This window comes from Aythya ferina (genome assembly GCF_964211825.1).
Source record: "Aythya ferina genome assembly, chromosome: 1".
Taxonomy (NCBI): Eukaryota; Metazoa; Chordata; class Aves; order Anseriformes; family Anatidae; genus Aythya; species Aythya ferina.
Genome location: NC_140296.1, coordinates 181,118,303 through 181,262,481, shown reverse-complemented (window position 1 = coordinate 181,262,481; position 144,179 = coordinate 181,118,303). Strand labels below are relative to the sequence as shown.

At 37.9% G+C, this 144,179-nt stretch overlaps 2 protein-coding genes across 5 annotated transcripts in view; both read left to right on the top strand.

The window, feature by feature from the left end:
* The window catches only part of LOC311430353 (uncharacterized protein), a 12,259-nt gene extending 7,512 nt beyond the window's left edge, over positions 1-4,747 (top strand). The window contains exons 4-5 of the mRNA XM_084506897.1: positions 2,904-2,999; positions 4,148-4,747. Coding sequence (XP_084363023.1) covers positions 2,904-2,999; positions 4,148-4,156 — 105 coding nt within the window. The 3' untranslated portion in view covers positions 4,157-4,747. The remainder of the gene's footprint in view (positions 1-2,903; positions 3,000-4,147) is intronic.
* A 45,666-nt stretch (positions 4,748-50,413) lies between these two features.
* CTTNBP2 (cortactin binding protein 2) lies at positions 50,414-142,679 on the top strand. 4 transcript variants are annotated; one of them, XM_084506380.1, is made up of 23 exons: positions 50,414-50,520; positions 62,325-62,432; positions 84,376-84,600; positions 89,880-91,542; positions 98,064-98,267; positions 103,635-103,734; positions 107,285-107,435; positions 108,579-108,833; positions 115,580-115,697; positions 118,139-118,414; positions 119,407-119,502; positions 119,918-119,997; positions 121,177-121,263; positions 121,343-121,442; positions 126,440-126,592; positions 126,864-127,051; positions 129,939-130,117; positions 133,787-133,992; positions 134,163-134,348; positions 136,010-136,070; positions 136,986-137,118; positions 139,091-139,192; positions 141,097-142,679. In XM_084506380.1, exons 1-23 carry the CDS (start codon positions 50,428-50,430, stop codon positions 141,340-141,342), a joined length of 5,010 nt encoding a protein of 1,669 aa, XP_084362506.1. In that variant the 5' UTR covers positions 50,414-50,427; the 3' UTR covers positions 141,343-142,679. The 4 variants fall into 4 exon arrangements, with proteins under 4 accessions (XP_084362506.1, XP_084362509.1, XP_084362507.1 ...); XM_084506381.1 differs by lacking the exon at positions 50,414-50,520 and adding an exon at positions 50,686-51,039; XM_084506382.1 differs by lacking the exon at positions 50,414-50,520 and adding an exon at positions 61,746-61,769.
* The last annotated feature ends 1,500 nt before the right edge of the window (positions 142,680-144,179 follow it).

Sequence of the window (144,179 nt, the reverse complement as noted above, 5' to 3'; positions counted from 1 at the left end):
TCCCAGTTCCTCTGTTATTGTAAATAATCTTTTCAAAAATTCCTGCTTTGCCACGTACACCAGGCCATGGCACAGGATGATGAGAAAATTGGGGCTGTCACATCAGCAGTGCTACCGCCTCTCTTCAGAAGGAGATGTTGCAGTGCCTGTGTGCTTCCAGGGCCAGGCCTGAAGGAAAGAGGGGAAGAAAAGATGTAGGGTGGAGTGGGAGATGACTCAGGGAAATTCAGCTGTGAAAGATTTACCACACAGTAGCAGAGTGGGTGCTTCCCAGATTACTGATTTGGTTTATATGCCAAAAACATACTTGACTAATAGGGTCAGGAAACACCTGACATCCGTGTTTCACAAACTTGTTATTATTAGAGCTATTTTCAGACCAGCTGCTGGACAAAAAGTGAGTCCTTAATGTAAAAGAATAGCAAGAAAAATGATGTATATCAATTCTATTTTAATTTTACAAAGTCTGTAATAAATGTCATAGATTTGTTCTTTTTGATACCTCCCAGCTATATAAAGGGGATTTGAGAAAGCTTTTGTTTATGATCTCAGACACCAGGTCTACCTGTTCTGATCCAGCCCCCAGTTCTGTGTCAGCATTTCCTGCAGTGACTCTCAAGTAGAAAAATGCATGAAGACTCCTAGGAGCAGCAATGTGTTTGGGTCTTAGCCAATGGGATTGAGACTTCAGCATGGTTAAGTCCGTACTCTTCTTAGATTCTTTTTACCACTTCACATCTTGTGTTCCAAGCTGCACCATGGCCCAGCTTAAAAATGAAGCTGGAAAATTACCCCAACAATCACATCATTAGAGCCACCACCCACAATCAGGAGATGGATTGGAAATTATTCAGGTTGAGGAACACTTAGAATAGAGCTCTCTCCAGACCAAATATTTATCCTACCAGGCTGAATGACTGCGGCCTCTTATCCTCTAATTTATTCCTATTTTGGCATGCATTCTCACAAGAGATCAGAGAAGAGCCTGTTCAGTCACAGCCTGTGCCCGGGGTTCCCTATAGGTCCTTGGCATCTCCCTCTACAACATTTAAGATCACTCAATTTTGCAAGTCCCTCAGCATCCTACAGAGTTAGGAAAAAAAGCTAAAGATGCCATCTGAGGTACCTCTCTGTTTGTTGCACTAAAGTGCTTGTCTTTTAATCATTTCAACATCTGAATTAGAAGGCGAGTGTTGGCTTCCTCTCACCCACGTTAGGCCATCTGGAAGATGGATGTTTGGTCCTGACTAATCTTTTCAGTTCTCTCTGTGTGCAGTGATAGGATGTAGGTGCCTCTAGGGATCAGTTCTTATCTATCCCAGATAGCTACTTTAGTGTGATCTCAGTCTTTCTCTGGAATAGACTGATTCTCTGCTGTAAGATTTTAGATACAGTCTGAATTGCATCATTAATTCACATTGGATCTCCACGTTTAGGTGGGTTGTGGTAGGTGAGATATCATTCGTTTCTATAGTGCTCCTTCACAATATGGTCCATTGTAGTGTGTATGTGATCCACAGTGGACAATATTCAGTGCCTACTGCCTACCAGATTGGTGATGTAGGCAGAACACATACACAAAACAGCTGATAATCATTTTAGAGGAGTTTTCAGTTAAAAATTCACCAACATCAATCCCATATACATATTGGACAATAAAGTACTGAGCCCTGCCAGCATGTTTGTATTCAAATCAGATGAGAGTTGAAAGGAAACTAAGAAAATGGTGGCCTGAGATCTACACATTAGCACACACAGCACAACAGGCAGGCTCTCCCGAAGGAGGAATGACGTGGTTGTAGCTTCTGCAGTGTTTGAAGTTTAAAAGAGTGTATTTTACAACACTTTCCAGATATAACTATGTGTCTATACATATGTAGGGCACTGAGAGAATGTAATGATTTACTCAAGGGCAAAATGATATCCCGCTTGCATAAGCTGTTCATCCCTTAGGCACCATAAGATTATACTGTCTTTTCCACTGAAGCCTTGCTTGTGGCATTTAACCAGACCTAACACGCTTGCTGTTAGACAAACAATGGGAGTTACAGTACCATAAAGATGCAAAGGAGGCTGCTGAAAATGGAGGGATCTTACCATATCAGGAACAGTTGTATTAACTGCAGTATAGCTCTGCAGATAGTGTTTAATATAATTAATGGATATTTTTCATAGCTTTAAAGGATACACAAAAGTATCTGTTAACCAGATTGATTATCTCAGAATAGGAGCTAATAACCCAAATCCTCTTTGGGTACCTGAAAGGAAAAAGTATAATTCAGGACCAGTCTGCATTGGTGGCCATAAGTCATGTCAGTGCCTCTTGGTCTTAGACCATCTGTGTGATGATCTACCTTCCAGTTTCAACACAGTAGCCTCAGGGTTGTTCTTCCTTGCACCAGATTTCTAAATCCATGGTATTGCCACTGTGATTGCCCAGAGCAGAGGGAGACACGTGGGAGCTATGAGGTGAAGGTGCCCTCACCAGAAGAGTCCACATCCTGAAGCATTACTCCAAGACCTGTGCTAAGTAGCAAAATCACCTATTCAATTTGACTCGTAGGAGTCACTTAGATTTTATAGGTGTTTCATGTTGCCTTTGGAGTGCCTTTTGAAGGCTCTTTATATGATTTTTTTGTAACACTATCATGTTTTAGTATGCAGTGAGGTTGCAGTAATTGTTATTGATCATTGTGTTTTCATATTGCATTCTATTTTGATGGGGAAGCCAGGATAGAAACAGTTTTCAATTATTATTTGGATATCTTACATATGAGTTACTTTTACAAAATTGCTTTGATGTCATAAAAAAAAAAAAAAAAAAAAAAAAAAAAAAAAAAAAATCATAGAAATTAGAAGATTTGTTTTCCTTCTCTAAACCCTTCCTTTTTTTTTTCTGACAGTCATCAATTAATTCAGTTCCCTGCATTTTGCAACGAGGTGAAATAACTGTTCAGTCTTACAAGAGGACAGGCACTGCAAAATCTTCATGCTTCTGGGCAAGTATCGCTGATGTTAGTGCATGTCCTGCAACAGGGCATCCAAGTTAAGCATATCTGGGAGTTGTTTAGTGCAGTGTAAAGGAATTTCTTTCTCTCTTTTGGTAGAATCTATGAAGCAAATTTGTATTAGAACTGGCTACGATATTTCTGAGTAAGTGAGATTTTCTCAAATGCAAACGTTTTGTGAAGATGTATCAACACAATTTTAAAAGAAAAAGAGGGAGATAAGAAAGATTTTAGGAATACCATCAGCAAAGTAGTGGCTCTAGAAGACAGGAAGTGCCTAGCCAAGGCACTTTTATTTATTTCAAGATTATCTGAGTTAAAGAACTTTTACTCACTGCTTGCAGATCTAATTTTGAATCTTTGTCCCATAGCTACATCCTAACAATTCAAACATGCAACTTCTTACTGGTATTAAGTCAATATTTTAGCTCACTTATGTTTTAATGAATACCTTTGAAAGGCTTCAGTTTCATCCTACTGTGTAGTGGAACAAAACCACAAAACCTCAGTAAATGCCACAAAACAGATTTATCTTTGAGTTGGTTCTGTTTAGAGTCAGTGTAGCTGGGTCTACCCATGGGAATCATTTCAAGGCTCTTTCACCATGTCATTCCAAAGATGCATACCTCTAAATGTAAATCATACATGTATCTGCTTATATTGCAACCTTAGTAAATATGAGATTCATGCATATAGGCACAGATACTTTAGTTTATTTCTGGCATTATTTAATAAGTACTCTTTCCAGAACATACATTTTTCCCTACAAATTCACATAAAAAGATATGGAGCAAACAATGATCTTAGTGACAGATTTTCTATACATAAAATTATACAAGGTTTTCCATGAAAAGAATATGATACATCATTCTAGGCCCAGAAATAGGAGATTTATCCTTTTGTAGCCTATTTGTAGGCTATGAATGGACCTCATAGCTAGTTATCTGCCTAGGTCTCAAAATAAAGTATTTGGAACACACAAGGTTCAGATAATCTAGATTCAGGTAATCTTGAATGCAGCTTCAGCATCTCCTGCAGGGCTTTCATAGATAAATAATCTCCATTTATAAGGAGAAGGATATTAAAAGTAGCTCCAATAAAAATTGCCTAAAATAGTTTTATTTTTTCTCCCCCTGTAGCATATGTGACATCTCCCAACATAGAAGCATACATAGAAACAGAATGGTTTGTGTTGGATGGGACCCTAAGGATCATCTAGCCCAAACCCTAACATCATAAATTCTGCAGGGGCATGAGAACTTTTCAGACATACGTTTTGAATGAATTACTTCACTTATTTGTGGCTTGCTGCCTACATGTAAATAACTATCCCAAATTCTGTTGATGTTATTTATATAATAATTTATTTTTATTTTTTATTATTTCAGATAGATTTATATTGAACTACAATGCTGTTAACAAATTATTTTTTTTTTAAAAAAAGAAACATTGTCATATATGTGCATGTTTATTCTCTGTTTAAGGCTTTAATTTTGTTCATGCATGTACTTTGACAATCACTGTATAAACATCTATCAGTAAAACTTTTGCTCCAGATCACATAGAACACAACATGGGAAACTTCTGAAATGGAATTGAGCAATTTGTATGAAGATTAATACCTGTGTCTAAATCTTGACAGTAGCCTTTTAATCATGTCTGGAACAAAATCATCTAAAGGAAGAGAAAAAGGGTTAATGACACATTTTCCCTAAAAAAAAAAAAAAAAAAAAAAAAAAAAAAAAAAAAAAGCTTGGACAAACATGGTTCACTATTTAATTTCATTTTTAAAAGCCAGATTTATAGATTACATCTCATTGAATCAATTATTCCTGTAAATATAGAGAAAATAACTATCTTTCCAACTAGAAACAGCTGTGTTTTTCCAATACTATTAAAAATTGAATTAATACTAAAAGGAAAAAAATGAAGGGAGTAAGTGGATTATAGGCGTTACTTGTTCCAAATGACATAATTCCACCACAGGCTCCGCACTAAGTATTTATGGTAAAATGATACTTCAGCTTTAAACTATTATTGCTGAGCTCTTATTCATATTTACTGTAAACTCTTCTCTATGGAATTGGTAATCACTTCCACGAACAAAAGAAAGAAGCAAAACTCAATGTGAATAAGAAGCTTTTAGTTTAAAAATGTGATTAATTAAATCTCAGCTCTGCTTTTCACAGATTTCTTTCATGGAGGTGATGTCCAGTAGGGACCAGTATAATCAACTGATGTGACCCTCTCCTGTCTGCAGACTTTACCTGAAAAGTTGGATTAAAGCACATTTTATAGAAAACCACTTCTCAAAGACTGGAGGTTGTTATGAATTTACAGCCTCTGATAAACTGATACAATGTTTAATTACCTTCACAGCTAGGAAATTATATGCTATTTTAAGAAACAAAGCTGTTACTTTTTTTCCACCTTTTATCTTCAGTTTCCAGTTGTTAGATATTCCAGTGTTTTTGCCTGCAATATTGAAAAACCCACCTCTGTGTGAGCAAACACTTTGTTTATGGATCAGATCTTTAAAACATTCAGTCTCCACATTGTAAATTGTATGTTTCATGATCTGAATTATTCACATGCCTCTTTGGATGCATGTCAGTATGCCAGTCACATGGCCAGAGTCAACAACAATCTTCTAGCAGTGTTGCTGGTCCTGGAAATACTAGTTCAAAGCGCCTTCACAGCTTATTACAGTATTACCCTATGTTCCTATCTGAGTGCTGTATTCAGTGGCTTGGCCACAAAATTGGAGCAGGTCAATGAAGAACCACTCCTTTTTTTTTTTTTCTAGTGACTGCTTTGATGAGTCTCTCACACTGTAAGCACAGCTGGTGTTCTTTGCTCGCAAACACAGCACATACCACTTGCCCCTATTAGAATACTTTTTGCTGGACTGTGATCAGTCACCCTAGCAATTCTATTCATCTGTAGCAGTAACTTGTCCCTAATCTCATTAGAAGTCACCCATCTTGGTGACAACTTTATTCTGTGGTTATGATAATAAACTTTGATCTATGTTTATGTGAGAAAGTATTAAATAACTTCAGAACAAAAACTCCTAGGAGGTTTCAGAAAACACTGTGAGTGCTGGATCCAGGACTAATTATGAGATGAAACTATTACATTACTATTTTAATACACAATACTGAATGGAGATAAGTTTTTTAGCCTCTCCATCAACTCCCACTGCAGTTTCAGGGGTCTTTGTTCCTGTTCAAATTTGCAGAATTTTTTGAAACAAATTTTAGCTTCCTGTGGGTTTATCTTCATAATGGAGTCATATAGGTTGAGTCTTTGACTCTAACATAAACATTGTTTAGATATTTTCAGGCAATGACAGGCTTAATTGTTTAAATCCTTAGATGAATGTGAGTTCAGCAATATAATTTTTGCTCATGGATAAAAAAGTGTACAAAATCCAGGGAAAGGTATCATAATCCAATTGCCTTTATATCATTCAAATGATCTCCCAATATTATAATAGAATCATAGAATAATCTGAGTTGTAAGAGACCCACAAGGATCATTGAGTCCAACTACTGGGTCTGCACAGTAGCACCTGAAAACTAAATCATGTCTGAGAGTGTTAAGCACTTTGTGAACTCCAGCAGGCTCGGTACTGTGAGGACTGCTCTGGGGAGCCTGTCCCAGTGCCCAACCACCATCTGGGTGCAGAACCTTAACCTAATAACCACCCTGACCCTCCCCTGTCCCAGTTCCATGCCATTCCCTCGGGTCCTGTCGCTGTCCCCAGAGAGCAGAGCTCAGCGCCTGCCCCTCCGCTCCCCTCGTGAGGGAGCTGCAGGCCGCCATGAGGCCTCCCTCAGCCTGCTCTGCTCTGGGCTGAACAAACCAAGGGACCTCAGCTGCTCCTCATATGCCTTCCCCTCCTGACCCTTCGCCATCATTGTGGCCCTCCTTTGGACAACCAATTGTTTCATGTCCTTCTCATACTGTAGCACCCAGAAGCACACATAGTACTTGAGGTGAGGCCACACTAGCATGGAACAGAGCAGGATAATCCCTTCCTTCAACCACCTGGCAGTGACATGCTTGATGCATCCCAGTTGGCTTTTTTGGCTTCCAGGGCACACTGCTGGCTCATATTCAACTTGCTGGCAAACAGAACTCCCACATCCCTTTCCGCAGGGCTGCTCTCCAGTCTCTCATCATCCAGTATGTGCATACATCCAGGGTTGCCCTGTCCAGGTTGTAGAATCTGGAACTTGCTATTTTTGAACTTCATTCATTTGGTGTTTGCCCAGCCCTCTAATTTGTCAGGATCTCTCTGCAAGGGCTTCCTGTCCTTGAGGGAGTCAGCAGCTTCTCCCAGTTTATCATCGTCTGCACATGTAGTATACCTTCAAGTCCTGCATCCAAGTCATTTATGAAAACATTAAAGAGAACTGGCCCTAAAATGGAATCCCGGGGAAACTGGCCACCAGCCTGATGTAACCCCATTTATTACAAGCTTTTGAGCCTGACCCACCAGCCATTTTTTCACCTGTCTTATTAGGCATTTTATCTAACCACATGATGGACATTTTGTCCAGAAGGATACCATGAGAAAGAGTATCAAAAGCTTTGCTGAAATCCGGAAAGCTTATATCAGCTGACTTCCCTTGGTCGACTAGATGGATGACTTTGGTATAAAAGAAAATAAAGTTTGTTAAACAGGACTTTCCACTTGTGAATCCACGATGGCTGTGACCAATGACTAAATAGTCTTTAAAGTGTTTTTTGATATCTCCCAGAATAATATTCTCCATATCAAAGAAGATCTCTCTTTATTAGACACAGCCAAACATTTTCACACTGTATTTACAATGATGCTTTTTAAATCTGCTGGCACCTTATATACCATGAGAACTACAGTAGAATTAAGATGAAACCTGTGAGGAGGCCCTGGGGGGAGGGCAGTGCACCAGGATGATTTAAAGAAATGAGTTCAAAACAAAAGAACAAAAGGAAAAAAAAAAGAAAAAAAAAAAAGAAAAAAAAAAGTGAAATACAGAAGGAAGAATGATAAAAGAAGCACCTTCTAAAAACAACAGTGGCTAAACTTCTTCAGAGTGCAAAAGTTCATGAAATACCAGAAGTGCTATTTTTTTATATACTAGTAATGAAATTCAGACCTTTGCTAAGTCAAGATGCATATTTCACAGACAGAGGCAGTGCATTGTCCTGCAATGATTGATTTAGAATAAAGACGTTCCATCTGTAGCATGGCAGTTCTCCAAGCTGTGGGTCTTACAAGCAGAAATCAGGCAAAATCTCTCATGAGGTGAGGACTACAGACTATTGATGTGAAAGAGTGCACTGACTTAACAAACAGCCAAAACAGGTATATGGCAAGTGCTGAGAAAGAGAATGTGAGCAAGGATTTAATATCATCTGAATGTCTGCTGGAATACCTCTTTCATTAATTTATTTTAAGCAAATCTTCATGTACGCCAGCCACATGGGGTAAAAACTCCCTCTCTTTCTAATACGACAGAGATTGACCAAAGGGCAGGATTTAGATGTGTCATTGTCCTTGAGACAGTGATTTTGTAGCCATAAATGCAGGAGGAAGATTCTCCTCCCCTTTAAAATAAGACTTTTACTACCAACACAGAAGGCTATGAAGTAATTTTCCCCCATACCTCTAATGACACAAATGCCTGAAGTTCTTAGCCCGAAAACCTGAATTTACCTTTTTTTTTTCTTTCTTTTTTTTTTTTTCCCTCTCTTCATGTGGGATGAATGATTCATTTTGTTCTCTGAAGCTGTTTCCAGCTGAAAGACTGCTATATAATGGCATTCAGGCTTTCCACTTTTAATTCAGCTTTGGGAATTTCCTATGCTTGCCACCAAGGCCTTGGTGGAATGAATATCAGGGTGATTTTGAATCAGTTGTAAGCAATGCACACAGGGTATATTTTTTATAGTTGTGTTATGTTTCCTTAAGAAATAGTGTACTTTCTCATATGTAGTAGTCATCCAACTTCAGAATTTAACATTTAAGCTAAATATTGCTCTACCTTGTCCATGAAAAAAAATCTCATTTCTTATCAATATGAAATCTCCTCATCCCCAGAACAAGACAGTCCTGTTCAGGAGGGAAGTCAGGCATCTGTCAATCACAAGACCATCAATGGAAAGAATGTACAAAGCTTTAATGAATCAGATAGGAATGGACCACTGTGGGAAGAAGTTACTACAGATAACTAGATTTGTTATTCTTTTTATTGAAAGAAAGAAAGAAAGAAAGAAAGAAAGAAAGAAAGAAAGAAAGAAAGAAAGAAAGAAAGAAAGAAAGAAAGAAAGAAAGAAAGAAAGAAAGAAAGAAAGAAAGAAAGAAAGAAAGAAAGAGAAAATTATTCGGAGGTATTATTTTGCTTTATATAAAATCAAACAAGTATTTCATCACACTGTAAGCACTTACTGAAACAGATTAAAGACACTTGTCAATGCATTCTAGATATTGTACTCTTCTCTGTCAATGTGTTATTAAATAGCATTTTATATATGACAAATGTGTTCTCTAAGCACTGAAATGCTTTGTTTTGTTTGTGGGGGAGGAGGGGATATGCAGCAAAGCAGCACTATTGGGCCATATTTTTAGCTTCTGTGAATTAACATAGCTCCACTGGGAGTAATGCCAGGAATTTAAAACAAATGTTGAACTTCTTACAGTAGAATTGGCTACTGTGGTACTTCAACAGTACAGAGGGCTGGAGTGTAGCAAACATTTGAAAAAAGCATAATAAATTATCTCAGGATAAGCTTTGCTTCAGTGCCAGGTGAATAGAATACATTATATCAAGCTGCAAAACATTCAGTGCCTGTAATGTGTTTCAGTACTGGCACTATAAATGCCCTATAGGGGCAAAGCTGATGCACAGAAGGAAACCATACCTTCTTAACAGAGTAGAATTCCCTGTGTGCAGACTCTGAAGTAATGGCTGAAAACCCCATTGTTTATAATCAGTATGGGGATTCACACGTTCTCAAATGAAATCCCTGTTAAAGAAGCCATATGGTCATTATACTATGGCTGGTAGCAAGAGGAAAAAGCGTTATTATGAATCAAAAATCAGATAGCAGGCATAAAACAAGAGAGTTAATGAATTACCTTATTTGGATAGCAAAATGAGATAGCAAAACATGTATTATAAAATTAGTTACTGCTAGGAAAAACAGTGTGAAACCAAAATACTCCTAAAAAGGCTAGTAAGAGAAATGCAATAAACATTTATCAAAGGTGCTTAACTAATCATACAGCTCCACTGAATATTAAATTAATAATTTCAGCTCTGAAGAAAGCAAATGGCACCATGGAGGACAGCTCTGTGAAGACATTGCTATCCAACATGAGGTCTTAAAAGCAGAAAAAATCAGAATATTGAAAGAACAGTGTAGAAAATCCAACTGGAAGTAATCTAATATTGTGCAAATCAATCTTTCCTGGAATGCTGTGTTCAGTTCTGCTCCTCTTGTCTCAACACATATATAAACAGGAAGAAGAAGAGTTCAAAATTGGGTCACTCACACCACAATCACTAAAGGAACTCACCACCACGAGTCACAATTAAAATCAAGATTAATCTTATAGTAAGTGAATGATGAAAACAACAACACTTACAGAAACAAAACACTATCATAACTCTGTCAGAGTTTTGCAGGGGAAAACCAAGTAAGAAATTACCGTGGCCAACAAGCGTTCTTTTCAAAGGTCATATGTAATTTGCCCCAGCTGCTTTCAGCTCTCTGGATGCCCCATCATCTGGCTAGGCAAGGCCCATCTTGGCAAACCAGGTACAGGAATTGACTCCTTGGTTGCAATAACCAGCTCTGGGTGTAAATCTCAAAATACTCAAAGCAAATTATTACAAAAATGGAAACTGAGGTACTGAAGTAATTCATTGCTTCGTATGGGGGAGGATTCTTAGTATAAAGGCATATGGAGGGCTTGATGCCGGTGAAATAGTTTAGAACTAAACAAAAGCAAAATAAAATCGTAATCATGAAAGAAGAACCAAAGCCTGTAGATCACTATCTGGTTCAACTGCTGCCAGATCAGTGTGCAAAATCCACTCCAACATGAATTTATCTCATGCATTGATGGGAGCTGGAGCCCAGTAACAAAACACAAAGGTTTTTGTTCATCTCCCCTCCCCACCTCACCCTCCACCCAATATATATATATATATATATGTATATAATAATTATGTCCACACCGTAAGGTTCTGGTTTTAGCCCTGTAGAGAGCAGAAGTGAAATGAGGCATTTCCCTCATTTAAGATGTAGCATTAATGTGCAGCCTTTCCTGGTGTCTTTTAACATACAATTATTTCTTCCTTGATAAGATTCAATTAATTGGTGAGATGATGAAGCAGTTATTCCCCAGGAATTATTATATAACTTACATTATCTTCACTTAATACAATGAGAGATATTAAAGTTAGCAGCCTTTTGTTTCTTTGCTGTTCCAGCTCTTTTGCACATTCATATTTTATACCAAATGATCATTTTACACACCAAGTGTTCAGTATTATAAAAAAAGTTCTCCTAAACCTCAAGCAAGTGGTGTTTTAACAGCACATCACTTCACTGATTTGCTCAGTGAATGTTTGTTTTGTTCTTATTAATTGCAAATATGCATGTAATGACACACAGGTTTGATTTCATTATGTTACACAGGCTTTCTAAAGCTGTTGCCTAAGGAGTATAATGCAAGCTGCTGAGCCCTGGGCAGAGTGATTTACAGACTGTTCTACATTAACCTGTAGTTCACGCATCACTGAGCGTTTTCCTCCCCTAATTAAGACTAGCCAATTGCACTATTTATGATTACTTAATATGATGAGAATTTATGCAGAGAGAGATTAAACAATGAGAGATTTAACAAAAACACCAAGCACAGACTAAACATTTAATTAGCAGAACAATAACTTTCAGGGCACTAGTATCATCAAAACGTGCTTTTTATTAGTTTGCTCTTTTGTTATCTGAGCCTACTTTGTCCAGGTGGAAAACACATTGGCATAGTACAAAAAATCTCAGAGTCTTATGTAGAAAACACTGACACAAAAATCTTCTTGTGATTTCAATAAATGTGTTGATGCAGATAACAGTATTTCAAGCTCTGCCTCTTAAGAAGAAGGAGTAATTATTCCATATTCAAAGCTTTCACTAAATTCCCTTACAGTACTGGAATATTGAGGGGGGAGGCATAACTCCCACTTCAGATTTCCCTGCATCAGTTTCTGTGAGGGTAGCTCCATTATTTACTCATATGGAAATTTGAAAAACAAAAACAAACAAACAAACAAACCAAACAAACAAAAAAAAAAACAAAAACAAAAAAAAAAAAAAAAACAAACAAACAAACAAAAAAAAAAAACACTGCAAAAAGCAGTCTTAGCAGTAGAAGATCAGAAGTTCTTCAGCTACTTCCTTATGGAGCAAAGCTATTTCTAACCTAGTCCAGATCAGAGCTGAGCAATTCAGCTTTCTCAGCTTTTTCATCTTCTTTCCTCCAACAAAATTCCTATTCCAGGGGCTAGAGCGACTCGTGTTATCTCAATAAACCCAGTTGCTTGAACGATTCTTTCCATAACAAGATTGGATGAAAGAGTTAATAATCCCTGATACAGTTATGCAAGTAGTTGCTTGCTCCCTTGATCTCTGATGCAGTCCATCTGGAAGATCCAGGTTAAAAAAAAAAAAAAAAAAAAAAAGCTTAAATACAGTGTTTCCCCTAACCCAAGTTGTACTGACTGAACCAGCTCAGGGTGCAATTGTCTGTGAAGTTATGCCAGCAAAACAGAGAGAAGCATCTGTGAGTGTATAAGGGCAGAAGGGACACCCTGAGCAACTGCAGTCAGCCCAAAGAAAACCTTACCAAAGCAAATGTCCTAAAGAAAGAAAAGGATTCTGTTCTCTGGTTTTAAAAATATTTCTAACTTCTCTGGGCTCATTGTATCTGCAAAGTAAATCAGATGATAAAAACTGTTTTCTATAAAATGTGATCTGAAAGTGTCTTGGGAGAGACAGAATAAGATTTGAATTCAATGGCAGAAATATAATGTATAAATAAAACTATAAAATTTTAAATCCTTGCAAAAGCGAGAAGAGGAAGGAAAGTGTTTTGGCAGAGCCAAGATAACAAACACAAAGCAACAGTACATTTCCAAAATGAGAAACAAAAAAGCTCTGAAACTTTTGGAAACAGCTAAGAAAAAAAGAGCATAGCTCATTCTTTGCCAGCATCTTTGGAGTGCTTTCAAACACTCTTAACACTGGTCAATCCCTAACATTTACACAAATAAAAATATACCACCATGAACTTAGGGGCTGAGATCTGTGTGTTGCGACTAACCTGTACTACCACTTCCACAGGTGAGAGACAAAAGGAAACGTGGGCAAGCATGGTCAGGATAATTTTGCAAAGGAGACAGGAGAGCACCACAATGAGCTGTGTGGCCCTGTTGTGGTTCCCAACCTCAGAGCACCAGGCAAGCTCAGGCAAACTGGAGCTGAGTAACTCCAGATCCTTGAGGCTTCTGTCACCGTTGTGATTCCCTGGAGTCCCATGTGCCCCTCAGGAGCCTGCTGCTCACTGAGCTGCCAGCACACATTGCAAGGGGTTACATCTTGATCACCCAGGGTAAAGGAGAAGCAGAGGAGAAGGACTGCATACAGCAAAGGCATGGATAATCTAGAAGTATGCTTTAAGGTTTGAAGTACACATTACACATACATGCGGTATTTACTTTTGAAAAATGTGCATATAGGTTTTCATTTCATCTTCTGAAGAGATGAAACTTTATCAATGGTGGGCAGTCTGTGGCTTTGCGTGGACAGCATGTACCCTTCAGTTTTGTCAGAAAGAGGAAGGTATGGCACTGTCCTTCATCTGGAGGAGAGAAGGGTGACTGAGAAGTGGCACAGTGCATTTAATTACCAAACAGTGTCACCTGCCCACAAGCGATTGAGAACTGTGTATATGCATAGTTGCAGCATGATGTTTATAAAAAGATAGGGCTGCATGTTTAGTTTCAATGAGAAAGTCTGATCAGCCTGTTTGGCAGTATCATCTCTTTCAAACCTTCTTACACACATTCAGTTAACAAAATGTACAAAATCAGCAGTGAGTTGCTACTGATGCTGTTGTGTTACAGAGCAAAATGCTGGGACAAAGCCAAAATGGCTGGATTACGTCAGTCCTGTGAGCTGACAGGGGACAGACCTATGAGCTGTTGAAAGGACACACCACGGGGAGACAGTGAGGGAAGCTTAAGCACAGGCTGCTGACTTCCAGAGGTCTCTAAAGGTGTGGCTGATCTGAAGAGAATGTCTGGCTCCAGCTAGGACATGTAGCAGTGCTGGAGTTTACTGAAGTGTGCTTTCAAATTAAGACTTGTATTTGTGAGATTCAGAATGATGTTGCAGTGACAAAAGATCAAGAGAAGTAACAAAAGCTCTGAGTTCTGCTTTATACCACAGTTCCTCTCTGATACATGAGCTCTCATGAATGCTGTGAATTTGTTTTGCCATACTTTATCTCTTTATCTACCTATTTATCTATCTCTAATATATAGATAAATAACTATGTTATGGGTGCTCTGAAGGACTGATGAAATGTTATATAAATGAAAACTGCTAATTTTATATGCTGTTATACAAGGCATGCCAAAGATGTTTGGCTAATCACTACTCCCACTTTTATATTATATGTCTAAAATCTCTGACGTTTCACAAAGGTAACCAAGATCAATATATACTTTCTTTGCTTCATTGTCGTGGTTCCGCTCGAGTGGGCAGCCGAGCTCCACCACAGCCGCTCTCTCACTCCCCCTCCTCAAAGAGGAATGGGGAGAAAATATGTGAAAAGGGCTCAAGGATTGAGATAAGGACGAGAAAATCACGCAATAATTATTGTAACGGGCAAAACAGACTCGGCATAAGGAGATAGTAAGATTTATTGCCTACAACTAACAAGCGAGAGAAGTGAGGAAACAAAGGAAAAAAAAACCAAAAGCACCTTCCCCCCCCATCCACCCTCTTCCACCTCCTCCCCCCGAGCGGCGCAGGGGAACGGGGAATGGGGGTTATGGTCAGTCTACAGCACTTCTTCTCTGCCGCTCCTTCTCGGTCACTCTTGTCCCCTGTGCTGTGGGGTCCCACCCACGGGATGCAGTCCCTGATGAACTGATCCGGCGTGGGCTTCCCACAGGCAGCAGCTCTTCCAGAACTGCTCCAGATATGGGTCCGTACCACGGGGTCCATCCCTCAGGAGAAAACTGCTCCAACCTGGCTCCCCTACGGGCAGCAGCTCCTGCCAGGTCACCTGCTCCTGCGTGGGCTCCTCTCCACGGGCTACAGGTCCGGCCCGGAATCTGCTCCGGCAGGGGTCTTCCACAGGCGGCAGCCTCCGTCGGTGCAGGGCCACCTGCTCCACCGTGGTCTCCTCCACGGGCTGCAGCGTGGAACCCCGCTCCACCGTGGTACTCCATGGGCTGCAGGGGGACATCCTGCTTCACCATGGTCCTCACCACAGGCCGCAGGGGACTTCTGCTCCGGCGCCTGGAGCACCTCTCCCCCTCCTTCCACACTGACCTTGGTGCAAGGCTGTTCTCCCACTCCCTTGACTCTCCCGGCTGCTGTGTGGAGCAGCGTTTTTTCCCTGTCTTAAATATGCTCTCACAGAGGCGCAAAACAACATCGCTTATTGGCTCGGATCTGGAAAACAATGGGGCCCTTCCCAAACATGGGGCAGCTTCTAGATCTTTCTCACAGAAACCACCCCTATGGCTCCCTGCTACCAAAACCTTGCCACGTAAACCCACTACATTCATGCAGAGTGAAATCCTTGTTATAGAAAGTTAATGGTTTATTTCATTTATTACAAATATCACAGTGATAAATATTGCCTTTGACACAAAGAATTTTCCTAAATAAAAGATTACATATTTGGTGAGTTGTCACCCAAACTGGTCACTTGTAAAATTTTATGTACCTTTCTGAATGTGCTGAGAGAGTTCATACCTGGTATTCCATGTCTATTATCCTAAATAGCAAGTCTAATTTATTAAAAGAGCATTTCTTTTTTAGAAGATAAATAATGGTAGGATAATGTTACACTAGAGGTAAAGTAAGGTCAAAGCTGTTCAGAGCCATCAAATAATCTGTCCTGGAAAAAGAATACCAGCAGGCTGAGCTAATCGAACAGCCCGGGTGACTAAGCACTGGCTAACACACTATAGCACCCTATTGACTTTCCAGAACACGTCAATCCGTCCAACTGCACATGCATTCGTGTCACCATGAAAGATCAGCATACGTCCCAACCTTTGCTACAGTTCTAACTGCAAGCAAGGCAAATGTTTCTGTAATACTTTGTATCTTTTAAACCTTCACACTTCTGCAAGCTGACAAAAAAAAAAAAAAAAAAAAATAGGACTAGGAAACCACTAAACCACTTGAAAAAAAATATCTCTTTGTTTTCCCAAAGAATCTCTGGAAAGTCATGTGTTTTTGACGTGCCTGTGAAATAACATCTGTTCTAAAAAATCCTTTGTTTTTTTTTACTCTTTCTTAATCCTTCCAGTTGTGAAGTCTTGGTAATATGTTTGCACAAAAGAGAATAGCACTTGCAATTTAGGTTATATGTAATTTATTCAGCTATGTATTTTTCCAAAACAGAAGTGCCTATCTGTTATCAGCAATCATTATTGGTGTACTCTATTGCTCCCCTGATGGTTTACAAACATGAACTTCGATCTCAGCTAGCGTTTCTTCTTTACTTCTAAAGAACTCCACTTGCTAGCAGTCCCTGGCTGCCACAAGACTTTCTCCCATTCTTTCAAATAAAGACCTTGTGCCTTTGCTTTCTTCTCTTCACTTGAGCTGCAGTCAGCTCAAGCTTTTACACAGTCTCTTCAATTTAATGAAATAACACAATGTCAAGTGCTGTACAGCTTATGAAGGAATTAAAATTTGCTACAAAGGGATCATTATAGTCAATAGCAGGAAAGAGGAAAGAAATAACAAACCATATTCAGTTAGAGACAGAAAGAACTCCATAAAAGCTCCTGAACTCTCAGAGAAACCAGATGGTTCAAGGCTTACGTGGTGTGTGTAGCTGTCCTACTATGCTGAAAACTAGAGAATTTGTAGAGCTGTTGGGCCAAATCCTGCACTCACCAGAGCATAAAGCTATAATATTTCCATTAGCCTTCATGGATTTATGTCACTGTAAGGGATATCAGAATCTGACTATTTTCACTGCTTTATGTGATGAATTAAGTGGTCATCATAAACACAGTTTATCAGGAAAATCAAAGTACTGCATTTTAGAGATTAGAATAAATGTCCTTTGAAGTGACTGGGCAGCAATTAAGACAGATAGATGTTCCTAGTGAATACACACCCAAAAGCCTACCTCTCACTCTTCTTTCCAACTTGACTTCAATCAGAACAGAAAGATACCCATTTGTCAATCTAATTTTCTAAGGGCTTTGCCCAAGAAAATAAAATAGAATCACAGAATCATAGGATCATTTAGGCTGGAAAAGACTTCCAAGATCATCAAGTCCAACTATTCACCTAGTACTGAGAAGTCTACCACTAAACTGTGTCCCTAAGCACTACATCTACACATCTTTGGATACCTCCAGGGATGGTGACTCAACTACTTCCCTGGGCAGCCTGCTCCAATGACTCACAACCCTTTCAGTGAAGAAATTTTTACTGATATCCAACTTAAACTTCCCCTGGTGCAACTTGAGGCCATTTCTTCTTGTTCTATCACTTCTTGCTTGGGAGAAGACACGCACATCACTAAAGCCTCCTTTGAGGCAATAGAAGAGGGTAATAAAGTCTCCCCCAAGCTTTCTTTTCTCTAGGTTAAAAGTTCCCTAAAGACAGTTCCCTGTCTTGAAATGACAGCTTACAGAATACAGAGAGAATTAAAGAATTTGTAATCACATATTTAAGCTTTCTTTAAGCACGATTTCAGAATTTTATGGGACCAAAATATTGTAGGCTGGAGGTCCAACTTCAGGTGTTTTCATTTTATGCAAAAGGCAAAGACATAATCAAAAGTGGGACATTATGTTGACACATTCATCTTTGTCATAACTCTGGATATTAAGTGTTTTTTGAGGTAAAGAAATGGAGTATCTTATACATATGGATTCTGAATGTCTTTTGACACTGAATACAAATCAGCTGTGTACTAGACAATGCTCATAAGGGAGGGCCAGGGCTAGTCACCTGTGCTTTGGCCATTTGAAGGCTGAAGGTCACCAGGATGGCCTTCAAGCAAAGAGTGGCTTGATGCAGTGAAATTTGGGAAAGGAAATGCAAAGAGACTCAGCAACAGGGCTAGTGGTGGTGGGGCATCAGGCCTGAGTTCCTATCTGGGCTAATTACACTCATAGATCTCCAGTTCCTGCAAGATCCTGTCCTGGAGACAAAGTAAGCGATCCTCAGACTGCATTTGCTGAAAACACTACTTCAGCTCAACACCTGGAAGCAGGGTACTGACAGTCATATGCTCTGCTCAGTCTCATTGTGCTGCTGCTGGGGATGTGTGGCCTGATTTGGGGAGGAGCAGGGATGTTAGGAGCAATACACTTAGAGCATATTTTTAAATTAAAGTAGTACCTCATAAAACATTTAAAGACCATCATTGTCACCAGATTAGTCTTATCTCTGGCTTTGTGTCTGAATGTGTAGTGTTGTGAATCATTAGAAATCAGTTCATAAGCTTCTGTAACTTCTTGTTTACCTAACAGGCAATTATTCCTATTAATCACTTATGATAAACACATTTAGGGCTAATGACATATTTCCATAAATAACATTTCCAGCAGCCATTATGAAGCCAGCAACCATTGATGATAATAGGCATCCTGAAATATCACTGATAATATCTACCATCAGCCAGGCATGGATTTACTGGGCAAATGCAGACTTACAACCCTGTGCTGGCACCGCATGTGCCACATGCTCTGACACACTGAGGAAGAGACAGATCCAGGCCTGCCATCCATTTTAGAAAACTCAGGAAACAAGCATGTGATACGTTGCAGGTAAGGACAGTCTGCTAAAAGATGACAGTTTGTGACAAACAGTGTTCTGAAAGGCAGACCTCTGCTGCCAGCAAGTCTGGGGATGGGGATGTCCAGCACCTAGAGGACAAAAAAAGGTCTCCAGGTTCATGCTGCACTGACCTCCTGAGAAAGTGGCTAGAGGTTCCTGTTCCTGGACAGAACAGCCTGGGGGTTGATGCAGTAGATGATGGACTCCAAGGAGAATCTTTTGGAGGATCTAATCTAAAACATGTTTTTAGAAGCATTTGCTGTTACAGTCAGCCCTTTCTATTGATGTCAAGTTTGGCAGCAGTGTCAAAGGTTTGGACCACTGTCCTAATATATCTTTCTGCATGGTAATATTAAATGATTAACTGAGGTTGCTTTTATACCCAGTATCATGGCTAAAGCAAAACTAGAGTCATATAGTTGGTAGCATGCATAAAGTTTCAATTTAGTCACTGGAAGATACCTGCACATTTCTTCATGAGAAAAAAGAAGCCTTGTATTTTTACAGAATTCATTTAAAGAGAGACAGAGAGAATAAAAGCAGTCAAAATCTGAATGGCACAAAATTCCCACCCCAACATAGCACCCCAACATTCAGAAATGCTATGGACTTCTTGCTTTTATTAATATCTGTGTATTTACTGTTTGAGAACATCTGCAACTCCAATGATATAACAGGAAACATGAATTTCAAAGTGCCTGATCTTAATTATTTTAATACTCTATCAGAAGACTTTTTAAAAGGCACCACCTTTGTCTAATTGCCAGGAGTTCATATGGGCATGAGCTGCAGAAAACAGACGCAGTGAGAGGTGTCCCAGTCATAGAGCGCATGGGATCAATATTAGCAGAAAACCATTTATCTCATATAAAAGTTATTTCTTTGTTTAGCTGAATTTACTTGAAATATTTCTAGACTTGACAGAAATATAAAATAAAATTATGAGTCAAAAATAGATGTTTAAGAAGCAAAAGAATCTTATTTTCAGACTGATTCTAGCTGTTACCCTGTATATTCAAACTGTTTTTTTCACACACAAAAAATCTACATGTACTATATATCTTTTGAGCAGCTATGTTTCCATTTCTGATGTACTGAATTTCCAAGGGGAAAATCTTCCCTAACCTTTAGAAAAAAAAAAAAAAAAACAAAAACAAAAAAAACAACAACAAAAAAACATAGTACAGAGCTGTAAGTATACACATAAGAGCATTAGAAAGCAGATAAGCTTGCTTTGAACAGTTCAAAGTTCTCACATTTTATGTACTGTTTTTTTGTGTTTGTTTGTTTGTTTTTTTTCTCCTTAGCAAATTATAGAAGCCCATTCTATTTGTTGCATCCATCTTATATGTTCAGAAAACACTCTCTAGAAAAATTGCCTGTATTAAATGTAAGGTCTCATCAAACCTGAACATGGTTTCTTTATTAATTGCTTGGATGTCTTCTTTGACATAGCACTAATGATCACTGGTTTAGAGAAAATGTCTCAGTCACTGTAAGAAATAAGCTGACAGAAAGGTGATCAGCTTTGCTATTGGAGTTACACTGAAAAAAAAAAAAAAAAAAAAAGTGTCATTTTGCATCTATGTACAGAAAACCTGAATTCTGCTCTGCTGCACACTTTTGTAATAAAGGGATCTAAAGTGAGTTGTGATGATGGAGCTGCAAAAGGGATTCAACTTCTATAGGAACACCGGTCTGAAATGACAACCTAGGTCAACAAATCCATTTCCCTTTCTCATTTTCCAAGCAGCTGCACAAGGGATGCTAAGCCCTTGAATGGTCTAAAAAATCTGCTTCCTTCTGTAATAATGCCAGTTTTTTAAATTGGGAACAAACAGTATCTACAGTAAGAAAATAGATCTATAATGGTTACAGAAAAAAAAATAAATAACCAAAGATACTGTTAATATTGTAGGTTTCTGCACAGCAGGAATTTAACGTATTCACAGAGGATCTAGGGCAAAGACTGTATACCTCCATGTAGAGGGACAACAAAACAAACAAACAAAATGCCCTAGCTATTCCACTTAGCTTAAGGAAAAAAAATCTTCCTGATCCTAAATCTGGCTACCAGTTTAATTATAAACTCAGTTAAAGTGGCACCAGGAGCAGTGCAGCACTGTGTTTTTACATCCTGTCTAGACACGTGGCCTATGTCCAGTTGGCTGGTCATTAGAGAAACAGAAAAAAAAATTCCGACCAAAAAAAAATCTAGGAGCCAATTTATACATCAAGAGAGAAGAGGAAAAAAATCCTTCTTGGCCCAAAGGCAGCCAGAGAATGCCCTAAAGCACAAGGATTAATACAATATGATATATGTCACAAGCAAGCACTGATCCAATTTCCTTTCAAAACTGCCTGGAGGCTTGGACCCAAAGATTCATGTCTGTCCAAGGTTGCATTGGGTATTGAAAAGCATAGTTTTCAAAACAGTTTTCTGCAAGTATAACTTCTCTTTCTGAGAAAAAATAAAATAAAATAAAATAAAATAAAATAAAATAAAATAAAATAAAATAAAATAAAATAAAATAAAATAAAATAAAATAAAATAAAATAAAATAAAATAACAAAAATCTTTTATCTCTGCAGAACTAAACACTGATCTAACGAGGCATTTCAAAACATGAAGTCAGTGAAATACTTACCCTGGGTAGATGGTCATCTGGGATGTGGGACCTGGGGGCAGAGTTGCAAGCAGAGTTGTTGGGAGTGAAGACTTTCTAGCACAGTGCTCTGGAAATCCTTCCCAATGAGGCTCCATGCCTTTCCATCTCAATATAGCATTTTAAAATTCATCACAATGGCTTCCTGTTCCTCATAAAACCAGAACACAAGGAAGCACACAAAGAGGATGGGGAACTTGACTGGATTTCTAGGAAGTCTCATTTTCATGTTCTAGGCATTGCATTTCAATTTCTAGGCATTGCATTTAACTTATGAGATGAGACATTTTACATCAGCAGAAAGAGATAAAATTGTGGTGGTGGTGATCATAGCAAAAAATGATGTATATCTGGGGACATGAAAATATTATTTTATTTCTTAGAATCCTAAGCACTTTTTTTTTTTTTTTTCTGATGTGTTTACTTTACTTTCATGGTTTATTATTAAGGTTATTCTTTCCTGTCTGATTACATAGGTTAATGAAATATAGTAACTATAGAAGTTGAAGGTATTACCCCTAGCTGAACTAATGTAATTGTACATCTGTGTGTATCTGTGTGTGTGCACTTGTGGGCAGGAAAAAAGAAAAAGGAAAAAAAAAAAGTTTTTATTTTTTCTAACTTGGGAAGAAAACATCCATTATTTTTATTGGAGTTAATATTCACTTCAAAGGATATTGTTTCTGTTGTAGTAGTGCCTACTGTTCTAATTGGAGATAAAAGCCCCTGCTTGGCATGCACTGTACACATCTCCAACAAAAAGCATGCCCTATCCCAAAACCTTACCATCTGCACATTTAATGGGAGATAACAGTAGATACAATAGGCCAGAGCAGATTGAAGAAATGGAGGCACAATGAAAGCAGTGTAATAAGCATCAACCTAAAATGAGCCAAAGACTGGTCTTGCATTGCTTATTCACGACAAAGGGTGCTGTTATCTTCATATACCCCTGTTCTAGCACTGTGGGGAAAAAAAATCCTTCAGAAATGTCATTCTCTTTTCTGGCCATATTTACAGTGATGTCAACAATAAAAGGAAGAAATATTCCTACTTTAGCACTTATAACAAAGAAAGGTTTACCCCAACCCTTACTATTATGATATACATGTATATATATATTTTTTTTTAATGGAGTCTTCCTGTACGAATAATATTTTATATTTCAAAAGATGGTTACTCGAACTGAATTAGAAAAGCAAAGGTATTCCAAAGGAAGCAGGGTGTACTGGCAGATTTGTTAGAAAATTAATACATGTTCATTTCCACTAGATAAGACTAGATAGTTCAGGAAAATGGTAATTTCTTTATACATATTTAATACTGTCAGCTGGAATACAGCTTAGATTGGTTATAGCTAAAAGTCTCATTCAGTGTATAAGATATGTGAGAAATGTTAACTTTATGGTACATTTTTATTCACTTCCTTTTGATGGCAGATATCATTGCCTCAAACCAATTTCTAGCAGATGGTTTTCACACAACCAAATTCACAATGACAGAGCAGAAGTGGTCCCATAGGTTGTCTTTTCAGGCAGTTTGGCAGTTACCAAACTGTTGTAAGTTGCATAAATGAATATATTTTGTGGTTTAAAAAAAATCTAGACAGGAAACATTAATTCTCCTAATTCACAGTCTAATACACACCTTTAATTTTGAATTTGTTTTATTATTGAAGTGTGGAAAAATAAACATTTCACTTCTCAAAAATAGACACCTTCAATTTTTATTAAATCAAAAGTATCTTTCTCCAAATATATAGAAATAAGAGAGATTTTTCCTGTGTGTTTAATATATTGCTAGTGACTCATGAATTGTAGCTCTTAAGTACAGAAATGGATAGCCAACATCCCAAAATAGAGAGGCAAGCCACACAGAGTGAGAAAATGCCTTTCATCTCCTTCTGGACACCTTTTCCCAAGGGCTTCCTGATACATGAGAAGAAAAATATTTCAGAAAATGTGTTGGGTTTTTTTTGTTTGTTTGTTTGTTTTCCTTCACAGGAGCTGGATGTAGAATTTCATTGAATATCATTGAATTGGACATGCCATAATGAACCCCTTGTCTCTCCGGTAGTACTACAGGAGCTGAGGTTTGGGTGCTTCATGCTCCCCTTGTTATCTTAAGGCTATCTTGTTGCTCAGCCTGTTTCTCCTGAGAGCCCCCACCCATCGAGTGGCATCAGGAATAGATCTCATGGAAATATCCTTGGAGCCATGACGAGGATATAACAGACTGAACACACTGTCAAATTCAGTATTTCTTTTATTTATTGAATGTTGGAAAATATAGCTACATATTGCAGCTATATATTACAATAATATATCATCCAAACCTCAACTTATATATGGATGGATGGATATGCAGCAAGTTCAGAACATCTCATAGTCAGTAATCCAATACTTTGAGCGCATAATACCACAGCATGATGCAGGGGCTAATCTAGCTCCAAACGTGGGTAAGGTTTGTCTGAGGACATACACGTGACTGTAGAAAGATGCTGCTTTCTGGCTATTTTTTGAAGCTGAAAACAATCCTTTCCAAAACATATAGTTTTGCATATGTATTGAGGAAAGGAGGACATGTGCCATTCATTTGACAAAAAGATGGGCTAATTATCAGGCAGCCAGATGGCAAAATACAGACTATAATTCACAGGCGAGCATTCAGCACAGATCAACACCTCCCGTATGGTTCCCACACCCCAACAGCAGTAAAAGCACAGAGATACAGAAATGAAATGCTGCAAGGGTCTCAAGAAACCATCCAATCCATCTTCTTGCACTGAGCAAGGAATTTTTTTGTCAGTGCAATACAATTTTACTCCACAGAAGGATTGTATGGACAAAAATTTTCATTAATCAAAAATTCCTTCATATGCAAAATGGGCAGAAACAACAACAAGATACAGAGCAAAACCTTGAGAAATTTGCTGAAACCCAAACCACAGAAACCTCAGAAGAGAGAATAACCACAGCACACTGCATCCTGACTGCTGCAGACACATGTGGCTCTTTAATGTGGTTACAAGTAGAGCATGCAATGGGAACCTTATATTGCACATGGGATCATTCACACACCTACAGAGCAAACAAACGAACAAAAAAAACAACACACATTTCCATAACATGTGCAAAAAACTCAGCTTCTGACACAGACTAAAATAAGCTTTGCTGTAAGGGGCTCAGAAAGCAATGTGATGGACAAGTTACAGGAACCAGAATAAAATACATGTATGTACAACATTCATCATGAATTGGTGCCACCAAGAGACAACTGAAGAACCCACATGGGTAGGCATGCGGCTGCCATGGGCTGGAGACATGTAAGGGTGATGTAGATAGCTCATGTAAGGGTGATGTAGATAGCTCATGTCCTGCTGCAGAAAGTCGAGCATGAGCTATGCTGAGTGGTGGCAGCAAGGAAGGGGTCCCAAACCCTGTGAACACTTGTAATTCTTGAATTCATAGAAGATGACCTGAAAGACCCTTAAAAAGGCTATAATGCTTACATTTGGTCTGGACTCAGACCCCCAGAAGTCAGGGGTCTTCCTTGTCTAACTCTTGAATTGCATGGGCACATCTGAGGAACACTGCTGAGGCAATATGTGATGTGGGGATCCATTTTTGGTTTGTCCACCCTTGCACCACAGTGATGAGTACATGCCCACCACCTGCTGACTGCTGGGACAAGTGGGAGAGAATGGCATCGTGTTGTACTTTGTGGTTTTTAATTAATCCCATATTTCTGTACTAGTTTCTATAATGCAGGAGAGGATACAGTGGAAGCCTTCTTACCCATTCATAACTGTCAGTAGAGTATATATAGGGCTGTCTGCTCTGTGTTTAGAGGAGAAAATAAGGAGTCAGGATATGTGTACCTAATTAGTGCAGTTTCTGAACCAAATTCTGAAGCAACATACATGGCAGTCTGATTTAAAGAGCTGCTGTTGTTTCCATTTTTTTTTTTTTTTTCTTTTTTTCTTAACCTCCCTGAAACAGGGAAAGCAGGGCAGGAGTACTGGGTATTTTTGCCTCAGCCCCTGTTACTCCTGAACACTGACCTGAACCATTTCTGCACTGGCCCCTTGGCATGCAGGAGGTCCAGCCTGCTGACAGCGCTGGCCCCTTCGGCGCTGCCCTGAGGGTGCTCACCAGAAGCAGCACTTCTGAAATTCTCCAGCGCTTCACCCACGTAGCTTTTGGGTGCCCTCCCATGTGGACTGTGGGTTGCACCTACCACATTTTGTGAAGGAAGAGAAAGCTTTCTACATTTAAAATTTAGCCTTCATGCATTTGCACAACTCCTGTGGTTACCAGTGGGTGGTAAGGGTTTTTCTCAATGCTAGTGCTTAGAAATTTAACTTTCTATATGAACTGGAAATGCAGTAGTCTCACCTTTTCTTTACATGTGCATTTACAAACTCACCTTTTTGGACTATTTTGTGATACAGTGATATAATGAAAAAGAAAATTTTATCAATGAACTGGATGTATAAGTGTGGGAAATACATTTGTGAACACATATATAAAGTGAACATCAAATTTAATTGCATTTTCTACAAGAATTATTGAACTGCTGATTTATTAAATAACAGACATATTTAAAATAATATGGCTACCTGAGATTTAACATTAGAAAACAGTAAGGATGGAAATGTCATTTTCTCAGATGATGTATAGCTATCTTTCATATTCAAATTCTGCTGGAATACTCACCAGAGATTTGAATTTCAGGGCCTTGTACACACATTCTGAATGCTGAGAGGCAGCCCCATAACAACACCTTTCTCCCCCCTCACTTTCTTCAGCTAAGACATTCTCTGTCTATGTTCCGCTCTTTCTGCATCAGCACTTCAGATCACACCTGTATGGCCAGAGAAAACCTGCAGTAAACCAGGAGCTCAAATAAACCAGAGTTGCTTTGTTGTATAATGTAAAATAATGCTTAGGCATCCTGCACAGTGGGTACCCTATGTTTAGTTTCCCTGGATTTTCATTTCACACAACTCTAGAACAGTGTATTTTGAATGACAGACCAGATGGGCTGGGTTTCAGTGACTGCACAGATTCCCTGCTCAGATGTTCCCTGTGGCTCTGCTTTCAAAATGGAAAGGATTTTACTGCTCCCACCATGAACTGTCACTGACTACCTCTTTGCATAAAAAATCTTTTTGAAGATTCATGTATTTTGTCGTAATATTTACATAGTGTTTGACATCTCCAAACTACTTCCATAATCTTAAGAAATATATTCAGACAACTGTATATTTCTAGGCACTTTCTTCCACAAGAAGTCCTGTATAAATCAAAGTTTTTGTTGTTGTTGTTGTTGTGCTTTTTGGTTTTTTGTTTGTTTTCAGAGTAAAATGCTACCCAACATAGCAACAGCATCAAAATCTTGTAGTGCAAATAACCTAAATACTCCAGGATGAGGGTGGTTGTTGCTGACGTTCAATGCTTACCCTCATAGGCCTTGATTTACATCCGAGGACAACACTACATTTGAAGCACAACCTAAAGTTTTCTGCAGGCTTTGTAAATTATTATTGTAGCTGTTACAGAAGCTACTTCGAATACTGAAACAAGATGTTTCTCCTTCTTCTGAGTGAGGTTCTCTCCTTTCTGGAAAAGTAAGCCAGAGGACAATGAGTAACATCCCCCTTGCAGCTCACCACTTTGCTGAGAATAAAATAGAAAAATGCATCCCATAATGATGTCTAACTGGCATGCAGAGTCTGGTACTAATCTTAGACACAGGAGTAATCACTGTGAAATCATCTCCTCTGCAGGGGCGTAAGCAAAAACTGATTTTGTAAAATCTTTTCTATGCATTTAGCCAGGATTAGACCTGATAATCCTGTGTGTTTTCACTGTGAACTTATCTTGACAAAGCAAAGGATCCTAAAAGGTTAATACAAACATGATTTGGAGACAGGATATTTTCTGTCCATATCTGCATGAATTGTCAGCTACAAGTGCACATGATTTGTACCACAATCAGAGTCATGACAACGGTGGGACAAGTGTGGCAGCAGATGGTGACAGATGTGAGGGCCACCACCTCGAGGTGCTTCGCAGGTCCAGGGCAGACTCTGGAAAAAGCATCTGGCAGCTGAGAGGCCACAGAGGGCAGCGAGACAGGGGGAGAGGGGTATCCAGAGAAAAGAGCACTGGAGGAATAAAGCACAGGCATCTGGTGTACCAAAATGTCCTGTCCTCCTCTGAACACAACGAACAGCTTTGTGTATGGTCCTTCAAGCACCATGTATAATTAGTGCTTGATTATTTTATCTGATTAAAATAATTTTATTTGGGGAGAGAGGAAAATACATGAACTTTTACTGCATCTGCAATCCACTTGTATGAACAAAACCTTCAGTATTTCTTTACATGTTATTTCACTTAAATCTGTTTTATACTGTCATAATCCTGCTTATTTCAGAAGACATTTTTACATTGCAATATCTGAGGTCAGAGTGGGTCCCGTGCAACTGATTTTAAGATCTTGGGGAGATCTTTCATCCTGTGGGGTAAAATTATTTATTTATTTATTTTTAATTTTCCTGGGAAAACTCAGATCATAGCTTTTGTATGCATTTCAAGTGTTCTGCATAAGGGACTATAAACAGCCTTTGTGGAAATGGAAGTATGGAAGTCTGAAATAATTATGCTGAATGTTTCAAATGTTTGCTATTTTCACTGCTCAGATTCATTAGATGTACAATTCCACTAGCAAAAAGAATTGTTCTCTGCAAAGGATTATTTATCTGATTTTCCTATTTAAACATATCCCCTTCACAAAGCATGCATTACATTTAGTCTTTCATCTAGTGTGTAGGTCAGTAACCCATGGTTTTGACATTTTCTCTTTTAATTTCCCAATCCACAGTGTTTGATATTCTACCAAGATTAGCCTTTGCATATTTCACCGTGGGTTATGATTTTATCAGAATCTTAATTAAGGGGCCCCAAGCAGAAATTTTAAACTCTGTCATGTTTAGTTTGTAGCATGCATTGACAAACACAGTGTAAAGTATGCATCTTTACAAGGGAACTTCTCTTCCTTGAACTTTTTGCATTAGAAACATTGTACCCTGTTAAAACAAGGAGTCTGCACAAGAAAAAATGAATTGTGTAACCTCACTTGGTCAGTACCACATCCTGCTATTTATTCTTCATCCTTAACTGCATGCTGCAGGGTCGTGGTCATTCTTCTGCTAATCAATGTCCTCTGTAATGCTCAGATGTTAAAATGTGGGAAGCATCTAAAACCACTGCAGCCAGCTGTAATGAAGTGCAGTCCATTACGAACATTTTCCTTACACCACACTGCTCGCTGCAGCACATACATTTATTAGACCCCCTAGGCACTGCCTGACATTGTGAGGACATAGTGACTGAAATAACGAGTAGCCACTATGCAGTAACATGTCATTTTACAGCAGGAAACCTTTGTGTGGTAGGCATGGTGCCACACAAAGATTGATTAGAACCAGATGGTAAAAAATGCATTGCAACTGGCACCCCAATGAGCTATTTGGAGTGATTATTAAAATGATAGAGTGTTCTTCCTGAAGGATATGCACATTTCTGAAGGCCCTTTCTGGTTCAGGCAAAGTTTCGGACATTGGTATTGGAATGGAAATGATTGTAGTCAACCATGCTGCTGAATACATGCAATTATGTCTATAGTGTCCAGTACAATGCCACCAAACTCTAACCAATACAAGAGCTCCTACAGTCTGTTTTCTGGTCTGGAATTCATAAAATCTGCACCTCCACCATATTCTGCCTGTACACTGCAGTATTATCTCTGTGGGTAAAGGCCTAATCCAATTGCTGTCACTGGCAAAATTCCCACTGACCTGCACAGAGGAAGATTTTAATACTTAATCTGCATGTTCCTCATTTAGTAAATAAAGAAGATATTTCTCTTCTCCTAGTACATCTGTCTATTGTTTCTTTATTTAGACTGTAATCTCTTTGGACAAAGACTCTATCTAACTTTGGCTCTTCTGTAAAATTAACATCAATAATAGCCCGTGTCATATTGATTAACATCAATAATAGCCCGTATCATCCATCAGCATACAACAACCCAAAGATTGGTAACACAGCTTTCTAAATATCAAACGTTCACCAATGTGTGGAAAAATACAACTGAACTTTTGTCAGAGGCTTACATGATCATGGTGTGGCATGCAAGTGGCCCTTTCTTATTGTCAGCCCTTCAGTGCCTTTCCCACAGCTTCATGGTTGGCACTACACTGTGTGCCCAGAAAGAATAAAGATGTTGTCCTGCATTTCACTGGGAACTTAGAGCAGCTCAGCTGCTCCAAGTGTGTAGGACAATTAGATCATTCTCTGAAACCACTCTCACAAAAGGATGATCACTGCAGCACAGCTGATATTTTGTAAAGTGGTCATTCTCAATTGAGCTGGATTAATGTGGTTAAGAATATTAAACTTACTCTTAGATAATATCTAGTACAAAGGCCTTCAGTCTTAGCTGAGATCTCTCTGGGTTACAGTGATATAAATAATACTTAAATAATTACTGTGGGAATTAACTGATATTTAGCAATTTCAGTTTTATTACAGCACTTGCCCTTTGAAAACTGAAGATGAGGTGATAGGTTCTATAGGAACATGAGATGCTTGTGGAAACACAACTGTAATTAATGACAACAGCAAGATCTACTGAGAGAAAATGTGATGAAATCTCATAGCATAGTTTACACAAAGAAAAGGATTTGCAACATTAGCACATATAATAAGCATTTGTTTTGTTTGTTCTACAGGCTCAGCAAAAGTTTTAAATATGTAAGTATTGAAAGCATTCTTTTTTTGTCCAGAACTGCCAAATTGTAAATTATATCTGTAGTTTTCTCTTCAGTGAGACAATCCATTCTACTGGTGAGAGCTTGTATTTCTACAGTCTAGTAATACTGTCTTCCAGCGTGATAGATTTTGTCTTACACTACAGTGCAGAGTGAATAATTTTCCATTACAAGTAGGACTGTATTCTCACTTTCAGCAGGAAGGGAAAAAAAAAAAAAAAAAAAAAAAAAAAAGCTTAATTTTCATCCCACCAGTATTTAATTCACTTTGGGTCTATTTTTCATTCTAGCTAGTTGAGTAATTCATGCCCATCTGTTTCTCTGTGAGTCAAGCAATCATTTTTATTTTTGAAACGTGTTCTTCTTTTTCATATATTGCAATAAATAAATTGAATAATATTTTGCTGACCAGTTGACTATTTCCACTTGTTACAGAAGACATTTAAAACTGGAGCACTAAAGAGTTGCCTTAGCACCCATGAGACACAGTTCACAGTAAGTGCAAAAATTTTCTTTGGTCAAAGCTAAAATGAAAGCAATTATTGTCAGCAGTGCTGGATTTATGCTATGCATTCACAGTCAAAGGCAAACTTGGGTTTCTAAATGCAAACCATTTAAAATAGTCTCTCAGCTCTAGAAGAATGTATAAGAAAAAGGAACAGAAAAATCATAACCTAAATACACATGGCAGCCTTCTCTTCACGAATTGACAGTAGAAAAATATATTTTAAAAAGAAAAGAAAAGAAAAAGAAGATGCGGTCATTCAGTGGTAAAAATAGTGAAATGATTCTTGTGGGTCAGATATAAAGGAAAATTCTTTAGCTTCAGATGCATATATGAATAACTGGAGACATTGCTGCCAACACACATTATACTGGTTTGACCCAACTTGTCCTTGTTATTGTCCACACTGCTGGGAGAAGTATTCTTTAGAAGTATTCTTTCTGATCTTGATGTGCTTCTCAATTTGGGCTCTGGCTGCTGCATAAGAGGAAGATCTCCTCGCCTCACTCCATCCCCACGAGGCAGTGTGTTCAGTGGAAGCAGCATGGGAGAGACCACAGCAGCCCCTAGGTACAGAAGTTGGAGATAATTTTCTCTGTTCCCTTTTCAAGGCGAAGAAGGAGAGCTTTGTGCGTCAGAGACCCAACACCCCCAAGGGCCGCTCCTGGAGTAAGCAGGTTGCCCAGCACGCATTGCTCACAGCTATAGCTGAAGGCACAGCCTCACCTTGGCTCCTTGGCACCCCCCTGGCACTTAGGCTTTCTCTTTTCAAACTTACAAAAGAATCAGATGCTTTGATGAGACACTTCAAATAATATCACATGCTGGTGAATAGTTCTCTTGGCAGCAGGCTACCACGTCATCGTTCTTCCATCAATACAAAAAATATGAAGGGGGTCTGGTCTCAGCCCTCACTTTCATTCAGGAATAAGCTACCGGCTCCCTGGATTTGTGTTTTCTACTGCAGGGATCTTGGAGAAAAGCCAAAGAATCATTCCTAAGCAACTTGAACATACAGTAGAATTAGTTTTGTCTGTTTTTAGACATCTTCACTTTATTTTCTAGCCCATGACATGAAGCTTACAAAATTAAATCCTTTGTTTCTTCTTTTAGCTGGCTGGCAGCCAGCTCCCTGTCTTATTATCTTTGGTATTCCTTGACCAATTTCAGCCCTATATGGCAGATGGTTAGAGATCTCAACTATAACAAGTGTCTAGACTGAAAGCTAGAGGTTGATTAAAGAGAGATCTTACCGTTGCCTCCTCTAAAGAGAGAATTCAATGTTGTGTGTTCAGCTGCATCTAGCTGGTCAATCAGCAGGCATGTACTTACAGGTTATGCAGCTAAAATTAAAAAAAAAAAAAAATAGCATCAGTTGAGGGAGAGCTAGGTTAATACCAGCAAGCTGTAGGAGTCCTGTGGTGTGAAGAGAAGGTATAGAGGTTTGAGGGGAGGCTGTGCATACTGCAGGGGAAGCTAGGAGGACTGCAGATACCATGACAGTGGCAAAGGAACACAAGAGTGTACTGTGGTGAGGGTATTGTAAAGGATAAAATGCACTTACCCAGTGCATCTTCACCAGTTCCACTGACCATGGGTTGACTGCTTTTGCCTAGCTTCCTCACCAGGACTTCAGGTGTGAAAAAGAGACCCTGGATAGGAGATCCTGACAGAACTTAGGTAATTGGCTTTGCTGTGGGAGGTTTTCTGCAGGTAACCAGGCTAGACCAAGAAAGCCAGACACTAACAGCTTCAGGAGCAGGCCCAAGTACTCTTCACAGACCCACAGCATGATCAAGGTTGGCAGGAACCTCTGAAGGCCAGATGGTCCAATCCCATGCTCAAGCAGGGGCACCCAGAGCCAGTTGCTCAGGACCATGTCCAGGTGGCTTTCGATGATCTAGGAGAAAAACACCATGACATCTCTGGACAAGCTGTGCCAGCGCTCAGTCACCCACACAGCAGAGCTTTTTGATGTTCAGAGGGAACCTCTTGTGTTCCAGTTTGTGCCCATTGCGTTGTCTCCTGGCACTGGGCACCACTGAAAAGAGCATATCTCTGTCCTTTTTCCACCCTCCCTTCAGGTATTTATAGACATTGATAAGATCCCCCTTGAGCCTCCTCTTCTCCAGGCCCCTCTTGTTCAAAGGGGGCCCAGAAACATCAAAATAAATAAATAAATAAATAAATAAACAAACACTTTTCATTTTCCATGTTCAAACTAGTCAGTCTGGGACTAAACTGTGTACCTTTTAAGTCTGTGTGACTAAATTTTACCTGGCTCATTGCTTTTCCATTTCAATTTCATGGTTTGATTCTCTACTATCTTAATTTGTGTAATTGCATTGCTTCCTAATTTCCATGGATGTGAATTGAGAACATAGAACAGCAGAACAGGAAATGGTTTCCCAGTCTAGCAGGATTCTCAGCATTCTCCTACATGTATACTGAATATCAGACTGAAATTAAAGTTTTTAAAAAACATCAGAGGAAACAAGACAAAACCTATTCCTTCATTCTGGAACAGTCCCATGATAAAGGCATTCATATAGCATCTACATCACCTGCAGAGGAGTTAGTTTAGTTGGATTCACATACAGGCTGACAGTCTATAGATTCTTCATCTTTAGTGTATTATGTGTGCACGTAAACAAACAAACATACACAAACACAAGGATATATCTATGGATTATTTTTCTGTATGATGAAAATTCTGCAAAAAGTGTCCTCCCAACCCTGATGGTGAAAGGAAGCTTTTTTAATTTTTCAGAATTTTTTCTATTATTATTACACGTGTGCATGTGTGTGTATATGCATAAATATAGATATGCGATTATACAAAAATCTGAAAATGTTGCTGTGTTTGCAAACATGATTATTGGATATCTAAGTCAAAATGAGTGCTTTTTTGTACAGCTGTCAGCGCAGTGAGGTTGAATGCCTGCTCACTAAGCTATCAGCAAAGCCACAGGACTGGGACAAGTCTAGCCACACACAGTTAAGAAGTTTTATTGTTTGTGGACTATTTTATCTTCCAATAGAGGTAATCTGTCAGGGTAGCTGGAATACAGGATGAGAGGGTGATTTCCTCTCTGAGCAGGTCCAGTGTCCTAGAAGACTGTGACAGGCCCTTGTTGGATCCTTCAGCCAAAAGGGCAAGCGGCATAGAACAATTAGAATTATATTCCTGCTGGGTTGTACTGATGGGCAGATAAGCTGCTGCATTATGCACATGTCTAATAGATTAAATAATTAAACAATAGGTGGACATGTCTTCCTTAGAGTTTAAGATCATTAAGAAAATTTATGTGGAAGCATTCCTAGACTCATGCAATTATTCTTATTAGACTTAATAATACCACAGGATGATGTGGGCAGTCAGCATCTTTCCAGAAATGGGCTTCATGCTGTGTAATTTGAAGTAAAGTCATATTACTACTTGCCATCGTGTGTTTTTTTTTCAATGTTGAAATATTCTGCTCTCAGCACTGTGTATACGTGGCATGTTAGTGCTGGGAAGTGTCCGTGTTATCTGTCCTTCAGCAAGCACCCCCTTATTGACCAACAGTTAACTTGACAAGTAAATAGAACCATAAAATGACAAAGCAGTTGATCAGAGGAGTGTCTCTTACTGACTTCCCATTATTTAGCAATGGTCATCAGTCAAATATGCAGGTAAGACTTATCCATAAGGAATAAAAAGAAAGTTACATGTACAGACTGCCTCTATTAGAGCTGACCCTGTTTGCCTTGGAAGAGAACCCGGGTTATAATGAAATAATCACATTTTATCTCCAAAATGAAAATATTATATGCAATGTCTTAGCAATTGCGTAATATTGTTGCATCAAATTAGATGTTATAAAGCTTTTTTTTCTTTTTCTTTTTCTTTTTTTTTTTTTTTTTTTTTTTTTCTCTATCAGTATTCACTTCATGCCTTGCCAGAGCTTGGCTGAGATTCACCTTTATTTCAAGATGGATGTGTGATGACCAGTGCAGTTGAACCTCCAACAATTTGCTCAAAACTTCTGTGATCCTCTGATTACTGTTGACCACCTAGAAAGCTCCAGCCATATATGAATGCTGCCTGTCAACTGATGCACTCTCCCTTTGAAAAGGCCTCACTCTTATTACACTAGAAACAGATGAGCAGAATGAAGAGGGGAGGGTAGATATAGACAAAAGCAGAGCTACGGTTCTATCTTATATACCAGTCTATGTATTAATGAGGCAGTTTGCACAGCAAGTGGTGACGGTGCTTTCACTGACTCTGATGTATCTAACCAACCCTCACAGTGAAGAATTTCCTCTGAATATCTAATCTAAACCTACCCTCTTTCAGTTTAAAGCCATTGCTCCTTGTCCTATCCCTACGCTCCCTGACAGAGTCCCTCCCCCAGCTTTCCTGTAGGCCTCCTTTGGGTACTGGAAGGCAGCTATAAAGTCTCCCCAGAGCCTTCTCCTCTCCAGGTTGAACCCCAACTCTTTCAGCCTGTCTTCATAGGAGAAGTGGCCTCATTCTAAAATTTCAGTGTCCTTCTTGTGCTGCGGCCCCCAGATCCAAATGCAGTGCTCATGGTGGGGTCTCATGAGAGCAGAGCAGAGAGGGAGAGTCATCTCCCCCAGCCTGCTAGATATGCTTCTTTTGATGCAGCCAAGGATATGGTTGACTTTCCAGGCTTCGAGCACACATTGCTGAGTCATGTTCAGCTTCTTGTCAACAAATATCCCCTTCTCAAGGCTGCTCTCAATCCATTCTCTCTCCAGCCTGTATTTGTGCTTGGGATTACCCCAATCCAGATGCAGGATCTTGCACTTGGCCCTGCTGAACCTCATAAGGTTTGCACTTGCCCACCTCTCAAGCCTGTCCAAGGCCCTCTGGATGACATCCTTTCCCTCCAGCATGTTGACAGCACCACACATCTTGGTGTCATCAGCAAATCTGTTGAGGGTGCACTCAGTCTCACTGTCCATATCACAGACAAAGATGTTAACAGCTCCAGTGCCAGTACCAACCCCTGAGGAACCCCACTTGTCACTGGTCTCCACTTGGACATTGAGCTGTTCACTGCAACACTTTAAGTGTGATTATCCACCCAATTCCTTATCCAGTGAGAGGTCCATTTGTCAAATCCAAGTCTCTCAAATTTAGAGACCAAGATGTTGTGAAGTACAGTGTCAAATGCTTTTCAAAGGTCCATGTAGATGGCATCAGTTGCTCTTCTCTTATCCACAATGCTGTAATCCCATCATAGAAGGCCACTAGATTTGTCAGGCACAATTTGCCCTCAGTTAAGCCATGGTGGCTGTCACCAATCACCTCATTATTTGCCATGTGTCTTAGCATATTTTCCAGGAAGATCTGCTCCAGGATCTTGCCAGGCACAGAGGTGAGAATGATTGGCCTGTAGTTCCCTGGATCTTCCTTTTTCCCTTGAGGAAAATGAGGATTATGTTTTCTCTCTTCCAGACAGTGGGAACTTCACCAGAATTTGTCTTCTGTGACTTGGACAGTGTGGCTAAAGCATTTGCCAGTGTAGCCTGAGGCAAAAAAAAAAAATCTTTGAGCACCTCAGTCTTCTCTATATCCAAGGTGACCAGGTCTCCCGTTTCCTTCCAGACAGGGCTCACAATTTCTCTAGTCTTTCTTTTATCACTGATGTACCTACAGAAGCCTTTTTGTTGCCATAGACATCCCTGGGCAGATTTAATGCTATCAGGGCTTTAGCTTTCCTGACTTGATCTCTGGCTGCTTGGATGATTTATCTTTATTCCCCTCAGGCTACCAGTCCATTTTTTCCACCCTCTGCAGGCTTCCTTTTTGTGTTTGAGTTTGGCCAGGAGCTCCTTGTTTTTCCAGGCAGGCCTTCTGGCATTTTTGCCTGACTTCCTCTTTGTTGGGATGCATTGCTCCTGAGTTTAGAGGAGGTGATCCTTCAATATTAACCAGCTTTCTTGGGCCCCTCTTCTCTCCAGGGCTCTGTTCCATGGTACTCTACCAAGAAGATCCCTGAAGAGGGCAAATTTGCTCTCCTAAAGTCCAGAATCGTGAGCTTGCTGTGTGCCCTCCTTGCTGCCCTAAGGATATTGATCTCCTCTGTGTCATGGTCACTGCAGCCAAGGCTGCCCTTGAGCTTCACATTCCCTGCCAAGCCCTCCTTGTTGGTAATACCCATATCCATTCTGTGGTAATCACAGAACTCCACAGACTTCATCTTTTCATCTTCATATGAAATACAGGACCTTGCCCATTGACTCATGTGACAGGGAAGCACAAGAGGCTGAGAAGTTCCATGCTCAAAGTGGAGCCTGTAGTTTAACACAGATAAACACAGGGGAACTGCAGAAAGTTCTCCAAATGGTCACATGTAGTTTACAATATCTGGTTTGTGACAACAGAGCTAAAACAAATATAGAAAAGTGAGTGGCTGCAATTCCAACATGAAAAGTTTTATCTCCTTCAGCTTCACCCAGCACGGAGTAATGGGAGCCATGAACATTGGTATGGCATTTTAAGTGGCAAGATTCCTTACTGTCCTATCAGTAGAGGCACTGGTAGCTATTTTCCTTCTCCTCTTTTGCGCTCACAGACTTTGTGCCTCTCTTCAGTTGATTAGCATTTTGAATTTTGCCACACAAGATCATTCTGTTTCTATAGCAATCTTGGCACTAATAGTATAGGCTCATTTCCTATCAGTCATGGTTTACTTACGTCAATGAACACATTATTTTCAATTGCATTTCTTTCATTCCTGCATCATGTAGGTCATTATATTTATATGCAGCCAATGAGACCAAGTTTCCAAAATTGCCAGAATATTTAGAACAGTCTGACAAACTGTACTATGTTCCTGCCTATTAATGCGCCATTATGTTGGGAAAACATAGCATAAGTAAAAAATAATTAGGAAAATAGGTAAATAACAACAACAATTGCAGTACATCACTCAGAAACAAAAAAATCTAAAGATATACAAGTTAAAAAGTCAGAGCGTGATGGTTCTTCAGAGGCAGAAATGTTGAGTCCTACACGGGCTTACGCTGCCTTAGTAAGAACAAAACAGAAATCTGTGACAGTCTACAGAAAAATCCATTCCTGTTTTTCCTGTTTAGTTGAGGTTCTGGCTATTATGCATCATAACATGCTTATAGCACAGGGCAGATCTCTTGTACTGATCTATCTTTTGAGAAGGCAGCTGTAAATCAGATAAATGAGCTTTTCTAATTCTGTGTCCTGTAAACAATTCACAATTGTCTACACCAATCTGTCTTTTTAGCTTTCAGTAACTACTATAATAATTTTTTGTTCTTTTGGATTATGAGTGTGTATGATGAAGGAGACCTCTGTTTCCAAACAAGGACAGAATTCAAGAAGAATTTGTCACTGAATGGGACACCTAACAGATAAAGACAAAACTCTCCCTATAAATGATCTATCGTTCTTCTAGTACAAGTAATCTAAAATATACTGATGTAGCTTAGCTATGACTGATGAAAACAGGGATGTTGTTTAGACAGTTTATTTAAATATGTTTGAATTTCTCTGTTCTTAAATCACATTTTCCATAAAAGTATCAGAATTCTATCTTGAGGTAAAGCTATGTAACAGAGATTGAAGCAAATAGTAAATGTTTCCATTTAAATGGAAGAAAACTACAAAAATATGAGGTTTTGTAGAGAGGATGGGTAGAGTTGAATGCAAGTATTCTTTGTTGATCACTATGTGCTACGATTCAGTAACATGCATGGCTGGGGAAAGAAAAAAAAAGGCTTATGAAAATGAGTTTGCAGAAATAGAAATTGCGGTACAGGCACTGAATATAACATTTATATCGTTCCAGTTAATACAAATCTGTGAAATCAACCTGAAAGCCCAAAGAAGGTTATTTGACTTTGAACTTAAGTTCATCTCTAGCCCAGCCACAAATGCTGCCATTTTATTAAATGTATATCCACTAAACTTAAGGACTTTACAAAGCCTCTTCTTTTAACATTTTAAGGCTAGAGACCAGTTATCATTTACATTTGTGCTTCTCTATGTTCTTGGAACAAGTGATGCCTCTCCAGTTGTAATCTTGCTGATTAAACTCTCTGCAAGAATGGTTATTTTTGCTAAATAGTAGGATAACCTTCAGCAAAGCTATTAAAAAAATGAGCAAGAGGGGACAACTGGGTTAAGCTCTTACTATACAGCACTGTAGAACACTAACTTGTAATTTTTTGATATATATATTTTTTAATATATATTTTTCATATATTTTTTAATGTCATTAAAAAATGTTCTGGGCTTAATTGCAAGTTCAAGTCAGCTCTGCAACTGATGTGCATCGTCACCATTTTGTTCTTTTGGCTGTTCGTTTTCTACAACAGCCAAGAATGTTTTCTCCAATAAATACAAAATTTACTGTTAGCTCTGTCAAAGTTCAAGGATGCAAAAGAAGGTAAATCACTCTATACCTGGAACTACTACTTGTGTTTGTATTCTCTAAACTCTAGATCCACAAAGTAGGACTGAGTCTTCAGAACTTTAAAAAGTCCTGAAAAAAGCTCTGCTGCTGCCTCTTCTCCAAAATAACCAATTTTCCAAGGATAAATTTCTAACCCAAGACCACTTTCTTGTCAGATTCAGGCACCTCCAAAACTAACGAGCTTGCTAAGCAAGGTGGTACCTAGGTCTCATTGAGGATCTGGGCCTGAGTGAAATCACTGCTGAAGACAACTGGGTTAAAAGTAACAATATCACAGAGAGACACTGAAATAGAAATGAGATGAAGGTTTTGGTTAGTCTGTAACAATAACTGATTCAGTAAATTTTCTGATCAAAGAACCATAAAACAAGTCTTAGCTATTTCTAATGAGAAAAATGAAAGAAGAAAATGTACTATAGTCAATAAATGAATCGTGACCTGAGGCCCAGGATTCACAGCACCAGATGACTAGGAGTTCTACAGAATGATTCAAAGTAATATAGCTACACCCCAAAATGTAAGAAAAATAGAGAACATTAATACACAGTTCATTTCAATTTTTATCTAATGCTTTCAAAACAGACGAGTGAGAAAAAATACAAATGTTCATCAAACAAGTATAAGGAAAAATAAGGTTTTAATGAAGATTCATAAGATTGCATCAGGTAGTCAAAAATCAGTGTTGCAAGTAAAGCAGGATGTGAGTCACACTTATTTGTAGGATATTGTGTGAGTTCTGTCATGTAGACAAGTTATATTGGTCAGGTTCTACTACAGAAACACATACTGAACCAGCCTGAAATTTATGGTTGTCAGCATGCAGTACATCCTGGCTCCTTGGAACTAGACAACAGATCCACCTGCTTTGGAAGTGGTACAAAAGGGAAATCTCTGCTAGCTAGTAGAAATATATTACATATGACGAATGTTTGAGCAATATGATGTTATTGACATGTGCACTCTCATTCACTGCAAAATTGAAATCTTTTTTTTCAAGAAAACTAATTAAATTTCTAACTTACTTTGCCTGTAACACATCTTTGTGGAACAATCTTTTTACTTATTTATTTTTTTTTTAATAAATCTTTTCCCTAATAACCAGTTCATTAGGAGGTGTATATATTATTTGTAAGTCGTTAGCCTTGAAAAAACACAGTCCATAATGCTTTTGTAGCTTGCATGGAAGAACACTTGTCCCTATGAATAGCAAAGGAAGGCAACTTTGCCATTTGTGTGTCCATCAAAATGGTGAATGAAATGGCTGTCTGTCATACCTTTCTAGTTAGAAGTAGTGGGGAAAAAAATAAAAAACAGAACAAAATAAAAACAAACAAACAAAACCAACCAAGAACCAGTGGAATCAACCACTGTGTGGTTGTATTTTTGAGATGCGAACTGCTATGGAGACAAAGAGCTGTGAAAACTTCACGCCTCTTGCCCACATTTGATTGAAATGGAATGTCCTCTCCAGACTCTTCACCACCTACTGGAAGAAGACAGGTTCATACTTTTTCTGATTTTATTGTGCTTGTTGTTTACCTGATAATTTTGCTTGCTAGCATGTTCTGTGGGCATTCAAAACTATACAGTATCAGTCTGACTAATGTTTCAGTTCTTGAAGCATCCCAAGGCAGTTTATCAGACATCAATACTCATGACATTTTTCTGCCATGTATCTATCCAATGTGAGGTGACTCAGAGAACAGAGGGGGAGATTTACTCTTTAACACGTGTCTTGCTTGCGGGCAGGCCAAGCCAAAGTGCTTCCCATTGACCTTTGTTGCATTGCATGCTCCCTCTGCACAAATGTTAATGTATTCAAGACGTGGGAGAAGGCATCCTTGTGTGTACAAAGACTTGTGTGTACAAAGACTCTCCCATCCAGAGTCTCAACTTCTTTCTTCAACGAGAAAATAATTATCACATTCTCTTTCTGTAATTGATAAACATCTAATAATTTTTTTCTCTCTGATTTTCTTATTACTCAGTTCATGTGCTGAGAAACTAATTTATTTGCTTTGCTGTTGGTTACATTTAGTCATTGTCACTTTGCAGGAGTTTCCAATATGCTGCTGATAGTTAGGTTTTCACCTCCAATAGTAACTTGCTTTACTGTGAATGCTGGTTTTCTTTGCGATGACTGGAGTCTTATCTTGGCTGCCTGTTACAATTCAGTGGGTATAACCTGCCTCATATAATGAGTAAATATCTCGATAAGACTGAAATGGTTTTTGTATCCATCCCATTATGCCATTGATGCCTTACCAGCTGAACATTGTGAGTGAATGACATATTAGTGATAGGCCTCAAGTTGCACCAGAGGAGGTTCAGGTTGGAAATTAGGAGACATTTCTTCTCAGAAAAAGCAGTCAGGCATTGGAATGGGTTGCCTGGGGAGGTGGTGGAGTCACTGTCCCTGGGGGTGTTCAAGGAGAGGTTGGATGTGGAGCTTAGGGACATGGTTTAGTGGGTGACATTGGTGGTAGGGTGATGGTTGGACCAGGTGATCTTGAAGGTCTTTTCCAACCTTAATGATTCTATGATTCTACGATTCTGTGTTGCAATGTGTTGTTATTGAATATTTTCACTGCAGAGCTTTCATATTCATACTCTGAAGCTTTCCCTTTTGTGCTCGGCTACAGACCTGAGCTACTCAAAATAAGGTACTGGTAAGGATCAGTTCAGGTCTAGGCACTTTAATCAGGGCAACAAAAGAAGAAATATTATATTCTAGCTCAGAACCTTTAAACACTTCACTGTAACCATATCATTGCTGAAATTCCCTAGCTGCAATTACAAGAAAACTAGCACAATAAAAAGCAAATATTAGGCTTGGCACAGTCAGACACCTTTGAACAATTTGTCAAATTCTGAATTTTCTGTGGATTAATAAAGCTTGTCCATCAGAATGCAAAATGCCTTACCCTGTGACGTGCCTAATTGCATATTTTCAGGATCCTCCACGGAAGAGGCCCATGGCAATAATTAATACCTAATGCTGTAAAAACCATCGCTTTGGGTGTTGCTTGGCAACCAGCATCCCGTAGGCTTCCGCAGGGGCTTCACATAAAGGCAAGACATGGAGCATTTCATACTGCCAGGGACAGAGCAGCTTTGGACTAGGCTGGCTGCTCTGTTCTGGCTGTTTCTGGAGTGGTCTCCATAAAACAAATCTCTCTTAAGAGGTTACACACCTGAAAAGCCTTTTCAATGGCTAAACAGATTCCAAATGTCACACGTGGTATTTTTTTCATGCCTTGAAACACCTGTTAGGATCAAAAATGCATCGGGTGTCCTCCTGTTATCACACAGAATCACAGAATCACAGAATTTCTAGGTTGGAAGAGACCTCAAGATCATCGAGTCCAACCTCTGACCTAACACTAACAGTCCCCACTAAACCATATCCCTAAGCTCTACATCTAAACAAAGCCTTGTTTCCAGTGGTAGTGTTTCTGTGGGTTCATTTCTACTTCTAACTACAACAGTTTGCCTTCTCCAACAGGGCTGATTTATTTATGTATTTATTTATTTATTTTTACAATACTTTTTTTTTTTTTTAGAAACCATAAATTGAATTTAAAAAAGGAGTTGAGCTGCGAGGGGTTTTTATACAAATACCGCCGTATCTCAGTGGTATACGCAGGACAGGGCAGAGCATATTTCCCTGAAATGCAGTCCTTCCCAGCTGTGAAAGCATTCCTTTTAGATATTGCTTTTTTTTTTTTTTTTTTTTTTTAAGTACCAGTTCGCTTCCAATGCAATCTCTTTACCTTGGCGCAGGGACATCTAAATCCCATTTAATTTAATATATGTATTTATTCAGATGGCCACTTCAGTAAGAGCAAACCAGTACTCCAGGTTTTCCTTTCTCAGTTACAGTCTCCAAACTGTTTTGTGGTCCTTAGCAAGTCGATCAGCTTTTCTTCATCTTTGTTTTTCCATCAGAATAACTGCTCAGATAACTTCTGACTCAGAAAGATACTGTAATGCTTTAATAGCAGCTACTATATTTTTTGATAGCCCTTAAGGAAAAAATACTAGTGTAGGAATGTATTTCATTTTGTTATAAATAATGCACAATTTATCTAGTTTTAAGCTAACACATTCAGCACCAGTTGGTTAGAAAAGATACAGCAAAAAAAAAATCTTATTTTAAAATAATCATTTTATTAACAGGACTGTGAGCAATCCTGTCCTGTGTTTCTATGAATCATAGTTGCAATTGCTCTAAAGTAATAAAGTTCAAATATTATGTAAATATCCCTCATTGCAAATCCACCAACTTTCCTTTTTTTTTTTTTTTTTTTACCTTTGTCCTTCAGCAAGATTATTCAGTGCTTTGAGATATTTTGTAAAGTCATTATATTCATACAGATTTCTGGCTGCAACAGATCTTCTGTAAAGCCTTGCTTTTGTATTCAGAATCACAGAATCACAGAATCACAGAATCACAGAATTTCTAGGTTGGAAGAGACCTCAAGATCATCGAGTCCAACCTTCATGCTCAGTCTTGACATCTCAGAGAAAATTGTCAAGGCACAGATAGGAGAGTTCCTAGCATCCATGGAAAGCTGATGAAACTTTGGAGCCTAAACACTCTTTTTTTTTTTTTTTTTTAATTATTGTTATTGTTATTTTGGTTTGTTTGCTCAGTCGGTTCATTTTTTGTTGGTTCAACATATTAGTTCATTCACACTTTTAGAATTTCATTTCTGCCTAATTCCCTATAAAGTAGCCAACTGACACTTAGAGGACCAAAGTTCTGTACAACCTAAGTGACGTAAAATATCTCGGTCTTGAATGATGGGCAAAATCCTCATAAGAGATAACCTTAATCCAGAATTTAAACAGTACAGCTGGGGCAGAATCCATGATCCATCTTACTTAAAGAGTTTGGTGAAGTTGTACGTTGAAAAATACTTGGGTTTACCAGGAAAGACTAGAAAGGATTCTCTCTCTTCTGCTTGTTGCTTGTCCTCTTTTTGCCTCACTTATATGTAAAGAAGTGAATTTTACACACATACTAAAAGCAACATGAATTTTAATTTCACCTTTTTTACTTGTGATTTCATGATTAAACTTTTTTCTTTTTTTTTTTTTCTTTATTCCTTTTTTTTTTTTTTTCCCCTGATTAAAACATTCATCAGCTCTTGTGCTAGCCATAAATTTGAACCACGGACTTACATATGAGCTGCCTATCTTTATTTCAGGTCATTGTGCATCTTGGCAAAAAGATGATGTTAGTTCAGTTTATGGCACTCTCACACTCTCAGATCTCTGTCTTTTGACAGAATTATTTTTCATCTTTGAGAGTATAAATAAGGAGTTACATTGCAAAGTTGAATTTCATCCATAAGTAAGTGCATTACTTTCCTACAGGCAAGAAATTTTGTTCCTTTATTCTAGCAAATGCTTGTTTTCCAGGAGAGTGTTAACTCCTCAGCACAATGATTTCTGTTCTGTGTCAGCAGCACAGGAACTAATTCTCCTGGGTTGTAGTTCTACAATGTATGTGGTGGAGCTAACAACCTATTGAAGCAGTTTTGTTTCATTAGCAAGGGAATTTCTCCCTAGTGGAGCATTTCAATACAAACAACATTTCATTACCAAGTCCCCATATAGAAGTTTAATTCAAGTGCTAAGGTAGCTACCACCTCACTGGAACTGATCCTTCTTGGCAATTGATTAACCTCCCTCGAGATTTGATTTCCACAATTACAGAGTAAAGCTCCTCTTGAAGCTGTTTCATGCACTGAGTGCCCACATACAATACTGCACTTGCACAGTGAGATCTCAGAGCTCTAGCTGAGCTCTGGCAGAAAGGGCAGCCTCCACTGTGTGCAATATCATTTCAATTCCAGCCGAGTTTCTTCTTAGATACAGTGGTCCATCTTGGCAGTGGTACAGCTTCATCCCTACAGGGGAGCATTTAGTCATTCAATTTTGTTCCTAGGATGTCAGCAGCATTAGAAAATTTCAAAATTAACCTTTTGCATAATGAAAAGGGAGAAATGCCAAAACAGTAGGGAAAGACATCAATGGGTTCTTGCTGAAAAAAGAGATTCTGAAAAAAAAAAGTGATTTAACAATCACTGAAAAAAAAAAATAATTTCACAGTACAGGGATTTGTGGGCTAAGAGTTAAATTCCAAAATGAGGTAGTGTACTTCCCAGCACTGCAGATCACTACATAACTCCTGCCAGTGAAGGAACAAACTCTTCCAAGTCTGGCAGTTGCAGCATGAATTCCCCTGCCTGTTGCCACTACAGCCAACGTGATCACAGCAGCATGCATTTTTCCTATGTCCAGAAAAAAAAATGTGTTTTTTTTTTGCCTGGAAGTGCTGATGCCTGTAAAAGTGCATTAGTCATCAGGTCTGCACAGGAAAACTGGTTCTGAGAAGTCTTTATTCCTGCACCTTTATTTCTTCAGTTAGTGATCTCTTGCAGATCTGCTTTGTGTTCTTTACTGGTACACAGTCTTCATGAAAAGATGAGTGAAAATGAGAAATACTGCAGGGGTTTTAGTTTTTCTGAACATTTTTATGCACTTTCCATCTGATAATTTTAACTCTCCCATACCTTTCCAATACTTAAAATGCTGCACCCTCTTTTTAGTCTTAATAGCAAATATGAATAAATCATTTTCCACAGAGAAACAGATGTAAAGCTAAAAAATACCCAACTATTTCAGACATTGCAGCATAGATTTGAAACATATATTGATAGCCTGATAGAAATGTATAGATTTCAGCTCCAGGGAGATCAGCATGTGATTTATATATATATGTATATGTATATATATATATATATATATATATATATTATAACACAGACTGAAAAACTTACTCTAAAATAAATGTTGTTTCAAATTCATAGACTGTACCCATTTTTAGTTTCAAATTCCATTCTGGGCTCAGATTTCTAAAAGCTAGGCATACCAAACTCTTAAAATTTTAGGTTCCAGCTGGATCTAGCTTTCTTTCCACCTATGTTAAAATGAAGTCTCATTCAGAATTCCCCTGCTCAAGGTAAATTTCTTGAATTGTCACCTGTAAGTTTTAGACATTCCCAAAATGTTATGCTACTGCCAGAATGATGTCACTCAAGGTAGAACCTCAACATTAGCAGTTTTCTCTTTATATGTAAAAGATACATTGAAATCTTGTCATTTTGTCCTTTAGTATGATGTGGGGTTTGCAGTAGACACTCATATTTCAGTTTATGTATCAAATATTAAAATGTTACTCATAAACATTCAAATAACATTTTCTGAGATGTCAGTAATGTTAACACATACAACACCATTTTGATATTTTGGTAGTTTTTCCCTTTTTGTCCACTTGTGTCTTTCTAAGCAGATTACAGCCAGTTTTCAACATTCCAGTCATGTGAATCACATCACTAGCTTATAGTAATATGCATCACTGTTGAATTTATGCTCACAAATCAACAATTCCAGTACTTTTTTATTTATTAGATATGCTCCTTGTGCATAGCCAATTAGAGCTTCTCTTCTGTTGTTCACTAGAGATTCCATTTTGTTCTCAACAGTTTGATTTTTATCTCCTTTTCACCTTCCATTTGGATGTCAGTTTAACATCCTCAGAAACAGCCAACATGGCTTCTAGAATACCAATTCTCTTTCTATTGAATTTCGCTTGGACAGTGGAGTGCCATCTTCTAGAGAAAATAACCCTTTCTTCACAAAATCCTAGTTAAGGTTCAACAGTCAGGGTGTTCTGTGTTGCTTGCAGGTCTTCAAGACCAAAGGTCCCTGAAGTGGTAATCAGTGCAACATTTGAATTATGTTGAATTCGTGTGAATTATGGCTTGATGAGTCCTAAATGAAGGTGATGGCAGAAATGCCTTAAGTTAGCACTGGGGTGACATTTTAAAAGATTGTGAGGAGACAATAATTTCTGAGGTATCTGGGGGTTCAATGCTTCCTTCTTGCTTTAAATTGAGACACAGGTATATTTTTTCTTTTTGAGAAGAATGAACAAAAATATCATTTTGCATGTTTATTGTTGTTGTTGCACAAAAATGGTTAGTAGCAAGTAAGTAATGCCTCAATACACTGTATGATTTAGGTACATAGCAGTTTGCTTCCCTGCCAACACACAGCCAAGGCATACATTTTCTATCACAGCAGTTGCGTGCTAATGGAGGGAATGAGCAGTGTTCAGCATAGCAGCTGCATCCTGTGAGTTGTGGACATCCCACCTTTGTGTGCCAGGTCTCTAATCATAGGAGAGGAACACATGTAAAGCTCAGCTGTAAGGCCTGCTCCTAGGCTTGGCCTTTCTTTCTGCCACTCGAGACAAGAAAACTGGAGCAGCAGAAAAAGAGTAAATTACCTCTAGTTTGCCAGAGAAAAGCAATGCCTTTGCCCTACTGTAGTGATAAAATTATCTGTAAAAACCATTGGCAATTTCTCCTGCTAGCAAGGCTCTGACTTGGCCATGCATTAAGATGTTCTATTCCACATAGTACAGGCATAGCAATGACGGTGCACTGTGGGAACAGTCACGAAGTCATGCTGTCCCTCTCTGAATTCGCGTGTTATGTGTGCAGATGCTGTATTACTGAAGGTGTAAAGCCAGTTCTGAGAGAAAAGATGTCAGTAGCACAAACAGAAACCAGTGAATAAGTGACACCTTGTCCAGTGATGCAGCACTAACAATAAAGAAAAAAAAAACACTTCCTAATAGACAGTTGGTCCCAAGTCCAAAGCCATTCTTCATGCAGCAAAATCTCAAAGACTTTTGGGCCCCAGTGCCATCACTGATGCATGAATGATTGATACACTGCATGAGAATCTACTCTCAGTAGCGACTAGTAATATTCAACATGGATTTTAGCACTCTCATGCCACCAGTAAGTCTTGTTGCTGTCATTAGGAGAGAGGGTTAAGAAATACAAACATTCAGTAGAGGCTCATACAACTGCAAAAATCAATAATATTTTCAAAATGTTGTGATGATTAATTTAGTGGCATAAAGAAGAAATCTAGATCATCCCTCCTTCAGAAGCATGCCTGTCATCTTTCTGACCACAACAGTAGGTCAAACTACTTCCAACGCTTCGATGATGTGCTGGATATTAGTTGTCTGGGGGCGGACTTTTAGTTGAAGTGTTGCTGGTCCATCTATCCTATTAACTTTTGTTGGATGAGATCTGAGTCTTCCACCCCCTTCTCTCTCAGAAATCATTTCTAAATTTGTCTTCAGATGAGGAAAGAGAGATCAGTTTTCAAGTCTGAGATGGTAAGCTGTGACTAATCTAATATGCATTGTTATTTTGATAAACGTACACTCAGTAATTGATAAAATATCAGTTAAACCCGAGTTTATGATCTCGGCAGAGCAAGAGATAAACGGTGCAGCCTTTGCTACATTACTGCTGTGATGCAGATGGAGTTAAAGAATATAAAACTTACATGGTATGTCGTGTGAGTGCTTTGTACCAGCTAAGACAGAAAAACACTTAGGTAACTGTGATGGCGAGCAGATGATTACAACATAAGTTAAACAACAGGGAAATATTGGTCATGATAATGGTGGACAGAATTCAATAAAAAATACTCTCAAACCAGTTAAAAAGCTTTGGTGTTTAAAACAATTTTGAAGAAGAGTAAATATGATGATATCCATATGAAACAAGTGACTTTTCAATGAGATTCTCAATGGCAAAGCACCAGATACTCTTAGAACTTTAAATAATTAATTAGTAATATATGGTACTTTGCTCTCAATAAAGTAAGCAGTGGCAATATATTATGAAACCAATTAAATGGTATTAGAGTTCTGGGAACTGAATAAAATAAATAGGTTTAGGCTCTGTCATCAATGGAGTTTCTCTGCTTCAGCAGTGAAAGGGATGTGAGTACTCACCACAGCTATAGAAAGTGAAAAACTTGAGTAGGAGGAAAGCCGTATGACTTTTGAGGGGAAAAAACAAACAAACAAACAAAACAAAACAAAACAAAACAAAACAAAACAACAAAAAAAAAAACACTCCTAAACCCGGGGTGCATCTATTTGACTGGAGGGTTTCTGTGCACTGTAATGGATCCTGTACAATGAATTCTGCACTGTTCAGCCTACATTTGTATCACAGTTGTTTATGCCTCTTGTTGCTCATTGGTTCCCCTCCCAGCTATGTATAGGGGAAAGTTCATGTATGTTTTTACATATATCCTCAAGTGCAGCACTCTTAGAAGAACATTTGCTGATTTTGATCAAGGGAAGTCATCAGTCTCTTTCTCCTGGTCATGGTGCCAAAGGAATTGGAAACAAACCTGAAAGTGAGGTGTCCCTATTAGACAAGGAGACCAGCAAGGCTCCTTGGGGTTACTTGTGTTATATGTGGTAGTTACATGAGGCTGTAGAATAAACAGGTCCCAGGTTTGGCTTGTCATGGATTTGTTTCTTCTAGAGAAGGGTTCATTTAGATTTGGTCTGTAGCTAGGCAGGTGGGTTCTCGCTGAGGGGGAAAAGAGTTGAGGCAGGGCTTTGAGGAACATCTCATGGAGGAAGGTGTATGCTCTTGGGGGGCACAGACATGCAGATAGCCTATAGGGTAGTGGGCTTAACATGACGGCCTGAACCTTCCTCTGAAGGGGTTAAAGCAGGCTTTGACTTAGGTACTGGTCTGGAAAGGCAAAAGGCAGCCCCAAACCAGGATGAGCTCCAGGGCTGGCGCAGAGATGCTTTCTTTAACCTGGCCTCAAAGCACTAGGCCTGCACGAAGGTCCACCTCACACAGGCTCTGAAGCCACTCAGGCTCGAAAACATGTCTGTAAACAAGGGCTGGTGACAGCCATGCGTGTCCCCCCTCCACCGGGGAGGCGGCGGGAGAGGTGCTCGTTCCTGTCAGCCCCCCCTGAAAGACTTCAGCTGGATCCAACCGGCCAGGTGAGCCAAGCCCACCACACCGGCTCCTCTCTTTCTTTCCCCCCTCCACCATCTCTCTCCTCTCTCCTCCTCCCAAGGCAGGGAAGGGAAGGGAACGGAAGGGAAGGAAGGAGGCGAGCGGTGCCTGCGCGGGGCCCGGCGCCGCGCCGCGCCAGGGGCACTCCCCTCAGCCACCATCGCGGGCGGGCAGCCCGCCGCGGGGTCCCGCTCCCCCCTCCTCCGCCCGATGGCGGGGGGCGGAGGGGAGGAGGGGAAAGCGGAGCTGCCGCGGGCCCGGCTCCGGGATTCGCTCGCCCGGGGCGGCTCGGAGCGGCGGCGGAGGGGTTAAGCTCCCCGCTGCCGGTGGGCTCGGTGCCGGCGGGGAGGGGGTTAAAGCGCCTTGGCGGCGGCGGCGGCGGCTGCCACAAGGCTCCGCGCCGCGCTCCGCGCCGGAGCCGTTCCAGCGGGAAGATGGCGACGGAGGGAGCGGGCGGCGAGCCGGGCTCCGGCGCCCGGGACGACTCGGCGGCTGCGGCGGCGGTAACGGGCTCGGCTGGGCCGCGGGGGGTCGGAGCCGGCTCGGCCGGCCGCGGGGGTGCTGCGGGGATGGGACGAAGCGGAGCTCCGAGACCTGCCTCCCCCGCGCCGTCCCTCCGCCCTCCTTCTCCCCCCCGGGGCGGGACGGGGCTCGGCTGCGGCTCCCCGAGCCCCGTCCCGCCCCGGGGGGGAGAAGGAGGGAGAGGCGCTGGGGGTCCCCCCGTCCTCCTTTCCGCACCCGGGGGGCTGCCCGCATTGTTCCTTCCCCGCTGCCTGAGAGCGGGGCTGGGCAGGGCAGGGCTGGGGGGGTGCCCCCGGGGTCCCCCCGCTGCCTTCCCGCAGCTCCCCGGGCGGGCTCAGGCGGTGACAGCGCCCGGGGCCGGGAGAAACATCGATCCTACAGCCCTCCCCGGGCTGCCGAGCCCGCAGGAGCCTTTTTTTGTCCTTCCCTTCCCTTCTAGCCACCCCCCCCGCACCCCCACAGCCCCCCAAGGCAGCCGGGCAGAGCCCCCCGGGGGTGCGGGGCGCCCCGGGGCCAGCCGCTGGCGGGGCTTGGGGGCCGCCCCCTCCGCTCCTTTCATCGCAGGGCTGAGCCCCGCGCGGTGCCTCCGGCTCCCTGGGGCTCCTCGCCCCCCTGCGGGACCCCCCTTGGTTGGTGGGGGGGCTGCCGGGGGGCTCAGCTCCTGCAGAGCCCGAGGAGAGCCCCCGGCAGCTCCCAGCCCTGCAACCAAGCGCCGGGTCGGGGGCAACGCAACCGAGGAGCTGCGAGGTTTCGGCTGGGTCTGTGCTGAAAGCAACGGCCCCAGAAGGGAGGATGGCGCTAGTTTTGGGGGAATTGGGGGTGCTACTACTGTGTGTGTGCGTGCAAACCTCTATATACCTCTATATACCTCTATATACCTCTATATACCTCTATATACCTCTATATACCTCTATATACCTCTATATACCTCTATATACCTCTATATACCTCTATATACCTCTATATACCTCTATATACCTCTATATACCTCTATATACCTCTATATACCTCTATATACCTCTATATACCTCTATATACCTCTATATACCTCTATATAGATACATATTCTTTTCTTCCAAGTAGGCGCAAATCCCTATCTGAAGCCATGTTCCGGCTCTCCAGTTAATTTTCCTTGCACGTTTTAACTCCTGCGCTGTCACAGACATTGAGTTTTACTTAAAAAAAAAAAAATAATAATAAAAAGGTAAACCTTATGAAGTGAATCACACCACTGTCTTTTAAAGCAGTGACATGGCTGTGATATAAAAGAATACTGAGGTGATGATTCATAAAAGCAAAATATTAAATACTTTCAAGTCCTAGTTCTGAGTAAAAATTATACTAAATTGTTTAGTGTTTCATGTTCTTACTACCTTCAGTTTCGGCTTAAAGAATTCAAAAAAGTACCTTAATCAAGTGCTGCTTTAATATTGTCCTGTTAGGCAATGGAGTACAAGCTGCTCATGCAATTTGATGTTCTCATTGTCATGAAGGAGTGACAGCTCTACACTGCGCGCTTTTTCCCCTCACTATTATAAATGTTAAATTGTCGATTTCATTTTATTGTTGGTATTGGAAAGTAAAAAGAACACTTATGGGCAATGAAAAGATTTCTAAAAAATATTTATATGGTACTCCAATGTTCCTTTTGAAGGGTTACTGTGAGTAGCTTATTTTATGTCTTCGAATTCAAGATATAAAATTATGAATTGAATCATCTTGCTTACATTTAGGATGGCAATAAACATCTAGGTGGCTGTCTTGTAAGTCATGCTAAACTCAAGTTATAGTGAAATACTGTTTTCTGTACAGTTTTAGATTTAATTCTCAGAATCCTGATTGCACAAATGGTGCAATGGAAAACTGTAGGAACAGCATTGTAATGGTAATGCACTAATGTGCAATTTTTATGGTATAATCAGGAAATGGACACCACAGGACAATACAGTAGGGTATCTTCATGCTGTAACTCTTGTATCTTGGTACAATATCAGGTACATCAGTACATCATCAGTAACATCATTGGGGGGGAAAGAAAGACTTAGTTTTTACTGTTTTTAGAAGCACCGTAGAAAAGGACAGAATGTGGCACCCAGGTTTCTTCTTTTTTTTTTTTTTTTTTTCCCCAACCCACCCAAGAGAAAGTGATAGAAAAGCCTAGGCTGTTCTATAGTGTTACATTTAAAAGCAAAGCTGAGAATCTTGTCCTTCCAAGTTCCCTTGGATGGAGTACAGCTCTTGGTAAGCCCACCAAGTGGGCTTTCCCTCTCGCAAAATATTGGTATTTTTATTGCGGTAAGGATGACAAAAATGGAATGGAAGTGGTTTGGTCCTTTTTCATACCTGTACAGCTTGATTGTCTGAGCCAGTGAAATTGTGGTGGTGCAATTAGGGATAAAATTCAGGAGAAAATATGCATGTGTTTTAAAACATCTTTGAATAACTTCCATCTGCATAATATCTACCACTAATAATTTTATAATAGCAAGAAACAATTCAATTTGACCGTCTGTTTTTGAAACATTGAACACCAGCCTGCTGTGTGTGGAGGGCTGTCTTGTCACACATTGTTTCAGTGTAGGTTTAACAAACAGCATGAAAATCCTCTTATAAATCAGAGATTTTGTTAAAGTTATTCAGTAAAATCTCTGGTGTTGATTTTACTTGACTAGTGATCAAAAGCACAAATGGTATTTTTCTCTAGAAGGCAGTAGTGTCTGCTGGCTGCAAGGCTGTACGTATGGAGCATATTGGTGGAACGATGCCTTGACTTCTCTAAAATGAGTAGGGACCTTTCTGCTGCCTTCATCAGTCAAAAGTTCATTGGGAATGATGTTTACATACTTGAAAAGATCACTCGGGGTCAGTCTGGGTTGCTGTGGATCAAGTAACAGCATAAGAAGTTACACTACAGAAAAAAAATTGTCAATATTAAGTGGATTAAAAATTGATGACTAAACGAAATAAATGGAGAGAAGTTCCATGATGCTTTATGGTGACATGTTGGGAGGATTTTATACTTAGCTTGGCGTATTCAATATCTATCGATCTGCAGGAATGTTTGTAGTAGAATTGCCATTGTGGGCAGTGTAGTGACATGCTAAACGATGGTTTGATCAGGTCGGCTCTACTGGCTGATGTAGATAAGTTGGAAAGAATCTTGGTTGAAAAATACTGCGTGTAGCAGAAAATGAGACCATAACCCTTGAAAAGCAAAGACTGGGTCTCTTAGTAGGGACTGCACCCTGGAAAATTATTGCTTCCAAAAGGATTTTTGATTGACTACCATGATCCTCATCAGAATACAGTGCAGTGGCAATGTTCAGAGAAGTTATTTTCCTCTGGTCAGATGCACAGTGCTGTTGGGGTGTTCCAACAGGTAGGTGAGATGCAGACACTGCACAATCTGTTTCAGTTCTGCTACTGCTCTGCTTCTCCCCTGTAACGAGTGGCTGGTAACGATCCACCCATCGTGCAGTGGTAAAGTTCAAGCCTTGCTCCACAACCTCTCTTCTGCCCTGCCTCCCGCTAGCCCAGCCTACATCCTGCCTTTTCTGTGCTGCTCAGCTCCACGGCTGGCAGCACGGCCTCTCTTCCCTTGCTGCCAAGGGTCTGGGGGAATGGAAAAAGAAAGCCAGTGAATGTTGTCCACTTTGTAAATGCTCCTTTCTTTTCCAACCATGGTCCTGTCACTCTGTCCCGTGCTAAAGGAGAAGTGCAGAGGGACAGTGCTGTGAGCCGGGTAGTGGTGTGGAGGGGCAGATCTGTGGGATTCAATACATCCTGCTCTTTTCCCAGCTGCTTGGATGTTTGTGCAAGTGTAGGGAAGAGAGGCGTTGCTTTGGTCTCAGAGGTGGTATAGCAAGACAGGATGAGATGGAAATGAAGAAGCAGAGAAAGTAAAGAAAGAGCTCAGTTTCGGAAGACAACAGCTGGAGGTCTGCCCCTGCACCCACTCGTCCCCAGAAAGGGAGCAGTAGATTTGCAAGACCGGTGTCATCCTTGAATATGTAAACAGGAAGGAGTCAAGTAGGCTTAGGGAAGAGGCGCTGCCTGTGGGGTGTGGGAATTCAAGGTTTCCTGGGCATTGGGATTTGGTTCCAACGTAGCACAAGGAAAGGTGTGAAATTCTGAAAGATTTAAAAATAGCTCTAAAGATAACTTGATCCAGGTACGGGTTCACATTCTTCAAATCATACTATTTGCCTTAGAAATGGCCTTCAAGTAAGTGACTTTCTGAACAGGAATTTCCTGTTAAATTTAGTAGCAGTTTAAGCATGGTCATCGAAGGACAGGTATAAGCCTAGATTCAACAAAAAATACTTTGGCATCTCTGATTTCAGTGCAAGTTAGGTATCTAAGTACCTTTGTGGCTGTTTGTAGATTGCAAACATGTTTTAACAGCTATGAGAATATCTGGGTATGTGTAAAGGTCAGTGTATTACTCATTTTGGAGGGGCTGTGGGCTGTGTGTTTTTTTTCTGTTGTTTGTTTTGTTTGTTTCTAAAATACAGTTCTCAGTTCTGAGGTATATTTATGGTTAATGCTGGAGCTGTTAAAAGTTTTGCAGTTAGCCCAAGCCAAAAAAAATCCACAGCAGCTAAACAAAACCTCCCCCATGCCTTTTAGAGAAAGCCTTTGAAAAAAAACAGAAAGCAAGGGAGCTGTGCTTGGAGAAGAGAGGAGCAGTGTAAGCTGGTAACGTTGTGTGCTGAACAGTCCAATAAGTCAATGAACTAATGGATGGGCATAATTAACTGCATTTAAAGTACCCTCAAGGTCCCTGAGGTGATGTTAAAGTTGGGCGATATTCTTTTCAGGAAGAAACTTGGTCTGAGTTTAGGATTATTGCTTTTCCTTGAAAGATATTTCTCTGCCTTCATATTATTATTTTTGTTGTTGTTGTTGCCAAGATCATTCCTCTAGGTCTCATCTTCTTAAGTTCATTTTGGATGGGGTGGGAAGCGGACGTGTATTCTTGCATCAGATAATTTCTGGAGAAGCACGGCGTCACTCTTCTTCTGGTTTCAGCCTGAAGAACAGGCCTTCCACAGCCAAATCAATAAACCGTGCTTTCTCTTAAGTATCTGTGAATGTTATATGGATTTTGTAACTACTTCTTTCGCATTTTCTGTTTGCAGAGTTTTCTTTGCTACAAGAAGGTTAGGATTCATTTGAGCACATCCCCGTGTTTGCATTGAGCTAGGTCTTGAAACTTCCGTTTATAGTTGGTGGAAAGACTTAAGTGGTTACAAGGAATGATCTGTTTTGAAAACATATTTGTGAAATTTCTCTGGCTTTAAGTGAAGTGGCTTGACAGAGGACTCTTGGAGGTATTGGTGGGATTCAAGGCACTTAAATTTAAATGTTTACATGTATGCACAGTGTTAATTATCCTATTACAGCGAGTGGAAATCCGACCGATACTGCCAGTGGAGCCTTGAACAAATAGTTCTGGTGGCTGGTAAGCTGAACAGCTTTCTTGGCTGTTTTGACTGGGCTGATCAGTTTTCTCTTGGCAATAACGGGAAATTCATCACCTCACTCACATACTGACACCTGCCTTTTGGTGTCTCAATCCTGTCTTGAGGGCTCCCTTTAGTGATCCACATGCATGCTCTGGGTATCCCAGCTGACCTTCTAGCAGCCCAAACAGTGTGGGTGATTCTCCTAAGTTCTGTATCATATCTACCTGCCCCCCTCCAGAAAATCTCTTTAATCCCCAAGATACCTAAAATTGCACCAGACACTTGCATGTAAGCAACAAAGTAGAATCAGTTGAAACGTGCTTATACTTGGTCAGGTGAGTTCTACCTGGTGGACATTAGGGTTGGTGGCAAATTTGTCGTCAAATGTGTGAATCAGGGTTGTGTTTCCCTGGTACGTGTATTTCCTGGGTCTGACAGCTTTGAGGCCATCATGATATTAAAAGTTTGCTTTGTACGACCTAATAAGTAATAGCAAATCCTTTTTATTTTTAGAAGCTCATCTTGGAAGTCTGCTTTGTGAATCCTCAGGAGGATTCTTGTGTGTATTTAATAGAACACCACATAAAATATGTAACAAATGTGGATATGTACCTTTTCCCTCCCTTCTGAAAGGACTCCCGATGTGTTTTCCTATACGCCATTTTTTCTTTTTGTCTTTTTAACTTCTCTTCTCCTCCTGTCTTTCCACCTCAGCCCGTAATCATGCTTCACAGTTTTCTTTCCCAAGTCCTGGGCTGTTACCCAGCTCCATCTCTAAAAAGGCCACCCAGCTGCTTTCTGAGCAGGAAGGAGATTGTTTTCTCTGGTCATCCGTGATTAATCCACAGCTACTGTGCTTTTTACCCTGGTTCTGCTTAGGGACAGTACAAAGCTGTGGCTTTCCTGCTGCCCCTATTCACACTTGTGCTGAAGGCACAAGGAACGATGCCTTTAGCTCCTGAAATTGCCAGCAGCATCAGCAGGGCTAGGTCAGTAAAACCAAGCTATTGGTACTGCCCATCCCTCACAAGACATGTTGTTGTTTCTGGGGCACGGTGGGGATAAATCTGACGCTAAAGACTTTTTTTAATCTCTGGTTTAAATAGCTCTGTATGTGGGAAGGAGTCCCTTCTGTTCCCATGTCTCTTGGTGCTCTTCCCATTCCATCCCTTCCTGAGTTTTCCTCTCTGGTTCAATCCCTGTGTCCTAACTCAGCCTTCTCTTGTTTGGAAGTTGTGCTTTTGTCATCTTGGCTCATGGTAGAGCTTCGTTTATCTTTAGATGGTGCAGGTTAGGGTTTTGCCTATACTCTTTTGTGATGAGGACACGGGTATTTGAGTTTTAGCTAATTAGCAGTTTTCTCTGTTGTCAGTGTGCTTGCTGCCAGGCAACACAAACCCCTTACAAAGTTGGTCTGAAAAAATAACACCAAGCTTTAGAGACATAGAGAACTGAAAAGGACACAGTGTTTTTCAGATATTTTAACCTTATAAATCAAATAAACCAGACATTTTAAAATCTGGAAGAAGGAAAGAAAAAAAAAAAAAGGCTATGTTCTGGTTGTGTATGCCAAATTTCACCCTGGGGCACCATATTCATGTATCTCTGTTGTAAAACAAATATAGTGGATGGCTTGGTTATATAGTTGTTAAATTGTTGGTTAAATTGTTACAGCTTGGCACTCTACCAGAGGTATTGTAGCTAAACCCCAGATGACACATAAGCCATGAGCTACTAATGGAGTCTTTCTTTTCTGGAGATGTAAGTGTTACTGCTCCGCTGGAAGATGTTAGGAAGATTACTTTCCTAGGCCTAAACAACAGTTTTCTCTGTAATACAAGCCAAAAATGCTCCATCTGGATGAGAACTTCACGCAAACCTGCCATGACTGACATCTTGGTCCCCAGAAGATGGCAGGAAAGTGTTTAAGAGGAAGATTAGTTTTATTTCATCATATGCCAAAACTACGTTTAATAAATCAGAAAGCATCAAAGAGAAGTAGCTGATGGCAGACTCACAGCAAAGGTGGCAGTTCTTCCCGCAAGGTATGCAATGAGCTGCAGGAAGGCTGTGGGTTCTTAAATTACATAGAGATTCAGAAAGCAGAGGGGCAGATTCATAAAGTCTATGTCCTTCAAGGGACTGCTATGTGCAAAATAATTTATGGCTCAGAAGGTGAAAACTGCTGGAGGCTGGAAGAGTATTTCTGGGAAGTATCATTATGTGCTTGTCCTGCTCTGGTGCTGATTTCAAGTCATCCACTATTGGCTGCTTCTGGAGACAGGGCACCAGGCTACGTGGGCTTTTAGTCTGGTGTGCTAGAACTGTTCATGTATGAAGTAGCTTTGCTAGTTCATGTTTTTCAAGTCAAGTTTTCAAAACAAATATACCAACTACATACACAGCTCAATTTATATATATACATATATATATGTTTTTCTTTTAAAATTCCTTGTGTCTATTTCCATCTAACTTTAAATTACTGGAGAGCACGTTTGATTGGGGCAGCCCTGGATAGATTGAGGGACGAGAGGCTGGAGAGCACCCCCATGGAAAGGGATCTGGAGGTTCTGGCTGCCAGCAGGCTGAGCGTGAGCCAGCAGTGTGCCCCCGCAGCCAGGAGAGCCAAACGTACCCTGGGGTGCATCAGGCCCAGCACTGCCAGCTGGGCGAGGGAAGGGATTGTCCTGCTCTGCTCTGCGCTGGGCGGCCTCACCTCCAGCACTGTGTGCAGTTCTGGGCACCTCAATATAAGAAGGACATAAAACCAGTAGAGATTGTCCAAAGGAGGGCTACAAAGATGGTGAAGGGCCTAGAGGGGAAGACATATGAGGAGCAGCTGAGGTCCCTGGGTTTGCTCAGCCCCGAGCAGAGCAGGCTGAGGGGAGGCCTCATGGCGGCCTGCAGCTCCCTCACGAGGGGAGCGGAGGGGCAGGCGCTGAGCTCTGCTCTCTGGGGACAGCGACAGGACCCGAGGGAACAGCATGGAGCTGGGACAGGGGAGGGTCAGGCTGGGGGTTAGGGAAAGGTTCTGCACCCAGAGGGTGGTTGGGCACTGGGACAGGCTGCCCAGTGCAGTGGGCACAGCACCGAGCTGCTGGAGTTGAAGAAGTGTTTGTACAGTGCTCGTAGACATAGCGTCTCATTTTTGGGTGGTCCTGCGAGGAGCTGGGAGTTGGACTCGATGATCATTGTGGATTCCTTCCAACTCAGGATATTCTATGGTTCTACAATTTTATGAATTGCTCATTGTTGCTGTCTTTTCATATGCTCTAGTTTGTGGTATGTACTTGAGTCAGATTTACTTTAATTGCTTGATCAGATGGTTAGTTAAAAAAGCTCATCTTGCACCACATATGTTGAATTATGCCTCTGGTTTGTAAAGAATGTAAAGGTCTTTTTGTTTATGTCTCGTGGAAGACTGTAGGAACGAAATGTTTCACCTGTGATGTACAGTTGGTCTTCTGACAAAGGGCTGCCCTGGGCTTTACCTCCCGACAAGCTGAATTTACTGACTCAGAGAAAAGAGGAGGGTCACACTTCTTGCACTGTGCTTTTGCGGATGCCCCTCTTAACTTTGGCGGTGCCTATCAGAAGTCTTGGGTGCCTTTTATTTTTTATTTTTCGTCAAAGGAGGCAGGTATATTTTTGAAGGCGAAACCACCGAATGGAGACTTAAGGTTTTTTTACATTGCTTTCTGTGTGGTTTGGAAAAAGTACTTGATGTCTCTGCATCAGCTTTCCATCTGAAAAATGGAGACAGTTTTTCATGTATTAAAGGAAATTTATATGAATGGATCCATTGTTGTCCTTCAGCCTTTAGATATTATGAAGGAGTTCATACAAGGAGGAGGGTGTATAAGTGGGTCTTGCTATCTGGCAATTAAATTCAGTGGTTAGAAGTGCTGAGAGTGAAATCTGCTGCAGCCTGTGAGGCAAAATCTAAAATTTCATGAGGAGCTGCATGCTTTCGGTAACTGCACTTCATGCACATCCATTGATTGCTGAGCCATGTGGAGCACTGTGAGAGGCTGCTGCAGCATATGTTGGGAAAAAGCCTTCAGAGAAAGAAACTGGTTGTTTTTCTTAAACATGGGCATGAAGGATCTTTTGTATCAGCAGAATAGCTGAGCCAGGCAGCAAAATTGGAGGATAATTGTTGGTGGAGGATAATTGTTGGTCATTTTTGTTGGTCAGTCTAGAAATATCGGTTGGACTGGATGGTCCTGTCCCAGAAACAGTTACATTTGGTAGAAATCATTGGTGTTCTTTTGATCCATGTGGTTCGAGTAGATGAAGAAGCTCAGCCCAGTGTGCATCGAATATGAACAGCTAATGTTCTGGCACACAGTTCTCACTAGCCATTTGTGCACCTGCATTTTAACTGCAAAGTAAAAAGGGAACCCAGAGTAAATATAATATAGTTAGAGCTTTGGGGTGCTTTTGATCCATCCCTCTGACCAGAGGGAAGGACAACTGTTTGCTCTCCTCTTGCCTTGAGAAAGAGGAAATGGCACCTTAATTTTTATTGTATTTTCCTGAGAGGAAGAGTAGCTCCTGGGTACCTGAACTCTTACACTTGACTTCTTCCTCCAGGGAGAGCAGACTCTATACCCAGGTAGGCAGTTAGCTAATTTGGCAGCTCATTACATTAGACTGAAGATAGATGAGTGTCCTCATCTCAGGGCTTCACTAGAAGGCACATCTGTGTCATAGCAAGGACTCTAGTATTTCTATTGTGGTGAACAGCGTATGGGAGATCACAATGGCAGCTGAATCTGGCACATGGACTAGGTGCTGTTTTTTCTCCCTTAAAATGATCTCCTAATTTCACTGTTTCCTTCTGTTAGCATTGTGGAGTTTGGTGAACAAAACCAATTCGTATTCCTCTTACCCCCTACCTTTGTGATTTGTATCAATAGCATCCCTACACACAACCTCGGAGAGAAGATTTCCACCCTTGTGGTCTTTCCTCATACAGCAGTTACTCCTTCTCTCTTAATCCTTTTAGCTGTCCAGTTCCTTTGCTGTGGGTGAGAACTTCATGCCGCAAAGGACCCCCTCTACCCGCCTGTCTGTTGACAAGACCCTAGCAGTATGAGGCAGGAACTTCATTTTGCAGGAGCCATGCTGACTTTCCAAGCAGACAGTGTTTATGCATGTGCTCAGTGATCTTATAAACTCATTCTACTGCCTTTTCAGAAGTGGACTTATGTGAAGCTTGATAACTGCAGAGTGAGGAGGTAATTATTGCTATGAACTGTTTTTTGTCAGTGCCTCTTAAACCTGAACTATATCCTCCAGTCAAAAAAACGGGACTGCGAATTAAGTGTACAGATAAGATTTCACATCTTTTCTCAAGCTGTGCTTCGAAACTTCACATTTAGTCCTGTAATTTGCCATCTATTGCATCTATTGCCTTCGTTCTTGATGTGTTATTTCAGGTCTGCTGAAACGTTTCTGTCACTGTAAGGCTGTATATAGGAACAAAGTTATTTTTTTTTTTTTTTATCATTTCACCCTTATCAATTATGAGACTTTCAAGGGTCAGTTTCTTGCAACAGTATAGGATATGAAGCAATGTCATGCTGGTGGGCTTTTAAGTTCTTCACCTTAAATGAAAAGAAACAGACTATTTATTTTGACGTTGTGTGCTACAAAGAAAGCCATCTCAACTTTGACAGTCATGGATATTTGAGTAACCCATAATTAGGATGCTGATATGTCTTCATTTCATATCTACAGTAACCATTGCAAACATTTAATTAGTGTGTTCATTAGTGTTTTGTTTCTTACAGAAAAGAGAGTTTGATGTGGATAACTTGAGCAAGCCAGAATTGCGGATGCTTTTGAGTATAATGGAAGGAGAACTAGAAGCACGAGACCTTGTAATTGAAGCTTTGCGGGTAAGTTACAGGGTTGTTGTGGTTTTTATATATATATATATATATATATTACATTCTCTTTTGCCAATTCTTTTGTACTGAGCATAGAATGTTATTAGTGGAAGAATAAATTATGATTTTTAAGCTTTAGGTTGACTAAATCTCAGTAATCACAAAACATGTTCTTGTTTAATTGTTGTCATTCAGTAATTCTGTGTAATTTTGGTGTAAAATACCAATAATGTTTCAGGGAAAGAAGTGCAAAAATGTGAAAATGACTTCCTCTTTAAATTCTTTTATGCTGCAGAATCTGTTATTTGTGAAATGAAGGAATGACTTCAAAGGAGAATTCAGTCCATTCTTCATTTGTTCTGATATTCTATATATTTGTACATTCAATCATTCTGTGAGACAGGAGGAGCAACAAAGTTGGATGGTTATATCCAATTAAGAAAAAGCTTTTTTTTTTTTAACAACAAAAAAAAAAGGAAACTACAGGATATGTATTCTAGCAGCACTCCCAGGTGCTTGATTAGTTTTTGTTTTTTTTTTTTTTTTTTCTGTGCTAGGCACATGTGAAGGTTGGTTTCTGCTTCGAGAGGTTGCAGTCTGAAAGTCAACTTAGAAAGCTGACTGGAAATGTACAAACAAAACTGTATTTTAATAATAATATGATACATTTTTATGACGGTAACAAATTTAAATTTTATTCTGTTACCAATCAATTTAAACAGAGCTGCCAAACAGTGCAGGTTTAGGGGGAAAACAGTCTTACATGGATTGAAAATATTTATAGCTTCACAGTTGGATAGAGGCAAATTATGCCCTTTAAGGTCTCTTAAAGCAAAAACTGAATGCAATAAAATATATTAATACTAAATATTAGTAGTATATGCAATGATAATCAGGTAATGTGGGAACATTTTCCATTTGTAATGTCACAGTAACAATTGCAAATGCATTTTTATTCAATTTTAATTTGTTTTTTGGTGGCTTCACATCGTGATGCAAATGGAACTTTAAAGTAGCTGTCACTGATGCACCTGCATTAATAACTAAAGACTTTATAAGTATAAAACTCTATTATAAGATATAATTTTCATTTTGTAGTGACAATAAGGTGCTGGAAGCAATATGATTCTGGGGGATTACTGCACTTTGAATTCATTTGGTGTTGGGCCTTCATGTGTGCGCATACATTGAAATGTATTGCCTTTTCATCAAGCTGCTTTACAATTTCACATCTCAGTTGTCCAGACAAGAACCTTTTCTTTTCTGTGACTGCCAGTTAAGATTTTGTAAAAGGGGGAACGTGTACACCTCCATTCAGAATCTGTATTCTGTTTTTTTTTTACTATTTTTTATACTATTTTTATTATTTTTTATACTATTTTTTTTTCTTTGGTTGGTTGGTTTTGGCTGTAGGAATGCAAATATTCAGACAGTTTTCTTTACTATATGTTCATGGCCAACCTACTATACTGCACACCAAATAATGGATGCATTGAGATTCAATGAAAAAAAAAATAAATTAATGAGAGTAAATGCTAAAAATGTGGAGCGCAGTCTCAGGAGAGAAAGAGTCTACATTGGATTCCCATGTACCTGCTAAAATAGGCAGTATATTAGTCTGTACATAGTAGTTTTTGATAACTAATACAGATCGATATAAAAATTGCTCCGTTATACATATGGTATAGAAATGTTGAAAAATGGTGATGTTTTTTTTCATTTATTCTCCTGCATCTCAATTTCTACTTCCCGTGTGTCGTAGTAAAATCCTCTAAACGAAATCCATATGGAACTCAATCTTCCAGGCAATGTGCCTGGTTAGCTGTACCAGTACTGGGAAACTTGGAAGTTGTACCTGCTGAAGATCTGTAGCCTGATATCTTGGAATATGATACTTTGGGGTCTCCTGGTTTCTTGAGAATCAGTTACCACAAGTCAGCAATACTAGCGGATACAGTCTTTTAGGAACCTTTAAAAAAAAAAAAAAAAAAAAAAAAAAAAGCTGCTAGATAGACAGATATTGTTCCTTTTTTTTTTTTCTTTTCATATTTTTAAAAAAGAATAACAAGATAATTCCATTGGAATTGTGTTGAATTTAGTACCGACATTGATTCATTTTGACAAATGGACATACATTGTGTATCTTTAAAGCCATAAGGAAAGGCAAATGACTTTTTTTCCATAATTTCAGAAGCTGCTAAAGCTCTATTTTAAAATGAGTAAAGTTTGGGATGGGTATTGTTTTTGTATGTGTGTTTTGTTGTTTGTTTTCTTTTTGATTTTATTCTACTAGTAATGCAAGGCTTTTGTTTGAAAGCCTAATTTCTTGCATAGGTTGGAACTGGTTAATTTCAAGCCATATACTAAATAGTGTAAATCGGCTTTTACTCTTAAGTGATTCTCCTGTCAGATTTTAGTTTCTGTGATGTATACATTTATTAAGCTATTTCATATGTTATTGAGCTTTTTGTAAGACCAAAGAACTGGGTCTCTTAATCTCCTCTTAGAAAGTAACTTCATCTTTGTGCTTGTTGTATCAGATTTTTTCTCTATAATCACTAAAATTTAAATACATCATTCTTAAATGTACATGCCATTACCCATACTCATTTTGCAGCGTTTCACTGAGCATTTGTAAAATTTGTGCAATCAATAGTGTTTATACATCTATTGGAAATGTCTCTCCTGGAAGATTCAGACACTGGAAAGAACTGGTCTTGACTGATCACAAAAGAACTGGGTAACACTGAATATAGTTCAAGACTGACTCGTGGTACTACTCATAACCTGCCTCCAGCATTAAGATGAATCCATTCTAACAGGACCTGTTTGAGGCATCTGTTAGTCTGTCCTTTCCGCATTGTATGTGTTCATACACCAACCTCTTGTTTCCTGCTTCGCTAATTTTGTGTGAAGCCATGTCATGTGCTTTACTGAAAATCTGAGACAGATCTAATGTACCTTCTCTGTCTACAAGGCCAAGTATGTTTAAAATAAATAAGTTTCAAAAAACACCTTCAACATCCATAGGTGGAATTTCTTGTCAAGATGACTCTTACAGGAGCACAGTGCCAAATGGTTTCTCATTTCATCACAGTCAACACCTTATCCACTGTATTCCCTGGTGGAATGGAACAGAGATTTCTTTCAGAGTTAAGGGGTAAGAACTAAGGAACAGAAAAAATCTTATTGGATAAGATATGGATTGGAATTTGTGCCTTGCTGTTTTTTCTAATTGACATGTTTATAGTTTATACATGTTAGGGAGCTATCGCTTAAACCACTTAAAAACTTGCTTTAAACGATTTTTTTTTTTTTTGGCTTATTTTGGAAATTTCCTTTTCATGATTGCAGTTGAATTCATATCATGTTGTGAAGAGTAATTTGCTTGTGTGGGTTCTGCTGGATTAAGCAGAAAACATTACTGACTTTGTTTTTTTGTGGACTGAGCCACAGTCATATATGGAGCAAACTCTACTGAATAGCTCATAGAAATCTAAAATAATAATCTTTTGAATGTGTTCTGTTTTCATAACTTCTGTTTTTTCTTGGTTTCTCTTGTTTAAACAAAAATAGCAATAAAATTATGCATGGATTGAGGAGTCAGTGAAAGAAATTAAACTCCAAAAGGATACCCTGTATCCATTAGTTCTGCTGTAATATTGCTTTCTGAAAGGGAGGAAGTGCCCTTGGATTTCAGGATTGTGCTGTCTTCAAATGCTTCTTCTTTGACTGTTCATTTACACATGTTCATTATATCAGAAAATAAATTCATATTTTATGAGCTTCAGTTTAATTTCCTATTGGTATTAGTAGGCATCAGAGAAGATGGCTACTTATTCCTCATTTAACACTTATGTTTAGGATGTTGCATAGACTTTTCTTTCCAGAAATTTTCAAAAAGGTCTAATCAGTGGAAAACAAAAATTAAAAGTGAGAAAGGGCAATAGTTTGGGATCATGGGAAGAAATCTTATTAAATTAACTACTCATCCCACTGGGAAGAAAAAAAAAAAAGGAAATTCAGTTAGTAAAGTTAATATTATTGATGTAATAGATTTTATTAAGGCACTTGAATTTGTGCCACATGATTAATTAGAGAGAACCAAACCCAAGGTGTCATATATAATAATTAACTCCTTTTATGGCATCTTTGTGTATAATGTCTTGTTTAATGTTGAGCTTCCATTGTGTTTTATATAAAGCTTTGATATTTTGAAGTCTGTTTTGAAATGAAAATCAAACTTCAAATCCAAACTGCATTCATAAGAAATAGGCAAATGACATCCGTATATGTCTGCTTTTACAATACATTGTTTGGTTGTCTTCCATAATATGCAGATACATAATGACACATAGTATTCCTATTTCAAAAAAAAAAAAAAAAAAAAAAAAAAAGGGGTGTTGTTTCAGTTGGTGAAGCAGGAAGCATTATCTAACTGGGTCAATATCTCCTATTATTGCTGTAATAAAGTAGATTGGTGTGTTGATATAAATAAAAGCTGTGGGATTTCTTTGTTTGTTGTTTTTGCCCTTAGCATATATAGTATAGTTGTGATAATAGCATAGTATGTTGTTATAGTATATTCTGATTTTTACAATACACAGGCCTTGGTATTTTGCTGAATCAATCACTATTTGAACCCTATTTCTTTTTTGGGGAGCTCTGGAAACTGGAAGTCAAAAATTCGGACTTGGAAAAAAAGTTATAGTTACTATAATCTAGCACAATTTAGGTTGCTGCAGAAGGTCAGTGCTGTGAGGAGCAGCATCCTTGGAATAACAGACCTTTGTGACACTCAGGTCAAATTTCCAGATTTATTCTCCAAGTGAACAGTTAATTTGCTGTGCAGGGCAACATCAGGATTCACCTCAAGGGAGGTGATCTTTCTATAAATCTTTCTAATTAGCTCTCTGGCTTTGTAATAACCCCTGATAGTTCTTTTCGTATCTGTAATTTCTTTATTTTAATAGGTCCATGGCGAGGATTGCACCCCGATTAAACATAAGATCAGATTAACTTTTAAATCATTAAAGTTATTTTGTCAATAAGAAATAATATAGCCTAATTGCCATTGTAAATGCGTATAGTTAAAAAAGGAGGAAAACTTGACTGTAGCTGCTTCCTCCGCCTTTGTCAATTATCCCAATGAATGGTCTGCTTTAACAAGGGGATAATAGGGATAATGTATTCCTAATGTGGAGGTGGTAAAGTGGCCACATACTCATGACATGGCACGGGCCACACACAGCTGTGACCTCAAATACAGCATTAATTTGTGTGGTTGGTTTTGTGATTGTGTTGTTTTTTATTTTTTTCCTCCAGCCATAATGTGGTTACTGCATATTCCTGCTTTCCAGAGGAGTTTTTTAACGTGCACTGACCTTCAAATGATGAAGTACTAATGTTAGCTGTCGAAAGGGACTTAGAAAGTTCAGATGCTCCTTTTGATGGTGACTCTTATGAAGTTAAATCAGAAGTAGTTTATTTTTCTTTAAAAATTTTAAAACCCATCATAGTTGAGATTTTTATTTAATGTTATTATTTTAATTGTTTTGTTTGGATATGTAAAATTCAGTAGGTAGTGTATGGTAAAATGAAAAATGTTTATCTCGCTTCTAAGGTGTGTGTTAATTAGTGTGACAAAAAATGCAAATACTAGGTACTCTGGGGGAAAAATCCCCAATGAAATTCAAAAAAAATTGACTATGAAGTCAACACCAACAACATATATATTTTTGTTTAATCAAAGGTGACTAAAGTATCAGTGACATTGCTTTGGGGCGGTGTCTTTTCTTCTGAACCGAATGAACAGGTGTTGTGTACGTGATGGCAGGACCAGGAGGGCAGCATGAGAATAGCAAGGCGAATTTGGTTGTAGGCGTTTCATCAGTATTATAAAGCCTTGCTGTGTTTTCTTCTTTTCTTTTGTGTTTAAAGTTCAGACAATACCAAAAAACCTTCGTGTATCATGTATAGTTTATGATGATGGTATACTAACAATGTTTGGGTTTGGTAGGTAACCTACACTGATAGTGGAAAAACTTGATACTTCTAAGTATGCTTAGTGTGGAGCCTTTCATGCATGGTTTTGCAATTCAGTAATGAATGAGCTATTTCTTGGAGGGGTGGGGGTTGCACCTCAGGTAAGTAATAAGCAAAAGCTTTGGAAAGGGAGCTGCAGAAACCTGCAAACTGTGTTTACATAATTTGATCTGTCTGCTTCCTGGTAAATTCTATCCAGTATAAGAACTTCCTTCACTGGGCCAAGGCAGACTTTTGACTACTACAGGTTGAGGTTTTAATCAAGAAAATTTGTTTTTAGCTACAGCTTTTGCATCCTTTTTATGTTAATTGCCTTCTGCGTGTTGTGATGGGGTGATACTGCTTTTTTGTCTATGCTCTGTAAATTAAATGTTAAAATAGAGTTGTCACTTGAATTTGGATAAAGTTTTAATCATAAACTACTGTGCAGAATCAAAAAGTCATGCTATAAGACAATACTTCTAGAGTGAACTTTGAGTTTAGAGGAGAAGGAAATCTGGGAGCTCTAAGAAAAGGGGGAGTGAAACCATATAGAGTTTGGTTGTTCACAAATAGGCTGAAAGGAAAGAAGAATTACACTTAATATTAAGTGTGATCTGCCAAAGGAAACTCTGCCACCTATAAATTTTGAAGAATCTTACTTGCAGCAATTATGATAAGTTGTTGTGAATTTAAAATTCAAAGGTGAACTTCCACATGAATCCCACTCTTCTCCTGTACCAAAGAATGGAGCTGGGAGTGCACAGGAGGCAGCTTCAGAGGTTTCTGGCAGCCAGCAAGACAGACTGTTTTGTAGCAGGTGTCTTTGAAAAATGGTGATTAGCTAGAAGGAGGAGCAGATGATTTTAAATTGTGTGTAACAGAAGGTTATTGTTGTAGACAGTATGATGGTAATCGTTGGCATTGGTGGCAAAAGTGAACTGTAGAGTAATTAGGTAATACCTTATTTGTATTGTCACTTTTGTGTGTTTGAATTTCTTTTCAAAAATTTAATTTTTACTGAATATTTAGGATGTAGTGATCTGTAGTTTGTGTCCTTACCCATCTGATCGTTACTCTTAATAAGCAAGCATAATTAAAATTTCAGTATTTCAAGATATTTCAAAGTGATTGTAAGAAAACTATGAAGTATGAATACATCTCAGGTTAATAGATGACCTGATTTTCAGTGCTTAGTTTTTGAATGGTTTCTTTGTCTGCTACTTATTTAAAGAGGCCAGAGAAAGTGCCCTCTTCCCATAGGGATAATCAAGGTGCTGGAGCACCTCTCCTACAAAGACAGACAGAGGGAGTTGGGGTTGTTCAGACTGGAGAAGAGAAGGCTCTGGGGAGACCTTACAGTGGCCTTCCAGTATGTAAAGGGGGCCTGCAGGAAAGCTGGGGAGGGACTCTGTGTCAGGGGGTGTAGTGATAGGACAAGCGGTAGTGGCTTTAAACTAAAAGAGAGAAGATTTAGATTAGATACAAGGAAGGAATTCTTTACTGTTGGGGTTGGATGGGGCTTTGGGCACCATGGTCTGGTGGGAGGTGTCCCCCATGGCAAGGGGGGTGGAACTGGGTGGTGTTTAAGGTTCCTTCCAACTCAAACCATTCTGGGCTTCTGTGAAACAATGTAGTGTGTTCTTTGTTCATCTATGTCCTGTTTTTCTAAAAAGTGTTATACACAACCTAGAAGGTGTTCAAACCTTTCAAATCATGGGTTATGTCTTGTATCTTTTGTAATTTACACTATTTGTAATTTATACTATTCAAGATAAACCTTTTATATAAATTGAAGTTTTGATACACTGCTTTATTGCTAAACATCTCAAGAAAGTAGTTATCTATTAAGTATTTACCTATTAAATAGTAGTTAATAGTGAAAAGTAGTAGTCTATTGAATATCAATGTAAGCCTCATTTTTTAAGAATTGCATGACTGGGTACAGTGCTAGAAAATAGCTTTTGTTTGTCTCATTTAAAGAAAATCATCAATACACCTTGAGACAGTGAATCCCAACACTGTAGTTCAGGAAATGTGTAAAATGTTAGAGATCTTATATTTTTACAAAATGTGTGTGTGTGTTTGTTTGTTTTTAAATCAAAGGACGGCCTTATACCTTATTCTTGATATTGCCAGAGTCTGTATTTCAATAGTTTGGAAATACTGTTTCTGGTATTGGTGGGTTGGCTTTAAATATTAATATCCTATATAAAAGATGAGATGTTAAAAAATAAAAATTTGGTTGCCTATCAAAGTATTTGTTTTTCTTATATTCGGTGTTTTTTTTTTTTTTGTAGCACTGGCTCTCTAAGTGTGGATAGCTAAGAGTAAATGCTTTTCTTTTCATCATGAAAGATATCAAGTGGATTTTTCCTTCAAGTGTCAGCCTTATTTTTGGCACTTCATTACAAATGGAGCGGAGTCTTGCCTTTTCCAATAGATGTTGGGGATGCAATAGCAAAAATTAATGGATTCATTAACTTTGATCTGAGGGATCCTGGTTTGTTTGGTTTTTGACATCTACAAAGGCCTCTTCTAGAAGCCACTGACAAAATAAATTTTTAGTAGTGTTACGTTACTTCTTCAGTTATTTGCTCTTAGCCAAAGGGAGATAGTAAGCACTGAACAAAGAAAAACAGTTGTTAAATGATACAAAAACACTACTTTCAGTGCGTTGTTTACTAACCTTAAACCTCACTACTCAGGTAGACACCCTTATTCCAAGCTCTCCTAAAATTAGAGACTAGTAGTATGAAACTAGTATAAAATTGTTGGAAACTGTCTTTTTCCAGCAGTGACTGTTAAACTGATAATGTTCTCTTTCTGTTTTTGACATAAGATCTGAATAACTTTATTGTTGCCAGGCATGTAACTACTGATTTAGCTGAACGTATTCTGCTAGTTGCTTATCTGGGTAATTGCTTTACCGTTCCTACTTGATTTGCCCTATTCCCATTTGCCATTTGTGTGCATGTGTCATCCAACTGACTCTAGCCAGTAGATATGCACACAGATTTTGTAAAATAATAATAAAAATATCTATCATTGTGTTGAAGTAACTGTTGGTTTCTGTGATCTTTATAAATAATACAGCTGAGACTTCATTGTTACAGTGACTTATTTAACTGTGTTTTCTCTGGCTGCCATCATTACTCTCATTGCTGACAATGAGAAATGTAACGGGGACAGCCTATCTGTATTGTTATATTAACTGTAATTTTCCATTTTTAGTTACGGAGACATACACAGGATGTTTCCTCTATGCCAATAAACGGTGCAGTTAATTTTGTTGATGGCAATACTGAAGTGCAACTGATATATAATGCTGCTTTCCTTTCTGTGTGCTTCTCTCATGTGTGCAATTTATTTTAGTGCTTCTTTCTGTTACTGTTGCTGAAGAAAAAATTATAGCGTTTGTTCTGGGATCTTTCAAATTAAATTCTGATACTTGTTTATAAAAGTATTTCCATTACTGTGAATACGGTAAGAGATTTCAGTGGGGTGACTTTCAAATATGCAGAAATACTCACAAAACATCAACTACTTCTGTTACGTTTGGGTCTGTGTGTCCCTGTGCTTTTTTCCCTTTCGCTCTGTTTTGATGCTGTTCTGCCTGGTGGGCAGGTCTTTCCACCTGCAGTTCTCCCAGAGAGACATCTGTCTTAGCAGCTCTGGCAGAGTGCTGAAAATGCTTAGCTCTAGGTCTGTTATAAAGGCCAGCATTCCATTTGTTTAAATAAATGGAAAAATCGAGAAAACAGAGCAACAGTGATTATAGAGTTCTCTATGAAATAGCAGAGTAAAATTTTAGCTAGGTTCTGTGGAAATATAAGCTGTTACATGACTAATTTAAAATTGATAATTTAAGTATCTATGAAGAGAGTACTAGCTAGGAAGGTGCCTTAAATTTTTAATAAAGGGTGTCAAATCCAGAATGCAGATAAGGATTCTGTTTCCTTTAAAATGTTACATTCAAGAAATCAAATGTATTTAGTTAGATGTATTCATTCATTTAAACTCTTCTCCAGGGATAGTGGCAAAAATAAAATTGTCCTTGGATGTAATACACATTACTCTCCAAAATTTTTTCTCCAAAATGGATACCGGAAATCATTTCAAAACTTTGAAGTCTTATACTTTACCTCAAGTAAATCCATACTGTTAAGCAGTGTAAACACGCAGTTTGCTGCCCTTTTAAATTATTTAGTCTTGTAATCAAGTAATTGTCATGCAGTAATATAGGATGATATTTTTACCAATTGCTATGCAGTAACATGAGTTACATTTTAAATGAGATTTTGATAATCTGAAAATATGAAAATCTAAATAGGAAAAGAAACGGACTGATTTAGTTACAGCTTTTTGTTATATGTATGCTTTGTCTGTTGCTGTGCTGAGGAAACTTCTACCTGCTAAGTATGGAGGTTGAAGTCCTCTTTTCTTTGGTAGAGGAGAAATCAGAGTTCCTTCTATAATTCAGAAAAATGACTGTCAGATTTCCAGACAAAGCATTCTGAACTGATTTGCACCAATCTGAACTACAAATTTGAATGTGCAAAGTGTAGATGACGTGGCTGTGTAAAGTAATCAGAAAGTTTAATTCCATTCCGTCCATTGAGACTGAATATCAGGATGAAAATGTGTATTATTTTCACAAATAATAAATGTCTGGGTGGTTAGATAATCAGAGCATAGAACAGTGATACTTCCTTACAAAATATTGGCCTATAACTTTCAAATGTATAAGTATCAGACAACAAAGCTGTCATAAAATAGGCCTAATATCATGTTTATAGAGAACATCTGGGTGATTATTCTCAATTAAAAACACATGTTGTTCCATGATCTGAGCTTTGTCTTTTTCTGCATGTAGAAACTCAGTACGAGGCCTGAGTTTCACCTTCTACATTTGTGTTTAAATACATACATACATACATACATATATATATATATATATGTAATGTTGACTGTCTTGGTTTATTTTTTTTGTTTTGTTTTGTTTTCTTTTAGTACTGATGTGTTAGTAACTGATCTTAGCTTTGTAATAGGGTCTGTACATTTTTATATCCTTTTCTTCTTCCAGCCTCAAAACAGGGAATTTTCATTACTCTAAGGGGGGAAACTAGTAAAGAAGAATTGGAAACATATGTCTGTCTGTTCTGTGTGTGCCTCTTTCTTTCATGGATGTTTTTGTCAGGTAACAGGGAGAAATGGAAGTAGACTTAGCAATACTGGGGTAATAGGGAATTGTTGATACCGGGATATTCTCTTCTTACGAAATCAGACCCCAAAGGAGATTCAGGCTTGATCATTACCTTGACTGTAAGCTGCTTCTTCAGTGCTTTCTGTTAGAGTGTAAGTCAGGTTTAAGTGTTAATTAAGCATCTGTCTTCCTGTACTTTCAAGTCCTGAGACTTGATTAAGAGTGACATTACTGCTAGGCATGTTGTACTTTTGTTAAGTCTGCTTTTAGGTGGAGAAGAATGAATTGTACAGCTTTATGCAAACCACTTTAATATTTGCATACTTGGCATGAAATGGAGAAAGTTTAGTTTGCCACTGTTCTCATCAGCTGCTAGTGAAGATCTGACCTTTTGTGCCTTAAAATGATGATCTTAGTGCATCTTCTTGAATGGAGGTTACTAAGGACAGCCTTGTAAAACAACATACAGTCCTCATGTATCCAGAGCTTTGTTTTTACCCTGAAAAAATATTTTTTAAAAACCTGGATTTAGAGCTATGCAATTCTGAGAGAAAGCGACACTTTGCAAGTGCACATGCAGCCTACTTTACAGTCAAATTTCATTGATTTATTTGGATGACTGAGATTAGGCAGACTTTGGCTGTCATGGGACACTGCCCCAAGACAGTTTTGAATGCTTTTTATGAGTATGTGTACCTTACATTAAAAATTATGGAGAAGTTATATTTTCCTTACCAGTACCTCTACAAAAAGACTTTTATGATCCTGATCAGTGATCTGTGAAGAGCTCTTTTTATAGTAAGAAGCAATTCTATAGTTCTGTTAGTGTAATCAACCTATATGTTAGTTTTATTTAATTTGCCAATTGTGTCATCTTATTGCTCAATTTCTTCTACTGTTTTCACCCCTTCTAAACTAGCTCTTCATTGCTCTTCAGAGAGTCTCCATTTTTTTCAGCTCCTGTAACATCCGAAAAGTGTACATGAAAGCTTTTGTCTTAGAGTATTTGGCATTTACTATGGAAACAGTTTAAATTTATTGAACAAATATTTTTTGGCATAACATTGGGTTCATTAAAATCTAACTCACTTGTCGAATTTGCATAGGTATGCATTATCAGAGTGCCAAGAAAGGAATGTAAACTGTAGTTAAGTTTCTAAGGAGTAATTGAGCATCACATGTTCATTGACAAAATCATGCTGCAGGATTCTGTTTCTTCAGCAGTCACTGACATTTACACTTTTCATTTGCTCTGTAAAATGTTTTATGCATAAATAACTTCTCATGTGGTATTTGGAAAAAATTCACTTACACATGCATTTAAAAAAAAGTGCCCCCAAACCCTCCGTCATTCTTAATTAATCATAGTAAGATCACAGCGAGACATTTTTATTTAGCAGGTACCTCTGAAAGTACTGCTTTTATTATGATTATGCATTCATTGATAACTTTTTTTTTTTGGCTCAAACAAACATGTTCTCTTTCAGCCACCTTCCTCTTCTAAGTAGTTTGTTATCTTTTCAGTTTTGTTCGGAATCAAGATGTCACACACACACACTCTTCCTAATGTAACATGTAGAATAATAGGCTTTTTACTGCCTCCTATTCTGTGCTGGTTAGTGTCAGAAAACTTCTTGCCACTCCCCAATACATATGGCAAGAGAAAATATTAATATGAATCTATCAACATCTGCTGAAACAATTTTAGTAGATGTGGAAAAGGAAATTAATCAGAGGAACAAATGCTTTTGAAAGGAAGGAAATTTTGTTTAAGGGTTCTGGAGAAGCTTTAATTCAGCTCCATTGTTCCACATCAGTATAGGACGTGCAGTCCTATTTCTGATGTTTATCTTCAGTTGCTGCATGGAAGACTTGTTGAACTTTTAACTTGGCAGGTAAGTGAAGAGGAAACTCGGAAATATATTGGGGGAAAAAAGTGTAGTACCAACCTTAAAAATGTTACTGCTTGTATATTCTGCTACTAGTTATATAAACTGAGCATGAAAACTTATTTCAGTGATTGTGTGCAATTAATATCAACTTAGATTATTATCAAGAGAAAATTAACAATATAGTTTATATTGTGTGATTATTTTTCTCATTTTTTTCTCATTGGGCTTATTTTTTAGTTATGTGTTAATTGGTCATATTTGTTGTTTTTTTTTTTTTTTATTTTGCTCTGCTTTTACCTTTACGTTCACAGTAAGACAGGTATTGTTTGAAGTTTCTCCTTGCTCCCTTGCATTCATGTTTAAATAACGGGACAAAAAGAAATCTAATTAGATTTTGTAATTCTAAGTCTAGTCACTGAAAACAGATATTTTGTTCCCTGAAGTGCCACAGAAACAAATAAGCAACTACAGACCAGTGCCTGTGCTGGATTTTCAGCTCGCCTTGCAGCCCATCACCCAGGTACCTCCATGCTTTTTGCTCCTCACTCTACACATCCTGCTGCCAGTCTTCATCCCCCAGTAGATAGATGGGATCAGTGACTGCAAAGGGTCAGCTCGAGAGATGGAAGTGTCCAGGAGGGAACTGGCAGATAGGTGCACAGGAGTGACTTGAATAATGTGAAAATAGGTGGTATAGAGGGGAGTGAGGTGTCTTGCTGTATGTGGTAGGAGTGAGGCTCCTACCAAGCAATGAAGTAGTATTTTATTTTACAGCCTTGTCTTTCAGATTTTTGTTGGCTGCAGACCTAGGAGAGAAGACTTGAGAGAAAACCTTCCCCTTGTGTTGCACAGCTGACAGTGCTGATTTTATTATTTTTGGGAGTGTGACAGACTAAAAATTCTGCTAATTTTTGATGAGTATTTTCATGATTCAAGGCAAGAAATAAGAACTCTTCTACCAATAAGCATTCAATTGTTTTTCAGTTGTTAACCTCCAAGAGCTTATTTCTGTGCTTTGTTACTTGAGTTTGCTAACGTATCTACAAGGGGAAAAAACAACAACGGACAGTTGTAGAATAAATCAATAATTATGGAATAATTTAGGTTGGAAGGCATCTAGAGAGAACATTCAGCCCCGTCTGCTGCTTACAGCCGGACTGATGTCAAGGATGGATCAAGTTGCTGAGGGCCTTATCCAATCAAGCCCTAGAAATCTTCCAGTGACAGGGGTTATACATTTTCCCTGCGCAACACGTTTCAGTGCTTTTCTGTTCTCGCTGAAAATAATATGAGTCCAACTGGTATTCTCTTTTCATCATGGGAGGACTGCTGCTTGTCCTTTCAGCATGCAGACCCCTAACATGTTTTGTCTCCATGATTGTTTTACACTGAACAGTCCTATTTTTACTTAGCTCTTCCTCTTAAAGAAGACACCTTGACTCTTTTTTTCCTCTCTGAAGACGTTTTTCAATTCTGCTTTATTTTTTTTTGCATGTAAACTCATAGTCCATCCTTGATCTAACAAAAAGCTATAGGCCAGCCTGCCCATAAATAAACTTCAGGCTCTTGTTCTATAAGTGGTAGCTGCAGTCTTATTTTAGTCTTTTGCTTCAAACCACGTGTAAGGATTTAAAAGTTGTGTATAAATGTGATGTTCTTATTGGATTGAATTGAAAAGCTATTGTAAATCTGTCTAAGCTTTTGCCCTTTTGCAGTAGTGAATTTCTTGAATTAACTATTTAAAGTTTTTTCCTCTGTTTTTAGATATTTTCTTGATTTGTACGTGCTGATCAGTATCAAGAGCAATTCTCCAGTTGGAGATTGGAGGACTTATCTTAAGATATCATTTTGCATAACAGTGGCATATGTCGCAAATAATAGTATTTCCCATGGACACCTTTCTATACCTTTAAATACTTTAATTTTAGCCCTCTAATTAAAATATTAGTTAATGTGCAAATGGGTATGTACAGGAGCGTAAAGTTGAGATTTCATAAATTCATATAGCACCTTTCACAATGTAGCAGTCATGATTAGTTCTTGTAGTGGGTGCATATTTTTTTCTGGTTTTGAAAATTTGCTGTTTGAAAATACATTCAGTTAATTATTCACAAGCAGACATTTAAAATGTTATTTTCTCTATATGTTTCTGTGCAATTTAAGTTAATTTGAGACACTGCTAATGCTGTTTCAGCACAGCCACCAAATTATGCAGACTCTTTTAAAGAATTAATTACCCTTGTGACATTAGATTGTACATTCCTCAGATAACAAGTGCCATCAAAAGTAGGTATCTTGATATTTTGACTAGCTCCTGTGACTTGAAACTCAGTACTGAAAGATGATGTAAGAGAGAAAATGTTCCAATTCTAGCATTTCTGCTTCTCACATCTAAGGTATTGGTGAAGTGCAAAGGAACAGAGCTATTATTTAAGGGCTAAAGGACCAATGTACAAAGAAAAAAATGATTATACATATCTATTATTAGCTTCATGAGATGGTATTTGGTAACAATGCTAGCTTAAGGTATTCTGATTTATCTCCTTTTTACCTTTTTTCCCAATTTGCTACTGCATTGCCCTTAGGTGTATTGGCACATCTGTTCATCAGCTGCCCTGTAAGAAAAACTGGGGTGGATCCTGTGGAAAAATTACCTCGGAAAAGAAGCCTGGGGTTTTGTCATCTGTGCATTTTCCTCACCCTGGTGACAGAGCTGTCCCATGGGAGCTTTTCCAGCCTCAGTGAGGGAGTTCTACGTGGTGATGGGTGAATGAGCAGGACATCAGTACTTTTATCTGCTGTTACTGTGGAATATTTTGCCTTGTGGAACCAGGGCCTCATGGAGTCAAAAGACACCTACATTTTTACAGCCTATTTCACTCACATACCAGAAGTTCTGCTCTTTATCATGCCCAAAGGTTCTGCCACACTGGCTAAGGCAAATGTATAATCAAGCACCTGGCTCCAGCATCCACAAATTAGGTGTTTTTACCTCTGAGATCTCCTAGAGCAAGGTGCCCCAAGTATACCTCAGACAGTGTTACACTGAAAAGTTCTTATTTCCACAGAAAATAGATTTGCACTCAAATTTGCATTCCACTGAGAAAGAACTGAATGTGGTTCTTCCTTCTGCATAAAAACATAATTGATATAAATTCAGACTTGTGTTTTAGGTATTGTCAAGGTGATTGTGTTCCAGCTCGCTGCTCCCTTTTCACTTGATAGCTCTCTTTTTGGTAGACAAGCATGGAAGTGGTATTTGCCGAAGTCAGGCTATGGTTATGATTTTCAAAGCCTAAAAGCCATTTGACAGAGGAGAAAGAAATTATGTCTGGGAAACAGTACACCTGGTTCTGTTCCTAATTCTTTTTTTTTTTTTTTTTTTTAATTTTCTATTTTTTTAATGTAATGCTCTAGCAAGTATCTACATATAGTAACTACTGCAGGATCCCAGAAACTTATTTTGGGGAACAAATGCTGCAGATTTCTAATAATAGTGTTATATGTATGTTAAAATGTCAGTGGTTTTCTGTGTGTGCTAATGGTATAATTTCTGGAAAACTAACTTCAGCTGGATACCCAATGACTCAGCAATGTTCCATGAAGCTCTGTAGTTTATTTCAAAATATCCAGATTATCTTTTCCTTTAAAATATTAGGGTTTTAATGTGAAGTAGGTATTTGTCAATTTACAAACTTGTCATAAATCATAATGTGGGGATTATAAAAGGTGTTTGTATGTGGGAAGAGCTGTGATGCTTTCAGTCTTGATAGGTATGCATTATTTATGTTTATTCTTCTAGGTTTATATACAACATTTTGATGAGGAAGTGATTTATTATATTATACACTTAATATTCATCTGCTTAAATCTAACCATGATAATCACTCAACGTGACCTTCTGCTGTTCCTTGCTATTTGCAGTCAGTAGAATGTATTGAAAGCGAGGGTTAGCACGACTCAGAAGAAGTGAAAACAGCATGATTTACAAGATTTTGTATTAACTTCTGTCAAAAACAAAACAACAACTAGAAGCTTCATCAATATTATGATGTGTTATACAAAAAGATATGTTTTTGCAACTGTTAATTGAAACAATTTTAACAGGGCAGTTAGCAGGAAAGGAAAGTGGATGATCTGAGAAAAATGTTCATGTTAAGGTTAACAGACCTTTTCATTTTCCTATCAGACTATGTTTAATTTCTTAACCTCTTCTCTTATTACCTAAAGGTAATTGAATATATATTTTCTGAAAAGCAGAAAACGCACTAAGAATATTTTTGCAGCTCTCCTCAGTGCAGAATACTCATTGACTGTTTTGCAGTTCCCGTTGTGGAAATGGTAAAATGCCTGCGAAAGCCTCTGGTGCTTTCGTACACTTGTTATAGTGTCTTGGCAGCCTCAATTACTGTTTTGACATTCTTCATTCAGTGTTTTTCTTTTCAGTGATTTTTTTAGTATGTTCTTTTATTCAAAGTGTCTATATTTAAACTACTTTCTATTTTTATTTTTCTGTGGCACGACAAATTCCAGAAATACCCAATAAGTAGTCGGTTTCAGCTGAACAGAGAACTGAACCTCGTGTGTAACGAAGGGCTTTAGACGTGCCTGATGGCTGTTGCCACCTGTTCAGACAAGAGGAGGAGATGATGGAGACTATTTCAGCTCTATTCACCCCTGATGGTGTGTTTGAGACTAGTTGGGAACACGAGCAGTGATACTAACATACAGCTCTCATCAAAGTCATCCTGGGTAACGAGCAGGTAGCCAGAGGCCACTGTAATGTCTTTACTACCTGGGTCTTCCTTTAGGACCAACGCTGTGGCTTCTAAGATAGAATGATAAAAACTGAGAATACAGACAAATGTTAATTGATGTTGCTGTATCTACCAAGCATTCATTATAGTCAAAATGGTGTTCCCACCTTTCTGTTCCAGTTATTTGTTTTTACATGAGCTATGTACAATATCATAACAGCCAAACAGCTTCAGTTCGAAGCTCCATCTAGCCAAATATTCTATGGAGTTACTGGATACCCCCCAATCCTTAAATTAGATAATTAAACTGTAACCCCTTACTCAACTGTTGCATTCATAACTGTATGGTTAAGGTAGATACTCATCTTCTCCACCATTTTCTAAGCAGAACTGCTCTAGCCAGGATGATTGTTTCTCATGTGGCAGCTGTTCCAAACTTTTGATTGTCTTTCTTGTCCTTCTTTGGTCCTGCCACAACACCCCCTGTGTGTTGAGTGGGACAATTGCATGCAATATTCAAGATACAGACAAAACATTAATTATAGAATGGCAACAAGATGGCTGCTCTTTTGTTCTTTATTTTTCTCTTAACGATTCTCAGGATTTGTTTTGTTTATTATATGATTTCTACTAAGCACTGTACTGAAACTTGTGTGACAGTAAGGGAGAAAAATAAATCATGCTGGATCCAACAGGGGCAAGGCCTCTACTGCTCTACGGTTCTGTATACCCAGGTCCAACCACTAGCAAGGCAGAAGATGGGTATACCCAGCACACACACATAAATATGTGAACTTCATATGTGATCACAGACAAACACATGAACAGAGGGAGCACTCATGGCCTCATCCTGCTCCTGTCTCTGTCTGGACAAGCTGGAATCCACTAGTGAGAAATCTGTGCAGGTGTGTTCATGCGTGTATGCATAGGTGTGTGAATATACCTGTAATCATATATACCCACCTATACACGTACAAGGTGGGTACCCCTGCTCAGTGTGCCCAGTAGCTGCCCATGCTTCCCAGTCTCCCAGACACTGGTATCAGCAGGACCTGAAGGCCCCTCCCCATGCCAGCTGCTGGCACAGAGCTTTGCACAGACACACACAGCTGGAAACAATGTCCCTGGTCCCATAGCCAACCTCTCCTGCTCACCCCTGATACACAGGTGCTCTCACACCAGAGCTGGCCCTTGAATCCCCACTCAGCCCTTGGAGCCTCACTCACACCCTTGCTCCCAGGCCCCTTCACCCACGCGTGGGCTGGGCTGGCTTCACTTCTGCTGCTGATCACACACTCACTCACACACCCAGTTGAGCTTCAGTCACTGGCACCATGGAGATGTGGGTCCTCAGCCCCATGGTCAGACCCCAGCTGCTGCACTCACACCCCATGCACATGTGCACAGAGAATAGGGAGCCCTCACCCAGTACAGGGTTAGGAAGGCAGCTGATGAGCCGGACTGTGGAGATCAGGCACAGGGCATGGCCAGGTACTGACCAGCAAACTAGTTAGATATGACCACCCTTTTTTATCTATTTACTACTCTGTCTTCCTACTCTCTTACATCCCAAAGTCACCCAAACCTCTCCCTTGTCCTGCTCTGGTTTCTTCTCTAAGCATTTCACTTTAAGTCCTGTGTGATCCCAAACTGCTATTCCTTACATCCCGTGGTATGTCCCACCCGTAGGCAGCAACCCGCACAGGAGCTCCTACAGACTCAAAGCAATGAGTTTCACACCTGGACAATTCTGGGCTCATGGCTTTGCTGGGACAGCCCAGGCCCAGACAATGAAGTCCTTGCTTCAGGTTCTCCCCTGCCACTGTGTGCCCCAGTGCTCCTCTGAGCTGTGGAGATGACCCTGTGGTGGGCCCAGCAGGGTTTTATTCAGGCTCCCCTTCTGCTATTGGAGCCTGAATATCCATCTCTGGGTTTTAGGCTGGAAGCTCTGGTGGCCTTTTTTTATTTACAGCTGAGCTGCTACCTCGCTGTCACTTCCTTTACTTTGATGTCTCTCTCTATATAAACAGAATGGCTTTTACACTGCCGATGATTTATGGATGGATGGTGTCTTCATCTCCATTTAAATTCTTAACCTGCTTGGGTTTGTCATCTTGTTTGCCTGCTTAGCACTTGAATCCATTTAGAGTCAGGTTTTTGGTTTTGATTGTTTCCTTTATGTGAAGGTTGAATTCTTAGGCTACGTAATCCCATACAATCCCGGGTATAAAGCCAGGAGCTGCAAATATAGCCCCTCCCAACTAACTACTTTAAAATATAAGATACAAATTAGACCTTTGAAATCTTAGGCTAATTAGGGGTTATTTGCAAAGCAATTTATAAATATATATATATTAAAAACAAAACAAAACAACAACTTGGATTTGTGGGTTTATTTTTGTCTTTTCAACCAATCCCTACCTGGCTTTGCAATCCTAGCTAGACTTTCTGTCTGAATGAACTCTGGGAGCTTTTCTGAGTTGTGCTTTTTTGTTTGTTTGTTTCTTTTTTAATATTTTCAGCTTCAATTTATGCTATCAAATTAGAAAATAGACTTAAAATATTTCAAGTATCAAAATGCTCACTTGCATCTGCTGCAGTTAAATTCTCTTTTACCTTTTAATTTCCTGCAACATCTCAGTTTTGTGCTCTATATATAGGCAAAAGTTGGGCATTCGCTAAGGTATGTTATTTGTAGTTTGTCTCTGGAGAATTTTTCTCACATGGTTCTTACATTCTTTGGTTTCCCATGCCCTGAATATGTGTCACCTTTTATGACCTTTTCATATGTTACAATTTTAACATCAAGCTTTTGGGATGGTCTCCTAACCCATTTGGTTAACCTGTTCCTCTGCTTTTACACCTCAAAATTTGCTTATTCTTCATCTGGTTTTGCTTGTTCCTGAAAACTGAGCTTCCTGAGTTTGAAACAAAGCACACGTAAATAACTCAGCCCTTATTTCTGAGGGATTCCTTTTTCTGATAGTATTTCTCTGCACTGTGGTTCTTGTTCTGATTTTTGAGGCATACTTAAAGGAGTTGCTCTGGTGGTTGGCTTAGTTTTAAGGTAAAAAAAAAAACTTCACTTTCCTCCAAAGTTTGCACTGCAGTGGTTTGGCTCGCTTCCTTATACTTCCTGTGACATATGCAGGCACGAAAACACCACAACAAAATCTTCAGAAATCTTTCAATAGTTCTGTTGTTTGTTTGTTTGTTTCACAAATTAGATGAGACTTAAGCCTGAGATTTTGGAACAATATTTTCTATAAAAGCTGTAGAAGTCAGTACTAATATGTGGCCTTTTTGTGTACTGTGTACTAAATATATAAAAAAACCTTCCCTGAAACTGATCTTGTTTACGTCTTGGGCTGAAGAACCAAAAAAATGATCAAGCAAAATTGCATCTGATCTTTATTGTGTAATAGTTTTGTTTTGCTAATAAAGTGTTGTACTGTATTTTGGAAATATAATTGTGTTTTTAAACAACAGCTTGTAGAAACGCATGATAATGAAGTTCTTGAGCAGAAATTTGGGAAGGGTCTTAATTTCAAAGAGCCTTGGAGGTATTTTTTCTCTCTGCTTGTCTGTGATCGTTGCTTAAGCGAGTCTCTGTATGTGTAAAGATGCTGTTACTTTTTTATTTTAAAAAATCTTATTTTGGTACTGCAGTAAACACATGAAATGTGTTTTCATGGCTTTCGCTAACATAATGTTAATACACTGAAATAGAAAACTGTTTTAGAATGTTTTTCTTCCCTTTCTACTCTGTGTATCAGCCAGTTTACAAGATGTTATTTTATGATATTTCTGAAACTGTTCCAAACTGAAATTTCTCTGTTAAAGTGAGACGGGGAAGGATTTTATGTAGCAAATTGTATTGACTATGATGAAATCTGTGTGCAATGTATCTGTCCAATTCTATTAGAAATTGGAAATACTTAAAGAAAACATTTTAAAAACACATGTAAGTATAACTTTCCCAGTGGATTAAGTTTGTTCTGTGTGTAGATGTACTCCAAAGAATGCATTTAGTTTTACTTCTTTATCTATTGTTTCATGTTTTATTTTGTTAGGCCCGACGCAAAGAGGTTTTTATCCAGGAACGATACGGAAGGTTTAATCTGAGTGACCCATTTCTGGCTCTGCAGAGAGACTTTGAGGCAGGTGCTGGTGAGAAAGAAAAGAAGCCAATCTGCATGAACCCTCTCTCCATTTTAGAAGCCGTTATGGCTCACTGCAGGAAAATGCAAGAAAGAATGTCAGCTCAGTTGGCTGCTGCTGAAAACAGACAAAAGAAGGTACCCTTCTACCAACTTTCTTTTTCCTTTCCCTCTCCTGATTTGTTCTTCAATTTGCTCCTTTGTCTAACTTGATTATTGTCACGAGTGTTATTTTTTTTTTCCGCTTAGTTGTCATATATAGTGAGGTGCTAGTTGTCTGGTGATATTTTGTGGTACACATCATTAGTTCCATGAATTTAGCTCTACTTATGGAATAAATGAAGTAGAACTATTATGAGTCAATGCACTATATAAATAGACAGGTTTACATGAGCTAAAGGAAAGCATTGTCACTATATATTTTTAAACTAACTCCATTGACACCTAGAGGAGCTACTGTTATTTTGCATAACCTAAACTGCATAAAATAAATCATTTATTTGTTTTTCTAATTAGGTGTCTCTATTTCATAAAACAGTACTAAAGTAAATCAGAACTAAAAAATATTTTTTTAATATTTAGAACATTTGGTGTAAGGAGAAAATTATTTTGGTACAAGTATGATGCCAAAAAATAAAAATAAAAAAAAATAAATAAATAATAAAAAAAAGAAAGAGAAAGAGAGAAAGTCTCATATTTAAAACAAAAGAATGTAATTTTGAAAGTGAATTCCTGGGCAACTCCTGACATACCTACAACAGGTTGCCCAGGATGTGCCTGCTTGAGCAGGGGGCTGGACCTTCAGAAGGTCCAAGTTTTAAGCTAAACTTTAAAGAACTACATTTAAAAAAAAATAAATAAAAGTATTTTTTTGGAAGTGTGTCACTCATATGCTAACTTTTTTGCTCCTTATAACAAGTAGGGATTTTGAGTGAAACTCATGTACATGACTCTCTACAGAACTTGCATTTTTTATTTTTTTTTAAGTCAGTTTGAAAGGCTGTTTCAACAGGGCTCCGTCTTAAACTTCTTGGTTTGTAGAAACAGATGACTTTTCTCTCAACCATCTCCATTAACCTCCACGTAAATTATTCTTTCAGTGTTTTCCCTTCCCTTAGTTCCACATTTTCCTGTCTGTTCTCCATCTCTGAAATCCTTCAGTAGAAGAGATTAATGAAAGTATTTTGAGGGATTTTTTGAAAGGTTCGACAAAACATGGTGACCCTGCGTAAGAAAAAAAAGTTAAACCCAGACAAATGTGATCTAAATACAGAGCCAGCTGTACTTCCTCTAGGAGTGGTTCCTCTTTCTCTAGATGTGTGATGCCTCTATCTTCATGTTTCGAACTGCATCACTATCTCACTCTTGCACTAAGTGGTGAGGTCTGTGTACAGCTCTGGGTACTGTTGTCTCTGGATATCACTGGACTCAAACAGGCTCTGAGTGAGCTCTTTTTCCTGAAGACTTATTGCCTATGAATATAGTGACCCTGAAGGTATTCTTTAAATAAAATAATTATTTGATCCTAAAAAGTAAGTCATAACAATACTCAGGAATGTAGAAAAATGAAGAGGTGCACAAATGACTGTCAGTTACGGGCTTACTTTATACCAAACACCTAATCCCCAGATGTCATCTGCTTTGTGTTAAGTTTCCAGCCCTTTCCATCTCTTTGAATGCCTTTCCTGGAGTTGCTGACAAAATTTATTTTGAAGTTTCCTGGAAACTCAAAGCCAGATCATCAAAATGACAGTTTTTGGTCTGTCAAGTGTTTGCAGATAAGTTAGTATTAGGATGCATACTCATAGATAGACATGATGGTTGGAAGAGGCCTGTTGATGGGATTTTGTATAACTTTGTGCTTAACACAGATTATTACCAGCAGTACGTTCGGTCATCTGTGAATTTGTCTAGCTGAGTCTTGAAAATACCCAGGAGTGGCAATACCACAGCCCTCCTGCACTACTATAATTGTGAAGAATGTCTTAAGGGGCAATTTCTCATTACCCTTTTGTTATGGGGTCCTACCTTCCATTGCTGAGAAGAATTTGGCTTTGTCGTTGCTGTAAGAGCCCTTCAAGAAGTAGTAGTATCCCACTATTAGATCATCCATCAGTCTTTTTTTCACTAGGCTAAGCAAGGTCCCTTGACCATTTCTCAAAACACGTGCCCTCTGTCTCTCACTTTTAAAGGGCCTTTCCTGGTCAGTTCTTTACTGGTCCCTACCAATGTTCTCAGTATCCTGCTATATTACTTTTCAGAGCCTTCTTGGGCACATTTCCAGATGTTTATGTTACTGATATGATTTAGTGTATGCGTATAGTACACTTCACAAAAACTCGCCTTGTAGTTAGTTCACAAACTCATAAATAATTGCAACTAGTTCCAAATCTGTCATCTAAAGGAAAAAGTAGTGTAAATATTCATAGATGTGTTATTTTGTTTGCTTGTTTTTTAATTCAAGCAGATACAAACAAAGGAAAGCGATGAGGGGAGATATAGGAGATAAAGTAAAATAAGAAACTAATGCTGCTCTTGTCAATTTGAGATCAAATACAGGAACATACATACGTATGTACGTATGTATGTTAGGGAATTCTTGTTTTATATGCAATGCTTACAAATAAGATAATAATTTGGAAAGCCAATTTCATTCCAGCTGTATGTTAAGATCTACTTGTAATTTTTTGAAAGGAAGATAAATTGTCTTACATTTACAATGATTTTTGTACCTGTTTTAGCAAAAAAAAATAATAATAATTATTGGATGCTCCATTGTTACTAAGTAGTTGTGTTTGTCCATGAGGGACAGTCTTGTGAAATTTAAAACAATGAAACGCTTGAGAAAAAATTATGATTTTTCTTCACTTTAAGAACTGGGAATGGGACCACTCCTAAATACAGTATCATCATAATAGCTTCTTAAATTAGTTTGCAGCCATGCTGTCATTAACATAACTGAAGAGGTACTGTTGCTGATATTGTTTTATTTAACAATGACTGATAAAGTCATACCTTATATGTTTCATTTTATATTTTATATATATATATATATATATTTGTTACTGTTTTTAAAGACAGGTGTACTTGGTTGTGTGAATTGAATTACACAGATTGGGTTAGTTAACCTGGGATGAAGCTGTGGAGCTCTTCCACTGCTAAACAGTTTTTGATGTATTTGAATTTGATATTTATGGTGTAGATATAATTTCCCATAGTGATTTCTTTCTCGTAGTTCATGGGTGTTTATTATAATGGCATGATTTGAGGAAGAAATTTTACTCTTACTAAAATATTTCACATAAATATTGCTACCACCTGTTTATGCTTTTTGCCATTATTCATACGAAAATGGAAGAGAAATATACATTCAGGTAACATGATTAGAATATTGGTAGATGGAGGCATACATTCCACTAGAGCTAATTCCTGCAGGATTTGTTGTCTATGTCCTCTTTGTCATTTCTCCTGCTTTCCTTTTTCATCATTTTATTGTGTTTAAATTGTACTTAACATGTGGGGAAAATTTATTTTGGGGACAATGAGCTACAGTGGGTGGGATTTATTTCTGTTCCAACTGCAGTCTGTCTCTCTTGAACTTCTCTCTTGATAGCATGAGAGTCAATTCTATATGGTACAACCAGAGAGTAACAAAGCTCTTATTTTAAGATGTCATTTATATTAGTTGTAATTTAAATGCAGTTTAATTTAAAATTAATTTCAGGCATATCTACAGTGGTGTGGAAAACATTTCAAGAGCTAAGAAATTTAATCTACTGTTGTAAAGGAGAGGGAATAGCGTGCTGTAGCAGCAGGTTTCTGGAAACCTCTTGGTAAAGCATGTGGCCGTTGGTTTTTTTCTGTTTTTTGATGGTGTTTTTTTCTTGTAGCAACCAAGACGAATTTTAAGCAATGAATGAGAGAGAAGATATTCCACTCCTATTACCAATCTCTTAGGCCATCTCATTTCCCACATTCCTGTTTACAGTAAATATATGCTATACTATATACAATAATATATATACACTATAGCATCTTAAGCTCTGAAATCAGTATCAATTTGACCAGGATACTAAAATCTGAACCTTTACTATATTTCTCCAGCTGCTGAAGTGAAACATTTATTACAAGTAGGATCTTAAATATTTGCCTCAGCTTTCACCAGATTTTTTTTTTTTTAAATCTGTGAAATGTTCTTATATCACGTCATAGAAGCATGAAGCAGTTTCCCGTTGCAGTCAAAATAAAACTTGCGTGAGCACTTGATTTTTTTCTAGGTACCTGAGACTATTTTTCCAGAATAGTAAAAATTCCCACTTAAAAAAAAAAAAAAAAAAAAAAAAAAAAAAAAGCACTTTATCAGTACAGTTCTGAATTGTTCTTCCTGTATAAATCTCTACATAAGTATTAAGCAGAATTGATAACTGACAAAAGAGCACAGGAGAAGGGATGGTCACTGTCTGGTTTTATTATCCAGATGAGTCATACAGGAAATGACTGCACCAGTGTGTAAACAGAGTAGGAAGAAAGAAGCCAATTTTTCTTCTGTTGTAATTTGACATGTGTAAAAGTTTACCTGGGAAAATACAAAGTAATTTAGGATGCCTTACTATTAGTAATTATTTTATAAATCAGTGTGTTAACTTGTATTTTTCCAGTGCTTTTCTATGAGACAGTCTTTGAATAAAGGAACAGTTAGTGGGCAAAATGAGTGAGTTAGAGGCGTTGACTGTATGAATGAGTGGAAAACTTATTCTCATCTGTTTTCTGCACATAATAGTAGATCCTAGCCTACAGCATAGATTATACATCACTGATGTCAGCAAGACATTCTACTGTTAGTAAGTACAGGAAAATGTCTGTGACTATACCAAAAAATTGCTCTCAGAAATTAATGTATTTTTTATAAATGTTAGTAAATAAGACAACTGCTATGGGCATGGACTGTGTTTTTCAACATTAATTTTCTTTAGTCTGAGGAAGGCCTGGAACTTAAACTTTCGTTTCTGGGCTTTTTCTGCAAAACTTATTTCTTAATTGTGTCCAATTCCTGTACTGAGAAGAGGACTCTGTCATGTCTTACGTACATGTTGAATCAGGTATCTAATTTCAATGCTTGCCTGATTTCTGGAGAACAGGCAGATCCTCACTCAGAAATCATGAGGATTTAATCAATTTGTGGAGTCTTTGTGTTATCGATAGAGCAAAGTAGATAGTTTTACTTAGTCTCTGCATTGCTCTGTCTCTTTTTCTTGCTTATAGGCACTTGCATTAGATACCACAAATCACTTTCCTGGGCAGACAGGTTCATTTTAGGCATACTCTCAAAGGTTAAAATATTAATGTCACATTAATACTAGGTGATGTTGAAAGTCTGCATCTTGCTAATGAGAATTTTTCTATATGTTTTCGTACAGCTGGAAATGGAAAAATCTCAGTTACAGAATCTTGAGCTGGAGCACAAAAAGCTATCTGCTCGTCTTGAAGAAGAACGTGGCAAGAACAAGCATGTAGTATTGATGCTAGTGAAAGAGTGTAAGCAGTTGTCTGGACGAATAGTAGAAGAAGCCCAGAAACTGGAAGAAGTGATGTCAAAATTTGAAGAGGAAAAGAAAAAGGCTAGTGAATTGGAGGAGTCTCTTGCAGCTGAGAAACAAAGGAGTACACAAATGGAGGCTCAGATGGAAAAGCAGCTGTCTGAGTTTGACACAGAGAGAGAGCAGTTGCGTGCCAAACTTCATAGAGAGGAAGCACACACCAGTGACCTCAGAGAAGAAAGAGACAGAATGATAAAAATGATTGAGCAATTAAAGAAGGAGAATGACAGTAAAGCTAATCTTTCTCTTAAAAACAAAGATAAAAATAAAGATAGAAGCCTTGTTTCTGTTTCCGTTGAAACAGAAGAGCTGAGTTCAAGAACTATTGCCTGCCAAACAGATCCTGTAGTGACGGACAGTAGCACTGAGAATACTAAGAAGTTGCCTTTGACTGTATCTGTGAAGCCTTCCACAGTGAACCCGCTAGTGTCTGGCAATACAAAAATGAATGTGTGTGCCAATGCAGCACTTGTGAAACCTGTCATTGATAGGCAGTCTTCACATAATGAACTTGTCCCTCCTGCAACTCCTGTTCCTACACAGAATCAAAACAGAACTGAGGAAAATGGACCAAGTACAGGCTCATCACCTGATTTACCAAGTAGCACTTCCCCCTTTCCAAATAGTACTTCCCTTTGCACTCCTTCCACACCAACTGTCACAACTCAGAATCACTCAGTAACTTCATCTATGCACAGTTTGCATTCACCGTCTGCCAATGCTACTGGCCATCCAGGCCTAAATCCACGAGTCCAAGCAGCTAGGTTTAGATTTCAAGCAAATGCTAACGATCAAGACCAAAATGGAAACACAACCCAAAGCCCTCCCTCAAGGGACGTATCTCCTACTAGTCGTGACAACCTAGTTGCCAAGCAGGTAGCTCGGAATACTGTCACCCAAGTCCTTTCAAGATTTACCAGCCCTCAAAGCGGCCCTCCGTCGCGGCCTGGGACATCACATTCAATGGAAGTTGGCACTTACCCCCCAGTCGGTAGAATGAATTTAAAGACGCCTAGTGTATCAAGAATTGACAGAGGAAATCCTCCGCCCATTCCTCCTAAAAAACCAGGGCTTTCGCAAACTCCTTCTCCACCACACCCACAGCTTAAGGTTTTAATGGATAGTAGTCGATCCCCAAATACAAGTGTAAAAACTGACAGCAAAACCGTGACCTCACCTCTTTCAAGTTCACCACAAGGAATCAGGGTAATAAATGAGGAAATTATTTCTAAGTCCTCACCTCAGCTGCCACCAAAACCTGCTATAGATTTATCTGTGGCACCTGCAGGCTGTGCCATACCAGCCATAGCCACATCTCAGGTGGGTGCCTGGCCTTCCCACTTCCCTGGACTGAACCAATCTGCATGTTCAGAAAATTCCTTTGTCATTCCCACCACCATTGCCTGTAGCTCCTCCATAAACCCTGTTAGTGCTTCATCCTGTAGACCATGTGATTCAGACAGCCTCCTGGTAACAGCATCAGGTAAAGGGATTGATATGCTACAAACTGTCTCCCTCTGAAGTAATGTTTTGTTTTTACTCTAAATTTCTCATTTGCTTTATTTACCTTTTTCTTTTGTTTCCTTTCTAAGCACTGAAATTTCCATTTATATTTTTTGCACATTCCAGGGGTATGGAAATTCTTTTGCATGAATTAGTAATGTCCTCAATTAGTTTGCTTCCTCAAGGAGGTCTCAAAATTGAAGCTATTTTTTTAAAGGTAAATAGTTCTAACATTTAGAGCAAATGGGCAGTGGATTATGAAATATTAAACAAATTACCTTTTATTAATATTGTTATTTTGGACTACAAAATGCTTTCTTAGCCTGAAATAATGTTTTGAACTTTATCTCTGCTGATGATCTTCCATGTAATATGTGCTTCAGTTACTTTCAGTGCTTTTTTGAATCTTTTAGTAAATAGGGCATAGCTGTATTCTTCTCCTATGGCACTAAATGCTTGCAGTTCAAGGTACATTATTGCCTGGATAACAGCACAGTTTGAAATATAGCACTTCATACCTACAGAAATATACTGAGGTTTTATTTCCTTTTTCTGTATTTTTTTTTTGGCAGGTATTTATAGTTGTAGGCTTTATTAATAGCTATACATGACATCTCACAGGTTCACTTCAATTAATATCAGCAAAGGCTTGATGTTGGAGAACATTAAAATCTAAACGTTATGTGAACAGTCCAAGTCTGCAGTCAGTGCATGTATCTGCTATTCATTTTGCATTGTGGTGAAGACTTTCAAGCCTCATTTGTTGCCAGCTTCAGGATATCTTCTTGATGACAGCTAAATGAACAAAGAAAGCCCTGATCTCCTTTTGAGTTAATTGCAGATCTCCTATAAATTCTTTTCAGTGTATGTCCTTGCTGGGATCAATAGCATTGAAAGATCAGGTAGAAGCCTTTCTTTACCCTCACTTGCACTGCGGTGAGAAGATGGTTGCAGAGTTGAGCACTTTGGACACAAAAAATCTTTGTTAACGCTGAAGAATGCTTGAATGATCTGAAACTTCATACAGTTACTTTTAGTTCAGTTATGGTCCTTTTGTCCCTTTTAACTTGAGTATCTTTATCTCATCTATAGGGTACGAACTGCCCCCCACAGTTGGTGTGCTTCCATCACACAGCTGACCACTTTTTGGTGGTGGTTGCTCCACGCAGTTGGCAAGTTGGTAAGGCAGTTGGACTAACTCTCTAGTCTTGGGGAAATTGTTCTGATAGCACCATGGGACAACCTGTATCTGTATATACAGGAGATTCCAAGGTTTGCATTATTTAGGAATTTTTATTCCCATTCCACTTCAATGAAGACTTCCAGCACGTTTCTCAAGTTTTAATATCTTTTATTTACTTTTTTTTTCTTTCTTTTTTTTTTTTTTTTTCCAGAAAATGTTTGGAATTTCAAATTTACTTTCAGTTAAATCAGACCATAGTGAAATCTTATTCATACAGTTATGCTTTTAACATTTGCCTAGTACACCACACTGTCAGAATCTTCTCTCCTTTCTGGAGTATGACACAGAAATATGACCTCAAAAATCTTATCCTGCATTTGTCTACTACATCTTGAAGTCATCAGCTGTGGGATTTGATGGCTGCCTCTTAGTTTATTGTTTTTCATATAGATGCCCTGAATTTTCAAGCTTTATTTTTTGATAGTCCAATTACCGTGTCAGATAGTTCATTAGTCTTCCAGTGTTCCAGATATTATCTGAATCTCATTTGCCTTCAGGAGCTGTTAGACTCCATAATGGAATTATAACTTTGTAAAGAATTTAAGTTTCTATTAATGTACAGCAAATTAATTATTGGGAAAATCAGCTTCAAAGTTAATAGTTTCTGTGGGCTAGAGGCTGTCTTGCACAAACCCTGCCAGTGTGAAATAGACTGTATATTTCAATTACCTTTACATTAACTAGATGATCTTTGATGATCAATTAAAACAGTTTTTGATTATTCTCTAAAAAAAAAAATAAATCTTCTATCTTAAATATAAGTTTACTTTATTTCTTTCCTACTTGACTTCATAACTGCATGCACTAGTTTGTGCTTCTAAGTATGAACGTTTTTAGGCAACAATCATTCTTTAAATAGGACTCTCACCAAATAGTGAATTTTTAGCTTGTGAAATTCATGACAGTTCTTAAAGGCAATTCTCAAACATGAGATTTTTGTCAAAAACTGTTGTTTTTTCAATTGTACTGTTTTATGTGTTCAGATTGCCTTTCGTAATTTAGGCTTTACTCAGTCTTCACTTGCTATTGGAAGGGATAGAAACAATTGAGACCGTTTAATCTCATAATCCTTGTTCTGAGTATTTGACACTTAGTGTTCTGTAAGTGGCACTGCTTTTTGTGAATTTTCACAAATGAAAATGGGAAACATATCCCATAACCAGAAGTACGCAAAAAAAGATTACTTAAACTATATTTGGTGGTCTACTGTTAATTTTTATCAAAGCTGTTATTTTAATATCCCTCCTCTACTGACCTCCAAAATAAGGCAGAAAGAATGTTAGTAAATTTGCAATATTCAGGTGAATATTCAGGAGCTCCTTTGACTTTAACCTAAAGTAACACTTGATTGCATTTTTCTCCAATCCAACCTTGTTTCTTATTTTTTATTTGTTTTTAAGGATACTTTATCTATTTGGGCCAAGTGTTCCTGTGATCTGCACTAGAACTAAATAAACTTTGAGCAGTAGACATTAAGCAATTATGGAAAGACATTTCCATTGAAATTTTATGCTGAGAAAAAAAAAAAAAACAGATTTAATAAACAAATTGACTTTGCCTTAGAAAAAAGCTAGACCAAACTCAATAACACTGTTTTAAGTAAGATGATTTGGCCAGTAATGCCTGAATTAATATCACTCATTTGCTTTCTTTTTTCAGTTTCTTTTTTTTGAGTATGATCTTACTGAAACCTCTTTCCCATATCTGCATTTTGCCATGCCCTCTAGCCACAGATTCAGGTAGTTTTGCTAATTTTCTGGTTGGCTTTAATCTACTTTATTTACTTTTTTTTTTTTTTCCAGAAAATGTTTGGAATTTCAATTTTTCTTTCAGTTAAGGCAGTGAAATCTTATTCATTTTTTATTGTATAGTAAGTAGTGAGCTTCAATCTGAATTTTGTAATATTTTACAAAAATGTGAAAAACAGATTTAATATTGAAAGAAATGGAAAGAATCCTCAACTTTCATATTTTTTGGTTTCTTGATAATTTCACGTTTCTTTCTTCTTACTGTGGAGTCAGAAGAATTGACAATAGCCTAGTCACTAAGGCATTCCTTTTCTTATTTTGAAAACAAATGTCCTAGTTAGGTTGGATTGCTGTAAGAACATATCAATAGTGTAATTTTCACTGGGGGAGTGTCTTGGTTCTAGAAAGAACAAGTATTAAAAGAAATCTTAAAATATGAGTTCAGATAGTTTCAGTCACATGTTCTGTTAAATGAATGCAGTGATACCTTCCTTTAAATGTGGGGCACTGTACTGTGTTGCTCTTTTCAGTCCTGGTAAGAAAAGACACCAGCTTTTGTCATCAATGTTGAACAGACTGCACATAAAGAAATTACAATGAACATTTATGGCCTGATTCAAAATCTGCGACAGTGTTTTCATTAACTTCAGCAGCCTTTGAACTGGTGCCAAAGTGCTTCTGCTCTGTTTGGATTCCTACATTTCAATGGCTCTAAGACTTCAAAATGGAAATGAATCTAGGCAGTTGGATTTTCATACCCCTGGGATCTCTGCTTTCACTTTCTTCTTGGTTTGGCGCTTTTTATGTCACTTTTCAGTGAAGTATGTTTTTTGTTTTGCTCATTTCTATAGTGATTTCTTTAATTATTCTCTCTATTCAATTGGCTTAGAATATAAAAGGGGCGGGGGGGGGGGGTAAGGCACTGATCTGGGCTCTGAAATTAACCATCTCCACATTCTGAAGCTGATGCCAGAAGCTGTTTTTGTCTATCCCTTTGCCCTTCATCACTGCATGTCCTACAAGCTTTCACAGATGCTTCACATTTCCTAACTTTTTGCATCTGTAATGATGTACCTTATTTATTGGTATTTCCTAATATTGATGTATTTATTTTCTATTTAAATGCAGCCTGATTGTATTCATTTACATTGATGATAGAAACCAAACTTGCATATATCTTATTGTTCAGTTTCTGTATCTTTCTGTGCAGAAAGATTTCATCCAATGATAGCTACGTATAATGAATGTCATCACTGAATTTCCACAATGTAATTTCAGGGTGTTGGAACAAAAATTAAGATAGCACATATGGCACAATAAACATTCCTTATTATTATTTTTTCTTTCTATTTCCCTTAATGCTTTAAAACAACAACAATAAAAAAACTACCTTGCACTATTTTCAATAAGGAAGGATTCCCAGCAATACTATTCACATTATGAAACAGCTTTGCAGAGTGGACTTCATGCTTACAACTTAGAGTCAGTCTCCCCAAACTCCCCTAAATCCCATACGAATCAGATTGTATTTCTAAAATGAGGAGGAAGCTTGAACCAAGACTGTTCCGGAGTGCCATACAAGCAGCGTCCACTATCAACTACCATGTCGAGACAGTAAAAAATACATATCAAATGCCAGTTAAAAAACAATGATGTGTGTACTAACAACAGCAGCACACTTAGTATCAAATAATAATAGAAAATCAGAAAAATAAAGGCACTTTTATAATGGAGAGGATGGACAATAGTTATTAAGTTCTTTGGGGATTTTTTTTAAGTCAGCTGTTCTTAACTGTTGGAACTGTAAATGTAGTATATTTTATCACTTAAAAGATGTAATTTACTTTGTATCTTCCTTAGTTTTTCTGAAAACTTTTGAAAACCTTCAAAATTCTTAATTAAAAATATAGGAAAAACAAACATTAATAAAAGTATTAGTAGTCAAAAGGTAACTTCAGAACTGAAGTTATAGAAAGGTGGATGGAGTTAACTTTAGAGTTTTTCATCAGTTTAAAACTAAATTTATAAGGTAATTTCACAGCTGTACTGATAAATTTTATACTCTATAAAGAAAATAAGTTGAATAGTAAGCTAACATTGTGAAAATACTGCAAATATATTTTCTTTTATGTACTAAGTTAGTAAATTTAATTTGAAATGATAAATTCAGCTTGCTTTTGAAACAAGTATAACAATACTCAGCACATATTTCTTTGTTGTTTTGAACTGAGATCAAGCTATGCTCTCTTTATAAGTGCTGCTCAGCTGATGGTTTCCAATGTAAGACTGGAACTTAATTAAAATTTGCCTGGATCTTGCAAGGTTCCCAAATCTGTTACATCCATAGAATTCTTTGGGGGGAGTTTCCATATTTAATTTTCTTTTTCTAAAATGTAGAGCTTATCCTAGCACAGTACTATTTTGGTTCTAGGTGTTGAAGGTTGGGTAGCACTTAACCAGCTTGATGGAGCTGGAGGTAGTGCCCTGCAGCTCCTCTTCAGTGTTGAGTGTCACAGAGCTACATTAAAATCTAGTCAAACTTTCCTCATATTGTCAGATTTCAGTCTGATATAATATCTTGTATGTGGCTAGAGAATACGAATAAACTTACTTATTCAAGAGGGAAACAGAGAATGTGGAATTTCCAAAGGTAATATACAAAAAGATCTTTCTCCTATTTTCTCTTGCAGTCCTTGATCAAGGAAGAATGCACAAAATTTTTTATGCCTTATGCAGCAAACTTCATATTCTTAACAAACTCCCTACTAAAGCTGAAAAGTAATAAAGGCAACATTTAACCAAGATAACTCCAAAGCTTTTAAAGCTTTGGGTTGAATACTGTCTTTGGGCTGCATAACTTGAAAGCTTTCACTAGTGAATTTTATATAACCTTTATTCATTCACACTGGATCATTTAAGTATTGCTGAGTAAAATGGTCATTACCTTAAGATGTTGCTCAGTATTTATTTCTGCATTATTTCTGCAAATTATTTTTTCCCACAAAGTTATTGAAAGTCAGTTGAAGTTATTAAGAGTTGTCTGCATTATTTGTTTATATAACTATGGATGAGATATAATGAGGTTTGGGCTAAGACTGTAAGGGATAATAAATTTTCACATAAACACATTTTGTTTTGGAAACCTTTCCTTAGATACTTTAAAAAAAAGCCTTCCCAATATATCCAATTAAAACTTATAGAAAACTTTCAGTACTTTCTGAATTTTATTAATATAAATTTTTAGTTTTGGCAGACATCCAGCCACTGCTACAATTCATAACAAGTTTTACATTAACCTGTTGAAATCGTTTGCTTTAACAACTTGTCATCCCTGTACAAAGTTTTTATTCTTCAGATTATGTTCTTGCAGACAAAGCATTATCACATAACTTGTGCTAAACTAACGAATTCTGTCATTTTGAAAATCCTTCTTAATTTTTGAAAGAGCACAGAAAATGCAAAGCTTTATTTATTTGTCTTCCTTCTAACTTCTGTTGCTTTAACTCACAGGCTGGTCTTCCTCCCTAACCCCTTTGTTAACAAGTGGTGGTCCTGTCCCCCTGGGTGGCAGGCCCACCCTTCTTCACCAAGCTGCTGCCCAGGGAAATGTCACTTTATTATCAATGCTGCTTAATGAAGAAGGACTGGACATTAATTACTCTTGTGAAGATGGCTATTCTGCCTTGTATTCTGCTGCTACGAATGGACATACAGGTAAGTGATTCCAAGTTTTGTTACAGCATTCATGTGAAGTAAAGTATTACTTCATTAGCTTTTAATATTAAATTAATCAAATGCACTTTTTAAAATATGAAACTGAAACTGAGATACATAGTTTACATGACAAAAGTCATAGTATAGCATATATATATATATAAGCAATACTTCCAGAGAAAAAAATGGGAACACAGAAAGGCATTCTTGCTTGTGTTCTGCATGAACATCCATTCTAATTCTCCACTCCCTTGCTATAAAAAGCAATCAAGTATCTTCACCCCAAGTTCTTTGACAATTTTGATTTTTTCTTTTTTGTAGCAAAGGCAAAAACTTGAAAGAACAAACTTTGCCTTACAGTAAGCAAAGAAGAATATGTCATCACCAGTGTTTCTGCAGCAGCATTGAAAATGATGGAAGATGTTTTCAGAGTAGTGTGTTACTTGGGGAATCATTAAAATGAACCTTCTTTATATTTGAACTAGATGAAATAGCCTCAGTTCATTCCCTACATTCTACTGAGGTAGTTAACAATTTTCTTTTTCTTTTCTCCACTTTTCCAGCCCTTAGCCTTGAGGAGGTAGAATCTCTGAACCTTCACACTGTCAGTCTTCATATTTTATAGGTACTTTAACAAAATGATTTAAAATTATATAGATACAAAGTCCAAGTAACAGTTTTCACAGCATTATCAAAGGCTTTTGAACAGCAGCTTTCTCTAAATCAGAGTACACTTAACTTTTAGTGAAATCAGGATTAGTTTTTCACAAGAGAAGGTGGAATGTGGTGACTTAAAAGCCACTGCATTCAAGACTACTTTGTTATTTCATCTAACAACGTATTTGTTAGTGACATAATCCCTGATTCACTGATTAAAATAGTATTTGGAGAAAAATATTCTTTTTTTTTCCCGGAAGTATTTTTAAAATCAGAGTGTAAAGCTAGGTTCCAAAATCCATAGCTAGGCAAATGGTATACGTTTTTCTGACACATTCAGGGTTAATTTTGCTACCAGGCATGAGGATAAGAGGAATTTTCCCTTTGTTCACAATGCATTTTGTCTTTCTTTGCTAGGTGCTATGGTTTACCTCCTAGTAACATCTGGGCCTTTTCATCTGACAGATTCTTTGCTGTTGCAATGACCCTTATACTATTGCAAAAGTCCTTTATTTTATTTTCTTCCTTTGGCACTTAGTATTTCTTGCAACTTTTTGTCTACAGTATTAAGGGTCCACATTTATTATACAGCGTGGATTTATTTTTCCCCTTACTGAATGGATGTTCTGTAGATTTTTCTAGATTTATGTCCATTGGTGGTATTTGTGGACGACAGTGCTTGCCCCAGTTCTCCTCTCATCTTGTATTCCTAGTATGTTTTCAAGCAAATGCCCTGATCTGCAGTTACAATTACTAAGCAGCTCTTACTGACAGCAAAGGCAACTTGATTTCTTGTTTTCTTAGCAACTTTTCAAATAATAGGCACTTGGAGAAGCATGAAAACAAAATAATACAAACAAGCATACGCATATGCATCCTGTAGCTGTTTGGTACCTTTTACTTTTTAAGATAAAAAAACATATGTATATATGTAACCATAGTTTTAGTGTTGCACTGCTATTTATAGTTGACAGGATGTGAATAATACTTTGTTTTACAAATGGCATTTTAGTGACTAAGTGGATTGTATGAGTTCTTGAACAAGAGAATCACACAGCAGCAACACTGGTGTCTTCTTAATATATTATATGAAAATTAAGAGTGATGCAAATAATTAGATTTATAGTATTTTTGGAGAAAGGTTTTTGTGATTATCTTTAATATGTAATCCTCTGTTTGTTACTTGCAGTTTGTTCCCAAGTGCATGGATAGATGCAGCTCTTCAAAACGCAGTCTTTTAAGAATAATGTTATGTTAAAACATACAGATGGAACAAAGGAATTATAGGGATAAATCTCATACTTTAAAAAGTCTTTGTTAATAGCTTTCTTAACTAAAAAGATGGAAAGAAATGACACTGATGTATTTTTAAAAGGATAAAACCATTTACATTTTACAAAGTTTTTCATTGTGTTAAGTAGGATTGTCAATGGAAAGTTACTGTCTTTTGACTGATTTCTTTCTTTCTTTCTTTCTGTGGAAGACTTAACACATATGCTTACCCTGGAGGGTGAGAACACCATGATATGATTTATTGGGAATACATTCAACCTGGAGTTAGTGACTAAATAGGTTCAGTGATTTTTGGGACGTCTTGTTTCCTCTAAGTCAACTAACCAGATTTTTTTCTTTCTCCTGGGATATACTTGACCAGAAATAAAGAGTAGCTCTAGACTTGGTAGGGGCCAGTGTAGTGAGTACCTCCCTTCAGAAACAACCACCATATTGCAGAGCCTGGGAAGAGTGGAATGCAAATGGTCTCCACATGCTTTCAGTGAAGAAATATAGTATTTAAGATCTGTAGATATCTAAAGAAAGGTAGAGCACACTGTAACCAAGACTGCGGCAGCAGCTGTTATGTGCTTGCAGCCCAGTCTATAGAGAAAACTGACAACTATACAAGATAAGAGAACACTCAAATATTCTTTATAATCTGTTCTATTTACAAAAAGGATAGCCTTCCTGTTCAGAAACAGTTGGCCTTTGAGAGCTGCAGCTTGGTTTTTTTTGTTTGTTTTTTTGTCCCAGCACATGAAGCTCATAGCAGCTTCTTTGTTTCTGTGCACACACTGTCCTCAGTTCCGTGGGTCTGAGAGAAAAAACTTCACCCTAAAAATATACACTAAGTACTTTCTTTCTGTTTGAATGGACACTAGGAAACTGTTGTTGTTATGATTTAACCACTAAACTGGGAGAGCTGAACAGATTGTTTGTCAGGCTATCTTGGTTTAAGCCATTAACAAAGTAGGAGCCACTTGAATCTACTACGTGTTTGATAACATGCACACCAGTTCATGTGACTGATGCATAGAATGGTTTGTACTGGAAAGGACTTAAGATCATCCAGTCCCAACTCCCTTGTCATAGATCTGGTCGCCCAAAGCCCCATACATCTGCGTCTTGACTAGTGCTGGCAATCCTGAGCATTCTCTGCCACTCACGAGGTGGCTCAGAAAGAGAGAATTAAGCAGTAAGAGTTCCTGAAACAGAGATGTAAAGAGAATAATATCCAATAATAATATCTTTTGGACTCAGCTATGTGCTAATCACATGCTTTTTTTGTATAATCAATTCTCCTCTACCATGAGTATTTGGAGGCTGTGGGACCATCGTTGATAGAAAAAACTGGAATGCTTTGGGAAGTAGAATGGGTGAGGTGCAAAGAGAGAGAGCTACGTGAAGTTAGGTCTGCCAAGCCACTGGATATATCTGCATGGTGTTTGCCAGCACTCTGGAGGAACTGACTGTCCCACTTTGATGGAGAGCAGCAAAGTCTCCAGGTGTTTGCTAATGAACTTCCACATTTTGTTTTGACCAACACCTTTAATAAATGACATCAGTATCTGTCTTGTACCTGCCCTTCTGCCCAGTACTCTCCACTGCTGATTACTTCTATGGCAGTGAACTGGAGTTAATGAGTCTGGATTGACCTCAATTATTCTCATCCAAATTCCAATTAAAATCCATCTAGAGGATGCAGGCTTCTTGGAGATTATTGCTCTTTTACGTGATGTGCTACCAGAATAGGTTGTATAGACCTTGCTAGCTCACATGGTATGCCTTATGAAAGTAGCTATGCTTCCTCATGCTTGCACCCGGCCTGGAGAATAAAGAGCTCTTTTCAGTGATCTTCATCAGAAACAGTATTTTCACATAGATAAGCTACTACCTGAATGATCTGCCAATCAATAATTGTGAGTTAACTGTACCTTTCTGGAAAGGTGGTCTTGTTCTGTGCGTTCTTCGTTGCTTTTGCATGGCTAACGTATGCTTTGTGAAGAAGCCAAAGAGTATTACCAAATACTTGAAACTACTAGAAAAAAAAAGTAATTCAATATCCTTCAAAAACTTTAGAAGAATTTTAGGATAACAAGCAGGAATCCTTTTTAATGTAAGACTGGGATTGACAATGGAAAGAGGTACAAATTATGTCAATGTTAAAGTATTTTTTCCTGCTGCGAAGTGATTAAAAATACAATTTGCCTTTAATTAGCATTGTATTACATGTGGAAATACTAGTTAAGTTTAGTTGGCAGAGAGTTTCTTCATGACTTAAAAATACTACAGGTTAAATTAGAGAGTTTATCTTGACAAACAACTTTAAAAAAGAAGTGCTATTTCAAATCAGATTATGCATTTAAGAATCTTAAATTGCAATATAATGATTTTCAATGGTTTAGAATCTTACTTCTTAATCTTAAATTATTTATTTAATCAATTCCACATCTGCCGTTAATATTTGAAAGAATTGTAACAGCAGTGAGTATATTCAGAAATGTTTCAGTCAGATTTCGAAATAATTCTAAAGGTATTTTTCTGGTGTCTAGAGATGAACTTTACTATTACAACTTGGCTCCAGGATCTTACTCAGTGCTGTAACAGGATGCATTAAGCGTGCTCAGAAACTGGGCCAGGAGTTTATAACTGGTGTTCAAGCTGAGCTTATTTTCAAGGTAGTAGTTTTAGCTACAAAAGACTTGTTTTATTTTGATGTAGAAACAATTTTAAGAATATAGTGGAGATTTAGTATTTTCTTCAAGCTTTATTGAATTAAATGATATTCCAATATATGGATGAACGTCAGTATAATTGCTGTGTAATTACTTTTTTTAATTTAATTTTGCTTGATGGAATCAGGCTGCTATTATTTGAACCATGTTATTCAGGAAACATTCTGAATAGGAAAAGTTTTGGGGTTTTTTGCTTTTGTGATCTTATTAGTCATTGCAATCCCATGTCAAAGTGTCCTAGTAGAAGGTTGGCCAGCCTGCTGTTTGAGTTCCGTGCAGTTTGTGAGCATTTCCACTGTGGCTGTCGTTTTGGGGACTTGTCACGTGGCTGCCAGTGGGAACGTGTTGCCATTGGGGGCTGCTGGTTAATTCATATTTCCAGCTTTGGAAATAGCTAAACTAGCTAACACTAACAACGGGAGTTGCCCCTAATGGGCATGTTTTTGGATCCAGTAGAGTCCAACCCAGGCCCTTTTTGCAGTAGAGCGGTGGTGCCCCGAGGGAGCAATTCTCATCTCTCATCTCTCTCCTGCAAATTCCTTCCTGAGCTTCTACTTTGGTTCGCTAAGATGTGTGGCGTATAGTCATAAAGGCTGGCAGCTGTTGCTCCAAGGTGATGCTCCTTGAGCAGGTTTTATCTTCTGGTAGTTTTAACCACTTGGTTTTGTTGCATCAGTCTATGTTTATTCTCAATTTATAGATTGTGTGAGATTGCTGCTGACTGCAGAAGCACAAGTTGATGCTGCTGATAAAAATGGCTTTACACCCTTGTGTTCAGCAGTTGCTCAGGGACATGTCAAGTAAGTGAAGTCTTAATATTTTTCTCATCAGCTATTGCTCTCCTTGTATTCTGTTTACATTACTTTACATATTTTCCTTACATTACACTTTACACTACTGTTGCATTCTTAGCTGTAAGTGCATTTAAATATAATTTACTGAAAACAACCACTCAAATTCATATGATGTTCTATTTTCGATATTTTCCTATTTTCTTTTTTTTTTTTTTTTTTCCAGTTGCAGCTCTTATGGTTGTTGAACATGTGTACTGTTAGTAACCACAACATGATGCTGGTCTACATGGTAGTCATACCTTTGAATTTCTTAATTTTCTTCATGTTCTCAGCCAAAATACAGGCTTAACAGAGGAATAAGGAAAATAAATTATTTTTGTATTAAATTTTTGAAGCATAGAGAAGTGTGATTTATCATATACAGAGACAAAAGAACATTTATCTAAGTTTTCTTATAAGTGATGGAATCAAATACTTTAAACATCCAAAAGAGTTTTTTTAATGTCTAAGTTTTTGTATCAGTAAGTTTGAAAAACAGAAAATTATGTATGAGTCAAAGAATATTTCTAAGAACATACTTACAGTAATTTGCTTTTATCTTTGAAGCGCCTGTTTTAGAAAGATTGGTATTTTATGACAGCGTGGTTTGAGAATTCTGTCATCTCTTTATAAGAGAACCAGTACACAACAATTCATCCAGATGGTTTTTTTTCCTCCCTTTTCTTTAAGTGCAGGAGCTGAAAGCTAACCCCGTGTTTCCTTTTTGCAGCTTTACTGTGTATCATGGAATCATAGGAAATAGAACTGAAAGTTGGAAGCAGCTATTAGATAACCTCTTCCAGAGCACCCTTATCCAGAATAAAGCTATTTTACAGATGCAAAGATGCAACTGTATCAAACAGTATGACTAGGGGGTCTTTATTATAGACTTTACATTTGTTTGATGTATGTTTGGTTTTATTTATCTTCAGTTTTTGATTATTTTTTTTAGTCTCACATTTTAATATTTGTAAGGGTTTTTCTGAGCTACAGTAGCATATAGGAGTCAAAGTCTTTGAGCATTGTTACACTGTGATAGGCCCTGAGCCAACTAGGTTGTCCCTATCATTTTTCATGATCTTCCACAGATGTATAAGGAACATTAGAGATTGTTGCCACTTCTTAGAGAACTTCAAGCTTATCAACTAAGGAATACCTTTTACTGGAAGTCTTTAAACCAGAAACACCCCAGTAGGTGTTTTGAGCACAAAAATACAGGTCTAATAAAATGTTTCGGTGTTTTACAAAGAATCTGTAAAACATGTATATGATTTGATAAAATGAACCAAAGTTACACTTTATTTTCTCTCACTAAAATAAATATCTTTGATTTTTTCATTTGTTTCAATATTTAGCTTTTTATTCATGATTTGCCTTCACACTTTGCTTTGTATTGTCTGCTGTTACGGTATTTCAGACTTCATCTTCTTTTTCTCTTAGTGTTATTACGTAGCATGAAATCCCTAAATGCTTTTTTTCCTTTCACTTTCTTAGATATTAAACATGAACCAAATTGTAAAAGTGAGTGTGGAATAATAACAGGGCCAGATGAAAATATCAGAGAGACTTCAAATGCTTCTAGCTGTTTTTATTTGTTGATCACTTGAAATTTCTGGCTCAACAAAAGTCTGTAATAGGCAAAATCTGGGGCAGTGTTGTAGTCTGTTGTTGTTGAAGTGTTCTGTTGCATAGTCGGTGGTACTTGTGTTTCTGCAGCAGTAAGAATCTGGAGTTATTGACAATAAACTGCTATCAATTACACACTATTTGTCTGTGGTAGATTTGCTAGCCAGTCCCCTGTAACAGACATGTCAGTTAACGTTACTTGTGAACTGGGACAATGTTGTTGTTCCAGACAGAATTAAGGACTCAGAAAAAAAAAAAAAAAAAAAAATTGACAGCTCTTTGGGGTTGTTTGGTAATTCAGAAAATGCTTAAGTAAAACTTTGAAAGTCATTTCCCATGTGGTCCAAACCAAGCTGACCTTAATTGCCCTTGACATAAAAATGAGCGTAGCATTTCCAGAGTCATCCAGTCCCCCAGGGAACACTGTAGGATATTCAGCAAAGTCTTCTTGAAGCTGATTTATGAACCTGCAATTAGACAGTCTTCCTTGAAGTGTCAAAGAATCAGAACTGCTAGATTTTTAAGAACCTGCTATCATCGTGCAGTACAACAGCTTGAATACAATGCAAAATGACAGAATAGGTATTTTTGATACAGCAGACTCAAAACTCAATCTGCAGTTGCTTTATGGAGGTGTCTTGCAATGAGCCCAGCTTAAGACAACTTTTTGGTTTGTGATGATATGGTTAGAGTGCATGTTCAACATATGATAAAGTAGAACATTAATTTTGTTTTCTTTCAGTTTATTTGAATGTTTTCAGAAAGTGCAGCTTGGTCATTCACACTGGAGTTAAAAAAAAAAAAAAAAAGTCTTGAACAATTGATTTTCTGACTAAATAAAACCCTTACTAAGAGTAGGGTTTTTTTAAGTGCTTCTGTTTTTTCCTCTGTAATTTCTTACATTCTCATATATATGGAATATATATATATATTATAAACAATATTATATATATATAATATTGTTTAAAATATTTTCTCATACTGTTTACTCTAGTATGGTGTCCTTACATTTAGTTATATGGCATTGTGTTAGTTGCTTTCAGGCTTCAATGTTGCTATCCTTTTATCTTTATAGACTGATAAATACTGAGCAAGGGAGATGGGGAGTTATCTTATGTTCAAACTGTTTTTAACTGCAGAGGGAATAGGAAAGAATTAAGATTTTTGTAAAGCCTTCAGAGTTGCTGAAAAGCTGGGTTTGGAAGGGGAAAAGGGGACAACCCTGTTGTAAGAATCAGGAAGAGAACTGGACTTAATGCTACAAGGTCATGAGGAAGTACAGGATCTCGGATCCATACTCAGGCCCCTAATGAATCTCAAGTGCTCCTCAGCACTGCACCTCGTCTTCTCTCCTCCCTGCTCCAGTAGCTGCTGCCAACACACCCCAAACCATCCTGCCCCTTTTGCTGTCCCTTCCAGTTTTCTTCTCTTTTGCTGGTGTCTAAAGCTAGTCCAACCAACAAACAAAGAGACCAGTAGTTTGATAAGAGGAATGGGAGTTGCTGTGTTTTGTTTGTTTTCTTCTTGAAACTATTTTAAAGATCAGTAGTCACAAAAGAAATACTACTTCATTGCTCAGCTGTCATAAAGTTTTTTATTAGCCTTGTAAAATTAAATGTTAAATCATAACATTAAAGACATAAATATTTATTTTCAGATTTATGGGTTTAAAGTAACTTGATTTTACATCTTTATTGTACATAAGTATAAAATTATATACCTATGTATGTGTGATGAATAAAATCATGGGTTGATCTGTATCTATACAATCAGTACTTTACCCCCTCCCCCCCCCCCCAAAAAAAAATAAATTGATATTTAAATATTGTCAATTTTAAAGTTTTTGAATGTCAAATACGGGATAATTATACTAACTTATTGTTTGCTGTAGGTGTGCAGAATTATTAATTATGTATCAGGCTGATATTAACCATGCTGCTGAAAGAGGACAGACACCTTTGTACCTGGCTTGTAAAAATGGAAATAATGATTGTATTAAGCTCTTGTTGAAAAGAGGAGCAGATCGAACAGTAAAAACCAGTGTAAGTGAAAGTAGTTTGTAAAGTTAAAATACATTGTATAATCCTGAATAATTGCAAACACCTAGACAATGTTTACATTGAAGTATTTATTTAAAGTTTTCTTTAAAGCTGGAATATGTCATGTCATTTGAAATTAGTATTATTTTCTTTTCATCCTACTTTCCTTTTTTGTTAAACTGTGTATTTTGACTAAAATCTCCTGAAGTACGTGACTTCCATATTATTTTACATACTTCAGATTCTGTCTGCAATTTGTTCTACAGACTATTCTTCAGCACCAGACATGCAAAACAGGACTCTTCTGGTTTGAATTATTTTAAGGTGGAAAGGTGGAGATAAAGATTTTGTTTCCACCTTTTATGTTATGAGTTACTATTGTTGTCTTTGAGCAACACACACACACACACACATACACCCCGCCGCCCAGATTTGCTAGCCAGTATTATAAAGTCTCATATCACAAATGACAGAATATGGCAAAAAAAGAAATCAAGTGTGCAGTAGAAAAGGAGGAGGACTGTCTCAAAATTAACATCTAGGTACTGCTCTTTTCAGGTAGTTTCCTGATTGTTTTTTCCTGAAGATTTTGAAGTAAGCATGACAACAAATGTGGGGTGTAGGCTGTCCAGAAACAGAAAAGAGTGTTAGCCTCACAGTACATTTTGCTAAGCATATAGGGGATTTTTTGGATTCATTTATGATGAGTTTCAAATGAAAATATTTTTTTCACATGAGGGAAAGTTATGATGTCAAACACATGAAAATACCTGGTTAATTGATTGATGCAATATGATACAGATTATTGATCATTAGTCATGTTAATTTGATATGTAGTAAGGAATCAGTCTTCTAACAGCAAGTACTTTATTGCTTACACTCCTCTTAAATCCTTTGAAGTCTCAATCTATTCCCCCATCCTTGTACAAAACTGTAAAATTACTGTGCTACATTTCCTTCCCTCTCATTCCTGCACCCCAAATACATATAAGTAACTCCATATTCCTGAAGGATTATGTTGTCACTCTTGCCTATCTTTTCAATTGCCAAGCAGAGCATTTCATTCAGATTCATTGCTGATACGAGTTCTGCAGTCATTTTCCTATGTGTTTGGTGGGAGTGTGCTTTTTGTTTTTGTTTCTTCAGGATGGCTGGTCACCCATTCACGCAGCAGTGGATTCTGGTAATGTTGACAGTCTCAAGCTCCTGATGTACTATGGAGAGCCAAACAATGGGAACTCTTTACCTGATATAGAGCCTAATTCAGACTACTTTGATTTGGAGAAGAGAGAAGATGGCTGTGGCAGTAGAGGAAAACCTGTTATTTCTGCAGATCTCATCAACCATGCTGACAAAGAGGGTTGGACTGCTGCTCACATAGCAGCATCAAAAGGCTTTAAGGTCAGTCTATGTGAACAAGTTACAGTAGTGTGCTAAAATTTAGGCAAGATAAATCCTTTTTTCACTTTGAACCACTAAAACTTAGATGTCAAGTCTAATTTTCTTATTTAGTTTGTTGTCACGCTTGATTTAACAGAGATGGAAAGATACTTCCATTGGATCATTTACCCCAGGAGCTACATATCCAACTTAAATGGGATGAATCATTCTTTTAAATGCATATTTATTCTGGAAAAATTAAAATAAAATAAAAATTAAAAAAAAGAGAGAGAGAGAGAACGTGATTACCTGAGATTCAGACTTTCAAAGTTAAGCTGAAGTGAATCCCACCCTAAATGCCAGGGTGACATGTATTTAACAAAGATGTTAAACAGATATAGTTTACAGTTGCAGTTAGGGACAATTTAACTACAAACATTTTCCCTGCAGGAAAAGAAATATTAATCATCTGTGCAATAATACATTATTTAATTACTTATTTTGGGCAGCCTTTTTAGCAGACAGTTAATAAGCTTGGGGTCAGGAAAACTGATAATATAGAGACAAACGTTGACAGGTTTAACTGATTACACACAAGAGCATTTCTGGATGTGGAATAGTGTTCTTGACTATTGAGAAGGTGATTTATTTATATGACAGCTGTCAGTCAGATCTTACTGTGACACTTTTACCCAAGGAGAAAATAAAGAATAATTACTAAACACAGAACAGACTGAATTAGGATAATGCAGTGCAAGATTTTAAAAAGTATCTTGTGGCTGCATGCCTGATTCAATATCTGCCATTATATTTGCTTTTTTCCTGATACATTTGATATGAAAAATTTATAATAGCTACAGATTTGATGGTTAGTATATTAACGTATGTTTATTTATTTTATTAAATGCATTTTTTGACTCAAGAAAAATGTTTGGGCTATTAAGAAGATAAAGAATGCTTAATACATCTTTAAGTACTATTAACAATTCATCTCCATTCTCTAATCCTTTATCTGTACTGCCAGTGCTGTGTCTTTCATGACACTACATGATAGTTGCCTGTAAACAGTTCTGGCACTTGCACAGTAGTTCAAGATTGTTAGGCATAAGGCATTCACAGGTGAATTATTGTAGGGCATCTTAGCCGCTAATTGTTGCTGCTCTGCAGGCCAGCTAAACTTCTTATTCTACTGAGGAAATAACCCTCATTTTTTGTTCTTTCACACCTCTTTTTTTCCCTCCTTACTTCCTACTTTCAGCCTCACAGTTCAATCCTCTCTGTTCTGCTCTCTGCCGCTCATTACATTCATAGAATCATAGAATCATAGAATCATAGAATATCCTGAGTTGGAAGGGACCCTTAAGGATCATCAAGTCCAACTCTCGACACCGCACAGGTCTACCCAAAAGTTCAGACCATGTGCCTAAGTTCACAGTCCAATCTCTTCTTAAATTCAGACAGGCTCGGTGCAGTGACCACTTCCCTGGGGAGCCTGTTCCAGTGTGCAACCACCCTCTCTGTGAAGAACCCCCTCCTGACGTCCAGCCTAAATTTCCCCTGCCTCAGCTTAACCCCGTTCCCGCGGGTCCTGTCACTAGTGTTAATGGAGAAAAGGTCTCCTGCCTCTTGACAACCCCTTACAAGGAAGTTGTAGACTGCGATGAGGTCTCCCCTCAGCCTCCTCTTCTCCAGGCTGAACAGGCCCAGTGACCTCAGCCGTTCCTCGTACGTCTTCCCCTCCAGGCCTTTCACCATCTTCGTAGCCCTCCTCTGGACACTTTCCAACAGTTTCATGTCCTTTTTATACTGTGGTGCCCAGAACTGCACACAGTACTCGAGGTGAGGCCGCACCAGCGCAGAGTAGAGCGGGACAATCACCTCCCTTGACCTACTAGCGATGCCGTGCTTGATGCACCCCAGGATACGATTGGCCCTCCTGGCTGCCAGGGCACACTGCTGGCTCATATTCAACTTGCTGTCTACCACGACCCCCAGATCCCTCTCTTCTAGGCTGCTCTCCAGCGTCTCATCGCCCAGTCTGTACATGCAGCCAGGGTTTCCCCGTCCCAGGTGCAGGACCCGGCACTTGCTCTTATTGAACTTCATGCGGTTGGTGATCGCCCAGCTCTCCAACCTGTCCAGATCCCTCTGCAAGGCCTTTACGCCCTCATTTGAGTCCACAACTCCTCCAAGTTTGGTGTCATCAGCAAACTTGCTCAAAATACCCTCTATTCCTACATCCAGATCATTTATAAAAATATTGAAAAGTATCGGCCCTAAAATGGAGCCTTGAGGGACCCCACTGGTGACCGCCCGCCAGCCTGACGCAGCTCCATTTACCATAACCCTTTGGGCCCTGCCCGTTAGCCAATTGCTCACCCATCGTATGATGTTTTTATTTAGCTGTATGGTGGACATTTTGTCCAGTAGGATCCTATGGGAAACCGTGTCAAAAGCCTTGCTGAAGTCCAAAAAAATCACATCAGCTGGTTTCCCTTGGTCCACCATACGGGTGATCTTATCATAAAAGGAAATCAGGTTAGTTAGGCAGGACCTACCCTTCACAAACCCATGCTGGCTGGGACCAATGACTGCTTTGTCCCCCAGGTGCACCTCAATAAGTCCGAGAACCAACTTCTCCATGATTTTACCAGGCACTGACGTGAGACTGACAGGCCTGTAATTGCTAGGGTCTTCTTTCTGACCCTTCTTGAAAATCGGCACAACATTTGCCAGCTTCCAGTCTACCGGGACCTCTCCAAATTCCCAGGATCGTTGAAAAATAATTGAGAGAGGTTCCGCGATGACATCCGCCAGCTCTTTCAGCACCCGGGGATGAATCCCATCCGGACCCATGGACTTGTAGGGATCCAGGTGGAGTAGCAAATCCCGCACACGTTCAGGGTCAGTTGGGAGTTTGTCATCCCCACCGTCCCGGTCCTCCAGCTCAGGGCACCCTGGGTCCCGAAGCCCATCATCGGCATTGAAGACAGAGGCAAAGAAGGCGTTAAGCGTCTCTGCTTTGCCTACGTCATCATCTGTGAGGAGACCTTCCCTATCAAGGAGCGGCCCTATGTTTTCTTTAGTTCTCCTTTTTCCATTTACATATCTAAAAAAACCCTTTTTATTTTCTCTCACAGACACAGCCAGCTTCAACTCTAGCTGTGCTTTGGCCACTCGAACTTTCTCCCTACAAACACGAACAGCATCCCTGTATTCTTTCCATGACGCCTGGCCCTCCTTCCAGTAGCGAAACACTCTCTGTTTCCGCCTAATCTCCATTAGAACGTTCCTGTTCAGCCACGCCGGCCTCCTGCCCCACCTGCCTGACTTGCGATATTTTGGAATTGCCTTATCTTGTGCTTCTAGGAGGCATCGCTTAAAGAGTGACCAGCACTGGCGGACATCGAGGCCTTCAAGAGCAGTTTCCCAGGGGACCTTACTGACTAGTTCCCTGAGCAGCCTGAAGTCCGCTTTCCCCATATCTAGGGATGAGGTTTTGGTGGCACTTTTCCTTCTGTCACCATAAATTTTGAACTCAACCACTTCATGGTCGCTATGACCGAGGCGGCCACCAATCACCACATCTCCCACTAGACCCTCTCTGTTTTCTAGCAACAGGTCTAGGAGGGCACCTTTCCTAGTTGGCTCCGTTAGCACCTGTACCAAGAAGTTATCATCTAGGTGCTTCATGAACCTCCTGGACTTGCTCGTGTCAGCCGTGTGGCACTCCCAGTTAACGTCTGGCAAGTTGAAGTCCCCCATAAGGACAAGGGGAGTTAATCTCGAGGCCTCTCTTAGTTCTGTAAAGAATAACTTATCGGTGCTATCATCCTGGCCAGGCGGTCTGTAATAGACTCCCACAACTACATCCCCTTTATTCGTTCGTCCCTTGATCCTTACCCAGAGGCTCTCAACTTTGCCATCGCCGACCTGAAGTTCCACACAGTCCAGCCCCTGCTTCACATACATCGCCACCCCACCACCTCGCCTACCCTGCCTGTCCCTCCTGAAGAGCCTGTAACCATCTATCGCAATACCCCAGTCACAGGACTCATCCCACCAGGTTTCGCTTATGCCGATGATGTCGTAGTTGCGGGACTGGGCCAGGACTTCTAGCTCATCCATTTTATTCCTCATACTGCGTGCGTTTGTGTAAAAGCACTTCAGGTGCGTCTCCTTACACTCAGCACCTTGTGGATCTGACCAAAGGACCCCACTGGCACACAGCCCCTCTGATTCTAGCGTACCATCCCTTAGGTCTTCACCGGCGCGCCTGGTTTTAGCCCCTTCCCCCTTCGACTCTAGTTTAAAGCCCTATCTATCAGCCCTGCCAACTCCTGACCTAAGATCCTTACCCCTCTCCGAGAGAGGCGCATCCCATCCAGTGCCATCAGGCCCGGTGTAGCATAGACCTTCCCATGATCAAAGAAACCAAAATTCTGCCGGTCACACCAGTCTCGAAGCCACGAGTTTATGTGAACAGTACGTCTTTCAGCTTCGATCCCCCCTATCGGAAGGACAGAGGCAAACACCACCTGCGCCCCTGATCCTCTAAGTAGTCGCCCCAAATCCCTAAAGTCTCTTTTGATCGCCTTCGGACTTCTCGTTGCTACTTCATCGCTACCAGCCTGAAAGACCAGTAGCGGGTAGTAGTCAGTGGGCCGTACCAGGCGCTTGACTTTCTTGGCAAAGTCTCTCACCCGAGCCCCAGGGAGGCAACAGACTTCTCTGCGGGTTGGGTCCGGTCGGCATATCGGTCCCTCTGTCCCTTTCAGGAGGGAGCCCCCCATAACAATAGCCCTTCTTTCTTTTTTGAAGGATGATGTGGCAATGCGACGTGTAGGTCGCATTGTCTTAGGCGCCCCCTCCAACTGGGACGGGTGTTTGTCTACTTTGTCATTTAGATTGTCTTGCTCTAGTCCTTCATATCGATTATTATCGATGCCGGACAAAAAGCCCTGCCCGCCTCGGTCCCCTGCTCCGCTGCAGAACACGTCTGTCCCGGAGCCGATCGCCTCAGCAAATGGCTCTAAAACGGTGGCAACGCCTGATTTAAATAGCCCGCCACTGACGTTGCTGGCTCCGCCCTCGCCTCGTCAGCCTCCCTCGCGAGGACAGCCGGGTCCCGGTGGCTCCCCCGAGTGGCCTCGATGCCGGACAAAAAGCCCTGCCCGCCTCGGTCCCCTGCTCCGCTGCAGAACACGTCTGCCCCGGAGCCGATCGCCTCAGCAAATGAGGCAATCGTTTGAGATCGCCTCACATTCATTTGAGAAACACTTAACTTACAAACCTGATGAGAATATACAGGAATTTTGTTTTGTTTTTCTTCTTCATGATTATTTTTTTAATGGAGAATTTAGTGAGCTAATAAATTTTTGAAATGTTTGGCAAGTGCTGGAACTGCTGTATAGTAAATCTCACGGGAAGCTAGGGCTTAAATGACTGAAATGTGTCAGAATATCGTATGTACTGACAGATTTCTTTCTGTAACAGCAGCTACAAAACAGGTAACAAAAGCCAAACGTGGAACGATTGGAACATTTATAAGCTGTTTCTCTGTATTTTCGAGATTTGTTTCTCTGCTACAGTTAGATCCAGAGGTTAACAATACAATAATAATTAGTATCATTAGTGATAACGAATTTTTGAAATGGATATCTGTCCTTGAAGGCATGTCTAAGGATGACAATGCTTTCATACAGGCCACCTGTATTGTTGTTAAATGTCATTAAAAATCAGGAATTAATGGGTCTTCTGACCACTGATTTCAAATCAAAATTTGAAATGTAGTTTCGTGAGGGCTTTTTTCTTTCCTAGTTTTGAAATGCCCATATAATTGATTTTTTTGGTTATAGTATGATTGTACCAATTCAAATGTATCTGTTCGTAGCTTGTTTCTAATGAAATGTAATGATTTTTTGCTTTTGTCAACCATGCCCCTCTCTCTCTCTATATATATATATTTATATATATAAATATATATAAACATAAGTATATTTTTAATATATATATGTATATATTTATTCAGTCTTCAAAGTTTAAAAGGCAATCATGCTGTTGGTATCTACACTGTATGATCTAAAAAATGTTTGTGCTTTGAGTTTAGTATAAATGCATTGTTATTATTTCACTGTATGCCTGGAGAAATTTGTGTTTTTCTGCCAAATGAGAGGCTCGAAAGGTGATTTTAAAAGATTGTTTTTCTTTTACTCTGTACCACTAAGATGTCAGGCATGATGGAATCTTATACTTGCTGAAACAGAGAGTGAAAACTGGTTCTATGGATTCATTTGAATAGCTTCCTGATTTAGTCTTTATTAAGCTTTAGAATTGCCTTTTTAGTATTGCTTGAATATCGAGGAACAGATTTTCAAAACAGGATGTATTGAAATGGCTCTGTTGTATCGTATTGTGACCTAGGGCTTCTGTTTCCTTATGTGAATATCTAAACTAGTGGCCAGATGTTAAGAACTGCTCATTTCAATGGATCAGCTCTTGATGCTTGAAGACTGTAGAAGCCTGGTTGTGTTATGTTCTGCTTTTTCAAAATCTTCATTTGAGACTTTCAAGACTGGTGTATAAAATATTTTTACACCTGATTTTCAACTCAGTGAGGAATATTGCTTGGACAACCATATATAGAAATTCTGTAGCTGATCTTTGGAAATGCATTTATAAGAATTTCAGTTAGGAGTCTTGTGTAATGGTAGAGCTTTGCAATGCACCAAATGGACAATTAATTAACACAGCTCTTACCTTTGCAGAACTGTCTAGAAATCCTTTGTAGCCATGGTGGACTAGAGGCTGAAAGAAAAGATAAGTGTAACCGAACATTGCATGATGTTGCTACTGATGACTGTAAACACCTCCTAGAAAACTTAAGTAAGTAATTGCTATTAGTAATGTATAAAAATTGATTTAGTAAAGAACTTGTGAGATTAAAAAAAAACAGTTGTCACCAAAAAATGTTCTTACTTTAGCAAGTTACTATTGTCCAAATTTTGCAAAAGCATATGATAAAATTTTGCTGGAGAGTGTCACATGATTTATATCTTCATGTTTTTAATCCATTTGAAAAGATGGCATATATAGTACACATGCAAGCATCCATATCCTTGTAAAATTTCTGAATTTTATATTAGTAGCTAATTTTTCCAAAGCTATTATCTTCTTCGACCTTCATTCTCGTCTTTTAATCAAATTCTTGCAGAAAGATCACTGAGTGTTGGATAGCTGTCATATTTCCTCAGGCTAAGACAATCATCTAGTCTTTAAAAGCACAGTTTCAATTGTCACTTGTTTATAGTGTTAGGGATTGTTTGTTTATTATTCAGAGCAAGTCTTAGAGAAAACTTCAAACAATTTATTTTTACCCACATGAATAACTTCTGCCAGAAGACTGTTCTTTTCTTGGAAACTGTCTTATTCCTTGTCTGTAAGTTTTCTTAAAATCTGGTAGAGCTGGCTTACCCCTGTATTTCTTGAGTTCCAACTCAGTCCATCCACTCACAAGTTCTGTTTTCTCTATTCTTCTGTATTGTCAGAAGTACGAGCTTTGTAGATTTGCATGCTTTGATTTATTCACTTTCTCTTTTGTTTGCGTTGTGGGATGTAGCTATGTGATTAGTAAAGTTCATTGATTATCAACAAACTAAAGAAACTTTCTCTGAGCTGTTTCTGATTTTCATCTTCAGCTATTATAACATCTGGGTTCCTACCATTTTACCATAGGTGCACAACTCACTTTATGATAGAAACTCCGCCTCGGTGGTCTACTTCTGTATCAAACTGAAACTAGTTTCCAATGGCTGAACCTCTAGCCTGCTAAGTAGATGCTTGTATTATTTTCATCAGTCCTAATCTCCTGTCAGTCTGGTCAGGCTTATCATGAATCCAACTGCTTTTATCAGGTCAGAACTTTTGGGCTGCATTTCCCATATGGTTCATTTGTTAAGCCCATAGTTCACATCACCGCAATCATAATTAGCTCCCACACACATGCACACGCAGTATCTGATCTGTAGAAACTTGGAAATATTGCTGTTGGATATGGATGTACACCTCACCAAGCCAAGACTGCATTTTGGGTAAACTGGGTATGTGCCATCCTCTGCCTTCCTCACAATCCAGCAAGGTTTTCATTGTAAGGAGTTACTTGCATGTAAAGGACAGTTAAAATGTGCACCAACCTATGTGAATGACCGGGGGCCAGGATTGCCAGCTACTCCGTAGAGGTAACCTGCACTGAGGTTTAGGCATACACTGTAACTCCATCCTAGGGGGCTGTTTCCTTGTAGAGAACCCCCTCTGTTTCTTACGGTCATTACTCATTTCCATGAGGTCCAGACATCAGAAGGGCAAGTCTTTGATACATTTCTCATAATCCTATATCTGAAGGATGCCTGAGTAATCTTTTCCCTATGCTTGGCTAATGTATTTAAATCAGGGCTTTTGTGAAGTCAGAAAATCCTCATTGGTTTGTATCAGCTGAAGATTTGGCTTCTAAGCTCAAAACCAAAACTAAGATAATATTGCAAGATTCCAGGATAAGCTGACATCATTTTTTTGCATTGCACTTATTTTAGATTACATGAATAATTTCTGAAAGGTACTGGTTTTGCAGTAAGATTGAAAATAGTTTCATTTTTATTTTTAGTCATCTGATTAATCTATACAGACTGCTGCTTCTCTTGAGTTTTATTCCAGTTTTCAAAGAGTAAGCTTCAAAATAGCTAAATTGATTTTATTGTATGTTTCTTGCATATGGATGTAAATTTTCTACTTTCTTCTTTTAAAATTTTCTTAGTGTTTATTCAATAGAAAATCAAATACACAGTTCTAAGTGAATTTTCTTAGATTTTATTTAAAGACATTTGGCTCACCTAACTGTGTTTTCCACTTATGCACTAGAGCCAATAAGTTCCTTTCTGTATTGATAATAAAATGGGCACAACCACAATAAATTGAAACATTAATAAGCATGCTACAATATTAATTCATAATAAATCAGTCTATGCAGAGAAAAACAAAGATTAAGTAAATTTTATCTTTCCCCTTATTATTTGAGCATGACAATACTGATTTTATTTATTTATTTATTTATTTATTTATTTATTTATTGTAATAGATACTTTGATATCTACTTTTCATTATTGCTCTGATTTTGTGGTGGTGACCTGTGCTCTGCTTTTACATTTGCTCTTCTGTAGCAGGAGTTATGTTGTGGCTTTCCTTTTAAATATGAGGTGTTACTGGTCTTTAATAACATAATTTGTATTAGGTTTTACAGTTTTTCTCATTTTAGTTTTTCTGTTTTTCAACAGATGCTCTTAATGTACCTGTAAGGATTTCAGTCAGTGGCATTGAACCAGCCCATTGTGGTACAGAGGAATTCGATACAGAAAACACAATATGTGCTTTAAATATCCGCAAACAGACATCATGGGATGATTTTTCAAAAGCAGTAAATCAGGCAGTGACAAATCATTTCCAAGCAATCACTTCTGATGGATGGAGGAGCCTAGAAGACCTGTCATATAATAGTGCTGCAGAATCCAGCATTGGCCTCAGTGCAAGCAGTATATTATCTGTCAAACTAGGTATGATTATCGGTGTAATAAAAGCAAAAACGAATGGTTTTCCTGAATTAGTGAAATCTTATTTTATTCCATAGTTTAAAGTATACTAAAAGTTACTTGTGACAGTTGCTGAATGTTATCAGTGCTTTCATGACTATACATACGTTTAATAAAACATTTTTATACTCACTGTTTAAGTATTACTTACTATAAAGAAGTAGAGTAGGATAAAAATATCTTAGGTTTCTTGATCTTTTAGATGTCAGACTAAGAAAAGCCAATAAGTGTAAAATTTTGAACATTGCTGACGTGAAAGTATGCTTTTGTTTTAACCATGTATGGTACTTTAACATCATCTTGGGGACCAACTGTAAGGTCCTATGACATTTAGTCCCTTACTCAGTTTAGTACTCTAGAGGAGGTATCTGTATTACATGTGAAACAAAATGAGTTAAACCAAAGCCCACACTATCATCTGTACAGTACAGCTAGACTGTACAGTAAATCCAGAATGTAGATCATCAGCCTAAGTAGAACAGAACTACCCTTGTTTTACGTAGTTTCACTTATCAATGTATAATATAAAAATATTTTGAAAAAATCAAAATAATGAGAAAATTGACCAGAATGTGGTAGTACTAACAGTTGCATAAGACACTTGAAAATTCATGTATATCATCTTCTCCACCTCTACCCAAAGAAAAAAAAAGTTACCACCACCAACAAAATAAATCTATTCCTATTTGACTGTGCAAATTATGTTCTTTTACTTATAGGGTAGTGTATTACATGTAAAGATGTAAAGACAATCTAGCTATGAACTTGTCTATTAATTGGCAGAAAACATCAGAATCATCAGTCATGTATCAAATAATAGTATAATTATTACATGAGACTGGTCTATTTCTCAAATTGATAAGTGTATACACACAATCTTTAAGTAATTGTATATGCATCAGTATAGGATACTTTACATTGATGCAAAGAATCTCTCATTTTTCTCTTTTTAATAGGAAACATTTCATGGTCAACAGGTCAGAATTTTTCCCAACCACCATGGGACTTTCTGAAGAAGAACAGAGCTGAACATATCACAGTGTTTTTGTTTGGTAATTTTAAATTCATAATTTTCAGTTTTGACTGTTCAAACACTACATGAAATACATACTTTGAGAATCATTTACTGCTGGTTTTGTTCTTCAGCATTACTCAGTCCTTAGAAATATCATATCCGGTCAATTGTTTAGCTTGATTTGAAAGGGCTTACAACATTTAGAAAATATGGTGGCACACAAAAGCCGTACTGTCTTTTTTGATTGTATGGTAGTATCCATTTTACATATGTCATGGATAACTCTGAATCTGTGTAGCTAGATGTCTTTCATTTCTTTGTTATTTTAATTTGCATAGCCTGTAATTTTAGGAGATTGCTGTAGAAACAGTACAAAAAGCATGTGTATTCATTATACATGCGTATCAACATGAGAGGTTTAGAAAAGTTATGTGCTTATATCTTTTTTAAAGGACCTCAAGAAGGCTGCCTAAATAGTGTGACCTATGCATCTATGATCCATCTTCAGACTCTTCAGAATTACCTCCGCCTGGTGAGTACCAAACTAACTTATCTCCACATGCTTTTCATATGTGAAATTATTACATTAATAGAGGTGACTAAAAAAAAAAAAAAGCCTTCTACTCTAGAAATGTCAAGATTTCTAAAAAAAGTAAGTAGGATGAAAGCTGCTACTTTAAAATAAAATTCCCAGTAAACATTCTCCCAATAATTTAAGCCACATGAGAGCATTCCCTTCATTCTTTAAATAACTGTCATCTGATTAACTTTACTGTTTAAGAAAATATATTTAAAAATCTTTGATATCTTATTTCTTTCCAAAGTGATTTCATTCCACTTGTTGAGGGAAAAGTAAATTAGAAATCATGTAAGCAATTATTTGAGACTTTAATTTTATTATCAGCTTATATGTATAAAAGTTATCTATCTGTGTGTATATGTGTATGTGTGTATATATGCATGTATATATACATATATATCCTGTAACTCCTATAAGTTATTTAATATCTGAAAATGTAGGAATAATTGGGTAATGTGAGTTAACTTTCTTAGGTTATTTACTTTAACATTGATCATCAAATCGGAATTAGTTTAAAAAACTACATAAATTTTGCTGTGTCCTACGATAACATTTTGTGTTGTTTAGAAGAGCAATTGTATGTCATAGATTTCTGCTGTGTTCAACAATATTGCACAATGATGTGCGTGTATTCTCTTAATTACTTTTTATAGGTGAAGTAATTTTAAAGTTAAGATAGACAAAATATTTTTTATTCTGCTGCATCAATAGAATTAACCCATTTCAGCTGGAAATAAAGTCCTTACGCTAGGTCCATAAGTCCTTCACAGTGACTTAAACTACTCTTTAATGATTGTAACATCATTCTGATATATCTATTCTAATGTGAATGAAGAAATGCTTAGCTGTGATTCCTAGACATATCCTTCCTACACAAACATTCAAGTTAATGAAAAGAATACTTTTGTCCTATGGTTTTACAAATAAAGATATAAACAGGAACTTCCCATTTGAAAATATTGTGGTATGCAAGCATTGTCTATTTTGTATCTTATATAGTAAGAATTATCAACTCCAGTAGTACAAAACAAAGAATTTAACAATTTATTAGGTTCTGATTCACATTTGTGTAAAAGAAAAAAAAAATCCAAGTCTATGAACTTTCAAGAATAATGTATTGTCTGTATGTAGGTTGAACAATACCGTAACGTCATCTTCCATGGTCCAGAAGGGAGTTTGCAAGACTACATAGCATATCAGATAGCGGCCTGCATGAAGGTATTAACACATATATAGTAAATCATTTTGCAAATGGGAGTATGTACCATTTCACCAAATCCATAAATTTTCGACACAGCAAAAACAAGTGGCTGCAGGATCTACATGTGACATCATTAAAGTGGAAGTGGATGCTGGTTTCTCCAAGGAGCAGCTTGCAGAACTGTTCATCAGTAGCGGTAAGCTTATTTCAGCAGATTGACTTTGGTAATTTGTAGGAAAGTTTTTAATTGTACAAAGAAAGTAAATACATTAAAACATTTTGCATAGTGGGTGACGCGTTTTAACAGAACTCATGGTTTTCCATAATTTTACTTGGGATTTACGTGATTTACTTTTAATGGTAAGCGTCTAAACTGAGGTAGAAATAAGTATGACAATCCAGTAGGGAGCTCTATAAAAGTTCATGACATTTAAGTAAAATTAATAGTTCTTTATATGGCTTTTTTCTGTCTTGTTCCTTTTTCCCTTTGTTTGTGAGCCTTTAAGTTGATAGCTATGGTTCAAACCTACTGAATGAAAAATGAAAGTATTATTGCCTTATTGTAGCTGTTCAAATGTTTAAATATATATGGGAAGAGAAGTTATAATTACTAGTTCTTAAAAAGCCAGATCACTTGCTTTTGATATATGCTTGTTTACTAGATACTTAAGTGAGGTTCTGTGCCCAAGTTTTGTCATCGGGGCAGGCAAATGTTAGTGTGCTTGTGTTCTGTATCCCATTACTCCAGGATAAAGTTGAATTTCTGTTAAAATGAATAGTTTTCTTTTAAAAGACGGCAATAATTACTTGTAGGTTAAAGTCCCTTTACTTGGGTGCTCAATAATGAAGTATTCTCAGAGTGCTCCATAGGTTGTACCTGTGCACGTTCATGATGAATGATCGATAAGAGTGGAAAAAAAGGTAATAGTAGCCAAAGTAGGGTGACAGTGTGAATGGTCAAAATAAGTATGGAACCAGAAGAACAGAGACACATGGATCAGTCAGATGTAGCAAGGAGGACATAAAAAAAAAAAAGGAATAGAATAATGTTAGAAGTAAAGGACCAGGTAAAATTTTCTCTGGAGGATTTGTTCATAAGCAGGTTTTACTGCATTCTGCATACTCATACATTTAAGCTGGGACTTCTTTTATTTCACCACGGTATTAATCATACAGTAATAATAATAGTATATAAAAATAATAATATATAGCAATATATATGAAATATAAAATAATATGTAATATATATAACATATTACACATAAGGTATTAATATAAGAGCCTGAAGGGTGATAGGACACTTTTTCTTCTTTGGTACTGTCCAAATTAATTTTGGCTCAAATACAGTTTTGCTGTGTGAAAGCTGTTCTCAGCTATGCAGCTGGTTTCACCCCTTTGAAGTCTTTTCCTTTTTTTTTTTTTTTTTTTCCATTTCTGTTTCATAAGTTTTTAGTTATACTTTTCATTAAGAAAAAACAGCAACATAGTTTGAATCTAACCTTGGTAGCAAGACTTAATTTTCATCCAAAAATGCTGGACCTTTCTTTTATTACTCTGGCTTATTCTAGAGTGCTAGGATTTAAATTTTACCTTTCATCCAATATTTTCATTCACGTTAATAATAAATGTGACATGTCATTACTTTTTGAGATAGCCTTGTATTTCACGAGCTGTGAATTTTATGCTTCACTTTCTCTATTGAAAGAGCCTGGGTTTTAGGCATTTGAGATTGGTATGTCTGTGGATACAGTCTCCTGTTCTATCATGGTGAAACTTTGAAACAGAGCTTTGAAAGGATCAACCCCTAACTTTTCCTTCTCAGTATTGGCAGACCTGTGTGCAGTTTTGGGTGCCACAGTATAAGAAGGACATGAAACAATTGGGTGTCCAAAGGAGGGCTACAAAGATAGTGAGGGGCCTAGAGGGCAAGACATATGAGGAGCAGCTGAGGTCCCTGGGTTTGCTCAGCCCAGAGCAGAGCAGGCTGAGGGGAGGCCTCATGGCGGCCTGCAGCTCCCTCACGAGGGGAGCGGAGGGGCAGGCGCTGAGCTCTGCTCTCTGGGGACAGCAACAGGACCCGAGGGAACGGCATGGAGCTGGGACAGGGGAGGGTCAGGCTGGGGGTTAGGGAAAGGTTCTGCACCCAGAGGGTGGTCGGGCACTGGGACAGGCTGTCCAGGGCAGTGGTCACAGCACCAAGTCAGTTGGAGCTCAGGAAGTGTTTGGATAGTTCTCTCAGACACACAGTCTGATTTTTTGTGTGGTCCTGTACAGAATCAGGAGTTAGACTTGATGACCCTTGTGGGTCCCTTCAAACTCAGATTATGCCATGATTCTGTGATTCCCAGTGTAATTTCTATGTCAGTTTTTTGTTTTTGTTTTTGTTTTTCTCCCAGGAAATCCCAATCACAGCTGGGAGGTAACGTGTGCCAGTGATTATTCCCACATATAATTTTGAGTGCCACCACATTGCTGGGAGAGAACACTTAGTCAGAATTCAGATAGGCTTTGGCATTTACCCTGCAGGCCAGAAACTCATTCATGGTCTGGTTTATTTACTAGCCTCTGCGTCTGTAGGAAAGTTTCTTTTTCAATGCTTTACTCCAAGTCAGCAACACACTTTTCTTAATAGCCTGTACTTGCATTTCAGCATTGTGCATCTGAGTCTGTTTTGATGCCTGTTTCTTTCCCCATTGTCTTGTCACATCTTCTCCCCTAGGAGAGCTCTCTCTTCCTCCCTCAAAATGGTTAAATCAGACCCAAAGGATTGTATTTAGGACTTGGTAAACCTGTCCTCCCTGCTGCCTAGCCATATCCTCTTAGTAAAACAGGGCAATAATAGTAAGGAAATTGCAAATATGTAAACAGCAATCATCAGCTACAGTCAATCACTACAGAAATGAGTGTGGTTCAGTGAAGGTCACGTAGGATGGGAAACCAAAGTATTCAGTGAGCCAAAACTTTAGGGAATTGCCAGTTGGAAGAATCTTCTTGTCAAAACTTCTTGGGTGTTTTTTGTTTGGCCATTGTTTTTTATTTTATTTTATTTTTATTTATTTTCTATTTGACTTCTGGGACTTTGCATGCAACCTCGTGTTCTCCTCAGAGAACCTCAAAAGCTTTCCAGACACATAAGAATGCAGTCTCTTCAAAATAAAAGAGACCAGGTTCCAGAAAAGCCCTTTTGGTCTTGGCTTCTCCTTCAGTGGCATTGAAATATCTGAAGATTTCCTTATGATCACCAACAGGTCTGACATCAGTGTCTTCAGTTCAGTCATAACCTAAATATATTCAAAGACTGATCTTGATCTCCTTCTCACCTAGCACAAACAATGTGTTGCTGCCCAGCTTTAATGTGTAAAGAAGTGTATATTAAGAAGTGTACGTTTGTCTGCTGGAACTCAGTCAATTGCTTTCTCCTGACAAATTTCATGTTTGGAAGGACTGTTACCCTTAGCATTGTAAATACTGAGCAAGTTCAAGCCTAAGTGATACCAGTAATTAGAACTGATCTGTTTCTAATATCATTCTTAATCAACAGAAACTCAGAGAGGTGTCAGTTTTGCCCCTAAGAGCAGGTGATTAATTTAGGCAAAAGTAAAGAAAGTGATGAACAGTGAGTGCATCACTGAGTCCAATGCCTAGGCACTGCAAGCAATTATCTTACAGTTTCTTAACAACATATTAGACATTTTTGAAAACTAGCTAGATCTCCCTACTCGCTTGTGTTTTTTTCTTCTTGTTTTCATTGAGTCCTTCTGGAAGCCTGTTCCAGACTACATTGCCATGTTTAAGATATGTTTTCCAGCCTGAGTTTTTAATGTATGGTTTAAATGTTTGCTCTCTTGATGATTTCTTTTGTGTTTGTTTATTTTAGCTAGCTCTTTCCCCCTCCTAACATTTACATCCCATGTATGTGTACCATCTATTTGGAGACCATTCTTGTTCTCTATCAAAGTTTATTTTTCCTAAACAAAACAAGCTGAGACTGCATAATTTGATGGGCCTGTTATTTTCCAGACTTCCTATGTCCTTGTGCTCTCAGTATTGTGTTGAAGATCATGGTACTCTCTGATTTTCACCCATTAAATTCTTTGATTTCTTTGGTGTTTTTTTTTTGTTTGTTTGTTTTTGGTATTTGTGTGTGTGTGTGTATGTTTTGTTTTGTTTTTAATGTCCCTTATAGTATTTGTGATTTACATTATTGTTATAACTGCTGGCCATTCTGGTTTTGCACTGTTACTCATCATTTTCCTTCATGACCATCTTTAGTGTCACCTTCAAAAAGTTCTGAAATAAACCAAAGGACACTCAGGACAAGTGTTTTGTTTAATAATAGCATTAGAGAAATATTGTTCTGGGATTTTGTGTTATGGGAATACTTGCAAAGACAAGTGTTCACCCAGAGAAGTTGTGGACGTCCTGTCCCTGGAAGCGTTTAAGGCCAGGTTGGAGCAATGTGGTCTAGTGGGAGGTGTCATGGCAAGGGAGTTGGGAGTAGATGATCTTTAAGCTCCCTTTCAACCCAAACCATTCTATGATTCTATAACAATATCTATTTAGGCCATAAGGTGCTGAAATCAGGAGGAAAAAAAAAAAAAAGAAAAAAAAGAAATGTGAAAAAAATAAATATTTAATCTTAATGCCCGTTAGATTCAGGTGCTACTATTTCTCATCAAACTAGCCTCAACCTAGTTTTGATTATTTAGAAGATTCTTAGAGATATGGAATGACCTTTTGAAGAGAGGATAGTAGCAAACAAACAGTTAGTTTCATCAAGTGATGAAGTTTCATATGAACATGGAATATTCTTTATCCATTTATCACTGCATGGAATAAAGAGTACATGTTAAAAGCTTAAGACGTATTAGCAGCAAAAGAAAGAAAAGTTTCCAGAGATCTCTGCTATCGTCTTGCTATTTATTTTCAGTGTCCTAAAATCCTTTCTATATGTAAAGATTTCATTATAGTCATTTCAGGATTATTTTTAGCTTTTTATTTTTTTTTCCTTACTGCACAGTGTGAGATTCTTTCCACTGTTTTTATGCTTTCTGTTTTGAACATATTTTAGAACATGTTAAAAGGAAAAATAAAATATAAAAAAGCCTTTGTTGTACGAGTAGCATTAAAACAGTATACATAAATGAAAATCAATTTTTGTAAGTAGACATTAATGGGATTTTTATATTTCAGCTTGTCTCGTCCCAGTTAAACAGCCTCCTGTAAGCAAGACAACCATCGTGATTTTAGAAAATCTAGAGAGAGCTTCTTTATCTGAATTACTAGGAGATTTCCTGGCACCTCTTGAGAATCGTAGTTCGGAAAACCCTTGCACTATTCAAAGAGGTATTTAAAGAATTTTATATGGAGAAATGTTTTTACTATGGTTTTATTATAATACACAACACTTGGAGGGGAACTTGGAGGAGAAAAACAATTTGTTCAGTTTTTGTGGTTTATTGCAAAATACAATTAGCTAAAATCAGCATGTTAAATTTTAAAGATAGCTTATGGTTTGTTTTTATCTTTCTAATAAAAGCAAGACACGGTTACTTAATATAAAGTCAGGTAGAGGCATCTGGGTATTTTAGTAAAATGTTTTTTGTTTCATTTTTAGCAAATGGAGCTTCTGGTGCCTTTTACTTTCATGAAAACTGCTTTTTACTGGGAACGATAGCAAAGTGTCATCTTCATGGCTCTGACCTGCTAGTCCAGCAGCATTTCCGTTGGGTTCAGCTTAGGTGGGATGGGGAACCAATGCGTGGTTTGCTTCAAAGGTTTTTAAGAAGAAAAGTTATAAACAAGGTAAGCACAACTTGAATTAGCTTCACTGATTTTGTTTATCACCAATTCTATGAAATATGTACAGTAGTAATGTCAAAAGCTGATCAGATAACGGAATTGTTTCAGGAAAAAATATATTTCCAAGAATATTTGGGGTGTCTATCTGTAAACGTCATGCTTGACTTAATATAGGAAGGTATGTACTTGTGGCATAAACACACAAGTTGGCTACAAGAATAATACTGCATGTAGTTGCTTATCTACCACATGAAATCTCCTTCAGTATTTTTTTTTCATCTTCTGTGTGAGCATGATAAGGAAGAATCTGTTCGATAAATATTAAATCCTTTCTGAATAAATTGTCTGTACATCTAAAATAAGATAGTTATATGCCCCGTGTGTATTGTCTAAGCTTTATGCAGCAAAAAGAGTTTTTGTAAGGAACTCAAACAGGAAAGAGAGGTGAGAAGCATTAGTAAGGAGGTTGTTTTGAGCCAACAGGCCTGCTGAAGTTCGAACAAAACACCAAAAGAGAATAAAGATGGAAGCCTATTTTAAAATGAGTAAATAAATGGATAGGAAATGGGAGGGGAACAAAAAAAAAAAAAAGTGGGCAAAAGCAGAAATGGAATTTTGAATGTTATTTGGAAAAAAAACATTCCTGTGTAATCGTAGCTGTTATAGACAGGCAGTGTTAGAGAGGGGGAGGGGAGTTTAATCAGAACAGCTGCAAAGGAAGATAATCTTGGCTGCAGAGTTTTGGACAGGCTTAAAAAGAGAAATTGTTCTAGGAATAGGAAGAACTCAGTAGTAGAGAGTCCTGATCTGGGACAGCAGACCTAGTGTTAGTTCGGAGTGTACAGCTGTGCATATCTTGGTTATCCTTGAGGATGTCATCTTTTGTACCCTGTGCCATCTATCATAGTCTCATTTATAAAAGCTTACTAATTTGAAGAGATTGTAAAGATGAAATTTCAGTCATGAGAGTGAGGAAATTTTAAAACATTACTAGATATACTTTAATAGCAAGAACAGGAGTACAGAATATAAAGAATAAAGGGGAATGTATCAGTTGAACTCTTACCAGATTACTCCCCTTAGATTACTTTTTACAGTTTCTTTTTTTCTCATGTTTACTTTTTTCCCCGTAAGTTTTAAATCTTTGGATTCGCTATGAGTCATTTTCTGGCTGAGAGTCTGAATGATTTCCAGAATCCTTGCAAACGATAGAGGAGAGTAGCAATTGTGTGTAGGCAAGACAGTAGGATGGTTGAAACTGCTGTCTTGCAAATATGCTGTAGCGCTGGAATGAGATACAGACCAGAGGACAGTGCAAAAGTATGTATCAGAATTCTCCTTCATCCTTTAAGGATAGAGGTTGCGTTCTCAAGCCTACACTGGAGAATATCTAAAGTGTGATCTAAGTCCCTTTATGAAAGGACAGGAACACAATCCTAGGTCATTAAAGATCAGAGAGAAGGACTTTTCTTCATTTAAGTACCAGGCCAAGAAATACAGCAAAGCAGGCAGTTGCAGAAGCTGCTGTATTTTGACTTGGCCATAGGCATGGGCTGGATCAAACTGCTTTGACTACCAGAACTTGCAGCATTGTGTAACATGTCATTTTCAGGCTATTTTGTTTAGACTAACAGCAGTCAGTCTCATAGGTAAGAGCCTAACAGTGTAATAGGTTCCTACCTCTGACTGAACTTGAGCAGAATTTGGGTAATTGGCTCATTAAGTTCTTTTTCGCTAAAACATGTATGCTGAGATGGTGGCTATTTGGAGAAAAAAAAAAAGAAAAAAAAAAAAAGCATGTCTTCTTGTATCTTCATCTTAAATAATGACTATGAATGCCCAGTGTATTAGCATGGGTTTTGTTTTTGCTTTTTAACATGTGTGTGTGCCACATGATTTGGGTTTTAAAATAGGGGAGACCAATGTTAAAAGTAAAAGAAAAATTAATCTGTTTTAAAAATCTAAGGGAAAATAAAAGCACCTTCATTGTTTCAACAGTACAACAGTAGACTATTTCATAGATACTTGTTCTTTATTTTAATAACTTGCTTGTGCATTAATGTTCATGTTTTCAGATTAAAAGTTCTTCTTCTCCTTGTTTTGGAGATGTATTGGGAACAGTTTAAATGTTTTTCTTCATTAATATTAAATTGTTCACCTGTAGACTCTGTTAGTTATTCCAGGAGCTCTGGCTTCAATGCTGGCAAATACTATCCCTAGTGCATCTTTTAAAGCTTCCTTTAATTCAAACTGCTCCAGAGGATAATCCTAGGATTAGGATGATGAAGACTGTAATTTGGACTCAGATGAGATAGAAGATCTTTTTGGCACCAAATAATTTTCCTTTAACAAGGCATACTAAAAATGTAAGTCTTACAGGAAGGCATTTTTCCTTCACTGCTACTAAATATAAAACTAAGTTAGAAACCCACTGACTATATGCCTGGATCAGACATTCCTGTTCAGTGTGATGGTATATTCTTTTATGTGCCCTATTTTTATTATATATATTGCATTGGATACGGTAAATGCCTCTTGTAATTCTAATCTTGAACACCATATAAAAAGCAACGCAGTCAAATTTGTGTCTCAGTTTCCAAAAACAAAGTAGGGGCATGTCAGTTCACTGATAAGGAGTCATAGTTGGGGAAATAAGGTTTAATACCAGAAGACTTCAGTATATGTAATTGAAAAGTTTGATCAGCTTTTGTCTGTTATTGGTTTTCATGATAGAAGGAGGAAAAAAATAAAAATTAAATTAAAAATAAAATAATAATAATTAAAAAAAAAAAAACACACACACAAAGAAAACAGGCCTTCTCAGGACTTCAGGATAAGTGTTTACAGCAGAGGTCTTGCACTGTGTCAGTCATCTTTTCTCTCTCTGCAGTTCAGAGGCAAAGTACCTCCTCCATGTGATCCTGTGTGCAAGATCATAGACTGGATTCTTGCTGTTTGGCACCAGCTGAACTCTTGCTTATCTCGTCTTGGAGCACCTGAAGCTCTTATGGGGCCAAAACATTTCTTCTCTTGTCCAGTGGTGCCAGGGCACGGCCAAGCAACAGTGAAGTAAGATTTCTGTTTGTTTGACCCTGTTCAGTGCCAATCAAATATTTCCTACCAATATAGCAGTTATGTTTCTCCCCAAACTCATCTGACTCAGCATCCTTGGAAGTATTTTAGTGGAAGTTACTGAAAGTTTTAAGACTTTTGTTTGGTATTTAATTACCAGAAGGGCAATTTTGAAGGACAGAAGTGGGAACTGGGTGTCTAACATTGGTTGAAAATCAGTCTTTTGTTGTGACCTTTCAGTTATTTTCCAACACAGTTTCTAAAATAGTGTGTGTACGGGAACGGCTAATTTTGCTCAGCCCTTTAAGGGTTCTGTTCTTCATTCCAAGACAGTACTGTAAAGAAAACTTTTCACTGGGGAACAGATCAAAATAAGAATCAAGAATTCTGAGCTTGAAAAGTTGGTAAAGTTTCCTTTTGAAGTTGCATATGAGAGAAAGATGGAGAAGTAGAATGCTTTCTCACCCTTTCTAATGTCTGGTATCATTTCTAAACACACACAGTTTCACGGAAGGATTAGCCTAGAAAATAAGGCAGATACATTCTTTTTAGCTATGCACATGGTTAGATGTCCAGTGAAATCAAAGAAGAATGATGAAAATTTGCCTTTTCCTGCCTGGTACGTATTGCTTGAACATCTGCTCACATTCCAACCTCTGCAAATATTAGCAAGTGAAACAAGAAATACTTACAGAAATTTAAGCTATATTGATTTCATGATAGGATGTTGTTTGGCTATATTAGAAAGGTAACGAGCCCTAACGAAGATTCCAACTTCCTCAGAACTCAAATAATGTTCTTTTCTGGGGTGTGTGACCTTACTTTTCTCACCATGTGATCATATTTTCTCACGTATAATCAGCATTCTCCTTGATTGCCCCTTCTATTCCCTCTCTGACTTTTCTCCCCTATCAGTTTCTGCTCACCATTAGTCCAAGGTCCGTTTCTTAGTGCATGCGCTAGCCTTCTCACCTTTTTCTCTGTCCAGATCTCGATAAATTTTGCTTGTTTATTTTCTCGTCTCTCTCTAAAGGGCAAGGTTTTCTAATATCCAGAGTAATTATCGAATTCTAAATGTGGATTTAGCATTAGCTGAAAATGTTATGGTTGCTGTGAAATAAAAAATGAATAAAGCACACCATGCATTTATCTCCTGTCTTCCTCTTAATCCGTGTCCACTGAAACGTCTTAATCAGTTATTTATTGTAATGGTATCAGTAGAAGGCAGAAAACGTGTTGCTTAGATACCTTAACTATGCATTTCTTGGTTTGGATTTGTCCTGAGTAACCTTGACTAGATTCACAATGCAGTATTTTGAGGTAATTACCACATCTCCGTAATATCTTTCACAGTAGTGATATGCCACCTGACTCTTCATTTGAATGCAGTTTTTGTCTACTAATAAACAATTAGAAAGCACAGCTGCAGTGAGCACTTAGTAGACACTTCAGGTTTAGCAGTGTGACGCCTAACAGTGTAGTCATATAACTAGCAGTAAATAGGTTTAATTAACTGCTCACTGGTTGGTGTTATTTCAATCTAATTAGCCACTCCTGTCCTCTTGCCCCTCTTCTCCACTGCTATTCTGCTGCTTTTTGCATTTGTCAAAGCCTCTTTGAGTCAGTTCAGTTCATTAACGTAGTAGCCAGCTAACTGGAAACTGAGTTAGGTCTGGGCTGGGTGTTAGCGCAAGGTAAGTGGTAAAAGCAGGCAACTGGAAAGAGAGAGGGAGAGAGAAAGCACAACAGGATATTGTGTCATGCTGTGAGCTCTTTCATGTAGCTTCACATGTTTTGGAGAGTAGGCTGAATAAATGAGGAAAATTTTAGCTGCATTTTTTTGTTTATGATCTAGAAAATTAACAGTGATGTTCTGATAGGGGAGAGTTCCTTTTTACGGCTCTTTTTCAGAGATGAGCGATACTACATCTTTCCAAAATATCAGGTACATCAAAGAACTGGGGATTTAATCAAAATGTGCACAAATGAAAACCAAACGTAGGACTGAATTTAAACACCGGGCTGAAATTTTATTAAGAGAGGATGGCACTGTAAAGCCCATCAGCCATTAACGGTTAGATTAAATGTGCTAAATTAATTTTTATCTCTGCAGCATTCATTTCTGACTATTCCTACTAGCAATATTGCAGATTGTCAGAAGCTTACATGAGCAGAAAGTGAGAGATAAAGTTACAGTTCGGCAATTTATAGTAAACCAGTGTTTACTTTCATAGTTTAAGTCAGCTAGCAGAAGCAAACTGTGTCTACATGGAATGTATCTACAACATCGTGCTAAGAAGCTTCAAGGAACATCTTAAATATGCATTTTACAGCTTATTAGCTGCACTAATTCTTTTGTGAATTAATATAACTTTTACCAAGCTTATACAAGCACTTTACAGTATAATTATATGTCATAAAAATTCAATCTGTGCTTCATAACTAATGAAAAATATATATTAAATGACTCATGCATTCTAAATTAAAAATAAAGAAAAAAAAGTTTTCTTTCTAGCCAGCCAAAAGCCATCATTTGGGGTAATAAGATGGCTTCTGTGTATCAACATATGAGGAATATGGTTCACCTCAGTGAAACAGACTTTTTCACCTTCATTTTTTCTGAATGGATTTCTGCGAAGCTGAAGCATCATTATAGCCTGTAATTTCATGTAGACCTTTGGTATAATCTATGTAGCTCTAGATTTTACTCATCTACATCCCACAAGATGGTAATAAGGAGGAAGAAAAAAAAAAAAAGTTGTATTTGATTTTAAAAAGATTGATATAGTGTGAAACAAGCTTTAGTCCTGAAAGTGCTAGCTTTTCTCCCCTGAGAACTGTAAGCTGTGACAAATACCACTAATTTATTTGCTAATACATTTCTTTTTCACTCCTGTGCTAAAAAGGTGTAATATTTCTCTCTTAAGCAAAAATCCCACAAGAACCACATCCCATTGAATCAATTTTTTTGTAATCAGACCCGGTCTCTAAACCAGACAATCTGGAAAATCCACAGCATCCTGGAAACACAGTTCAGAATAGACCAAATAAACAAAAGGAGAGAGAGAGAGCAAGGCAGCTGTATAAAAAGAAAGGTCATGCAAGCTGGACGAGTTTGGAAATGGAAGAATACTAGAAAGGGTGAGATCAGGACTGAATAGCCCTTTTTTCCCACCCTGGCAGCAAATATGCTATGAATGAACACCTGCAAGCATGGAAACTTTTCCATGTGCTGGCAAAGGTGAAAGAGAGTTTTTTTTTCGGTTTGGTTTGGTTTGGTTTTGGTTGCTTGCTTGTTTTTTTTTTTTTTTTCTTTTTAATATACATGAATACACATTTTTTCTGGAACGTTCTTTCTTTAAGCTTTAGAAAGAAAATGATGGTTTATGTTCTCATTTGAAAGAGGAAAAGAATCAGATGGTAAACAGTTTGCCAAAGCCATCTGAGAAAAAAAAAAAAAAAAGTCAAATAATTGAATATAAAGCAAACAAATAAAGCAGTTCCTTGATGAAATCAGTTCCTTGCTGATATTGAGTACAATGGGATGTCCAAAATATATGTGCATCCCGAAAGCACAAAATCTGATGTGCTACCCAAAGTATTACCCACAAATCTGGGGGGTTGATAATTTTCTCTGAGGCTAAAGAATTGTTTGTGCACCTACAGGTGGATGTCCAAGTTATGGAATGCTGTGATAGCTCCCAGAGTCCAAGAAGCAATACTCTCCAGAGCCTCTGTGAAGAGACCATCTGTACCAGGACAAACAATAGCCAAAAAAAATCCCAGTCAAGGTCAACAGGCTGTTGTTAAAGCTGCTCTCAGTATCTTGCTAAATAAAGCTGTGTTACATGGCTGTCCTCTACCCAGAACAGGTAAGAGTGAACAATCAGAAAGGCAAGTAGCTGTATATTGCCAAAGTGGGGCTTTTAACCATTTGGTTTCTTTTGCAAAACTTCCACAAAACTTAACAGAGTTGTACAAATTTGTCAAAGAAGCACCATTTGCAACAATTCTTTCTAACGTTGTTCTATTTTTGTTTCAGAGTTAGATAATTACATAGCAGATTTTAAGGGTGGAAACTTTCCTTTATCCATGGTCTCAAGCTACAAAAATTGTGGTAAGAAAAGAGGAGAAAATGCTTCTTGGAGAAAAGTGAGTACAAGTCCTCGCAAAAAGTCAGGCCACTTATCCTCCCAGTCATGGAATAAACAAGAGACAAATACTGAAGGTAAAGTTTTCTATTTGAATTGTGGGGAAACAAACAAAACAAAAAAAAAATGTGGGGGTTTAAACTGAGTACGTAGGAATGTAACTTTTTTCCACATCATGAATTTAAACTTTGCTACAAAATAGCACTTGTGTTTATGTTTACTCATTTTTTAAAAATGACTTTTTTTTCCAAAAAAATATGTTTCTTTGTCACTATGAGGTAACCTAATCAATTCCTTATTTTTTTTTTTTTATAATGCCCTTTCTCTTGTGTGATAATGAGGTAGACTTTGGCTCTGATGGTGGGAGATAGAGCAATAGTTACACGTCACACTGATGAGAGTGATGCTTTGTCGTTCCCTTCCTCAGTACTGGCTGTGAGGAAGCTTCATTACTTGATTGCTTCCCTCCTTCATGCCTTAAATCTGCACCTGATTTAGAGTACACACACAATGTTTTGGAGGGTTGTTTTGTTTTTTAAATCTTTATATCATGTAAGGCTTTGTGTCACCAGGTTTATGGGTGTGTATAAATGTGGAAGCTCTACTAGTAGCTGACACTTCTGAAATGTGTTTTCACCTCAAGATCATAAGCCATCTAACAAGCAGTTTACTACAAAGGGATATCATCTGGATATATGTAGAAGCAACATTCATTCTTTTGCAATCTGTCATTCTTGCATTCTTTTTAAGAGAACTTCATTTTATTTTTTATTGTATTCTTTTTTATATCTGTCTAGAAGTGAAACCTTGGAATGCCAAATGCCATGTCGAACAGGAAAATTTCTAGAGGACAAAACCAAATTACTTGTTTTTGCTATATGAAAATGAAGGTAACTCTCCTTTAGACAGGAGAGTTAGGGAGGAATTTAGAGAGGATTTTTTTTTCCTTCATTTTAAAAACAGGAAGATTTTAGTCTCAATTGCCTTATATATAAAAGACTGAAATACCTGATGCCTGGTACTTTTTAATGTTGAATTGAACGATTCATTTCTTCAGCTCTTGTTCAGAAAGAAATCTGCTTTTGCTGAACTGCAAATCTAATGTCCCAGTTCTGCTTTCTAGTTCTCTGTTTGAATTGTGAACAAATCTAACCCCACTAAGATTAATCTAATTCCACTAAGATCCCACTATGATTTGGAGAACTCAGATGAACATAAACTGAAGTAGGATGGTTAGCACTGTACTTTGTATGCAGAGATGCTTTTGGAGTCAAATTAATATCCGTAAATAAGTTTTTTGGTTGGTTGGTTGTTTTTTTTTTGTTTGTGTGGGTGTTGTTTTTTTTTTAAAATGGTGAATTTAATTTCGTTTCTGCTATGTTGTTCGTATTAAAAGTACGGGCAGATTATTTGATTTTTCTTAAATGAAGTTAAATCTTTACCCATTCATAAGTGATTTCTGTTTGAGAGAACCAGTAACAGTGCTTTGCACAGAAATCTGATGTTCTGATTTCCACAAAAAGGCATCACTCTTGCTATTTTAGCAGTCCCATATGGACCTGATGCTACTCTGAACAGTTTGAAGGGATGTATTCTGAACTTTGGAAGACTTTATTTATTTAGCCAGTAAATGAGAGCACATTTTCCCCATTTATCACAGGTTGTTTTTTGTTTTTTTTTGAAGAAGAATTCGGCAGACATAATAATACACTAATAACTCAAACTCTCTTTTCTGCAGGTGTAAAATCTAAGACTATGTTGCAACCAAACTGTAAGAAAAGAGCTTCTCTTGCCACAAAGTAAGTTTTAATCTTTGATATTTGTAACACATAGGAACAATAAAGATCTTGAAATGGTGTGGTAACCCAGCACCTAACAATGAATAGATGAAGAGTTTGCACTTGATAATGTTTTGTCTTTACATCTGAATAAAAGAATGCTATTTAATTTTCATGTCTGAGAGAAAATAAAATTTGTACACTTGGTATTATTTTAGAATCAGTTTCTATAATTCAAAGCTTGCAGCTCCTTGTGTTCTTTTTATGTAACAGAATAACGTATGTCTTAAGAGTATTATGTAACATTTATTCAGCCATAAAAAGCCAACCTTATGCTTTTTTTCACTTGTCATTGTATTAAAAAAAAAAAAAAAAAACTCCTCTGGCTGTTTTGGCTTACTGAATGGCAGTTTGAAGTTGTACCATACCTGCACTTTATTCTAAATAATACCGAGTTTCTCTAAGAAAGGGTATGAGTTAGTCACATAGAACTGCATTTGAGATTTGACTTCAGTCTGAAACCTTTATGCCATCATATTCACAGGAACAGAGAACATAGAATACTTTATGCTTCCAGTATGCTGGCTTTTTAAAATCAAAGTGTTTGGAATTAAGTCCAATGAAGAGATGAGAATAAAATTGGTTGCGCCATTAAAAGATAATAATGATAATAATACAGTGGGCAGAAGAATCCCTTCTTAGAATTTCAGGTTAGAGAGAATAATTTGAATAGACAGGAGATCTATTATGATAATAGCAAATATTTACAACTGCTACTGCCAATGAATTAGATATTTTTCCTGTTTGTAGTAGTAAAAACATTTGGAAATAAATTACTGTTTTCCAGGTATATATAGTATTTATTTTTTAAATTCTATATCTTGTTTTGTTTGTGGTTTGTTTTGGGTTTGGATTTATATTTATTTTTTTTACTAGGTCTTCAGAGAATGATCAATTGAGAACATTAAATCTAGAGCAAAGGCTGTCCCTTGGTTCTGATGATGAAGTAGATCTTGTGCAGGAACTTCAAAGTATGTGTTCCAGCAAATCTGAGCCTGATATAAGCAAGGTAAACATAAGGCTTTTAAATAATTTACATAATTACCATATGCAGCTGTTTGCTACATGCTTAAAATAAATTTTTAATTTACAAGCACTGCTTGAACTGAAAAAAATTGTAAAGTTAGCTGGCAATAAACCAAAGTCAACTAATAAATAATACATTTGAAGGAGAGTGTTCTGGTTTAATACACATTATTTTAAATTACACCTTCACTATCTTGTATTACAGAGCTTTTTGCAGTAGAGGCTGAAATTTATTAGTTCATAAGTGCTGCAGACAATAGCCTTCTCTGCGTTACTGTTCCCCATGTTATCTTTCATGTTATTATTGCTTCCTCTGGGAAACTTTTTTGCAGTCCTAAAGACAGAGAAAGTTTTTCTCGGTATGCATTGCACATCTTGTTTGTATAATGTAATCTCATTAGCCATCGTAGAACTGGCTCAAAGCTCATCTGCTGTGTAGGCAAAATTACGTTTTGCTGCCTCATGCAGCAAATGGGGCATTAGCACAATTCTTTTTTCTGGCAGAAGAGGGTGAAAGGACCTTGCAAGACTCCTAAGTCTATGACTAAGACTTATGCTGGAATGGATTTTGATCTCCCGGTAGCTATGGCTATTTTTTTGTTTTCTTTGTTTTCTTCCTGGCAGAGCTGAGGTAGATGTCTGCAACAGCAGGCTATGTTCAGACTGGAGTAGCTGATCCATGTCTTTGGAAACACAGAGAGCAAGCAAGCTTCTGCAGTCCTAGGCTGTTGTCTAGTTAGGCCATCCATTATATCCTCTAGGATCTCCTTGAACAATAGTCTCATTAGTTTTGTTTTATTAAGTATTCTGTTTATCCTTAGAAGACAAACACATTTTTATTAAGAAATGCTATGTTTGGGAAGATTTTTCAACGCATTTAATTAAATTCTTCATTATGTGATTTTTGTTTTGTTTTGGTTGGTTGGTTTTGGGTGGGAGTTGGTAGGCTGTAGTTTGTTTTGATTGATTTTTTTATTTAAAAAAAAAAAAAAAAAAAGTATTCACAATACTTGGATGAGTCACATTCTCCAAGCTGGTCAGCTAATCACTAAGTCAGCTAACAGGGATTTACGGTATCTGCCCTTGAAAGAATGGGATGTGCTTAAAGAAATGGTAACCAACTTAAAGTTGTGTTTAATAACATTTAAAATGTAATTGGTTGTTGACAATTCAAGGAAATGTGGATTAGATGAGGAAGGAGATAGATGTCACTGTCTTTTGTTCGGTTTCCTCATCATGGGTGGAACCATCCATGGTAGCAATTTCTGTTAATTCCCTAACTGCCTGGTAGAGGCTTACGGAAGTAAGGGTGCTGTTGTATGCTTGCTTTGTGTGATGTAATTTCAGGCTGCCATCAAAATAAGCACATCAACTTTCTAATTTGCCTTTTCACTACGTGTTCCTGCTGCCTCTGTTATGATGGGATTGAGTACTTTTGCAGTTGCAGAGTGAATAGGGTCACCATGCCCCAGGATAAAATACCTAGTTCTCAGCAAGGTCAGAAGACTGATCAGATTGTATCTGTTACTTCATGGTCACAAATTTTGATGGAATATAGCAGGAAAGAAATATGGCAGGAGGAAGAGAACAGGATCATTTCTTTCTGTGACATCCCTGAAGCTTGATAAAATGTAACAGGAAACTGCCCTTAAGCTCCACTATATAGTATTGCTCTGAAAAAGATGTTCAGTCTTCTCTGACAATGGGCAATGTTAACTCTCTCTCTCTCTCTCTCTTTCTCCCCTCTCTTTCTCTTTCCCTCCCTCCCCTTTAAATTCTGTCGAGAGTAAAAGGAAAGTTATTTTACTTGTTCATTGGATATTTATGCGTTGCTACTATACACACTCTCATTATGCAACTACATGAAAATCAAGTCAAGATTCCAAAACTTGGTAAACAGAAACATAACTTCTTGTGAGAATAATAAAGAATTCATAATTTCTTATCATTTTTAGATTGCAGATTCTAAGGATGCACTACTGATGTTCAACAACTCTCAGAACAATCCTGTATTTTCAGCAAGTGGTACTAACCCAAGTAAAACAACGAAACAAAAGGTAGGTGAAGAGTTTCGTAGTAGTACTGAAAGTGTCTAAAGTTTAGGTGTCTCTAACATCTGAGTTCCTGATTGGATACAAAGAATGAGTGTTCCAGTGCCCTGTTTATTATGAGAATAAACTGTCATGATTCTTAGGAAACTCACTGGACGCACCATGCCAAGTTTCTTCCATGTGTCTTAATGGAAACGAAGATTTATTAAACAATGAATGTATTTGCTACACGTTTTTCATGTTTACATGAAGCGTCTCCCTAGGCCAAGTATTGTTAACATTCCTTCAACATTGTAAGTTATTTGTATCAGATTTTGAGAGAAATAAAAGCTCTGGTTTCTTTTTTCTTTCTTTCTTTCTTTTTTTTTTTTTTTTTTTTAATGTTAACTAAGTAAATCTATTTAATAAGTTTGCAAAAGCTGAAAACTTCGTTAAATTCTTGATGTAAAATTACTGGCTCGTGGTTTATTTTTGTACCCACTTTTGCAGTGATTACCAAAATATGTAAGATCTCAAACCAATATTTTCCTAAGTGTTTTTATCTCAGTAGAATTGAGTCACTCTGGTGTCAGAGCTCTCAGTGGGTGAGATTTTGAGAAGGTATATAATCAGAGTTTTTGAAAAGTATGATTTTCTTGTTTAAAAGTTTTATTTCTCTGCCTAGCTATCTATTGTTCTACAGTTGTCTTGGCATATTATTTATGAGATGCCAAAAGCAACACACTGTTATAAGGTTGGTGGCTCTGCGAAAAGAGAGTCTAAATGTGAACAAACTTCACTATCTTAAGAGTAGCTTCAGAGTGGGAAGGTACATTCAATACTACTGGAATATATATCAGATCCACTATCTGTTCTTTTTTTTTTACAGAAATTAAAAATAATTGTTTAAGGGCTAAACAACCCCACTAAGTGTAAAGATATACTATTCCCACCTTAGTTTTCATTCTTTGGATGATAATTTCCTTTTCTTTATTGTTTTTGAACATTGACAGTATTTGTGACCATACAGCTCAATTAACCTTAGCCAGCACAGAGTCTGTTGTCCGTGTTCTCTTAAGAGGCATTCAGAGACTTGGGTTCCTCTGGAGATCAACCCAGACACTGTCTCACTGTGGTAAATTGTATTTTGGAGGTACACTGCCTATTCTCTGTCAGTACAACAAAGTAGCCCTGAAAATAGTTTAACTTGTGCACCTAAGCATTAAAAAAAAATGAAGTTAGATGAGATGACTTACCACCCTGACCATCATCTTTTTTCATATTCAAATATTCAAAATTTTAAAAATATTGTTTGTAATTTTACTTGAAATCCAGAGAACAGACTTCACTGAATGGAAAAAATTTTAACATTGCAGATCCATGTTTAGGTATACTGCTTTTGACTGTTTCTCTAAACACATTAATTTCAGACAGTCCAAATCAGACCTTTATATAGTAATGATGCTTAGATAATTTGGCAAGTCAGCTGACCTGATCATTCCCACTATAATTTTTTCATAGTGAATTTGGTTTACTTTTAAAAATCCTTCTAACAATGTAAGGCATAACTAAATGCCCATTTTTCCCTTTTAGCTGTGGCTGCAGCTGTCATTTCTCTGTTATGATGAAAGAAAAAAAAAAAATGTTACTTTGAAAATTGAGATATTTGAGAATTAAATTTAAGATTTTTGAATGCCAATGCAAAAACCTTATTGACTTTTCTTCTTTTGGTATTTTAAAATGCTCATGATATTTCCTTTCAATCACAGAAGGAAAAAAAAGCCATAGTTCACCAAGTAGTAACACACTGTCATATTAAACTGTAAAGGATTGAAAATAACAAAGGTTTGGTAAGGGCAGAGGGTTGAATGGCTGTTTTTCAGGTCAAGTACAATAATTATTTATACAAAAATGCTTTCTTTTATTCACAGGATGGAACCCGTCCTCTCAGCAGCAGTCGAACTGTAGAAAGCAGCAACAGTAAATCAAAGACAGAGCTGGGTGGTTCAAGAGTTAAATCTTTTCTTCCTGTACCTAGAAGTAAAATCACCCAGCCTTCTCAGAATACTAAAAAAAGCAGCAGCAGTAATACAAGGCAAATAGAGGCAGATAACAACACAAAAAGAGAGATTTGGAATTTGCACAAAAAAGAACAAATAGAAAAATCTAATAAATAAACCTGCCTACCATACAATTTTCTGTGTTCACATGATCTCTATTGCAAAGAACCAAGTACTCAAATTTGTAAATACTTTTTTAAAATAAACTGTTTCCCTGTAATGTAAAGTTTGTACAGGACCACAGTTTTGTTTGTATGTAAATCAGCTGGAAATTATATTGTTTTAAATGTCAAAAACTGGCAGTTTTGCCACCTTCATAGATTTCTTTTTCTGTTATGAAAATGACTCTTGTTTAAATGATAATATTCAGGGGTATTACCACAAGATTCTGTTTGTGTATATACTGTACATAAATATATTCTATTAAGTTCACGTGTTAAATTGCATTCAGATGAGTTGCACAATATGTACAGTACTGGCTTAAAGCTATTGTACATGCATTTTAAAGACATGTTTTTATCTTCAGTTAATGAAAAATTAATGGAATGTGGCAATAACTAAAATGATCAGAAGTGCAGATCAGTTACTTTCAGCTACAAGCCATATTAAATACTTTGATTTCCCCATCATCTGCCTGCTGAATTGCAATTCTGTTTCTCCCAAGCTTCTCTTCATCTTAAATGTCATGAATTTGTGTTACAACTTTTATCTTTCAAAAAAGGAAAGAGATTGAGAAATTAAAATGCAATAAAAGTTATTTTTCTCAGACTCTTATTCTTTGATAAATTGAAGAAAATGTGGTCATTTATTAACTAAGTTTTTCTTGTATACTGTAAAAACAAAAAATTATATGCTTCATTAGTGTTTTTTAAAGTACACAAGAAATAATAGTGTTTTATGGAAACAAATTTTACTGAAAAGGAATTTGAGCACAAGCTTAACTACAGTATTACGAGAGAGAATGGAGTAGCGATAACATGAGTTACTATGTAATTATCAATTTCTATTGTGGATTTAAGATGTAATTGCTGTGAAATGATACTTGAGTTGCAGTGAAAATGAAGTCTTTTTCATTTTTCCCCACTACAGAGGCAGAACATTTTCCCAGGACAGAGTCTCGATGAAGGGAATATTTCCCCAGTCTCTCCTTATGGTAGTACAGTTATTTACTTGTGCATTGTTATAACGTGGCAACACTCGCTGTCTAGATACCTCATTAGATATGTAGAGGAACATGTAGAGTTATCTTGAGGTCAGACTTAGTTGCCTTCTGTTGAGTTATCAGGAGATGGTTTTGAGAGCTATGGACATGGTCACGCCTATAATTTCCACAGTAGCTTTTTTCTCAAGATAAATCTGAAAGAGAAAAAAATGACAAAACTGTTTCCTACCAGTTCACCTTTATATGTAAAACAGTCATCCCAAACTCATGTCAATAAAATTTTTGTACTGCATAGTGTCTATCTTTGTCTCTTAGTTCGTATGTTTGTGTTACCTCTATAGATACGCTATATTAGAAGTTTATTTCTATAATTGTTTCCCTTACGGTATGGCTAGAAAGCATTATGATTTTCAGTAACCACTGTTTTATTAGCACTTCAATACTTTGTGCAATAGTACTAGTTATATACAACTGAATAAGGGTAATTGCTGTAGAGGCTGGTTTTTGGTAGTAATTTTGGTGCTGAAAAATGGGATGCTGCTTCTACAGTTGATTTTACAGTAGAATGAGTCAGCTGTGAAGGGCTGTAGGTCAGAGAAGCTGCTCTCAGAAGTTAGCATCCTTTATGTGCTGTAGTTACCATACAAGCTGCAATATCAAGATTTGTAATAGTGGTACATGTATATATTTTTAAGATCTATAAGGAAAAAAGAAAAAAAAAGAAAAAAAAAAAAGAGCTAGATTTGTTCTACCTTAAAGATACACATTAGAAATGGCAAGCCCCATTTAGATGAAAAGTTAGCAGTGTGTTTCTGTGTGAGACCATCTTAGGCACAGTGTCCTAAAGCCTGGTTTTAGATATGTTTTCAGACTGTCTATTGTCTGTGAGAGTCAAAAGTCTTCTGTGCTGTACTTTGAATGAAAATCTGTGGAAGACTGGGTAGCTTTGATCATCTGCTCATTGTTTGGAAGTCTCTGTTGCTAAATTTAGCATTGCCTGTAAATCCTCTCATTATCCTTTCTTTCCAGCCTGCTGTCCTAATCCCTCTCCATCTGCATCTTTTACCTGGTTGACTTCTGCCTGCTATCATTCTGTTTGTCTGTCAGTTCACCGCAGTCTGTGATTTTCATACGTCTTTAATCACATGGTATTTTGCAGATCTGCTAATTCAGTCTTCTTTCCAAACTGCTAAGCTCTCACTAGGCCGTATCGGCCTCTCCAGTGCTTTATTATTGGGATAGGTGGTGCAGACGCAAGGCAAGGCTCTGTTCATGAGTTACAGGCGTCAGTGTCTCTTCAGTTTCTTCCTGTGATGCTGCAAACAGCACATCTCATATGTCGCTTGTAATAACAACTCTTATTTGGGGTTCATGAAAGGCAAAATCTTTCATCTCCATGCCTTCTTGTGTCTTAGGCATAGAGGTCCTTCTAAGCGTGCTACCTGTGGTGAACCACACTACTCCATGCTACACTCCACTTCCATCTGTTACCCTTTTCCCCATCTTTACATGAGGTGAGGTAGGTGGGGATACCCCCTAGATGGAGAACAGAACTCGGGGAAGTTTCTAAGGTTCCATCTGCTCTACAGACCATTGGGTGGGCTTCTCTAGCCCCTGACCACACTACACTCCTACGTGGCTCTGTTCTCATCCACCAATGACCATGGTGAGTCCTGAACTTTCCAACTCTCCACTTCATCAGCCCTGAAAACAAAAGCTTTCAGCATATCTCTTGTGACTTTATTTCTTAACAAAGAATATGGAATATGTTGCTTAGAAGATAATCAGATAA

Excerpts from the sequence above, each read along its gene's own strand:
- CTTNBP2 (XM_084506380.1), top strand. The coding sequence starts at position 50,428 with ATGCGTGTCCCCCCTCCACCGGGGAGGCGGCGGGAGAGGTGCTCGTTC. Across the intron at positions 84,601-89,879 it reads CTGAAAACAGACAAAAGAAG|CTGGAAATGGAAAAATCTCA; the intron begins GTACCCTTCTAC and ends GTTTTCGTACAG. Across the intron at positions 103,735-107,284 it reads GTTGCTCAGGGACATGTCAA|GTGTGCAGAATTATTAATTA; the intron begins GTAAGTGAAGTC and ends TGTTTGCTGTAG.